Raw genomic sequence first — 144,179 nt, 5'->3', positions numbered from 1 at the left:
TTTCGTTACGATTTTGAACTGAATCAGATCTTTGCAAATTATGTTAAATGGTATTCAAATGCATGTGCAGTACTATTCCTCACGGACGTTCGCTGCTCTCGAAATGGTTAACATCCGTGGTGAATAAAAACTTGTTCCTCTGGGAAAGTCCTAGTATAATTGGGTTCATATTAAAGCTTAAGTTATACTCTTTCAGGTAAGATAAATGATTTGGAGAATTTCCTAGCTTTTACATTTTGCCTTGTTTTGGCTCAATTGTACATCGTTCAAAATTCTGACCCATATAATATATAGATATATATATATATATATATATATATATATGTATATGTATATGAAGGGTTTGTTTGCAAAAACCGATAAGTCCATTTTTGAAGATTTTGAAGTACGATCTCTGTCATAAAGTACAAAATAATACCTTTTAAATGATATATTGGTCACTACATATAAAGCTATATTTTTGAAGTTATGGTCAAAAGAAGCAAAATTTTTCTTATTATTCTCTTTATTTTTCTTGACCTTTAATCGCAAATATCTCCATTTGGCAAATATGGACTTATCGGTTTTTGCAAACAAACTCTTCATATATATATATATGAAGGGTTTGTTTGCAAAAACCGATAAGTCCATTTTTGAAGATTTTGAAGTAAGATCTCTGTCATAAAGTACAAAATAATACCTTTTAAATGATATATTGGTTACTACATATAAACCTATATTTTTGAAGATATGGTCAAAAGAAGCAAAAATTTTCTTATTATTCTCTCTATTTTTCTTGACCTTTAATCGCAAATATCTCCATTTCACAAATATGGACTTATCGGTTTTTGCAAACAAAGTCTTCATATATATATATATATATATATATATATAGCTGTCCGTGAACACAGTGTAGTCTTACACTGGATAGATTTACTGCGAGTGCAACATTTAACATATGCACACAAATCACAGCAACTAACACGGTAGACCACCACATACACTTGGGAAACGCTTAGTGTAGCAATTTGTATATAAAAAAGGGCTTCGGCATGACGATGCCAGTCACAAAAACATTTTGGGTCCCGTGTCGATGTTTCTGATCACAAAATCTATTTCATCGTTGTTCTTTTGTTTTATGTTTCTTTTGGTTTTTTCTTTGCTTTGTTTGTTTGTTTGTTTGTGTGTGTGTGTGTGTGTTTTTTTTTTTTTGGGGGGGGGGTTAGATAAACTCTAAAACTTAATATTTCAAAACAAGTGGTGTAGCCAGGTCCGTAGATTTCTGGTATTAAAAGAGATTTGTTCATGGTTTTCTTGGCCAGTATACACTTTGAAGAGATAGCATTCACGCATCACATAGGAAATACTCGCTAGTCATTTAAAGTGTTGCTATAGTCATAGCGTAAGCAAGAAACGATCAGGAAAGAATTGTGGATAACATGTACATTAATTTAAGTCACCTTGTAACCTGTATAAATGTCAGTAAAGGTCACCTATTGTATGACGGGAATAAAAAATGATGAAACATAAAGTTGATAGCATTGTGTCTCGCGTGTTCTAATGACAATATTGCACCTTTTCTCTCATGGGGGAGGTGCAAAGTCGAGATATAATTATGTTTTAACCATTGTCCATCTATAAGGTCGCTATCCTTGTCTGCAGAATATCCTCACACCTGAATTACTATCATAAGATTGTCTTGCTCTCTCATTCCAAAAAACACACTAGAAATTATATTTGCATTTTATCGAACTGTTTTATGTTTGTTTGTTTATTTATTTATTCACCGTAAAATCACAAAAATAACAATGATACAATACAACTGGGATATATAACTGAAGGAAAACGGATGGATTGCCCTATACTCAGCTCGGCCTTCGTGGCCGTGCTGGTCTTCCGAGGGGTCCAACTTCACATGAAACATTACAATAGTCGAATCTCCATACAGTAAAACCAATTATACACACACATACTTACACATAATAATATGATACGAACAAAAAAAAAATGAAACATCAGTACAAAATCAACTAAAGCAACATTACAACAACAAAAAAAAAAAAGTTGTGAAAATGGTCTCCCCCCATCGTCAGCCCTCCCCATATAACATAATCATTAACACAATACAGGAATACGTGATCATTATCAAAACATCCAGTGTAAAACATAATTATTTATTGCTTTCTTAAAGGAATAACATGATGATGAAGATATTATATCCAATGGAACATTATTGTACATGGATACCCCACGGTACGCGAACATGCGTTTACAATATTCTGTTCTAGGCTTTGACAGCGGTTGTCTTCCGTAAGATCGTAAAGAATATTGATGAAATACAAAATCAAACCTGTCCAATAAATAAGGAGCGCTGGTATTATGAAGAGTTTTAGATACCATTTACAAAATATGCTTTAAACGGCGTGTTTTTAAAGATTCCCAATTTAGTGTCTGATGAATAACGTGATTCGAAATATGCATATACGGACTGACTCTCAGGATCATTCTCCCCCTCTATTCTGTAATTTCTGCAATCGATCAGTATACTTCTTATTGGCAGAATCATAAAGTTCATTTGCATAATCAAACAAACATTATCCTCATACTTTGTTCATTTGAATTGAAACGGAGACGGCCCGAAGACTTGATTTATGTGATGAAATGATTTATCTTCATACACGGCGTTTCTATATGAATATTGCATTTTAAGTTTTGATCAATTATTAATTCGAGATATTCCACTGTTTGTTTGGACTGAATACGCTTACCATTTACCTGTACAATTATCATATTGCATCGCTTTAACATTACGGGTGATCCTATCAACAAACATTCAGTTGTATCAACATTCAAACTCAACTTATTAAAACACATCCATCTATTGATGCCATTCAAATCATTTTTTTTTTTTTATGAAAAGGTGCTTCATTATTATATCTTCTATATCATACACTTTGAACCATGGTTGGGACTGTAGGCTACGACTGAATGAATTATGGTCAAAATATTTCATACTTCTTGATTAACAGTACGGGACGCATTATCTTTGACGTGACATTTCAGAAACATAAAACATAATGAATGATCACTTATACCGGTATGTTTTACTCCATACACAGATACCATATTTGGAGCATTTGATAACGTATGATCAATAAGGGTAGTAATAATCAGTTGTTATTCTAGTACATAAGTTACCATTTATTTGTTTTTATGAATACAAACTATTTATTTCATTAAGACGCACAGCCTACATGACAATTATCACGCTTTAAATGATGGTATACAGGGATCTTTGAAAGCTACAGATATTTAATGAAATGAGGAGTTAATTTATTGACATGCTAATGCCCTTACCATGGACACAAGTTTAATGAACGTCATAAGCTTAAATTGACACAGTGACTTTTATGTTTTATCTTGCAATCAACACGCGTTTATTTAACGTCCTAATGACATTCTGTTTTAGGAATTGTGTGAAATATTTGTTTTGTTTTGTTGTTTTTTTTTTTGCATTGCGTGTAAAGTTACAAATTAGAATAAGTCTTCATATTTTATTTTACGTTTTTTGTTTGTTTGTTTGTTTCTGATTCTTTTTTTTTTTGTAATGCCCAGCATCTCCATTTAAAGGGATGGTATAGTTATGGTTGACACAAAACTTCAGGTTTCTAACATTTATTGTTGAGATAATGAGAAACCTCTTGCATGTGACCGTGCATTTTAATTGTTTTGCCAAACCTCAGTCAGCCCTGTTCCATACAAAATGTTAATCACATTTTTTCCATTTCCTCCCTTTCTTTTCTTCGATAATGACGTTACAGGGACATTTATTTGTATATTTCATACCTCTCAGTAAAGCGCATACCCTACGCCTGATAGATGCATACTATAGCATTTGTTCTCTCTTGCACTGTCACCCGCACACACGACGCACTGTCACTAACACACGCTTACACATATTGTCTATTACACCAGTAGTCAATGGTGCTGCGTGTTTATCTTTTTAAAGCGCCAAGTCACTGTTTTTCTTTTTCGTCGTTGATGTCTTTTTCATGTACAAGTGCGCAACACATAAACTTCCCTCGTTATTTCATAATATCATGTTTTACTTAAACTCGACTAATATACACACATATTCAACTCGGCGTTCGACAGACTTTCCCCTTGTGAACCCCAGCTCATAAATCAATTAGACATTCCGGTTCCGACGTCTAGAACAACCCACCTGATGAACTAAAGCAGTGTACTTCATTTTTTTTTTCTCTTTAAGACTTATGTTAGGAAGTATCTGTTATAGAAATATGTTTCTAGTTAGTTGTCGTTGATCTATGTATCTTTTTTTTTTTCGGGGGGGGGGGTGCTAAGGAAAATGTCCTTCGTATATTAAGATTAAGAGTTTCCTGAGTAGCTCTATAATTTGTGTTGCACTATATTCGTATTACATATATAGATATGGCCTCATCCACGTCAAGCTTTGCTTATTATGACCTAGCTCTGTAATGATTTCTCCTTTGTTCATAAATATAGTATGCCGTAATACGTTGTTTTGATTCATATGTCATTACAGACTGATGTTGTTATGAAATTCACATTTCTCGGATTAATTTGTATGTTAAGCTCTCTTGTCTTTTTCTGCATATTCTGTATAACTTTGTTTTCATTTGTTATTGTATTTGGAGAAAGAAAATCCAGAAATTAAACAAACCAACCAACCAACCAACCAAAAAACACTGGCGAAGTAGTTACCTGTGCAAACCTTTGACCTAATTGTGGGAATATTATCCAGTGTGCTGCTGCCGTAGACACGCATTTTCTGCTGCTGTTGAAAAAACTGCCCAGCCCAACTTCACATTGAAATCAAGATGCGAGACAAACTGCACATGAATTGCTTGAAAACTGGGGAAGCAGTTTGATCTTAACTGGCGAAGCAGTTTGATCTTTAACCCTTGCACCTGACTTTGAAGCTGTATTGTAATGTTACCGTGGCAACGCAATTTCCTCTGCTGTTGCAACTGTGTCTTGCACAACTTTACATTGAGCATAGAACCCAGTATTGCACGTAATCAGTATGTATGCGAACTCACTCAAAAATAATTACAATGTACACACACACACACACACACACGCAGACATTATAACATAATATTCACTTTTTTGTGTCGTAATCAAATAAAATGTCTGAAGAAAGTGTAACATTAAACAAAACAACAGGGTTCGAGATCAGACACCGGGGATTCCCCTCATTTCGCAATCGAATGGTGGTATTCCCCTTTCCCAATGTGTCCCAGGCAAACAACGCCGCAAAATGTATTTCGCTCTTATTTGTTCTCACGCGCACATACATGGGCGGGACTCACATACATGAACACATAATATGTACCTATATATATTCAGCGGCCTTGATTCAGCCATCTCTCACAATGAGTATATCCTCCAATTTGGAGTGGTTTCAATCTCAATTTTAGTTTCAAATTTATTGCCGCATTTCTGACTTGAAAATGACTGACATTTAAGAGAATGTGATGATAAATAATATCCAGTTTTGATGAAAATACAAAAATACGGACATAGAATATTGTATTCGATGTGTCTGAGTTTAGATCAAAGTAAACACGTCATGGAAAATACGATGGAACCTTCTTAAAAACGATCTTGTTGACAGTAGGTCCAAACAGAAGCCTTGTATGACCAACAACATAGGGATCATGGGTACAACTCAACCCGTTCCATACTCAATTCTGAAATTCCCATAGACTTAACATGAAGGCCACCAAATTTTTAAAGATATTTTCTCCAATACAATCATAAGAAAGCAGTTGCTATGATACCAGCATCGGCAGGAACGTAGTAATGTGATTGTAAAGATAATTCGTTGTTGTTGATTTTTGATTAATCTAAATTGTTCGAATGAGTGAAGGGTGATAAGCGTCATTCTGGCTGGTTGGTTGGATGATGATATACAGAATTGTTTCTTATGAATATTTGTTAAAACACAACGACAAGTTCTGTTTCCTTCATTGACTATTAATTACGGGATGACTTCAAGACAAAAAAAAAGGAAGTGAATTGTAACAAACACAATTCATAAGGTTACGGAAAGGTCATAGAATAAGAAAGTGTAGTTTTGAATTTGTTTTTAATGTCTCTTCATTTTTCACATGTTTTAGTAACAAAAGTCGCAGACGTTGTGTTGCATGAGAGGCATCACCCCCTCCTACCTCCCAACAAGTATATGTGACCGTGCACCACAAAACGAACAAAAAGTCGCACACACTGATTTTCTGTGAGGACTGAAAATAGGTAAAGTGGGTCAACCTAACCGATCTTGACTTTTTCATATTTTCTGAAAGAGCAAGTCTTTTTCTACATTATGCTAGCATTGGGTGCTGTTCGTTATTCCGAAGGTTCGATATTCCGAAGGTTCGATATTCCGAAGGTTTGTTATTCCGAAGGTTCGTTAATCCGAAACACACAAATTCCCTATACATAGAGGTTCGTTAATCGGAAAATGAAAAAGGGTTCGTTAATCCGAACATTTGTGGCGTTATTCCGAAGATTTGTTCATCCGAAAATGAAATTCGGAAAAACGAACCTTCGGAATAACGAGCTGTAGCCCTAGAATTTGGGTTTATAAAACGGGCAGTTTATCTTGAACATTTTTTGTTTTTGGTAGAATAGTGTGATTAGGTGTGTTTTTAGAGTCCCCTTTTCATTTCTTAAAAACCTTGTACACACTCTTCACTTTCAACTCTAATAACTTTTGAAAGGATGATGCTATACTGCTTTGAAAGTTAGATTCAATTATGAACAGAATGTGTTAATTAGGCACGAGTCGGTCAATTTCAGCTTAATCTGATAATCGCTTCATTGCTGTTACTGTGGTGGTTTACATCCTGTTTTTTGTCCCATTCGTTGCACAGCCAGTGCTTGAATAGACACAGCACTTCAGAGCCTCTTTTCTCAATTCACACTTTTCCTGAGTGTTTGTTTTCTTTCCAATATTTAGACAGGTTAGGAGAGTCCATTTGAGTTAAGTTATACATTATTTTAAAGCTTAAAATCTGCTCTTTTAGATTATGCTCTTAACTAAAATTTCATGTCTGGCGACTTTGTGTGTGTTTTGTGATGCAGGGTCACACACACACACACACACACACACAAACACACATACACACACACATATATATATATATATATATATATATATATATATATATATATATGAAGAGTTTGTTGGCAAAAACCGATAAGTCCATATTTGCCAAGTGGAGATATTTGCGATTAAAGGTCAAGAAAAATAAAGAAAATAATAAAAAAATTGCTTCTTTTGCCATAACTTCAAAAATGTGCCTTTATATGTAATGAACAATATATCATTTAAAAGGTATTATTTTGTACTTTATGACAGAGACCGTACTTCAAAATCTTCAAAAATGGACTTATCGGTTTTTGCGAACAATTTCTTCATATATATATATATATATATATATATAAGTAACAATGCTGCAACAATGTTAATGCTGTATTCACCAACAGTTTATTTCTTCACAACTGTTGGTGAATACAGCATGAACATTGTTGCAGCTTTGTTACTTATCTTTTTATCTTACACTATATATATGTATATATATATATATATATATATATATATGTGACCGTGCACCTAAAAACGAACATAAAGTCGCACACACTGATTTTGCGTGAGGACTGAAAATAAGTGAAATGGGTCAACCTAGCCGAACTTGACTTTTTCATATTTTCGGAAAGAGCGGGTCTTCTTTTATATTATGCTAAAATTTGGTATCATAAAACGGGCTGGAAAGTGTTGTGTTTTTTAGCAGTTTATCTTGAACATTTTTGGTAGAATAGTGTGATTATGTGTGTCTTTAGAATCCCTTTCTCATTTCTGAAAAACCTTGTCCACACTCTTCACTTTCAACTCTAATAACTTTTGAAAGGATAGTGCTACTGCTTTGAAAGTTGGCATTACTTGTGGACAGAATGTGTTTAATGAGGCATGCTTAATTGCAGTTTAATCTGATAATCCCTTCACTGTTGTTACTCTGGTGGTTTACTTCCTGTTTTTTGTCCCATTCATCGCACAGCCAGCACGGTTTGGTAAAGATTAAGCGCTTCAATAGACACTGTACTTCAGAGCCTCTTTTCTCAGTTCACACTTTTCCTGAGTTTGTGCTTTCTTTCCAATATTTAGATAGGTTAGGAGAGTCCATTTGATTTGAGTTATACATCATTTTAAAGCTTAAAGTCTGCTCTTTCAGAATATGGTCTTAACTAAAAATTCGTGTCTGGCGACTTTTTGTTTGTTTTGAGGTGCAGGGTCACATATATATATATATATATATATATATATATATACTGGTATTATTATCCGCGTGTTGGAATAAGAGCATGAAGACGATGAAGACAAACAAGTTGACATAATGCATTAGAATCCAACTTCATTTATTTGTAAACCAAATTTTCGACCCTTGCACGGATCTTGAATCTGTTACCCTGAGGAAGATCCGTGCAAGGGTCGAAAATTTGGTTTACAAATAAATGAAGTTGGATTCTAATGCATTATGTCAACTTGTTTGTCTTCATCGTCTTTATATATATATATATATATATATATATATATATATATATATATACATATCGTCAGCTGAGAACTAAAAAAGATTTGAGTTAAAAAAATGAAAACGATACATTTCAAGAAATTACAATAAGAAAAATAAGAAATAAGAAAGCTTATTCAATCAACAGTGTGGGTAGATTTATAAGTATTGCTCCAAATAAAAGGTACATTTGATTTATAGCACCCGCATGGTTTCGATTTTTGACACTACGCTGAAAATCAAATAATGTAAAATTGATTTCGTACCACACTGAAGACCAACATTCACCCCCTGATGATGTTTAGCCCACATATTGAATGCATCGTTTTTGAGGCTGACGTTGCTCTCTTCCCTTTAACTCGGCTTTCGGCCCATCGTGGCTTCCAACACGTACGTGTTCTGGTATTATAGCAATCAATGGATGCGTATGTTACTGCTGTGATGCAGGACGTCAAACAACATAGCGACTTCTAATTGCCCACAATGTCATTAGTGCTATCACAGATATAAATGATCCAAAAGTAGAACTAATTCAGAAGTTGTTTCAGTTAGTGTGTTCTGATGGTTATATTATGCTGACCCACAAAGCACTAAATCAGCTATGTGTGTGTGTGAACATTATTGTATCTACATTATGGTAAAGTATGGTTACTATCCATCGGCAGTATGACGTACGATTGTTGTTTTTTTTTTTTTACGTATCTGTTGATGAGATAATGTTAGTTTGCATTTTTGTGTTTATGTATTCATTGATTTGTGCAATGATGATATTTTTGGGGAATATTATTATTACTTAACAATATAACGACAGAGTGTATGGTATTGAAGATGTTATATCATGGCACAATGTGTCGTATAGAAAAATTGTGCAATGTGTTCCCTTTTTACATCCCGATGAAGGCCATTACAGGCCGAAAGCAAGCTTGATTAAAGGGAAGAGTAGAAAACAACTCCGCGTCATTCGCAACCTCCTTCCCATCCGCAATTTGCCGTTGTGTGTTTCCGCGTGTGTGGGACGATAGTCTCATGATGGTAGCCACGTGTCTTTTCTTCGACATAATTTATGCTTCACAGTGAGACATGTTTCGGTCAGGGTCGATTTCTAACATTACATGTATGTACACGTACACGTGGAAACACACGAGTGCAAATTTCGGATGGGAAGGACTTCAGCAAGAAGATGAGGGGAACGCAGACACTTCTTGACACCAAGTTAATGTGCATTTTAATCATCAATATGCGTTTTACAGAATCTTCCCTTTGTTTTGTCGTCAGACCTTTACATGTTTGGTATCATTTTGTTCATTGCAGTTTACGAATGATTTTCTTGTGGCCGTTTACTAAAACAGGGCAAATAACTTAACCTCTTTTACTCGAAACAGACCAAACTACCATGTGTTATAATTGTCTCGTACTAATTTAATCCTCTGCAAATCGAAATAAAAAGAAGCAACACGAGATAGCAATAGTAAGAATGCACGTTTTATGTTCTGATCACAGAAGAAAGTACGGTAGTAAAAGTTAGTTTAACAGTAGCAATACCTTTATTGAATGAATTAAGAATGAGGAAATTGTGTACAATTACGGACGAACATCGATTTACAAATTATATGAATTCAGTCTACATGAATCTGCAAAACTGTGTGTAATATTTATTTAAAAATAATCAATCATACACGTTATCAATGTTGTGATTAGAGTCAGTGTAAAATATGAGGCTTGAGTGTTTGCGTCTATAGCATGATTTCAGACTATACGTACCCTAACATGACTTTGCTTTTCCAGATTTGTAAGCTTGTTAGAATAAGATTAGCTATGGAAAAATAATTATGGTGTTTTTTCATTGCAAAATAATCTTGATAGTCCACTCTGTGACAGCATATATGCAATGTTCAAAAATAGGCAGGCATACTTTCATGTTCTTCTCTTGGCAAAGTTCTACGCTATTAAAGTTTCTATTTTGTTTTATTCACAGAACGACATAAAATGGGTTAGAAGGTAACCAATTTAAATAATGAAATTATTTGAATTCACTTGAACTCATTCCCATATTCATCACAACAAAATAAAACACTTATTTCTGCACACAGAGGTTTCAATAATTTATTGAAAAAAAATTTCATCCCCAAATCGCAATATATATATATATATATATATATATATATATATATACATATATATATATGAAGGGTTTGTTTGCAAAAACCGATAAGTCCATTTTTGAAGATTTTGAAGTACGATCTTTGTCATAAAGTACAAAATAATACCTTTTAAATGATATATTGGTCACTACATTATAAAGGTATATTTTTGAAGTTATGGTCAAAAGAAGCAAAAATTTTCTTATTATTCTCTTTATTTTTCTTGACCTTTAATCGCAAATATCTCCATTTGGCAAATATGGACTTATCGGTTTTTGCAAACAAACTCTTCATCTATTATCATGAAAATATATAGAGGTCACCATAGATTACCAGGCAAATAACACAAGCCTCATTGAATGAATGACAGAACCAACCAAAAGCAATGTTGCTAAATATAGACAATTATGTTCAGTGTCCTTCGATTGAGTGCTTTTTCCTTTCTTTTTCTATTTTTTGTTGTTGTTGTTTATGATAAATAAAAAAGTAACGATAAATGAAACACACAGAATACATAGTAATATATTATTACTTTTTTTTCATAAATCATGATAAATGATATAGAGAACAAATCTTCTATATTTGCAAGCTCACCTATAATTGCACTGCAAGTGACACAGTTATGAAGTAACTGGAGACAAAGACGTAGACTCTTGAGTGAGCAAAAAATGTACAATGTGAGCGAAAATTACAGCGAGCGCAAATAATGTCCACTGCATGACGAAGTGTAGATTGCAATGCTGTGGGAGTGGTTGTTAGTTGGCAGTTATATTATCATTCATCATTCGATATGTGGCATAGTGCTTTTTGCTGGCAAGAACATTTTACATATCACTCTTCGATCCTTGTTATTATTATTATTTTTTTTTTACATTTTATATGGTTGTTATATTTGATTCTGGTGTCTGCCACAAGATGATTATTTACGTTATAATCCTTGGATATCAAGACCCGTGATTAATCTTTGAGAAATATTGGGATACCCGTCTTTGTTAAGAGTTATTCGCAAAACGTTCTAAATTCATTATTGGTTAGTTGAGATATTGGTGATTAAAGCTTATAAGAATATGAAATACAGGATATTTCTACTCATAACTTCTAGAATAGTCTTTGTTATGTAAGGAGTGAGGTATTACTGGAAAGGTTTAATTTTTCTCTGATGATAGGTTTCCCTTGAAATGCTTAAAATTTGCGTTAGACCACTTTCCAATGAATTTCTTCTTTTGTCTTGTTTTATCACGATCTGTGATTTTTTTTTTCTTATTCTTTTTTTTTTTTTGGGGTCTTGTCAACATTCAACTGTTTTATTCGTGTGCATTTCCAGGTTTCCTTTTCAATCTGAGCTGAAAAACAAACAAACAAACAAACAAACAAACCAAGTCATAACAATCAATCAATTTTACGAATTTGTCACCTGGTAATTTATCAACTTCATTTAATACCGTTCCGAACACATTTAATGGAACCACTTGAATATTTCCTTAGGCTTCAGTCATTTGCAATATACTATTACGATATTTTCATGGAATCAGTTTGAGCACAGAGTTGACTGGTGAGGAAGGCATTGGCAAACTAACTCAAACTTGGCACTACAGATTAGACGGACTTTAGACGAATGATTGATAGAGCCACTCAGATATATATATATATATATATATATATTAATTTCTTTTCATCATAACAGGGAACTTTCGATAATTTTGAATGGAAAAAGTACCACGTGCCTTTAATTGACAGTAACCAGAGTCCATGTTCCGTCCAGGTTTCCGTGATTTGGAAATGTTTGGGAGGAGAAAAACAAACACACATACACACACACACACACACACACACACATATATATATATATATATATATATATATATATATATATATATATCATATATCGGAGTTGTTATGGAATATTTATCTTTTTATATAGTTTTTAAATTGTCTCTTGATCGGTGTTGCATCGTTCTTTTTGTTTGGGAGGGGGGCTGTTTGTTCATTTGTTTTTTGGGGGAGTACAAAAATGTATGTTAATATACAATAGCAAACCGCGAAACTGCACTGATACACACAACCTTACACACGTTGATCTGCATCCGATGGAATAGAGCCGTAGAATTAGCTTGTATTCTTCCCTCTACTTCAGGAGGTACCATATTTGAAGGTAAGCGTGCACAAGCGAACCCTCACAAATACACACACAGAATCACAATTTGGGAGTCCATGTTGTATTTTCGTCGACTATCAAACGCATACAACACATACAGCCCTATACACATTGATATACAATGTATAACCGATCTAGACCTCGAACCTCTACAATGAAACAGCCAAACAACCCCCCCCCCCAAAAAAAAGGAAACAAAAACACAGCAATACCATATTTCAAGGTCTATAGTGGTTAACGGTGTTTTCTGACACATAAGTTAGTTGTGTTGTTGTTTTGTTGCGTTGTCTCTTGTTGCGCGCTCAATATTTGAACCGGTCTGAACCACTGCCAGCAAGGAACCATGCAGTAATCGCATTTAGTCTTTGGTCAAGACACTTTGATATATATATATATATTTTTTTTTTATTACGCTTGTAACCATTTCTGTTCTCATTATGACTAAGTCCTCACAGTATGTCTTTTTTTGAAACAAATTCTCCTACTTTTAACTGACGGAAATTCTTTATTTTACGAGCACTGGTTTTTGACCTGCCGCTTCAATATTCTGTACTACTTGTAGTATTTCAACTTGCATTGGTTTCATGAAGATAGTGGATAGGCCCTATTTGTTTATGCGTATCTTCATGTGCATGTATGTATGCATGTATATACAGGTATATACACACACATACACTATTATCCTGTTGTTTGATATGTAATTCGCTAACTTATTTTACTTTTATTACGCCATTTCACCTTCTTGTACCAATTGTCATTGTTACTTTCTGACAGATATGTATTTTTGTTGAATAGAAAATTATAACTGAAATGAAATGACATGAACAATTATATATAACTTATGATACAGGTGAAGATTATTGGTAGGATATTAGATTTTCAAAATATCAAATCAAAAGTACGGTACGAGTATTTTTTTCTTCACAGATTTAAAGACCTGTATACTCTGAAAATAAAACATGGTGAAATGAAATATGATTTCACTGACAAGGAAATTAGAAATATGCATATACGGACTGACTCTCAGGATCATTCTCCCCGCTCTATTCTGTAATTTCTGCAATCAATCAGTATACTTCTTATTGGCAGAATCATACAGTGAAATCGCATAATCAAACAGAGGTTTAATTATAGAATTATAAATTATCCTCATACTTTGTTCATTTAAATTGAAACGGAGACGGCCCGAAAACCTTATCAAATTATTTATCTTCATACACAACGTTTCTATATGAATATTCCATTTTAATTCTTGATCAATTATAACTTCGAGATATTTCACTGTTTGTTTGGACTGAATGCGCTTACCATTTACCTGTACATTTATCATATTGCATCGCTTTAACATTACGTTTGATCCTATCAACAAACATTCAGTTTTATCAACATTCAAAGTCAACTTATTAAAACACATCCATCTATTGATGCCATTCAATTCATTTTTCTTTTTATGAAAAGGTGCTTCATATATATCTTCTATATCATATAACTTCGAACCATGGTTGGGACTGTAGACTTCGACTGAATAAAATTTTATGGTCAAAATATTTCATACTTCTTGATTAACAGTACGGGACGCATTATCTTTGACGTGACATTTCAGAAACATAAAACATAATGAGTGATCACTTATACCGGTATGTTTTACTCCATACACGGATACCATATTTGGAGCATTTGGTAACGTATGATCAATAAGGGTAGTAATAATGATTTTTTATTCTAGTACATAAGTTACCATTTATTTGTTGTTATGAATACAAATTATTTATTTCATTAAGATGCACAGCCCACATGACAATTATCACGCTTTAAATGATGGTATAAATGGATCTTTGAAAGCTACAGATATTTAATGAAATGAGGAGTTAACTTATTGACATGCTAATGCCCTTACCATGGGCACAAGTTTAACCCGTTCCGTACGGGAACCTGGTGGTCTGTGTATTAAGTCCTTGCGGATTTCAGAATTCAGTATGGAACGGGTTAATGAACGTCATAAGCTTAAATTGACAAAGTGACTTTTATGTTTTATCTTGCAATCAACAGGCGTTTATTTAACGTCCTAATGACATTCTGTTTTAGGAATTGTGTGAAATATTTGAGTTTTTTTATCATTGCGTGTAAAGTTAAAAATTAGAATATGTCTTCATATTTTTCACGTTTTCGTTTGTTTTATTTCTGATTCTTTTTTTTTTTCTTGTAATGCCCAGCATCTCCATTTAAAGGGATGGTAAAGTTTTGGTTGACATTAAACTTCAGGTTTTTAACATTTATTGTTGAGATAATTAGAAACCTCTTTTATGTGACCGTGCATTTTAATATTATTGTTTTCCCAAATCTCAGTCAGCCCCGTTCCATACAAAATGTTAATCGCATTTTTTTTCAATTTCCTCCCTTTCTTTTCTTCGATAATGACGTTACAGGGGCATTTATTTGTATATTGTATACCTCTCAGTAAAGCGCATATTCTTTTATACGCCTGATAGATGCGTACTATAGCATTTGTTCTCTCTTGCACTGTCACCCGCACACACGACGCACTGTCACTAACACACGCTTACACATATTGTCTATTACACCAGTAGTCAATGGTGTTTATTTTTTTTAAAGCGCCAAGTCACTGTTTTTCTTTTTTGTTGTTGATGTCTTTTTCATGTACAAGTGCGAAACAAATAAACTTCCCCCGTCATTTCATAATATCATGTTTTACTTAAACTCGACTAATATACACACATATTCAACGCGGCGTTCGACAGACTTTCCCCTTGTGAACCCCAGCTCATATATCAATTAGACATTCCGGTCCCGACGTCTAGAACAACCCACCTGATGAACTAAATCAGTGTACTTCATTTTGTTTCCTCTCTTTAAGACTTATGAAAGGAAGTATCTGTTATCGAAATATGTTTCCAGTTAGTTGTCTTTGATCTATGTATTTTTGTAATTGTTTTTTTCTTTGCTAAGGAAAATGTCCTTTGTATATTAAGATTAAGAGTTTCATGATCCGAGTAGCTCTATAATTTGTGTTGCACTATATTCGTATTACATATATAGATATGGCCTCATCCACGTCAAGCTTTGCTCTGATGACCTAGCTCTGTAATGATTTCTCCTTTGTTCATAAATATAGTAAGCCGTAATACGTTGTTTTGATTCATATGTCATTACAGACTGATGTTGTTATGAAATTGACGTTTCTCGGATTAATTTGTATGTTAAGCCCTCTTCCTTTTTTTTCTGCATATTATGTATCACTTTGTTTTCATTTGTTATTGTATTTGGAGAAAGAAAATGCAGAAATCAACCAAACCAACCAACATACCAACCAACCAACACTGGCGAAGTAGTTACATGTGCAAACCTTTGACCTAATTGTGAGAATATTATCCAGTGTGCAGCTGCCATAGACATACATTTTCTGCTGCTGTTGAAAAACTGCCCAGCCCAACTTCACATTGAAATCAAGATGCGAGACAAACTGCACATGAAATGCTTGAAAACTGGGGAAGCAAATTGATCTTAACTGGCGAAGCAGTTTGATCTTTAACCCTTGCACCTGACTTTGAAGCTGTATTGTGCTGTTACCATGGCAACGCACTTTCCCAATGTGTACCAGGCAAACAACGCCGCATAATGTATTTCGTAGTCATAGTCACGTTCATGGCATAATGTACTCGCTCTTGTTTGTTCTCACGCGCACATACACGGGCGGGACTCACATACACGAACATTCAGCGGCCTTGATTCAGCCATCTCTCACAATATGAGTATATCCTCCAATTTGGAGTGGTTTCCATCTCAATTTTAATTTCAAATTTATTGCCGCATTTCTGACTTGAAAATGACTGACATTAAAGAGAATGTGATGATTAATAATATCCAGTTTTGATGAAAATAAAAAAAAGGACATAGAATATTGTATTCGATGTGTCTGAGTTTAGATCAAAGTAAACACGTCATGGAAAATACGATGGACCTTCTTAAAAACGATCTTCTTGACAGTAGGTCCAAACAGATGCCTTGTATGACCAATAACATAAGAATCATGGGTACAACTCAACCCGTTCCACACTCAATTCTGAAATTCCCATACTCTTAACATGAAGGCCACCAGATTTTTTAAAGATAATTTCTCCGATACAATCATAAGAAAGCAGTTGCACACATGCCGCAAATACATAAGCAGTTGCTATGATACCAGCATTGGCAGGAACGTAGTAATGTGATTGTAAAGATAATTCGTTGTTGTTGATTTGTTTTAATCAAAATTGTTCGAATGAGTAAAGGGTGATAAGCGTCATTCTGGCTGGTTGGTTGGATAATGATATACAAAATTGTTTCTTATGAATATTTGTTGAAACACAACGACAAGTTTTGTTTCCCTCTTCGACTATTAATTACGGGATGACTTCAAGACACACAAAAAAGTGAATTGTAACACACAAAATTCATAAGGTTACTGAAAGGTCATAGAATAAGAAAGTGTAGTTTTGAATTTGTTTTTAATGTCTCTTCATTTTTCACTTGTTTCAGTAACAAAAGTCGCAGACGTTGTGTTGCATGAGAGGCATCACCCCCTCCTATACCTCCCAACAAATATATGTGACCGTGCACCACAAAACGAACAAAAAGTCGCACACACTGATTTTCTGTGAGGACTGAAAATAGGTAAAGTGGGTCAACCTAACCGATCTTGACTTTTTCATATTTTCTGAAAGAGCAAGTCTTCTTCTACATTATGCTAGAATTGGGTGCTGTTCGTTATTCCGAAGGTTCGATATTCCGAAGGTTTGTTATTCCGAAGGTTCGTTAATCCGAAACACACGAATTCCCTATACCTAGAGGTTCGTTAATCCGAACATTTGTGGCGTTATTCCGAAGATTTGTTCATCCGAAAATGAAATTCGGAAAAACGAACCTTCGGAATAACGAGCTGTAGCCCTAGAATTTGGGTTCATAAAACGGGCAGTTTATCTTGAACATTCTTTTTCTGTTTGTAGAATAGTGTGATTAGGTGTGTTTTTAGAGTCCCCTTTTCATTTCTTAAAAACCTTGCACACACTCTTCACTTTCAACTCTAATAACTTTTGAAAGGATGATGCTATACTGCTAGAAAGCTAGATTCAATTATGAACAGAATGTGTTAATAAGGCACGCTCAATTTCAGCTTAATCTGATAATCCCTTCATTGTTGTTACTGTGGTGGTTTACATCCTGTTTTTTGTCCCATTCGTTGCACAGCCAGTGCTTGAATAGATACAGCACTTCAGAGCCTCTCTTCTCAATTCACACTTTTCCTGAGTGTGTGTTTTCTTTCCAATATTTAGATAGCTTAGGAGAGTCCATTTGATTTAAGTTATACATTATTTTAAAGCTTAAAATCTGCTCTTTTAGATTGTGCTCTTAACTAAAATTTCATGTCTGGCGACTTTGTGTGCGTTTTGTGATGCAGGGTCACACATACACACACACACACACACAAGCACATAATTACATATATAGATATATATATATATATATATATATATATATGTATATATATATATATATATATATATATATATATGAAGGGTTTGTTTGTAAAAACCGATAGGTCCATTTTTGAAGATTTTGAAGTGCGATCTCTGTCATAAAGTTCAAAATAATACCTCTTAAATGATATATTGGTCACTACATATAATGGTATATTATTTAAGTTGTGGTCAAGAGAAGCAAAAATTTTCTTATTATTCTCTTTATTTTTCTTCACCTTTAATCGCAAATATCTCTATTTGACAAATATGGACTTATCGGTTTTTTGCAAACAAACTCTTCATATATATATATATATATATATATATATATATATCGTCAGCTGAGAACTAAAAAAGATTTGAGTTAAAAAATGAAAACGACAAATTTCAGAAATAAGAAAGCTTATTCAATCAACAGTGTGGGTAGATTTATAAGTATTGCTCCAAATAAAAGGTACATTTGATTTACAGCACCCGCATGGTTTCGATTTTTGACACTGCGCTGAAAATCAAATAATGTAAAATTGATCCCGTACAACACTGAAGACCAAAATTCACCCCCTGATGATGTTTAGCCCACATATTGAATGCATCGTTTTTGAGGCTGACGTTGCTCTCTTCCCTTTAACCCGGCTTTCGGCCCATCATGGCTTCCGACACGTACGTGTTCTGGTATCATAGCAGTCAAGGGATGCGTATGTTACTGCTGTGATGCAGGATGTCAAACAACACAGCGACTTCTAATTGCCCACTATGTCAATAGTGCTATCACAGATATAAATGATCCCAAAGTAGAAATAATTCAGAAGTTGTTTCAGTTTGTATGTTCTGATGGTTATATTATGCTGACCCACAGAGCACTAAATCAGCTATGTGTGTGTGTAATCATTATTGCATCTACATTATGGTAAAGTATGGTTACTATCCATCGGCAGTATGACGTAGGATTGATTTTTGTTTTTCTATTTTCCCTTTTTTTTTACGTATCTGTTGATGAGATAATGTTAGTTTGCATTTTTCTGTTTATGTATTCATTGATTTGTGCACTGATGACATTTTGGGGGAATATTATTATTACTTAACAATATAACAATACAGTGTATGGTATTGAAGGTGTTATATCATGGCACATTATGTCGTATAGACAATGATTGCAATGTGTTACCTTTTTACATCCTGATGAAGGCCATTACAGGCCGAAAGCAAGCTTGATTAAAGGGACGAGTAGAAAACAACCTCCGCGTCATTCGCAACCTCCTTCCCATGCGCAATTTGCCGTTGTGTGTTTCCGCGTGTGTAGGGCGATAGTCTCATGATGGTAGCAACGTGTCTTTTCTTCGACATAATTTATGCTTCACAGTGAGACATGTTTCGGTCAGGATCGATTTCTAACATTACATGTATGTACAACATGACTACGAACATGGGACCACCGCTCCGTACACGTGGAAACACACGAGTGCAAATTTCGGATGGGAAGATCTTCAGCAAGAAGATGAGGGGAACGCAGACACTTCTTGACACCAAGTTTATATGCATTTCAATCACCAATATACATTCTACAAAATAATGTCTTCCCTTTGTTTTGTCGTCAGATCTTTACATGTTTGATATCATTTTGTTCATTGCAGTTTACGAATGATTTTCTTATGGCTGTTTACTAAAACAGAGAAAATAACTTACCCTCTTTTGCTCGAAACAGACCAAACTACCATGTGTTATAATTGTCTCGTACTAATTTAATCCTTCACAAATCAAAATAAAAAGCAGCAACAAGAGATAGCAATAGTAAGAATGTACGTTTTATGTTCCGATCACAGAAGAAAGTACGGTAGTAAAAGTTAGTTTAACAGTAGCGATACCTTTATTGAATGAATTAAGAATAGGGGGAATTGTGTGCAATTACGGAAGAACATCAATTTACAAATTATATGACTTCAGTCTACATTAATCTGCAAAACTGTGTGTAATAGATAATTTCAAATAATCAATCATACACGTTATCAATGTTGTGATTAGAGTCAGAGTAAAATATAAGGCTTGAGTGTTTGTGTCTATAGCATGATATCAGAATATACGTACCCTAACATGACTTTGCTTTACCAGATTTGTAAGCTTGTTAGAATAAAATTAGCTATGGAAAAAAAAAAATATGGTGTTTTGTAATTGCAAAATAATCTTGATAGTCCACTCTGTGACAGCATAATGCTATGCAATGTTCAAAAATAGGCAGGCATACTTGCATGTTCTATTTTGTTTTATTCACAGAACGACATAAAATGGGTTAAAAATGGCGTGAGACCATTTTGCAATAGATTTCTTCTTTTGTTTTGTTTTATCACGATTTGTGATTTTTTTTTTTTTTGTCTTGTCAACATTCAACTGTTTTATTCGCGTGCATTTCCTGGTTTCTTTTTCAATCTGAGCTGAAAAACAAACAAACAAACAAACAAACCAAGTCATAACAATCAATCAATTATACGAATTTGTCACCTGGTAATTTATCAACTTCATTTGATACCGTACCGAACACATTAAATGGAACCACTTGAATATTTCCTTGGGCGTCAGTCATTTGCAATATACTAATACGATATTTTCATGGAATCAGTTTGAGCACACAATTGACTGGTGAGGAAGGCATTGGCAAACTAACTCAAACTTGGCATTACAGATTAGTGCCATTCAGATATTTTTTTTTTATTATTATTTCTTTTCATCATAACAGGGATATGAAATTTTTGAATTTTGAATGGAAAAAGTACCACGTGCCTTTAATGAACAGTAACCGGAGTCCATGTTCCGTCCAGGTTTCCGTGATTTTGAAATGTTTGGGAGGAGGTAAACAAACATACACACACACAATATATATATATATATATATATATATATATATATATATATATACAGTCAAACCTTCCTTAGCGGCCACCTGTCTATAGCGGCCACTGAAAAATCCCCCGAGAGAAAAGCCATGTTAAAGACCCTGTGTATAGCGGCCACCTGTCTAACGCGGCCAGTGGCCACAAATTTTGTTTCCCGCGGTAGATTTTAACCTGTCTATAGCGGCCAAAAACCCGATGGAGCCGTAGCCGAGCTGATAATTCAGGGTGTTTTTCTGCTTTTTAGCCGTGCCAGTCATTTCTGGGCAACATTCAGTGATCGCCACCGTTGCATTCATCACTTATTCAGTCACAATAATGCACTAATTCATGACTGTGCACATGCTACATCTAGCGTACTGTGCAACAATTTCATAAACACCGGCATTGTTCTATGCATGATACACACGTGTGCATACGTACACACATAAATGTACATGTATATACAACGATGATACATGTACATGTAGGCAATGCACACAAAGTTGGATTACCTGTCTATAGCGGCCACCTGTCTATAACGGCCACTTTTTCCGTATCCCTTGGGTGGCAGCTATCGACAGGTTTGACTGTATATATATATATATATATATATATATATATATATCATATATCACAGTTGCTATGGTATATGTCTTTTTTCTATAGTTTTTACATTGTCTCTTGATCGCTGTTGCATCGTTCTTTTTGTTTTTGTTTTTGTTTTTTGTTTTTTGTTTTTTGTTTTGTTTTGTTTTTTTGGGGGGGGGGGGGTTGTTTGTTCATTTGTTTTTAGGGGGAGTATGAATGTATGTTAATAAATATACAATAGCAAACCGCGAAACTGCACTGAAACACACAACCTTACACCCGTTGATCTGCATCCGATGGAATAGAGCCGTAGAATTAGCTTGTATTCTTCCTTCTACTTCAGGAGGTACCATATTTGAAGGTAAGCATGCGCAAAAAAAAACCTCACAAATACACACACAGAATCATAATTTGGGAGTCCATGTTGTATTTTCGTCGACTATCAAACGCATATAACATATACAACCTTATACACATTGATGTATATAACCGATCTAGACCTCGAGCCTCTACAATGAAACAGCCAAACAACCCCCCCCCCCCCCCCAAAAAAAAAAAAAAAAAAAAAAAGGCAATACCATATTTCAAGGTCTATAGTGGTTGCCGGTGTTTTCTGACACATAAGTTAGTTGTGTTGTTGTTTTGTTGCGTTGTCTCTTGTTGTGCGCTCAATATTTGAACCGGTCTGAACCAGTACAAGCAAGGAACCATGCAGAAATCGCGTTTAGTCTTTGGTCAAGACACTTTGATTTTTTTTTTATTACGCTTGTAACCATTTCTATTCTCATTATGACTAAGTCCTCACAGTATGTCCTTTTTTGAAACAAATTCTCCTACTTTTAACTGACGGAAATTCTTTATTCTACGAGCACTGGTTTTTGACCTGCCGCTTCAATATTCTGTACTACTTGTAGTATTTGAACTTACATTGGTTTCATGAAGATAGTGGATATTATTGTTTATGCGTATCTTCATGACAAGTGCATGTATGTATGCATGTATGCACAGGTATATACACACACATACAGTACTATCCTGTTGTTTGATATGTAATTCGCTCACGTATTTTTACTTTCATTAAGCCATTTCACCTTCTTGTACCAATTGTCATTGTTACTTTCTGACAGATATGTATTTGTTGGATAGAGAATTATAACTGAAATGAAATGACATGAACAATGATATATAACTTATGATACAGGTGAAGATTATTGGTAGGATATTAGATTTTCAAGATATCAAATCAAAAGTACGGTACGAGTATTTTTTTTAACAAATTTAAAGACCTGTATACTCTGAAAATAAAACATGGTGAAATGAAGTATGATTTCACTGACAAGGAAATTAGAAAGTTACCTATTAGACCTGGAAGTGCGACTTTGCTTAATAGTAAGCACAGGGAATTTCGGTTTAAGTTGTTACACGGGATGATATGCAAGTTTGGTTGTGTGAATGATAATCTTTGTTCTTATTGTCATTGTCATTGTTATTGTCATTAACAAAGGAAAACGTAGTCACGAGACATATATTGTGTAAAAGTGAAGCCGATATCGCAGTTTGTTTTTGTTCTGTTTTTATTGACCATTATGATTTAGTTGAAATCGAGACTCAAATTAACTGTATACATGATTTCATAATTTTAATGAAAATAGTTATATTGCGGTCAAGAGTAGAGAATAACTTATCCAGGAGGGAAAATATAATAAAAAAAAAGGCTTTGGTTTTTAAAGAGGAGAAAGATGATATTGCTTTAAAAGCAGGCAAGCTTGGGTTTCATTTGCAAAAATTGGAACAGTAGAAGATTTTGTAGAGGTTGGCTTTTCAATGATTTATCCCCATTTTTGGCAGAGATAGATGTCCAGACTGACAGTTTGGATGATACCTTTTAATTACGTCATGTTTAAATTTTTCTCCCCCACGTCAGTTGTATGGTCAGTTTCGGCTTCTAGCGTACTAATGTTTAGGAATCGGTATCTAAAACCATTGTGGTGGTCACATTTCTGTTTCTTTCCCACGTAAAACGTTTGGTCAGTTTTGGTTTCTGATGTGTGCCTAGGAAACGGGTAAACATGATATGTCATAAGCAGTGTGATTTGGTGTGAGAGTGTTTTTGGGTGTGGGTATGCGTTCGTTGGCATGTTTATTTGTGACCGTGCACCACAAAACAAACAAAAAGTCGCACCCATTGAATTTAATTGAGTACTCAAAAAAAAAGGAAAATGGTTCAACCAAGTCAATTTCTAGTTTTGCACATTTTCTGAAAGAGCTATCCATCTTCTACATTATTCTCCAGTTTGAAACCATAACATGAATGAGGAAGTGTTTTTTTAGCAATTTTTTTTACAATCAATTTGGGGGGGGGGGGGGGAGTAGAAAGATCAGGTTTGTCTTTTGAGGCCGCTTTTCATGTCTTGAAACCCTTTACACACTCTTTACTTTCAAATGTAATAACTTTTGAAAGGATAGAGCTACTGCTTTGAAAGTTGCCATTCATCATGGAGAGAATGTCTTAATAGAACAGACTTAAATTTAGTTTAATCTAATTATCTCTTCATTGTTGTTGCTCGGGTGGATTACATCATGTGTTTTGTCCCTTTCATGGCACAGCTAGCAAGGCTTAGCAAAGATTAAGCGCTGGAATAGACTCTATACTTCAGAGCCTTTCCGATTTCACACTTTCCAGAGTGTGTGCCTTCTTTCCAGTATTGAGTTATACACCATTTTAAAGCTGTGAGTCTGCTCTCTCAGAATCTGCCCTTAACTGAAAATCCATATCTGGCGACTTTTTGCTGGTTTTGTGGTGCAGGGTCACATTTGTTGTGTTGTTTTTGTTTTTGTTTTGTTGTGTTTGTTTGTTTGTTTGTTGTTGTTTTTTGGGGTGTTTTGTATGTGTATGTGTGTGTGTGTGTGTGTGTGTTGATGGTCAGTGTCAGGGGGCGGTATGCCTGTGCTAGTGAAGAGTGTAGAGTGATTGTGCAGCACAAGAGAGAAGAATAGAGCTGCATACTTTTGTTCATATCAATTTCGTTGTCAACATGGACCCTATATTGAATGAAATCCAAATAAAGAATGTCATAAAACAAAAAGAAAAATAAAAATGTTGAAGTTTTGGATTCTCTGTAATAAAAAAAAAAAAGATCGTCATTAGGATGAGCAATATAGATTTTAAATGTCAGTATTCGTTATCTTACAAGTTATTTTTTTTTCTCCAGCTGCTTTGAAACTTTGCAACAACAAAAAAAACATTAAAAGGAACAAACGGAGCCGACATATTATAATTGTTTGTTTGTTTGTTTGTTTTTTCTTTAACACATGTGCATGCCTGTTCATATCAATCTTTACTTTTTTTCTGTTGCCTTGAATCTTCACCTCCTATTTTTTTCATTCATTTTTTTAACGGGTTACAGGTGGTCCGTTTTTGACAAGAAATGTATTGTTAAAAAAAAAAAAAAACACTTTAATCGTTTCAACTATATAGAGAAGTCTACATTTATTTTTTTCTACATAATCTAAAATGTCGAAATCATAAAGCAAATGGAAAACTATGATACTTGCAGGTTTACTATAACACTTTTCTTTCGCGGGGGGGGGGGGGGGGTTGGGGTCAAATTGTGTAATGGACCCAGATAACCTTTTTCACTGCTGAAATGAAAATACACACTTTTCACTTTTAAACTATTAATGACTTTCCAAAACGATGAGGCTACTGCTTTGAAAAGTAAAAGCAGACATGTACAGATGCGCTCATAGAGTTATCAAAACTTCAACTGAATTCAATAATCTCCTTTTTGTGGCTCCTAAAGGCATTTCAAAAAGGTGTTTTGTACTTATAGTTATGACATACAACACACACTTGAACTTACTTTAAAACTCTTTAACATAGTGTAAACTTTCTTCTCAATATCACAATTGGTAAGGATGTCGATTCATATTGAGCTATATACCATTTTAAGCTTAAAATCTGCTTCTGCAGAAATAACTTTAACTAAAAAAAAAAAAAAAATCATGTTTGGCGATTTTGTGATGGAGGGTCGGACATATTCATTTGTCTTTAATTTATGTATTTCTCTGCGCTTACAAATTGTCTCAAACTGCTAACTAATGAGGACATAATGTAGTTGTAAAAATGATGTTGACCAGATTCCTATTTGGTTTGTCAAAACATGACAAACTGTCGGCATTCATAGCTTTTTGATCGTGTCAATTAAGATGACTCTTAACCGAAATATGTTTCTGATATTACTGTATCACTATTGGTTCATGAGCCAGGCCAGATATTGTAGTAGGGCAGATATGTAGCAAAAATTGGTCGAGATGCTCACATCCGGCGGAAAGTATGAAATTTTGCATATAGGGGTATTTTCGGGCGCTGATTTCAAACATTACCGGATCCAAGAGATCTGACCACGGGGTCTGCCGCCATTTTGAATTTTAATATGGCCGCCTCGACGAAATGTTAAAAATCCTTATCTCGAGTTCTAAGTGGTGAGTGGCGCTGAAATTAGGTGCAAACAAGTATATTAACATACTGAGTTTAAAAATTGACGAATGTGATGTGTCTGACAAACGCAGTGCCCGCTATTTTGAATTCCAATATGGCTGCGAAGACAAACATCACGGCTAACATTCACGGGCATGCCAAAAAGCGCAGCAAAAATGAAACACAATGCACCTTTCACTGACGTCACAATGTTAATACAGCAGCCGCGCGCACTCAATCAGTTACAAACGCGCGCTCAATCAGGTAGCCTAATTTACAATCTAAGCTGGAGATTTTCAACACTCCAACATGGCAACTATGTAGGAAAAGTTAAATTGGCTGCCGTGCAGCTTGTCAGACATAATTATCAAATAAGTCTGTTATTGAAGTCATCCTATCACCATACTTTTATGTATCAAATTTCAATGGCTTATGTCATTCAGAACTGAATATAGGGATCTTTGACGGCGGCCATATTGGAATTGAAAATGGCGGCCGACCCCGTGGCCAGATCTCTTGGATCCGGCAATTTTTGAAATCAGCGCCCCGAAATACCCCTATGTGCAAAATTTCATACTTTCCGCCGGATGTGAGCATCTTTTTCACATATCTGCCCCACTATTGGTACCACCTGAGGTGGCAAAACCTGGTTGGTGTCATTTTGTTTGTCGGGCACAGATATGCTTATCCAGCTATGATAGCATTTCCAAATGAGTAGCTTAGTCATAATAAATGTACTTTTAATCCTATATTTCTGAATCGAGACTAATCGCTGTACAAAGAGGAGCCCTGTCTTCTGTATGTCAACAGGTGTTCTGTTGTGGACGCGCTGCTCTTAGTCTGTGTTCAAGGTAGCAAAGGGAATATCCAATGGTTATGATATGGTGTATATCCTTTGTGACCCTGCACCTCAAAGCAAACAAAAATTCGCCAGACATGACTTTTTTGTTAAAACCAATTATTCTTAATTAAGCTTCAATGTGATGTATAACTCAAATAAAATGGACTCTCCTAACCTATCTAAATATTGGAAAGAAAGCACAAACTCAGGAAAAGTGTGAACTGAGAAAAGAGGCTCCGAAGTACAGTGTCTATTCAAGCGCTTAATCTTTACCAAACCGTGCTGGCTGTGCGATGAATGGGACAAAAAACAGGAAGTAAGCCACAAGAGTAACAACAATGTAGGGATTAACGGATTAAACTGAAATTAAGCATGCCTCATTAACACATTCTGTCCATAATCAATGCCAACTTTCAAAGCAGTAGCACTATCCTTTCAAAAGTTATTAGACTTGAAAGTGAAGAGTGTGGACAAGGTTTTTCAGAAATGAAAAAGGGATTCTAAAGACACACCTAATCACTCTATTCTACCAAAAATGTTCGAGATAAACTGCTAAAAAAAAAAACACACACACTTTCCTGCCCGTTTTATGATACCAAATTTTAGCATAATGTAAAAGAAGATCCGCTCTTTCAGAAAATATGAAAAAGTCAAGTTCGGCTAGGTTGACCCATTTCACTTATTTTCAGTCCTCACGCAAAATCAGTGTGTGCGACTTTATGTTCGTTTTGAGGTGCACGGTCATAAAAACAAACAAAAAACATCAATTCCTTGTGCATTTTGCCGTATTTTGATATGTTTTTTTTTTTCAGGACATGACGTTATAAAGAACCATTACTTGCCCAATATAAAATGAACAATGAACAACAGAGAAGGAATGATTCCCACTAAGATCACAGAGAGCACAGTATACTCTAGGTGCATCCGCAAAGACTCAGAAATGAACATGATAGATATAACAATGAATAACGAATAAGTTGTTGAGGGTTTCTACATAAGATATCGCTGAAACTGTAAGATCATCATTTTCTTTACTGCGTTTCTACGTGTTACGAAACTCAAGTGGAAGTTTATTCGAAATATCTCGGCCAGTATGTCGTATGGATTTGTGTGCTAAGATATATATTTATATGTGAATGCCGCTTTTAGGGTCGGATTATGTCACTCAAAGTGCATAGATATTATGTTGATCTTGAAAAGCCCAAAAGTGAATGCCTTCCTAGGGAGGTGAGACAAAATCCCCCTTTTTATACTTTATATAGGCATAGGTTGCTGAGGTTCTTATCCAATAATCTCCAAATTTCAAACAAAATACTATTTATTTGTTTTGACCCGTTCTGGTTATCACTGAGAGCAACCAGCATACAAAATCAAGTTGTGAATAACTTTTAGTGCTTTCCCAATGATGTATGATTGGAAAAAGTCTCTAGCATGGCTCGATATAATTTCTTCAAAGGAAATATCAAATATGATTAGATAATTTTTTTTTCCGTGCATTTTGTTTTTACATTTTCCGAGGAAATATTTGTTCTAAATACTATTATTTTATAGTAGAGTCTCCATAACATTTGTGATAACGCCTGATAATTTGCTTGAAATCAATTCATATATACATTCGGGAACCACAACAAAGGTTATCTAAGGAATTAGTCATTAAGTATTAGAGCAGATATAGCGCCCTCTTTAATTTGGTCTTTATTTCTTATGTGATAAACACCAGTTTCTTGAAAGATTTGGCCCTTTAAATGTACCAAATTTGTCAAAACAAGGCTCAAAATATGTTCTTGTGTCTTTATAAATTTGAAATAACAGCACAATTTGATTCTGTTACTTCGCATGAACAATTCATGATATAAAAGAAAGTAGTTGAATATTATTTTTTGTTTTTGTTTTTAACGTATTTTGACTGAGTGCACCCCCATCGGGCGTTTTGGTGAAATTTTGATGGTGTCATTTTTAGAGCATCATATGCTGAATACATGTGCCAGATTTTAAAGGAATTGGTTGAAATATCTTGAAATTATCAAAGGTCACACTCTGCCTATCATTGGTCACAGAGCGTCAAAAACTATTTGGTATTGGTCGGGTAAATGGCTGAAATCTTTGACTATTAAGCTACTACTCTGGAAATGCTATCATAGCAAAATATAATCCTTAGATATATACCATTTCAAAATGCACAACTAGAACTTCCACCTCAGGTGGTACCATAACCCATTTTTCGTGTATTGGCCCGTAGACTATATCAGATGTTTAGGCAAAGTTTCCTTGGTGTTTATATACCATTGTGCATTTTTGTTGTTGTTACATGTCTCTTCTGCTGTTGTGTTTTCAACGTCTGAACTGGTTTAACCCAGTGCAATGAAAGAACCATTTACTGCACTAAGTCTGACATCAAGGAATTTTTAAATATTGAATTTGCAGTAACGGCCCTTTCAAAGCTATCACTTCCTTACTAAAGCGATTTCTTGTTGACTGGGCCGAAGTCCTGATCAGTTTGAGAATTTTGGTAAATCAACTGACATTTTGAATACTGTAAAATGTGACTTACGGCGCTACTGTATCACTATCACAATGTTTAAGCAAAGTTTCTTTGGTGTTTATTATACAATTGTATTTTTGTTTGTTTGTTTGTTTGTTTGCTTGTTCAGGTTATTTTATTTTCTTCTGCTGTGTTTTAACGGCTTAACCGGTTACAACCAGTACAGTGAAATAACAATTAATTGCACTTAATCGTTTATCAAGCAACGTTGATATATAATGTTTGCAATAACTGAACTTTCAGAGCTATCACTTCCATACTAAAGCGATCTTTTGTTGACTGGGGCACAGTCCTGAATAGTTTGAAAATTCGCTAGATCATCTGACATTGTGAATGCTATAAAATGTTACGTATGATCTGTATATTGGACCACTTGGGATTATATCAAATAGTCTTTTAAAAAAAAGAAAAAAAAGAAAAAAAAAACCTCCCGACAACTGTCATTAGAACATTAGCATTACAGCATTTGCACGGAGCCTTTTTTCCCCTCAAATGTTCGTTTCATGAAACATGACAATCTATTGCACACTGGCACATTGTACAATACGCATTGAACATTGATGTTGGAGAGGACTTTAGTCAGAAGATGAATAGGCCACGGCGTACATTTTGTCACGCAGACTTACTGGTATCGGCCCACGCATCTCGAGTTGCATTGTGTCCATTAAAAAAGGCCAGATCCTCATCAATTGATAGGCAAATGACAAGTGTGTCAGTGTCTTTGTGTTGTATGTCTTCGCAAACAAAGGATTGCACGCACACCTACATACACCAATCAATCTACCTTGACAAGAGGAAGGTCCATTCCAAAATTAACTGTTCGCAACTGGGTGGAACATCTTTTTTTTTCTTCTTTTTTTCTTTCGCACAAAATAATAGTTAAAGGTTAAGCAGCCATTATTTTACCGTGAATCGCAAAACAAATGAAGAGTTTGTTTAGAAAAACCGATAAGTCCATTTTTGAAGATTTTGAAGTACGATCTCTGTCATAAAGAACAAAAACAATACCTTTTAAATGACATATTGGTCACTACATATAAAGGTACATTTTTGAAGTTGTGGTCAAAAGAAACAAAAATTTCCTTATTATTCTCTTTGTTTTTCTTCACTTTTAATCGCAAATATCTCCATTATTAATTCATTCTTTAAATCATTCTACTTCTTTTTTTTTTATTCTGTGGACTTGGAAATAAATAGTTGAAACTGGTTTACCTAGTCAACCTTGAAGTTATTATTTTTTAAATGCTATTCTCTCTGCATGAATCTTAAGCTTAGAAACCTGAAACTAAAAGACAGTTTGGTTTAAGCACTTTTTCGTAGAATACTGTTTTATTGAAGACAATTATCATTAAATATATTAAACTCCATTTTTTTTATTTGTTAGAAAAAATGTCCACTCTTCACTTTTAACTCAAATAATTTTTGACAGAATGACTGTGCTATTGCTTTGAAATGTATTTGTAATGATCAGGTTTATTTGGGGACTAATATAACAATCAATTCGTTCTTGTTGGTATGGAGCTTTGTGCCCTTTTCAACCATGAATAAGATAAATATTCAAGTTATTGTCGCTATTGTCGTTCTGAACATCAAAGTACGATTACCTCTCAATTACTCTGCTAAGAAATACTGAAAATTTGACAAAGAGGTATCATCATTAGGATACGATTTCAGTTTGGTTTCACTATGGGGTAATAGAATAAAGAAAAAATGAATAATTTGATAACTAATTTGTAAATGTAGGACCACGACACTCGGGTATTTAACCACGCAATAGATGACAATGTCATAAGTCTCATGCCTCAAAAGAACAACAAATAAATGTTTCGAAACCAGTAACTGAGAAAGAAGTCTTAGATTGTTTGAGTGCACTAGACACCACTAAAGCCAATGATTATGATAATCTTGCATTGCGATTATTAAGAGTTTCTACTCACTGTCTTGCAAGACCTTTATCATATATATTTTTATCTGTCCTTAGGATGCGGAGTGTTTCAAGACTTACTTGAGATTGCAAAAGCAACTGCAATCTATAAAAAAAAAAAGGAAGTAAAGAGAATCCAAAGAATTACCGTCCAATATCTGTCTGGACATGAGAGTAATAGGCAAAGTACTCAAAAATGAAAATGATAAACTGATCCATTTTTTAAATCAAGTAATGTCTTCCATAAACATCAATATAGATTCTGTAATCAATATAGTGTAAAATAATCATAAGTCAATCTTGACAATGTGTTGGTACGTGAGATTGACAGGGGGAATCAAAAGTTGTAATATTTCTTGATTTTAGAAGAGCCTTTAATACTGCAAATCATGATGAATTATTACGTACACTGGCTTTCTATGGTAGCCGTTGGGTAGCTTTGGAATGATTTCGGAGATATCTCTTCAGTCTCCCAAAAGTCATGTCCTATAAAGCATTTTGGTGAGTATCAAAAAATTAAAGTGTGGTGTTGCAAGGTTGTGCTCGGGGTTCTTCATTATTATTATTATTATTTTGTATACCTATGGTTAACTAATTTCGACATTTTTTTTTTAGTTCCGATTATTTTCTGTTAAAAACAGAATCTTTTTTAAATAATTTTGATGGAAATGATAGGGAAATCGAAATAAATGAAGTAAACAATCACTTGCCAAATGCATTACATGGGTGTACTCATGATAAACTTATAATGAATTTACAGAAGACAAATCATATGGTAAGTACATTATAAAAGTAGAGAAACAATCCTTTTCTGGGGTTACAGTTGAAGAGCACCTGACTTTGAAATAATATTGACTCAGTTAATAAATGCATTCGTGAAAAAAGAAAGTCGACCTCCTATTTATTACTAATTACTACATTTAATTATTCAGTATGTTTTCTTGTAATTGTATAAGACATTTACTCATCCTCACATAATTCATTGGTTAGAAGTATGGGAAAATATTTATTCGTCATACTTGAACTATGTTTTGTTGACACAAATACTTGTCCTGCGTGCAGAAACATTTAATCTAACGAAAAGTATCTCAAATTATTGTTTGAAAGTTTAAAGATCCAGCCTGTCTTTCAACTGCATACATTTTTGATAAATGTACATATAAAAAATGTACGACTTGATTAAAGGGAATGTACCTCATGATACACTGGAACATTGTGAGATTTATGCGACACAGTTATTCAAAAAGAGGAAACTTGTCAACTTTAGTTATCCGTATACACGTTGAGTTGGAATTATAGATACTTAACATGTGCCGTATGTGCTTCGGGCTATAAATAAGTACGAGTAATCAGCCTTTACTGAGAAATCTTGAATCCTATTTACAACTACATTCTGTGATATATCATTATTCTATTTTTTATATTTTTTTCTTTTTTTTTGCATGTTGAATTTGCTCTCTACATAATATATGTTCTTGCCAATGAAAGCAGTTAGTTTTGAAGTTTACTCATATGTATTCTAGTTTTGCTTATGTGCAAGTGTGTTTTCAACATTTGTTACCAGTCATATATCTATGTACTCATTGACACATTTTCATGTTGTTGTTGTTGTTGAGAAACTTCAAATTTCAAACACAACATTAACTTGATTCTATACACTAAGATAGTTGTTTTATTTTTCTCTCGCCTTTTTTTTTTGTCCTGTTTGCTTTAATTCTTTGGAATTTCGAATGGATTGTTGACTACTTATCACATTAAAGCAGCATTATTGATTAAAAACCTGAATGATTATGATTGTGCAGCAACATGAATTATGATAACAATGCTGTGTAGCTTTTGTCACATTTGCAAAGTTCAAGTAATCCGCATAAGTGGACATTAGTACATTCTATTCCTGTTCACTCTGTATGCCGACTTTATTCTGCTTGGAGTTTTATTTCTGAGCGGGCTCAGGTATTTTCTAACATCTCTTCAAAACGTTTAACCCAACATTATTGTAGTCCAGTATTAATTTTTTAAAAATGTATGGTATGGCTCAAACACAATGTTAGATAGTTATCATGCTCTTCTCAATTGTTGCTGCTTCCTCGCCAATCACAGAACGGCGATGCTATAACTGAATCACACTTTTTTTCACATCAAGTGCTTCATCACATCACAGCACGGAGCCGTCGTTTGGATACTAGAATCGACAGCATGTATCTCAAACTTCTGTAGAGCCTGATTTGTTGTCATTCTTGCAGAGGTGTAACATAAACGGTTTCCTTGACTAGTAGGGATACTGTAAACAAACGTCAACACACGTTGGTATAGAAAAAAAGTTAAAAAGAAATAAGAAATCAAAGAAAGAACAGACTGTTATATACGAATAGCATTGTGAATACGTATACATAGGGCATTGTTGTTACAATGAAGACACAAATCAAAATTGAAAAAAAAAAGCAAGGCAACGTATTCCAACGTAGAACAGCACTGGATTAAGCATTGTGGGTGGGATGATCTTTGGAAGGAAAGTTGTGATCACGCGGAGATCACATGACATAAACATGTCAAATCATGTCATATCAACAATATAAACATGATTCATAAAACAGAGCACGTAACCACGTTGTCCTGTCAGCAAAACAAAATAGTGTAAGCATGAAAACTTTAGAATAAATCAGAATTATGGTTACACCTCGTTAATCCAAAGGCTCATATTCTTAAAGTTAGTTAATCCGGAGAAAAAAAAATGGGTAGAACCCGTTTTGAAAATAAGTTTGTTAATCTAAATATAAAAATGAATTCATTTAGTGACAGAATGGTGTTGTATAGTAGTGCATCACACACACAAAAAAAGGTCGCAACCCTAGATTTTACCTGAGGACTCAAAAAAGGTGAGACGTGTTAACCGAGTCAATTGTGAGTTATCTATATTTTTGGAAAGAGCTTTTCTTCTTCTTTATTATTCTTGAGATTGTGGTGATTAATTGAATGGGAAAGTGTGTTTATTCACACAGAAAACAAATAAACACGGATTATGTACGTATATTGATGAAAAGGAATGCCAGCTTACCACACGTTTTATTACTGAAGCAAAATCATTATTCTATCTTCCTCGTTCTTATGCCATCGTTCTCTCTAAAAGCATTACCACCATCAAGATGATTCAGACTTCGTAACATATTCTTTGTTTCTTTTTTATATCGTATGTTACATCATTTTCCTATGAATTTACGAACCTTAATTCATTATCCGATTATGAACCTTCGGTATGCGAAGCATATATTTGCATGCAAGACATTACTGAAGAATGCTTGCATGTATCCAAGGTTACGGTTTTATGTGGTTCAAGTAGGCACTTTTAAAGACTATGAACATTTGAAATCACTATACAAATGTTCTGCATTTGATCTCCGGTTACTTGGATCTATATCTGATTATGTAACATTCGAACTGCCTAGTCTGGTATTTGGCATGTTCTACAGTACATGGACATTCCATACCTACATGGACATTATTAAACTGTCTATTGCTAACCCCATTGTATTGTAGGGGTGCTGCTCATTATTCCGAAGGTTCGTTATTCGGAAGGTTTATTATTCCGAAGGTTCGTTAATCCGAAACACACAAATTCCCTATAACTAGAGGTTCGTTAATCCGGAAATAAAAAAAAAAAGGTTCGTTAATCCGAACATTTGTGGCGTTATTCCGAAGGTTCGTTAATCCGGAAATGAACGAGGGTTCGCTATTCCGAAGGCCCGTTTATCCGAAAATGAAATAGGGTTCGTTATTCCGAAGGTTCGTTGGTCCGAAATGATAAAGGGTCCGTAACGAATCTTCAAAATAACGATCTTTGTTTCATTTTCGGATTAACGAACCTTCGGAATAACGAATCTTCGGAATAACGAACCTTCGGAATAACGAACCTTCGGACTAAAGAATCTTCGGAATAACGAACCTTCGGAATAACGAGCTGTAACCGTATTGTAGACATTCATTCATCTAACTCTTACAATGCACATGAACATTTGTATAGCCTATATTATCAGCAACCTGATTCAGCTAGTGAACATTTCACTTGGAAAAACTCTCCTAAACAATGCAATTATGTAATATCAAATAATGATTTTTGCGATTCAAGAAAGCACTGTCTATAAGGGACATTTGAAAACAATGTTCGTCATCGATTTTCCTAATGGCAATCTGGTCTACTTAATTGAATATATATTTTGCTATTTGACATTTGAACTGCATTGTCTCTTGTATGACATTTGATATATGCTATACGGACATTTTATAACAAAGTGGGCATTTAAATTGCCGAATTTGACATCCAAATTATTATGAACATGTACAGATATGCAGCTGTATGGACATTTGCACTGCCTGTATTGATATTTGGTTTATCTCAGTGGACATTCAATTGACCTGGAAAACCTATATAAGACTGAGAGCATCTTGAAATGTCATCATTTCCATTAGAAAACAAGATGCAAATTCATCGTAAGTTTATTGAAAATGATTGCCTTGTATACGTATAGAAAACCTATTGCTGTTTATGGTTTACCACTTTCTATGTAGATAAAAAGTGTTGTCAGTGTTGTCCACAAGTAAGAACTCAAGGACGTTGTAGTTTACATAGAAATATCGAAATCATGGTAATGTTGTGCGTAGAGTTCAAACTATGTTTTTGATGATAAAGATACACAAATTCATTATATCATTTGAAATAGGATGATACCCTTTATAATCCAATCAGAATTACAGCACAATGCAACCACACAATTGAAGACATACTCAGTTATATTTTCTTTAACAAACTTTGGTTTCTTTTTCTTTCTTTCCTTTCATCATTTTTGGTACACTTCAAGTTTAATGACTAATCTCACATTCATCGAAAAATGCGCATTTCCATCTAACTCTTCTTTATGAAACAAACCTTTACAATCCTGTTTCATCTTACATAGTTGCTTATTAAAAAAACACAACCATATTAACTATCTTATTCCTACAACATATATCAGTTCAAAATTTTAAGTAACACAACATATCATAATGTGATACTACTCCTTCCTTGCACTTCACAAGGGCTATACAAAGGTTGTTCACATTTACACGTAGAACATATCGAGTTCTTCGTTCTTCTTTGTTCTTCGTTCTTCCAAGAAGGGTTTTACAAATCTTTTAAATCTAGTATTTTGATATTTTACATCAATATTGAATCCACAATATTTTTTTCCATTTTTTTTTCAAATGAATGCTATACTGACACCTAAGTGAACATTTAGAAACTAAAACAACAATAGTTTAGCGCTTGTCAAAAGTCAGCATGAACTATTTTCCTTATAACCAATCACTAGCAGAACGCCAAAACTGGTAACGACATAGCTCCGATGTTAAGAGACCATCTTCCAGTAACCCTTAAAATATGCCGCTTACATGATAGGCCCACCATGTCCAGGTGTCAAACCATGTATACATGACACAGGTACCTCCAAACTACATTTTGTAATATTATAAATACTAGATATTGCTTTTCTTTTTTTTTTCTTTATTAAATACGTGTGTTTTTTGTGCCATATTTTTCTTGTTTGTTTGCTATTCATATAGCATTTTAGTACATGTGTCACTTGGTATGACTTTACATAAAAAATGCACACGAATACCTTAAAATAATGCATTCTTTTGAGATATGCTTTTCTATTTTTTTTTTCCTTTTGTACTGTGACCAAAACCAAATGCATGTGGTAACAGTACATAAGCTCATGCGCAGCTCACTTAATGCCTTAGAATAAATTCCTTACAATATACAACAATATTCATACAGCTGTACACTAACTGTTGCATTTAGCACCTATTTTGAAGCCGTGTACCATTTTAAGTCTACATTCCTCTCTATTTGGCCCACAATGCACCATGTGATGTGCACTTGCAAGGTCAAACTTCCTTAGCCGTAGGTGTGAGTCAGCAGAACGAGTCATTCTATGTATACGCCATTTGTCATGTATTACAGATGTATGTATTTTTTTTTATACGTTACTGGGCGTGGTACTGTGCCCAGCTCTCTTTCACACACACACACACACACACACACACACACACACACACACCCACAAACACACAAATATATTTATATATTTTTTTCTATGCTTGTATTATTAAAGCAACCATATTTTACAGCGCTAATGGAATGATTGTGGTTGTAAAAGGCTAAGAGATGTTCCGCAAGAAGAATTTGACCAAAAGAATCCATTTAGGTAAACTTTCATTATTAAATTCGTCATTCATTTAAGTTACACACAGACAATGTATATGTATAAATACAAATATATATATATATATATATATATATATATATATATATATATATATATATTATATACACATTTGTGACCCTGCACCACAAAACAAACAAAAGGTCGCCAGACATGATATTTAAGATAAGAGCATATTCTGAAAGAGCAGAATTTAAGCTTTACATTGATGTAGGCTATAATTCAAATCAAATGGACTCTCCTAACTAAATATCTGAATATTTGAAATAAAGCACACACTCAGAAAAAGTGTGAACTGAGAAAAGAGGCACTGAAGTACAGTCTCTATTCAAGCGCTTAATCTTTTTACCAAGCCGTGCTTGCTGTGCGATGAATGGGACACACAAAAAAAAAAAAAACAGGGTGTCAACTGCCGGAGTTTCAACAATGAAGGGATTATCAGATTAACTTGAAATTAAGCATGCCTTATTAACACATTCTGTCCATAATTAATGCAAACTTTCAAAATAGTAGCATCATCCTTCAAACGTTATAAGAGTTGACAGTGAAGAGTGTGTACAAGGTTTTTAAGAAATGAAAAGGGGACTCTAAAGACAGACCTAAACACACTATTCTACCAAAAATGTTCCGAGATGAATTGCTAAAAAAACACACTTTCCTGTCCGGTTTATGATCCCAAATTTTAGCATAATGTAGAAGGAGACTTGGTCTTTCAGAACATGTGAAAAAGTCAAGATCATCTGGGTTGACCAATTTTACCTATTTTCAGTCCTCGCACAAAATCAGTGTGTGCGACTTTTTGTTTCTTTTTGTGATGCACGGTCATATATATATATATATATATATAAGTATATATAATTATGTTTGCTGCATCTTGAGTTCATGTGTGTCCGTTGCTTTAATGTTCTAAGAAACAGTGAACTGAAGGACGGACGAAAGCATTTTTAGGCGCGGACCTATGGTGGGGCAAAAAGTTCGTATATGTAAGCACGTAATAACAAATATAATTTCCGAGGGCAAAAAACAAGGAAATAGCTATTTTGGGCGGCAACTTACAGAAGAAAACAGAACGCCAACTACCAGGAAAAAAAAAATCCGGTTAAAGCTCATGGCATAAAGCTATATACAAAATATCACTGATTAATAGGATGTCTTTTCAAGAAAGTCATGATTCTCTTCCTTAAGACTTTCATACAGCCTCCCTAAATGTTACTTCAAACTATCGGAATAGAACAGTCTCTATAATTGTCTTTCGATTTGGTATCGACAATAGCCTATAACAATATCAAGTATAAAAGATGGTGTGTCTATTTAAATGATCTTGATATTAAGCACGGGAAGCTACATGGGATCGTTGCCAAACTCCCACAGACTCTACATCATGGTAGATTCAGTAGAGCCAGAACTGCTTTGGGGGCAATGAAGACATTTCATCACCAACAATTATGTGTCTCAGGCTTGTATGTGAACAAAGAAGCACGTCTGCCAAATCATTAAAGTTTATCTTGAAGCGTATTAGACAAAGGATGAATACAATACATTATTACCGGTCCAAACCGGTTCGAACACAAAAAGCGGGGGGGGGGGGGGTGGTGTCGTGGTTTAATAGGACACAAGCAAACACTAGCAATGTATTATCAAGTCTGCAGATTGATATAACGAGGAAAAGACGGAGAAGGAAACATGAGGTGAGAGAGACAGGGAGAGTAGGAACTATCACATAATAGGCAAGGTTCCCGCGAACAAAGGGTTAGCGTGAATCAGTTATTGCAGGCCCTACAATTATGGAAATGAATGTCGATATGCAAGAAGATGTCATCTGCATGATAAAACCTTTCAGCTTACTAGATCAACTAATACTTAATAGGGAAATGCATGATTTTGAATCCACTACGCACCTTGTGCTTTGTAAAATGTTTATTCTATGTGTCATTTTCCTTTTTGCAGTATCAAGATGATGCCAAGTTATTTCCTCACAATTCAAACTATTGCAACAAACAAAGAACATATTATATCAACACATGAAATCAGTCCACCATTGAGGCAAAGACACATGAATTCAATGGCATATTATGCATGGAATGTTTACGTAAGATACTTAGGGCTTTATAATAGTTTGTAATATACTTAAAGAGTTTGTTTGCAAAAACCGATAAGTCCATATTTGCCAAATGGAGATATTTGCGATTAAAGGTCAAGAAAAATAAAGAGAATAATAAGATTTTTTTAAATTCAAATTTATGAAATTCTTCCGTCGAGATGTTTTCATTGCAACTGATTGACAAATTGCCCTACATCGACGTAAATAAGCACTGAATTGATCAGTGTTTTAGTAGTAGCCATGATAAAAAATCATGGGCGTACATACTCGAGCAGGATTCGAACCTACGACCTCCTGATCACCGGACAGGCGTCATCTCCACTAGACCACCGAGCTTTCGCCCGACAGCAAGTGTTGGTTCTAATCCTTATAGCATGCAGCGGGTACTGCTTTGTTATTCAAATTTATGAAATTCTTCCGTCGAGATGTTTTCATTGCAACTGATTGACAAATTGCCCTACATCGACGTAAATAAGCACTGAATTGATCATTGTTTTAGTAGTAGCCATGATAAAAAATCATGGGCGTACATACTCGAGCAGGATTCGAACCTACGACCTCCTGATCACCGGACAGGCGTCATCTCCACTAGACCACCGAGCTTTCGCCCGACAGCAAGTGTTGGTTCTAATCCTTATAGCATGCAGCGGGTACTGCTTTGTTATTCAAATTTATGAAATTCTTCCGTCGAGATGTTTTCATTGCAACTGATTGACAAATTGCCCTACATCGACGTAAATAAGCACTGAATTGATCAGTGTTTTAGTAGTAGCCATGATAAAAAATCATTGGCGTACATACTCGAGCAGGATTCGAACCTACGACCTCCTGATCACCGGACAGGCGTCATCTCCACTAGACCACCGAGCTTTCGCCCGACAGCAAGTGTTGGTTCTAATCCTTATAGCATGCAGCGGGTACTGCTTTGTTATTCAAAAATATGAAATTCTTCCGTCGAGATGTTTTCATTGCAACTACTAAAACACTTCAGTCTTTCTCTGAAGTTCGGATCGTCAAATAGCTCAATTTACATTATCTGTGATTAAGTTCTTTATGAAAGTGATTATCATCAATTTATGAATACATCGAAAAGCTATAATTGTTCACAAAAGCGTCTGTTTCTTTTCTTTTCATTACTCGTTATAAAATTTTAATATTATTGTTGACATGGCTATATTAAAAAAAAAAAAATGGTTGCTTGAGCCGGGAGATATTATTTCGAAAATCCTTATTCATTTTGTTCACGTAATAAGGCCATATCTTAGATTATCATGATCTCTTTCACAAACATTATGTGACCCTGTACCACCAAACCAACCAAAAAGTCGCTAGACATCAATTCTTAATTATGGATATATTGTAAAACAAACAAACAAACAAACAAACAAAAGCAAAAAAAAAACAAGTTTAAGCATGAATAATGTAAGAATCAATTGAAATGGAATCTTATTATCTACCTCACATTTGAAAAAACAAAAAAAAAAACAAAAACATGTACTACGGAAAAAAAGCGTCTAGAGCCTGTTAGGGTTGTAAAGGGCCTATTCAAACTCATTTATCTAATATCGGGCCGTGCTACAGCTGCGCAATGAATGATTATAAAAAAAAGAGAGAACCAGGACTTAAAATACTGCAGCAGTACGAAAAGAGGGATTATCAGGTTAATTTGAAAACACACGCTATCCATGACTGATGCCAACTTTCAGTGCAGTAGTATCAACCCTTTAAAAGTTATTAGAGTTGAAATGTAAAGACTGTATAGGTTACAGAAATGACAAAAGGGACTGTATGACACGCTTATATCAAATGCTAAGCAGAAAGTTTTCTCTACAAACTGCTAAAACACGATTTCCATCCATTTTAAGCTTAACCATAACTGACTAATGTTTATATATATATATATATATATATATATACACATATATGTATATATATATATATAGGCTGACCCCATGTCAAATGGTCCTGTCTTGAGTCCTGGCACAAAATCAGTGTATGTGACTTTCTGTCGGTCTTGTGACGCACGGTCACATCAGACCACCCTGCAGTGGAGATATTAAGATTACAGTGATTACATTACAAGAGGTATTGCACAAGAAATAGCCAACATGCATGGAAACAGTGATGGCAAACACATGTCTGCCAAGATATATTCTCTACTCGATCTTGGATGCATCCATTAAGTAGTAGTAGGAGTAGTAGTTGCAGTAGGTGAGACCGGGTCTAGTTGTTACATTTTTAATTTTTTTATTTGGAAGTCAGTTAACCAAACACAAAGAGACATTTATTTGAAATTCTCTGTGAGAATAGCGTTTACCCCTCATTGACTGTAAACATTAAAAACTTTTTCCAGTCAAGCATACATAAATAACAAACGGAATTAACAAATATCATCTTCCGTATAACGAAGTCTCTCCCCCTCTTGGAGTAAATTGTGACAGCACATGTGGTTCTTCGAAACAATTTAGAAAGAAGTCGGGTAAAAGCAGATCTTATAAAATATATGTTTAAATTAATAGTGTGTACCTGGGCGCGTGTGTGTGTGTTTGTTTGTCTTTCTGTTATAGAACATGCACATTTGTTCGTCTAATATTTATACTTTTTAGACATATTTTGAATAAAGTCTCTTAGATGTTGGGAATATGGCCTTCTATAAAGAACTTACCCATGCAACAAATAAACCCGGTCTTCAATAGTATTTCAAATTCATTCTGCTTGGAGTTGCATTTGAAAGTGGACTCACATTGTAACAGCATCTCACTAGACCGTTCAACTCAAAATGTACTCGTCATGTGTATGATAGCATGGATTACTTATGACGCGAAAAGAATTGGGACATTTACTATGCTCAGTTCCAGGAGTTTCTGTTCACATACTTTATTTCATGCAGCAATGGATTATGATACGAGAATGGTACGCTCTATGTGTTCTGTTCATGTTCTTTTCAGAACCCCGACAAATACAGATTTAACTGAACGACACCTATCCATCATACCAAGCTGATAAAATATGTCTGATTACACTACAATATTTTTCTTTGCATGAACGTAATCGGGGTGTAAAGCGTTACCAGATTCAAAAGCCTCAAACTTTTGTCTCCGAGTTCAATAGTGTAATTCTCTCATTGGCTATAACGCAACATGCACGGTTCCCGTGGCAGCAGAGAGATCACACTATCCACTATTAATTAAATAAAAAGAAAAGAGAGAAAAAGGATGATGGAAATCAATGAAATTGACAGCTTGTTACGTATCGATGGCTTTAAAGGGAAAAAAGATAAATGAACGGTGTTGTTCTTTCAATGAACACCTACGGTTGTCTAAAAATAGGCATATCATACGTGCACATGTCGAACACGAAAAACGAAACACGGCAACCAACTTCAGATGCCTACCACAAAGACTAAGCACATTGTTGATGACATGGACTTTGGCCGGAAAATTCCAGTCACGCAGACATTACCTGACTATTAACATAGGAATATTGCGGGGAAGAGTGTGTGTGTGTGTGTTTGGGGGGGGGGGAGACTTTGAAACATTAATGTGCTTCATATAAATGAAGAGTTTGTTTGCAAAAACCGATAAGTCCATATTTGCCAAATGGAGATATTTGCGATTGAAGGTCAAGAAAAATAAAGAGAATAATAAGAAAAATTTTGCTTCTTTTGACCATAACTTTGAAAATGTACCTTTATATGTAGTGACCGATATATCATTAAAAAGGTATTATTTTGTACTTTATGACAGAGACCTTACTTCAAAATCTTCAAAAATGGACTTATCGGTTTTTGCGAACAAACTCTTCAAATATTAGCACACGTCGCCCGTGATCCTGGTGTCTGGAAAACCGTATCCGGGCAATTACCCCCCGGCTAAATACTGGTTAGTGGTGAGATTAGAGTAAAGATTAGGGTTAGGGTTAGGTTTAGGGTTAGGAGTTTTGGTTAGGGTTAAAATTAGGTTCAGGATTACGATTAGGATTAGGGCCAGGGGAAGGGTCCGGGGTAATTGCCCAGGGGGTAATTGCCCTAGACTAAAGATTAATTGCATGGTCCTGATTTTAATACTTCAACTGCAGTTTTCCGTCGGCGGGTATCCGTGTGTACGACGAGACTCACGTACTTCCAAACACTGATAATAAAGCACAATGGATTATTTATACGTTGGTACTGCCATTAATCAAAAGACATGTGTTGGTATTGTTCTTAGTGAACAAGATAAGCCAATTTTCCGAAATGAATGCTTATGTGAGTGCTTAGATGTCCCCATGTGACATGCAACTCAGTGGTGACATATATGGCTTTTGTCTCCGAGTTCAATAGTGTAATTCTCTCATTGGCTATAACGCAACATGCACGGTTCCCGTGGCAGCAGAGAGATCACACTATCCACTATTAATTAAATAAAAAGAAAAGAGAGAAAAAGGATGATGGAAATCAATGAAATTGACAGCTTGTTACGTATCGATGGCTTTAAAGGGAAAAAAGATAAATGAACGGTGTTGTTCTTTCAATGAACACCTACGGTTGTCTAAAAATAGGCATATCATACGTGCACATGTCGAACACGAAAAACGAAACACGGCAACCAACTTCAGATGCCTACCACAAAGACTAAGCACATTGTTGATGACATGGACTTTGGCCGGAAAATTCCAGTCACGCAGACATTACCTGACTATTAACATAGGAATATTGCGGGGAAGAGTGTGTGTGTGTGTGTTTGGGGGGGGGGGGGGGGAGACTTTGAAACATTAATGTGCTTCATATAAATGAAGAGTTTGTTTGCAAAAACCGATAAGTCCATATTTGCCAAATGGAGATATTTGCGATTAAAGGTCAAGAAAAATAAAGAGAATAATAAGAAAAATTTTGCTTCTTTTGACCATAACTTTGAAAATGTACCTTTATATGTAGTGACCGATATATCATTAAAAAGGTATTATTTTGTACTTTATGACAGAGACCTTACTTCAAAATCTTCAAAAATGGACTTATCGGTTTTTGCGAACAAACTCTTCAAATATTAGCACACGTCGCCCGTGATCCTGGTGTCTGGAAAACCGTATCCGGGCAATTACCCCCCGGCTAAATACTGGTTAGTGGTGAGATTAGAGTAAAGATTAGGGTTAGGGTTAGGTTTAGGGTTAGGAGTTTTGGTTAGGGTTAAAATTAGGTTCAGGATTACGATTAGGATTAGGGCCAGGGGAAGGGTCCGGGGTAATTGCCCAGGGGGTAATTGCCCTAGACTAAAGATTAATTGCATGGTCCTGATTTTAATACTTCAACTGCAGTTTTCCGTCGGCGGGTATCCGTGTGTACGACGAGACTCACGTACTTCCAAACACTGATAATAAAGCACAATGGATTATTTATACGTTGGTACTGCCATTAATCAAAAGACATGTGTTGGTATTGTTCTTAGTGAACAAGATAAGCCAATTTTCCGAAATGAATGCTTATGTGAGTGCTTAGATGTCCCCATGTGACATGCAACTCAGTGGTGACATATATGGCTATTTACAGTGTGCATAATTTTTGTTAGCAGATTCTGATAGCTGATGAAGAGCTATGACTATAACAACTTAACAGCACTATAATCATGAACGGTGGTTATGCTGAGTGGTTGAAGATGACAAAAACAAGACCGACGAGACATACTGTAATGAAAGTTCAGACACATAATTCTACTAATGTTCAGTGCACATTCTCCCAAAAAAAATGTGATGTTATATGTGACCGTGCATCACAAAACAAACAAACAGTCGCACACACTGATTTTGTTTGAGAACAGAAATAGGTGAAATGGGTCAACCTAACCGATCTTGACTTTTCCATATTTTCTGAAAGAGCTAGTCTTCTACATTATACTAAATTTTGGGATTATAAAACAGGCAGGAAAGTGTGTTTTTAGCAGTTTGTCTCGAACATTTTTTGGTACAACAGTGTGATTAGGTGTGTCATTAGAGTCCCCTTTTCATTTCTTAAACAACCTTGTATAGGTCCTACATTCTTCATTTTCAACTCTAATAACTTTTGATAGGATAATGTTAACGCTTTGAAAGTTTGCATTAATTACGGACAGTATGTGTTAATAAGGCACACTTAATTCCAGTTTAATGTAATAATTCCTTCATTGTTGTTACTCTGGTGGTTTACATCCTGTTTTTGTCCCATTGATTGCACAGCCAGCCCGGCTTGGTAAAGATTTATCGCGTGAATAGACACTGTACTTCAGAGCCTCCTTTCTCAATTCACACTTTTCCTGAGTGTGTGCATTCTTTCCAATATTTAGATAGGTTAGGAGAGTCCATTTAATTTGAGTTATATATCATTTTAAAGCGTAAAGTCTGATCTTTCAGAATATGCTCTTAACTAAAATTTCATGCCTGGCGACTTTATGTTCGCTGTCAGATGCAGGGTCAGGTATTTTACATCATGTATTTCTCCATTCATGATACAAGCTAGTGCAGTAATATATCTGTTAATACACCTACTACTATAATAGTCCTTCATTATTCCACATGGGACTATTGCCTCATTTACCCTACAAGACCTTTGTTGATGGCTTCAGAGTGATAAGGGGAAAAGCATAAAGCAGCGACACATTTCCTTTTCTACTATATATATATATATATATATATATATATATATATATATATATTCATGGACTTTACTTGTCTTTTCTGTTGAGTAAGTAACAACACTCATATGAGACGATTGATGTTCAGCTAGAGTGTTACTGCATGCCATCATACCGTATTCCATGTACAGTGAAAAAAAAAAAAAAAATCAGCACTATCCGTGATTAAAGGAGACCTCCGGATGATTTTCAGATTTTTACATTTGAACGACTATAAATTAGTTCTACTGAGGACAGAGTTTCAGAATTTGTGATAATTGGGATGAAGAATAAGAATATTTTCAAAATTTAGAACCAATTGCAATGAACAAGGATGATGACATGGCAGAGTCACCATAAGAATGCATGAGTTGGGGCTCAAGGAAGCAGAACAAAAGAAGAAGGCATGCATAGATTATACACAGGTGAACTTGCAAGCAAGCAGTATTGTAATGAAATTACACTGCTATATATGTGAACCTCCTATGTCATCATCCTTGTTCAGTGTTATTTGTTTAAGGTTTTTCAAAGTATTGTTTCTCTGCTCAAGAACCACAATAAATTCCATAAATCTATACATGGAGTTGTCGATTTATGTACTACATGATGTGAAATTATGAAAATCGTCTGGAATGTCCCTTTAAGTGTACCACCTATATGTCTCCACAAGCATGTTTTGCATAGACTTAACGTGGCAATCCAACTGTTACAGGAAACACTAGTCAGCTCATGATTTGAAATTAAGGGAATATAGGAGTGACTTCGTAGCTACGTCAAGACGCTTTCTTTTAACATAAAATCAGCGGTTGTTCGGGACCTTTGCCGAATGTTGTCACAGATGGCGCGATTCCTCATTATACAACAGATTCTCAAAACTGGCGTATAAACGTCTTTTTTCTTTCTTCAAATTCCCACTTGCGCAATATAATTCTTGAAGTCCAGTGTTACAATTAAAGAATTGATGATTAAAAACATACAAAAATGCAAATCCTAATTTTGTGAAATTGTCGGATACTACATTTTATTTTTGTATTAAAAAAACCCCATATATTAAGGACCTAACCAACGTATATTTCAAGAAACATTTAAAATTCTGGTACACAAACATACACTTTAAACATAAAATAGCTGTCCTAATCAATAAACGCAGAAATGATTAGTTGTAGTAATAATGATAAACGTAAAACAGGTTGATTTGTAACCTGACATTATCTTCTCCTCATCAAGTTTGAGAGTTAGAATGCGAGTGCAATGGATATCTTTGCCATTGCGCCAAAAAAAAAAAAAATATATATCTCTTTATTAAGGAAACAAAAAGAAAAAAAAGGACAATACTATGAATTGAGTGAAAACATCAACATCAGTAGAATCGATGGAAAAGATATAATTTCTTAAAGTTTTGGTGTTGTCATCGCTGGATAAGGTCTTAAGGAGACTAGTACAGTTCATGAAGTCTTGCGTGGACAACAATATAAAGAACATATAAAGAAAAAAAATCATGAAAATTACACGTACAATTAATTTTATACTGACCTAATGTTAAGGCCAGTAATGATTAAACCTGTTGTCTGAAAGCGATTAGTCAAGTGCCCTTACAATACGCCAGAAAAATGAAAGCATCTTGAATTTTCTTAGTAATTTTCTTTTGTTGTCCACACATGATGCTATGAATTCAAATAGTGTCCTTATTTAGTTGTTAAAACATCAAATATTTTTTTTTTAATCAAAACATTTGCATCGATTATCCGATTTTTCACAAACAGTCGTTGGTGTGTTGGTGAAGTTGATGCTTTCACTCAATCCACCTTGCTCTTTTTGCTTTTGTTTGCTCTTGTTTTTTTTTGTGTTTTGTTTTATATAATTGACTACAGATCAGACTCTCGTGTAGGGCATGAAAATCACGCCTCAAGCCCATTTTTTTTTTTTTTTTGTCACTTACATACGCTTGAAAACCCTTTTCTAATGCCTGACGGAATGAAACAGATCAAAACAAAATAAAACAAGGAAACTTGGATTTATACGGTAGGAAAGTGATGTTGCATAACAGTATTAGAACGGAAAAGAAGACAAGATTATGACCCTGCATCACAAAGCTATCAATAAATAAATGAATAAATAAATGAATAAACACGGGAAACAAAAATAAAGGCTATTGTTATTTCAATAAAGGGGTGTGGTGGTCCAAAAATAAACATACCACATGTATATGTAAAAAAAATAAAAAATAAAAAATAATAAGATGGCAACCGACTCCAGCTGCGCATGACATAGACTGACATAGAGTGGAGGCGTGGGGAGGGGTGCTTTTAAAATAACCACATGCCCAACATAACTATCAGCTGCAGACGACACCTCGTGATCCTGTCTGGAGTATTAGCATGCTTATGGAGCGCCAAGTGTCACATGACCTATTTCGTTACGAAATCTGTCATTTTGTTGAAGAAATGATAGTTAATTCGTCAACTAAATACAAAATGGCCATTTTGTAAGCATATTATGTATCACCTCTAAATGTAATAACAACGCTAAATGTAATAGTGACAGTAAATTAAATACATTTTAACGTTGTTTACTGTAACAATCAAGTAACCGTGCATCACAAAACGAACAAAAAGTCGCACATACTGATTTTGTGTGAGCACTGAAAATAGGTTAAATGGGTCAACCTGGCCACTCTTGAGTTTTTCATATTTTCTGAAACAACAAGTCTTCTTCTACATTACGTTAGAGTTTGAAATCATAAAACAAACAGGAAACTGTGTTTTTAGCAGTTTTTCAGCCCAATCCGATCGATAAATCGCCAAATGTCACGTACAATACAATGAAAGCTTTTCTCCAGCTTCCGTCAGTCTCACTAGCTTGTATTTTATGAGGTGATTGACTATCAAGCGATGTCTCTTTATAGATTTTCGTGTAAATTCTTAGTTTCTGTCACAGTTTTGTGTCCAAGAGTCATGCCTTAAATGAAACTATTGGTCATTTCAAAGAAATCAATCATCGATTTGTCATAACATTTTCACCAAAGCAAAGCTTGCTATCTTCTCGACAACTTCGCTCACTATACATGTCCAACTGAACAGGAATCTATAGAAGTTACAAGGATTTTAAACATTCTCAAGGCATGATTACTTTGGTGTCTCAAAATAATGTGGCATACAAGGGGTTTCTACCATGGCACATAAAGAGCTAAGAACCATGTTTTATGGACCTAATTAACTTTGAGTAAACAAAGGAAAAAAAAAATGTGTGTGATTCTTAGCTTGTTAAAAAACAAAAGCATGCAAATCTAAGCAACTATTGCTGGTCTTAAAATATCCACACTAGATGTGCCGCATACATGAAATCAAGGGGGGGGGGTATAGAAGAGGGAAACTTAGCAGACAGCATTACAACAGAAAACAAACACAAAACAAATCCGAAAAGTGCTACGCAATCACATTCGGAATATATTGAAACGAAAACAAGATATTGAACAATGCAGTTCTCTGGAGTTGGAAACTACATTCTACTCATAACAAACAGCGATTTCATGTCGAGAACAAACTCCTCTGGAAAATCCTAAATAATTATTACCAATTCTCAATTATAAAAGCTTGTTTATCTTTTCATGCTGAGGAAACAAAGAAAACACTTTTTTTTTTCCATCTCTCGTGGATGAAGGTATAAACGTATGTGTAATCTCAATGACGTAGTCAATCTGATGAAACATTACGCCTTGTTGTTAGTATGTTCCGTCAAGCAAATCAGTGAACTCGGTAAATATAACGACTACTATTTGCAAATTTACACTTCAAGTTAAAAGAATCATATGAAATGTCTTGTCATTAATAAGCAGGCCATCGGTAAAATTGGGGAAAAATATTTTCCACACACAGTGCTTTCATTACTATTATCCACATAAATTGGATGATGTTTTTGACGACAGTTTTATTATAAATCTATATAGATGTCTTAATCGAAGATCGGTTATTACCCCAAGTCCGTACGAAATAAAAAACAAACAAACAATGACGATCGCTTTAAGAGTTGATTGATTTCGAAAATTTAACGCTCCCATGCAATCGATATAAAGTGCACGTCATTAAGAACGATTTATTTATCAAAATTTTGTAATCACGAAGCTAAGTTTCAGGTACTGAATTTATCATCTAAAGTCTACGATGCAAAATTTGCTTTAAACGAACACGGCCACAACTAAATATGACAAATAATTGACAAATAAAGAAACAAAAAGAATGTGCTCCGTCATCGAAATACGAAATTTAGCTGCGGAGGGTAAGAGGAAATCCCTCTGCGTTTGCTTCTTGTGTTACACACTGTTACCGAGGAGAATTTGTGTTATTATATTAGTCTGAAATGATATAAGGTTTGTTACTCCGAAGTTCCGTCAAAACAAACCCAGTAAGTCCATATAAGTTAGATGGATGTTTGTTTGTTTGTTTGTTTGTTTGTTTGTTTGTTTTTTTTTTTTTTTTTATAATGCATCCAGGTAATAACGGACATTCGGAGTAACGAATCTTTGGAAGAGGAAACGTATCAAAGTGCGACCTCAAACCTATTACTAAATCATTACTTTTTTTCATTACGTGTTTTCAAAGTGAGCACATAAGCACAAACAACTTGCCGATCTCTCTGTCTCTTAAATGTAAAAATAAAAAAAAAAGGACAGAATTGCAAATAACATTACTTTTCATTGATGAGTATACAAACACTATGTCATAATAAACGGAGGATTTGCGTGTTCTCATCAGACAATATTTATGCTGCATTATTTTTGTTCGCTTATGACGAAATTTCGATGAATAAAAAGTAAACAAACAAAAACAGCTCCTCCAGAGAAATTCGGTATAACGGGAGTGCACTGGCAATTCTTGTTTATGTGTGTTGGAGCTCGACCCCTTCTCCATTTCTTCTCATTTTCATTCAACTGCTTCCACGTTCTTTCGAAACTTTTATGTTTCTTCTTGACACATACCCATTACAGACTTTTCCGTCATTTCATCCTTTTCGTTTCAATATATTCCGAATGTGATTGCGTAGCACTTTTCGGATTTGTTTTGTGTTTTTGTTTTTTGGTCGCAGCATGTTCAGGCTACTTAGGGAATGCGAGAAAAATCGTTGAGAAGAGAAAAATAAGAATGTACATGATGTATATAAGGCATAAAATATTATGACAATTACAGCGAACGTCCGTGATGGAGACCAAAACTGGATGTGTTCTGTTTGAGATGGCAGCTACCTTACTCAAAAGATATACACGGAAAGCATCTGTCACTAAAAAGTGGCACTGTTCCTCTATCTCCTACTATGTAATCCATGGACTTATTCTACCATCGAACATCCGTGAGCAAAATGTTTTCCCCTTGTTATTGCAGGTAAATTGAATGTTGAACGTTATTCACTTTTGAATATGAGAGACTCAGTGATTTAATGGTATTTTCGAGTGACATTAACTTATCGTGCAATGATATGATTGTAATTATCAGAAATTTCCTTTCTCGGACCGAACGTCCGTAAGAGAAACTTTCAGAACCTATTACAGTGCAAATTGTCTTCAAAACCTCATCAAAAAGAAATTCAAATGCACAGAAATTACAAATTACGCAAAATTTCAGTTTCCTATAACTTGGTTTTCAGTGTTTAGCTGTATTTAAATCATTAGAGGGAATACAAACGTAAAATTGCAAGTAAATTTTGAGCTCTTTGTTCATCATGATCACATACCGCCTTCAAAATTCTGAAACTACTGCTCTTAGCTCATTGTTTACTTTGTAAAACTTTATTTCTCGTTATTTGAGCTGAAAGTTGTAAAGAATAAAGGACACTTTCGAGACAAGTTATCCCTATTGGTGGGATTGTTTACGTCATGGACGTTCGCTGAAATTGTCACGGACGTTCGTTCTACCACTAGGGTCATGATTAAGGTCGGATAGCTAATCGACAGAGAGTACGTAACCTTCCTAACATTTTCAAATTTTATAATACAAATTATTAGAATTTTGACACCCTTTCAACGTATGTATTGCTCAGAGAGGGAGTAGGAGGTGGATTTTCAGAAAAAAAAATAATTCTACACTTTTTGCTTGGTTTTCGGTGAATCGTATAGTCCAAAAACCGGAGACGAGCCCCAGTCCGCTCCAAACATGGCATGCAGCTCCTCGGCTAAAGAGCCAGAGGTAAAATGTACCTGCGCCATCCAAGCAAGATGGTGCCCCACTCTACAACGTTTTAATCATCACGGACGTTCTTTTCTTCACGAAGGTTCGTCTAAAAATGAAATATCGGTTCGCATTTGACAAGGGATTTAAAGAAACTCAAAACATACATAACACCATGTAGCTAGATCTTAGTTGATTACGACTCAGAACAATATCGCCAATAACGTTCAGTGGGCTACATTTTTTTTTTATTTTTTTTTAGTAAGCAGCGGACGCACGTCCGTGACGAAAACTGAGTATAACCTTGCATAAAACAATGTTACATCCCATGTACAGCCAGCAGACGTACAATGTTTGCAGGATATGTACATTAGGTGGAACATCAGATTTGCGTATACATTACAGTTGGGACAACAAAGTAGAATTTGCAGCAGCGATAGAGATAGAAGTATCACGGACGTTTGCCTGTTTAGGACTTTGATATTGCAATTGTTCTCTGTAATTTTGAGTTCTTATAATTTTTATGGTACATACCAATGATATGTCATGATTCAGAAAAATGGTCAGACTATAGATGCCACTTACATTAAAAAGTGACATTATTGGTTTGAAAAACAGAAATTATTGTAAAAATAACATTTTTACCTTATGTTTACACTCTAAGTCCTTGTCATATGCAAAATATCAGTGAAAAGTACACCAACCCAGATATTTCCTAAAAGGAAATTTACCAGGCTTTGAGATGAAATGAAAGAAACTGGTTCCTAAGATCATCCAGGTGTGTCCTAAGGGAAAGAGTGTCATAAGGTGCGAAAATTGGCAATTGCACATCGTTCAAAATTCTCACCCATATAATATGTGACCATGCATCACAAAACGAACAAAAAGTCGCCAGATATGGATTTTAATTGAGGGCAGATTCTGAAAGAGCAGACTATAAGCTGTAAAATGATGTATTTCTCAATTCAAATGGACTCCCCTAACATATTTACATACTAGAAAGAAAGCACACACTCTGAAAGGGTGAACTGAGAAAAGAGGCTCTGAAGTATAGTCAAGCGCTTAATCTTTACCAAGCCGGGACAAAGGGACAAAAACAGGAAGTAAACGACCGAAACAATAACAATAAAGGGATTACCAGATTAAGCTGAAATTAAGCATGGTCTATTAACACATTTTGTCTATGATTAGTGCTACTTTCAAAGCAGCAGAATTATCCTTTCAAAAGTTATTAGACTTTAAAGTGCAGAGTGTGTAAAGGATTTCAAGAAATAAAAAGGGGACTCTAAGATTTACCTGATCATTCTATTCTCTCCCCCCCCCCCATGAGTTGTAGAAAAACTGCTGAAAACACACTTTCCCATTCATGTTATGATCCCAAACTTAAAAATAATGTAGAAGACGGATAGCTCTTTCAGAAAATATGAACAACTCTAGATTGACTTGGCTGACCCATTTCACTTTTTTTTTTTTTGAATCCTCACATAAAAATCAAGGGGTGCGATTTTATGTTCGATTTGTGATCCATGTTCACATAATTATGTACATTCATATATGGGGAAAATGTTCCGTGCGAATGCTGTAGTGATAATGTTTTGATTATGTATGGTGGGAGGGGAAGTTTGACAGATTTCTCCATTCTAAGTTTTTTTTTTTTTTTTTTCAGTGAGTGTTAATAATCAGACATAGTCCAGAGACTTTTCAGTGAGTGTTAATGATCAGACATAGTCCAGAGACATTTCAAGTTGTCCGAATTACATTCCATTCATCGTTAAGGCGGTAAGGAAATTTTGAAAATTGGCAAATATCATAATTCTTTGATATAGTTTAATCAGACTTCTTTGAGAACGCACGTATTCAACTATACTTTGCAGCAGCCAATTTCCCAGTATCATTACCAGGACAACGAGATGCACATTGAGCATCGTACACGTAGAGAGTCTCCAAATTCATGACGTATTTAATCCTTAACAAACAGATAAACAAAAGATGGTAGGTACAGCATATGGCTAGACATTTATTTCAACATATGCGTTCTTATATTCTACAAACTTTTATTAAGAATTTCATAGATGCTAGTGTGAAGAATTTGTAAGATATTAGGTAAAATATTGGCTATAGAATACGCCAGGAAAATCGCAGCGAGCAAACTCTCTGCGAGCCGTGTGTAGATCGAAAGTCTTGTAACGTCTGCATGCTGCTGAATCCGCATGCTTTCTTCACCAATCGTTCATTCATTCCATATTTAGTCATACTTTCTTCTTCTTCTTTGCCATCGTTTCGACTTATTCTTGTTTGAAAAAAAAATATTCTAGCTCACACGGTAAGGACCGAAATACAATTAATTTACATTTCACAACATTTGAAATGGAATGATATCGTAAAAAACATACAGTTCGGTAAAAAACAAAAACAAAAAACAAAAAAAAACAGAAAAGTGGATTCAGCGCCTTTCGGTTGCAAGCTCTCTCTCTCTAAGTGGGCGTCGATAATGGGGACGTTTGTCCAAAACTAACAATACAGTCATTGTTTGGGTGTGGTTAGGCAAGACATAGCTCAGGTACGATGTACGGGTGTCTATGTCAGTGCATGTCTTGGTTGGCGGGCGTGAGAGCACACACACACACACACACACACAAATGTTTACCATGTTGAAGAATGTGCATAGGACCGTGCATTGTTATAGTGCTATGTTGTTCGTGCAGCGGGTTAACAATGAGAATGGGAAATACCTCCGTTCGATTGCGAAATGAGGGAAATTCCATGGTGTTTTTTTCCCTCTCTCTTTGTTGTTTTGTTTAACACTATAAATGTGACCCTGCATCACATAACCGACATAAGGTCGCCAGATTTAGTTAAAGGCAAATTCGGAAAGAGCAGTCTCTAAGCTTTAGAATTATGTATAACTCGATTCAAATGGACTCTCCTTATCTATCTAGATATTGGAAAAAATACACAAACTCTGTTCAGTGTGAACTGAGTACAGAGGCCCTGAAGTGCAGGGTCTATTCAAGAGCTTCATCCTTACCAAACCGTGCCTGCTGTGCGATGAACGGGACACAAACAGGATGTAAACCACTGCAGCAACAATGAAAGAACTATTGGATCAAGGTGAAATTGAGCATGCTTTAGTAACACATTCTGTCCATGTACATTCATATATGAGGAAAATGTTCAGTGCAAATGCTGTAGTGATATTGTTTTGATTATTCAAATTCAAAGTTTATTTCATTTTTCGACAAAACATATGTTTCACTTCTTTTGATAACAGAGAATAAGGTAAATAGAACATAGAGAGATGAAAAGACTGTACAATAATTGAGGACCTATAGTAACCATACATTGTATAATAAAAAAGAAACAGAAGTGATCAAAGCGAAGTACATGTATACCGTTGCTTAAAGGCATAATTTATTATTTGCAGATGAAACAAAAACCTGACAGTAGTGCTTTAAAATAGTTCTAAAATGTGAGTTAGGGATAGAAACAACCACTGTAAAAATTTGAATCCGTATAATCGATGTTAAATATTGTTAAATACACAAAATGTGAACAATAGTTATAATAAGAATGCTTCCAGACTAAACCGTATACAGTTATGGTTTATTGAGAAAAAATGCTGATATCTCCTCATATTTTAGGCTTTATTGCAAAAATTTTATATGGTAGGATGTTTTGTGATACAGCAGACCTACACATATGCATCAAATGTGATGTCTTGAACATTTTTGAAATCACTGCTCCCAAAGGTAAATTGGGCCTTTAAAGTGCGAACAATGGAGGGACCAACAAAAAAAGACAGAGCTTGTAGTGTGAGGGCCCCTCTGAAAAAGAGTATCGATGGAATGATTATTGAATCATCGTAGATACAAAAAAAAAAAAAAAAAAAAAACGAAAGAAAGTAGAAGAGTCTGGAAGCGCACTGAAAATTAGATTAACCGTAAAAATACACTTTCATAGACGCGAGCAAACATGAAACAGGACTAGACAACAAGACAACTACTGAAGAAAAAGTTGTAAAGGACAGAACGGGATGGACAAGACTGGCAAACTGAAGACAAAATAGCAGACAAGAATGCACAACAGAACAGAAACAGAACAACAAAAACAGCGATCTTCGGCAGAAGCATGCCAAAAAAAAAAAAGAGAAGATAGTTGTGGGGAAAAAGTAACATTTTGACGCCTGAAAGAAGGACAATGTATGGTGTATGGTGGGAGGGGAAGTTTGACAGATATCTCCATTCTTAGAGTTTTTTTCAGTGAGTGTTAACAATCAGACATAGTCCAGAGACATTTCAAGTTGTCCGAATTACATTCCATTCAAGGCGGTAGGGAAATTTTGAAAATTGGCAAATATCATAATTCTTTGATATAGTTTAATCAAAGTTCTTTGAGAACGCACGAATTCAACTACACTTTGCAGCAGTCAATTTTTCAGTATTATCAACAGGACGACGACATGCACATAGAGCATCATACTCGTAGAGAGTCTCATAATTCATGATGTATAAAATCCATAACAAACAAATAAATAAAAGATAGTAGGTGCAGTATATGGCTAGAAGTTTATTTCAACGTATGCGTTTTTATATTCTACAAACTTTTATCATAATTTCATACATGCTAATGTGAGGGATTTGTATAATATTAGGTGAAATATTGGCTACAGAGTACGCCAGGAAAATCGCAGGGAGTAAACTCTCTGCGAGCTGTGTGTAGATCGAGAGTCTTGTAACGTTTGCAAGCTGCTGAATCCGCATGCTTTCTTCACCAATCGTGTATTCATTCCATATTTTGTCATACTTTCCATTACTTACTTACTTACTCTTGTTTGAAAAAAAAAATATTCTAGCTCACACGGTACGGAACGAAATACAAAGAATTTACATTTCACAACATTTGAAATGGAATGAGAACATACAATTCGGTAAAAAAAAGAAAAAGAAAAGTGGATTCAGCGCCTTTCGGTTGCAAGCTCTCTCTCTCTCCCTCTCTCTCTCTCTCCTTCTTTCTTTAAGTGGGCGTCGAAATTGGGGACGTTTGTCCAAAACTGACGATACAGTCATTGTTTGGGTGTGGTTAGCCAAGACAAAAAAAAAAAAAAAAAAAAAAAAAAAAACTGGAAAGTTGTTGTGTTTGCTTATGACTGATTGGGATAGTCATTACATGTATGTGTATTGGTACATAATACATGCTCTTGGTCTCCAGTAGCTGTCAACTCCTGCCATAGGCCATTTTTGGTAATAACACAAATACGCAATAGAAGTTGAGCTGTTAATTGTATAAGAAGGGTAACAGCGCTGGACAATTGCTTGATTGGAAAGAGAGCATCAAGAGATAACTCTACCTGATCGATGAACAGGCTCTGTCCTACACCATCGTTCCGGAAAAGTAAAAGTAAAGTAAAGTAAGTAAGACATAGCTCAGGTACAATGTACGGGTGTCCTTGTCAATGCATGTCTTTATTGGCGGGCGTGAGAGCACAAAAAAAAAGAAAAAAACATGTTTGTCATGTTGAAGGATGTGCAAATGACCTTGCATTGTTATAGTGCTATGTTGTTCGTGCGGGTTAACAATGAGAATGGGAAATACCCCCGTTCGATTGCGAAATGAGGGAAATTCCATGGTGTTTTTTTCCCGCTCTCTTTGTTGTTTTGTTTAACAATATAAATGTTACCCTGCATCACATAACCGACATAGGGTTGCCAGATTTAGTTAAAGGCAGATTCGGAAAGAGCAGTCTCTAAGCTTAAAAATTATGTATAACTCGATTCAAATGGACTCTCCTAACCTATCTAGATATTGGAAATAATACACAAACTCTGTTAAAGTGTGAACTGAGTACAGAGGCCCTGAAGTACAGGGCTTATTCAAGAGCTTCATCCTTACCAAGCCGTGACTGCCTGCTGTGCGATGAACGGGACAAAAACAGGATGTAAACCACTTGAGCAACAACAATGAAAGAACTATTGGATCAAGGTGAAATTGAGCATGCTCTAGTAACACAATCTGTTCATGATTACTGCCAACTTTCAAAGCAGCAGAATTATCCTTTCAAAAGTTATTAGACTTTAAAGTGATGCGTGTGTAAAGGATTTCAAGAAATAAAAAGGGGACTCTAAGATTTACCTGATCATTCTATCCCCCCCCCCATGGGTTGTAGAAAAACTGTTGAAAACACACTTTCCCATTCATGTTATGATCCCAAACATAAGAATGATGTAGAAGAAGGATAGCTCTTTCAGAAAATATGAAAAACTCTAGATTGACGTGGCTGACCCATTTCACCTTTTCTTTTTCTTTTTTCTTTTTTTTTTTTTGAATCCTCACATAGAATCAAGGGGTGCGATTTTTTGTTCGTTTTGTGATGCATGGTCACATAATGTGCATCCATATATGTGGAAAATGCTCCTTGTAAATGCTGTGGTGATAATGTTTTGAATATTCAATTCAAAGTTTATTCCATTTTTCGACAAAACATATGTTTCACTTCTTTTGATAACAGAGAATAAGTTAATAGAACATAGAGAGATGAAAAGACTCTACAATAATTGAGGACCTATAGTAATCATACATTGTATAATAAAAAAGAAACAGAATTGATCAAAGTGAAGTACATGTATACCGTTGCTTAAAGTGCGAACAATGGAGGGACCCACAAAAAAGACAGAGCGTGAGGGCGTTCATGTATACACAGATCTATATACACGAATGCAATTCGTGCTAAAATCGTGACAACTTCAAGATCACCGTATGATCGTTTCAAAGGTAGTATACCAGGTGCCGGTTTGGGTGTTTAATTCTTCGAGCAAATGTGTGTTCAATATCAAAATATTAAAGTCTTATGTTTGCCTCTCCCGTTTTTTGAAAAAAAAAAAAAAAAACGCACACACATACACACACTCACACACTTAAAATGATGTGTTATGTTTACCCATGTATCTCATAAGCTGTTAACTTTGGCACGGTGTTGCTGTCAAATGATGTATTCAGTCGCTCATGTACAAACATTTCTCTCTTGTCACGATTTAATGTCTGGAACAATTTGCATGAGCACAAAACAACAAACATAAACCGGGTTCACACGTACACAATAGCGGGATGACGATCGCGATGCACATCCTGAGTTTTTTTTTTTTTTTTTTTTTTTTTTTTTTTTTGCGAGCGTCCACACGTACCAAATTAGCTGGATAGCGATCGCGATCGGTATCCCGCTAATTTGGCGAGCGTCCACACGTACCGAATTATCCCGCTAATTGCCGATAGAGATAACAGCAAAGCCTGCAAACTGGGTCACACAGCGGCCTTCTCTATCACTGCTTGCGCGCACTTACCTTTGTCCATTGTCTTTTACGCGTCAGTGGTGTGGTTCGCGCGCTGTTGTTGTTGTGCTCCAAAGAGGTGAAGGACCTCTTCGCAGAGGCCTCGCTGTTGTGATGTGCGCATAGCATGATGGGATATAAAAACTCGAGATTGTAATCCCGACCGTTCACACGTACCAGCGCGCGGCCAATTATCCCGCTAATTGGCGAACCAGCGCAAGATTTCTCGGGATTAGCATCGCGATGCTTATCCCGCTAATTTTCGGGTTTTTTCTGTCCACACGTGCAAAAAACTCGGGATGACGATCGCGATGCAAATCTCGAGATTTGTATCCCGCTAATTGATGTACGTGTGAACCCGGCTAATGATTGTCATTCGCCTGCTCCATCACGTTCCGTCCCATGGGCTTTGTTCACAACGGCATGTTATTTTGACATTCCTTTTTTGTATGTTAATTCCGTGTGCGTGTGGGATGTGTTATCCATGTTGAAGGATGATTATGAATAGTGCGCATTTTTACAAAAGATCCATCAATTCTCAGATTGGCTGGCAGTAGTCCAGGCCTACAACTTGCCAAGAAAATACAGGTTTTTAGATTAACCTAGATTTGCTATATATCTTGGGGAATATGTTTAAAGGCTGTTATTTGTTCAACTTTGGGAAAGGCTTTGCTATTCTATATTTGGTCATTATCACCTTATTTCATTTTTTTTTTTTTTTTTAATGGCGCACAATGAACAGAAGACGTGTCTCAGCTTGTATTTATGTAAATGAAATATGAGTATTGAGACATATTAACCTATCTCTATGACAATCTATATGACATAAGCAGTGAACTTATAAGCTAAATTCATTTAAAAATGATATATTTAGCGCCATTTTGGAAGCAAGCTCTTAATTTCTAGCAAATGATTTAACCTTCCTCAGACGACGCTGGGGTGACTATGGTCTTATATGGGAATTGGTTGTTGTAGACGTTTCATCTAAGAATGGCTGCATTTTGACACCAAACTGTGTGAAATTCACAGCTTTTGAAGTGATTGTCGATCTTTCTCAAAATCCCTAATATGATCCAACTTCGCAGCATTAATAGTGAAATTATATATCATACTAAATCACACTGAAATTAATTTGATACTTTCCATAATATAGCACATTCATTCGTCAATATATCTAAAGGAGTTTCAAACTATTTTTATCTTTGTTTCTTTCTCTTGTGTTAATCATACACCTTGAACTCAAAATGCCACATATTGTCATATGTCCAGGTAGGGTTTAACCACATGAGTGGTTGTTATGTCTGTCATGTCAATAGATTTCATGTGATAATTGTTTATGTTTAAATGTTTATTATTCCTAAATCTTCTTTCTTGATTTCTTGACAGTCGCTTTTTTATTTCTTGATGTTGCTTTTTATTCTATGAAAGTTCTTGTAACCAATATAACCTGTAATACACTTTTTTTTTAGTTTTCAATTCTCAGGTATTTTACTTTATAACAAATTGTTATTCTAGCCCTTGACTTTGCATGCTGCTTCAAGGTTCCCAGATCCTTTCACAACAAGCTATATTTGCACATGTTGATAGCAGTCTACGTTCTTTTCCATACGTTTATAACCATCGACACAACACAAAAGGAGATGTCGAGTTGAACACAATGTTCTTGTCGTTGCGGCATAAAAATAATACCTACGTCACGTTTGTTTGTGTTTTGCATGACGTAAAAAGACTGCGGTGAAGAAGACGAATAGTAGTATAGAAGCAGAAGGAGGAGAAGGACTGAAGAAAAATGAACCAGAATGGGATGAGAGCGATTGCATTAAAAGAGATGAAGAAGAGACACATGGTACGAGAAAGAATATGCGTAAAGCAAGAGGAGAAATAGTAATAATGATAAAAGAATCGATGTGAGTAGAGGGAGGGAAAAAGCAAGAAAAAAAATGACAAGTCTAAATGAGAAAGCGATTAACATTGTAGTAGAATAACAAAAAGAGAGAAAGATATTGTTCATAATGGGATGACAGTAATATTCACGTGGATAGCCAAGGGTGTAATTCGAAAAAAAAAAAACACCTAACAAAAGACTGAAATCATAAAATCTCTGAAGATCCTACTCTCAAGTCATTGCAGTTTTACTTTATTAAAGACGCAATCCATTGAAATGTATAAATGAAAATCACTGACAAGTCTCTAAAAACAAAGCAAAAACTGAACCCCATGTTTGCTTGTTTTTTGCGCGCTTCTTTTGACAAAGAATAATGATTAGGCCTATTAGTCTCAATAGAATACACAGTATAGCCACATGTGATACCACCAATGCACCACTCCTTAATAAACAAAATGTTACATATTTTGTTTGTTGTGTGCGGAAACTATTGTAGCTATATTGACGAATGAATGTGCGACACTATTCTAAGTTAGTATTAAACTAATATAGGGGGATTTAGTATGACACACTTTCAGTAAATGTGAGCTGCGTGGTTGTATCATATCAGGGATTTTGAGCAATCACGTTTTCTTCTTTTTTTTTCTTTGAAAAAAGATACTGTTCATAATTCAATGACTTTGATAGTGATGTGAATAGCCAAGGTTGTAGTCCGACAAACAAAGCCGTAATTGGAAGGCCCTCAGTGCAAAAAGACATAATTAATCATTGTTTGATAGATGGCGCTGTTCATCAAGTCGAGCTTGTACTCCTTTATCCTCTGACTGGTGTCGATGTTGTGGGCCTTGTAAGCCTTAAATGTACAAAAGTCATGGGCTCTTTTTGCCTAGTGTCAGTAACAGAGACATTTGTTTCTAATTATTTTTGCGTAGGGTCCAGCTCGTGAAAATTGTCTTACTTCGTTCCTTAGTGTCGAGATCTCAAGAACTGTCTTACTTCATGTCGAGCTCGTGAGACATGCATTATAGTGTCTAGCTCGTAGGTTGCATAACTCGTAGGTATTGTGCTCATGCTATGATCCCGTCTAGTTTTAGCATTTATTTTCATTGAGATACTTAACTTAATGCAGGGCTCATGTTCCGTGATGATTTATAGTATGTATATCGCGGGTTAAATAATTCTTTAAGCCCAATGCCCACTGTGCGACCATAGCCTGGGAGCTGGTGGCGAGCTGGTGGCGAGCTGTCTATTTCGTTACGAATTCATTTGGTTAAAGTTATCTTAAATCATATGATTCATTATTAAGTTTGAGGCATATGATTTCTTTCATGCAATTCATTCTCCTATAGGGGAAATCCCGTTTGCCTTTGACATAACAACTCCACCGCATACAAAACAGGCTGCTGTGTTTTGGGTTTTAGTGTATCTCCTATAGATTTCAATCAGGGCCTCCTTGGTACCGATTGGTGAGGTTTCTCCATTATCCTCGTCAAACATGAATGTATTCATTGCTTCCATAACGGCATATATTCCAATTTGAGAACATGAATGAAATTAATGTCTCGGAACGAGGTATGTCTCAAATCTTTTAATGCACTGCTCCACTGGATATGCTGGTGGGTTTGTATGGTGCATGTAACAAAGGAAACGTGCACCCCATGTCACGTATTACCCCTGGTTGAAAAACATCTTTGTGTCATTAAATTTCTGCACGACTGACGTCGGCTTGCCGAAGTCCTCCCCACCCACGAATGTTACTGTGAGTCTTTGTCTGTACGCGACAATAGACTGACGTTGGTCCCAGTTCTTCGTGGGAATCTTTCGATTATTTGAACGTGAAATACTGGTATGTCCCATTTATTGACTACAAAACCCCTCCATAGGCATGCTGGGAAAATTTGTACCCCCAAGGACATTGGTTGGCAATATCCTGCACCAGTCGATGGAGTTTCCGTTTCTGGTGTTTTGTTATTTATTTTCAAAAAAAAAAAAAAACACGCAATGTCTGTTAATCAAATCTTCAAGGGAATTGTATAGTGACAGTCAATCTAAAACAACAACAATGATGAGATGGGGATTATGAATATGTTAACATTCAATAGGACGAAGACGTACTTGGTTTTAACGGCGTTTATTGTAGTGATTTTAGGTGGAAAAATTGTTAAGAAATCGGTCTTATCCTTCTCTGCCTGCAAAACAATTCTTTAGCAGACTAGACAATTTAGAAGTCCATGAGTGCCAATAGAAATTAATGCATCACAGAGCGTGTCATTTCATTATTTAGTACAATGCTGAAAAGAGCATACGTGAGCAGGACCAGCAAAATTAATTGTTAGAGAGAGAGAGAGAGAGAGAGAGAGAGAGAGAGAGAGAGAGAGACTATCTGTGCGATGAGACACACAGATATGTTTCACACATAATGGAAAAGAACAGAAAGTTCGAAACTCTGTCAGACATGACTTTGGTTCATGCTTAGCGAAACACGGCACTGCAGATTCAAAAGCATGGGCCGTTCCCAGCTATTATGTGGCATAATGCTTGCGAAGGTGTATACATGATTCTCGCCATTATCAATTTCGAGTGCTCGTGATGTTTGGCATATTGGCATTGTTAAAACTTGGCGTGATTGTTTTAATGATCATTTTGTTTGTACTAAAAAGAAAGAAGAATAAAGTGATATAAATCCGGGACATGTGATAATTGTTGTTTCATACACAGGAAATGATTCTAGACGATTTCCGTTGAGATGGATTTTATGTTTTTCTTCTTTTTTTGTTACTAGGCCCATGTTTTTCAAAGCCTAGATATCATAGAAAGGGAAAACAAAGTTTGCTACAATGAAATACAATCTGAGAAAATATTTGCTAGTGGCATACACGATTATAGATAAATTGCAGAGTTGGACATTTCAACAATGTTCTTTTTTCCTTCTTCTTCCACTGGTGAAATGGCCCAAAAAAATCATTGATTTTGTGTTGTGTAAGTCTTCGATATGACTACGGAGTGGAATTATCATTAATTGAATACTCAAAACCAAAGCAATATCTTATCACCTGTTTCATCCCTGCGTTATCAATTCTTAATAATCGCATCCTGGAGTAGAAATGCAACCACAGTATATTTGTGACTCTGAATCACAAAACAACAACAACAAAAAAGTTGCCAGACATGATTTATTTTTTTAGTTAAGGTCAGATTCTGAAAGAACAGACTCTAAGCTTTAAAATGATGTATAACTCAATTCAAATGGACTCTCCTAACCTATCTACACAATGGAAAGAAAGCACATACTCTGGAAAATTGTGAACTGAGGAAAGAGGCTCTGAAGTACATGACCTATTCAAGCGCTTAATCTTTGCCAAGCCTTGCTAGCTGTGCGAACAAAGGGACACGACACAGGATGTAAAATGGCGGAACAACAACTATGAAGTTACTATCAGATTAAGCTGAAATTATTATTTTTTTTAATTAACATATTCTGTCAATGATTAATGCCAACTTTCAAAGCAGTAGCGTTATCCTTTCATAAATTATTTGACTTGAAAGTGAGGAGGATGCAAAGGATTTCAAGAAATAAAAAAGGGCCTCTGAAACATACCTAATCATTCTACTCTCCTCCCCCTTAAAAAGGGAGTTGTAGAAAACTGCTAAAAAAAAAACCCCACTTTCTCATTCATGTTAAGATCCCCACCTAAAGAATAATGTAGAAGAAGGATAGCTCTTTCGGAAAATATGAAAAAAAAAAATCAAGATTGACTCGGGTATAACCAATTTCACCTTCTTTGAGTCCTCACGTAATATCAAGGGGTGCGACTTTTTGTTGGTTTTGTGATGCAAGGTCACATTTGAATTTGCAGTTTTACAGTTATGTTTGATACGGAGAAGGATATGCCAGCCCAAAACTGCAAATCCCTTAACGTTGCTTAGGCCCGATGTTCTTCCTGGGAAGTAAAGTGTTTTTTGTTTTGTTTTGCTTTGGTTTTTTTTTTTTTTTTTCAGAGTAGATGAGCACAAAGACCTCACATATTCGCAAATACAGATACACACAAAATCTTTTCTCTGGCCAAAATATCAGTTTTCATATTTGCGTGCAATTAATTGTGCGTGGGTTTGTTGTGAAAACAGACGAAGGAAATGTTAATTCATTTATCATGAGTATGAAGCTCTAGTATGTTTTTTTTTTTCCAACTTGAATATTGTCACTTCATAGTTGTTGTCCCGGCGTTTTACATCTTGTGTCTTGTCCCTTTCATCGCACAGGTAACAAGGCTTGGTAAAGATTAAGCGCTTGAATAGGCTTTTTGTTGTCGTGATTTAAGGTGGAAAAATTGTTAAGAAATCGGTCTTGTCCTTCTCTGCCTGAAAAAAAAAAAAAAAAAATCTTTAGCAGACTAGACAATTTAGAAGTCCATGAATGGCAATAGAAATGAATGGAACACAAAACGTGTCATTTCATTATTTAGCACAATGCTGAAATGAGCATACGTGAGCAGGACCAGCAAATTGTTAGAGAGAGAGAGAAAAAGAGAGAGAGAGAGTATCTATGCGATGTGACAGAAAGCTATGGTTCACACATAATGGAAAAGAACAGAAAAGATCTTGAATAGAAAGGTTTGAAAAGAAGACCAGCACAAAACCTCATGCATGGTATTGCTCCTTGATTTTGAGACACTTCGAGATGAAGTTTCAAGCTCTGCCGGACCTGGCTGTGGTTCATGCTTAGCGAAGCACGGCACTGCAGATTCAAAAACGTGGGCCGTTCCTAGTCATTATGTGGCATAATGCTCGCGAAGGTATATACATCATTCTCCCAGTTATCAATTTCGAGTGCGCGTGATATTTGGCATGTTGTCATTGTTAAAACTTAGCGTGATTGTTTCAACGATCGTTTTGTTTGTATTAAAAAGAACAAAAAATAAAGTGATATAAATCTGGGACATGTGATAATTTTTGTTTCATACACAGGAAATGATTCTAGACGATTTCCGTTTATTTGTCTCTTAGTTTTTGTTTTTTTTGTTTTGTTTTTTTTTTTCTTTTTCTTTTTTAAACTAGGCCCATGTTTTTAATAGCCTAGATATCACAGAAAGGGAAACCAAGGTTTGCTACAAGGAAATGTCTGGGAAAATATTTGCTAGCGGCATACAAGATTATAGATAATTTGCAGAGTGGGACATTTCAACATTTTTTTTTTCTTCCACAGGTGAAATGGTCCAAGAATATCATTGATTTTCTGTTGTGCAAGTCTTCGATATCACTACGGAGTGGAATAATTCTTGATATATACAAAACCAAAGGAGTATTTTTTCATCTGTTTCATCCTTGCGTTATCAATTCTTAATAATCGCATCCTGGACTAGTAATGAAACCACAGTATATTTGTGACTCTGCGTCACAAAACAGCAAAAAAAAAAAAAAAAAAAAAAAAAAAATTGCCATACATGATTTGTTAAGTAAGGTCAGATTCTGAAAGAGTAGATTCTAAGCTTTAAAATGATGTATAACTCAATTCAAATGGACTCCACTTACCTATCTAAACATTGGAAAGAAAGCACATACTCTGGAAAACTGTGAACTGAGAAAAGAGGCTCTGAAGTACATGACCTATTCAAGCGCTTATTACTTACCAAGCCTTGCTACCTGTGCGATGAAAGAGACAAGACACAGAATGTCAAACGCCGGAACAACAACTATGAAGTGACTTTCAAATTAAGCTGAAATTAAAGACATTTTATTAACATATTCTGCCGATGATTAATGACAACTTTCAAAGCAGTAGTCTTATCCATTCAAAAATTATTTAACTTTGAAGTGAAGAGGGTGCAAAGGATTTCAAGAAATAAAAAAAGGGCCTCTGAGACATACCTTGTCAGTCTAATCTCCTCCCCCTTAAAAAGAGGGTTGTAGAAAACTGCTAAAAAACTTTCTCATTCATGTTAAGATCCCCACCTAAAGAACTTGGTCAATTTATGTTTAATTTCAACTGCAACCATCTACCCAAAATATTTTATTCTTTATTTCACTGTAACAGCCACGTACATAATTATACCACGAGACAATCTAAAGAATCTCATCTTCCCTTAGTTAGAACTGTACACACTCAAAATACTTTTGTTTATACCGGACCCAGATTTTGGAATAGTTTAGATAATGATCTAAAAGAATCTGTGAAGTTAATTACATTTAAGTATAAACTCACAAAATATTTGTTTTCTAAATATACCAGTTAATTCTGTTCAATGAAAAAAAAAAAAAAAAAAACCGTCATGTTTCACTTTTCCTTGAGATTTTGTAGTGTGTCCACAGACTTTTTCCATCCCTCTCATTTTCCCTCTCCTTTTCCTTCTCTATTCTTCCCTGCTCCTTTTTCCTCGTTCTTCGTTGTCCAGTATCTGTCTGAGTGCATTTCCTCAAGTTCTGTTATTTTTAGGTGATACGCTATCAGCGTATCACCTATTGTGATTGTCAAAATCTCTCTTTATTAGGTGATACGCTATCAGCGTATCACCTATTGTGATTGTCAAAATTTCTCTTTTTTTTATTCTTCTTTCTTTCTGCCACATTTTGTGTCGTCAATATCTCAATAATGACATTACGGAATGACATGACATTTTCAGTCAACATGTCTCATGACAAAATCTAGCCACAATAAGGTTTTCATGACAGTAACATATCTATGACGTCATCTAGGCGCCATTTTGTGATTTTCGGACCTTGTCACGTGATCGATCATAACTTCATAACTAGATGTTATTTCTGTATCATTTTCGGTGGACATGAAGTTCAGGTCACGCTCTATCTTACTTTTTAACGCTAGTTACACAGGTCATCATTACGCGCGCGTAAGCGCGCGTCAAAATTTTAAAAGACTCAAAATGACTTCCCAATGGGAAATCTCGAAGTTTCAGACAATTTTAAGCGTTTCAAACATTTTCTCGCGTGCGCGTCCGTCCGCGCAATTTCGCGCGCAGAGGGCGTAACCAACATGAAAATGCTATTTTTTTGACTGATTTGGATTCCTGATACTTTGAGTAACAATATCCACTGATTTCCGATCGATGTTGACCTATAACAAAGGAATGCGCTGGCGTCAAAGTTGAAATTTCGTGTGCGCGTCTATGTGGAAATATAGCGAAAAACATGTCTTTGTTTATTTCGCAATAGCTCTTTAAAAAGTCCGTTGACCCTATGTTTTTATTGCATATTACAAAAGCATATGAATTGGAAATAACGTTTCAAGTATCAATATTTCCCGAAATACATTATGACGTCATCATATCATCATCTGAAATCAAAAAAGTGGAATTAATTTTTTTGAGGTACTGTTTCTAACATTCATTTGCTCGTATCTCTGTTGTTTAAGCTCAATATTATCCCAAATTCACATATGTTGTACTTTTAACATTTGCCTTTCAAGTCCATGTCATGGTTTTGAAATTTGATGACGTCATCATACTTTAAATTGTGATTAAAAGTAAAGATGCAAAATCGGACAAGTTTACGTGTTATGTCTATGGGAAGTGATTTTTTTTAAAACCATCCATTGACTTGACAACGTTTAAGCACCTTTATCTCAGCTGATTTTGCTTCATTTCCTCTGAAATTTAAGTATGTTGTAGCTGAGACAATAAGCTGCAGTAATCATGCATTTTGTTCTTTGAAATCTTCTCATGAGGTTGACAATTTTGCAGTTTAAAACTGAAAATGAGAATGGAATGTGGACGAATCGATTCCTGATTCATCTTTCACATACATAAGTTTACGTTCCTCATATTTTCTCGTCGAGACGTATGGCCGAGTGGTTAAAGGCGCCGTCTCAGAGACGTGAGGTTGCACTCGTGCGGGTTCGAACCCCACAAGATCACGAAACAAAATACCTAGCTATTTTACTTTTTTTTTCTTCAATGGTGTATTACACATTCGTCCATGTAGAAATTACGTTCGTATATAAACGCACCTATACACACACACACACACACACACACAATATCCCTCTGTTTTGTGTTGGAGACCACATTGCTTCGACAGCTGCAGAATGTTGCATCCTGACTCTGTCAAATAGTATGTAATGACGACAACGGAGGTGTTGTACTTTGAGCAATTGTCTTTCAAGTCCATGTCATTGTTTTGTACTTTGATGACGTCATCACACTGAAAATTGTCATTAAAGGCAAGGTATCAAAATCAGCCGATTATAGGTTTTATGTCTGCGGGACGTATTTTTCCGAAATTGCCAGAAATGGCACAGCGACCTCAGTCGTTACAAGGCCGCATTTCCTTCTAGCAATGCAATACATGTTCACGCGGCCACAATTGTTGAGTGGGCATTGACTTTTTCCCCCTGTAATATCTATACATTTTTTTTTTCGGCCTTACCGTTTCCGTGGATGTCCCGTGGCCGAGTGGTTAGAGAAACCGTTTTGCATGCACGCTCAATATAACTTCAAGGTGCCTATATCACATTCTTTTCTTTGTCGATCACAGATGACCGACATCTGATGACCCCAGGCGTATCACCTAACTCGTCAGTGTGACGAGTTTCATGTCTCGTTTTTTTTTTATTCTTCTTTCTTTCTGGACAATTTTGTGTCGTCAATATCTCAACAATGACATTACGGAATGACATGAAATTTTCAGTCAACATGTCTCATAACAATATCTAGCCACAATAAGGTTTTCATGACAGTAACATATCTATGACGTCATTTAGGCGCCATTTTGTGATTTTCGGACCTTGTCACATGATCGATCATAACTTCATAACTAGATGTAATTTCTGCGTCATTTTCGGTGGACATAAAGTTCAGGTCACGCTCTATCTTACTTTTTAACGCTAGTTACCCAGGTCTTCATTACGCGCGCGTTCGCGCGCGTCAAAATTTTAAAAGGCTCAAAACGACTTCCCAATGGGAAATCTCGAAGTTTCAGACAATTTTAAGCGTTTCAAACATTTTCTCGCGTGCGCGTCCGTCCGCGCAATTTCGCGCGCAGAGGGCGTAACCAACATGAAAATGCTATTTTTTTGACTGATTTGGATTCCTGATACTTTGAGTAACAATATCCACTGATTTCCGATCGATGTTGACCTATAACAAAGGAATGCGCTGGCGTCAAAGTTGAAATTTCGTGTGCGCGTCTATGTGGAAATATAGCGAAAAACATGTCTTTGTTTATTTCGCAATAGCTCTTTAAAAAGTCCGTTGACCCTATGTTTTTATTGCATATTACAAAAGCATATGAATTGGAAATAACGTTTCAAGTATCAATATTTCCCGAAATACATTATGACGTCATCATATCATCATCTGAAATCAAAAAAGTGGAATTAATTTTTTTGAGGTACTGTTTCTAACATTCATTTGCTCGTATCTCTGTTGTTTAAGCTCAATATTATCCCAAATTCACATATGTTGTACTTTTAACATTTGCCTTTCAAGTCCATGTCATGGTTTTGAAATTTGATGACGTTATCATACTTTAAATTGTGATTAAAAGTAAAGATGCAAAATCGGACAAGTTTACGTGTTATGTCTATGGGAAGCGTTTTTTTTTTAAAACCATCCATTGACTTGACAACGTTTAAGCACCTTTATCTCAGCTGATTTTGCTTCATTTCCTCTGAAATTTAAGTATGTTGTAGCTGAGACAATAAGCTGCAGTAATCATGCATTTTGTTCTTTGAAATCTTCTCATGAGGTTGACAATTTTGCAGTTTAAAACTGAAAATGAGAATGGAATGTGGACGAATCGATTCCTGATTCATCTTTCACATACATAAGTTTACGTTCCTCATATTTTCTCGTCGAGACGTATGGCCGAGTGGTTAAAGGCGCCGTCTCAGAGACGTGAGGTTGCACTCGTGCGGGTTCGAACCCCACAAGATCACGAAACAAAATACCTAGCTATTTTACTTTTTTTTTCTTCAATGGTGTATTACACATTCGTCCATGTAGAAATTACGTTCGTATATAAACGCACCTATACACACACACACACACACACACACACACAATATCCCTCTGTTTTGTGTTGGAGACCACATTGCTTCGACTGCTGCAGAATGTTGCATCCTGATTCTGTCAAATAGTATGTAATGACAACAACGGAGGTGTTGTACTTTGAGCAATTGTCTTTCTTTTCTTTGTCGATCACAGATGACCGACATCTGATGACCCCAGGCGTATCACCTAACTCGTCAGTGTGACGAGTTTCATGTCTCGTTGTGTATTGTTTTATTGTTGTTGTCGTCGTCGTTATGTTTTTTGTGGCCGATTGCATATCTTCATTTCCGTTTAATTTTCCTGGCACACCTGGCCCCATAGTGTCTGTGCCACAAACGTGCTATGTTATACATAGTTTATACGTTTGCATTCTAAAATCCACGTAAGTATTGTTCATAGTATCAGCATCAATATCAATGAGTAAAATGTACAATAGTATATTATAGAAGAATTTAAAATGAATATGTCTTAATGGTGTAACAAATTGGTGGCTTCTTCAGTGGAACACTGTTTTCAATCATTGTGATTATTTGCTATTTTTGTTGCCATGGCAAAGTGCATTGTTTCCTTTTTACAACATCATTCGTGTATAATATACTTTATATTGTATTGAAAAAAAAAATCCTTTGTCAGACGAGTGTAAGGGAAATGAAAAAAAAATGTATCACTTTGGATTATGTCAACTTGTTCTTTTCTTTTCTTTGTGATGATGGAAATAAATAAACTATTGAATTGAATTGAATTGAATTGAATAAAGAATAATGTAGAAGAAGGATAGCTCTTTCGGAGAATTAAAAAAAAAATCAAGATTGACTCGGTTGACCCATTTCACCTTCTTTGAGTCCTCACGTAATATCAAGGGGTGCGACCTTTTTGTTGGTTTTGTGATGCACGGTCACATTTGAATTTACAGTTTTACAGTTATGTTTGATACGGAGAAGGATGTGCCACCCTCAAACTGTAGATCCCTTGATGTTGCTTAATTGGATGTCCTTATGACATCTGAACGTTCACGCTACCATTAGGCCTACCTCATAACGCGTAAAACACTGAGTGACAACATGGCGTCCAATTTAGCAGTAGTTGGCCAGAATCTCTTTAAATAACGGTAATGATATGTGTTGTCTGATACTGCCCCCTACGGTGTAGTGGGAGTTTCGCCTAAAATCCAGTTCACAGTTGAAATTCAAACCCTCCAGATTAAGGCCATTGCCGACAATCGACGTGTTACTGATATATCTAAAAGCCTGATGTTCTTCATTTGAAGTAAAGTGTGTTTTTGAGAGTAGATGAGCAAAAAGACCTCACACATTCACGTTGACACATACAACAGGATCTTTTCTCTAGTCAATATATCAGTTTTCATACTTGCGTTTAAGATTAATGCATTTGTTTCTTTCATTCATTTTCCTTTTTCATCTCCATCACCAAAAAAAAAAAAAAAAAACAAAAAAAAAAAAAACAATCCAATGTCCTAATGACATCTTTTCAATTTCGACTGCGCGTGATGTTTGGCATGTTGCAAGTGTTGAAACTTGGCATGATTGTTTTAGTGATCATTTGTTTGTATTAAAAAGAAACATGTATCTAAAATGATATAAAACCGGTACATGTGATATTTTTACTTCACACACACGAAATGATTTTTTTAGACGATTTCCGTTTAATTGGATTTTATTTTTTATTAATCAGCCCGATGTTTTGAATAGCCTACATATCATAGAAAGAGAAATGAGAGTTTGCTACAATGAAATATAATCTTAGAAAAGATTTGTTATTGTCCGTATCAGGACAACTCCCCCGGAGGACTAGTCCCCCGGGGACTACTCCCACCTGACAGGTCCCCCGGAGGACCACTCCCCCGGAGGACGTCTCCCCCGGAGGACTACTCCCCCGGAGGACGTCTCCCCCGGGGGACAACTCCCCCGGGGGACAACTCCCCCGGAGGACAACTCCCCCGGGGGACAACTCCCCCGAGGGACCACTCCCCCGGAGGACCACTTCCCCGGAGGACCACTCCCCCGGGGGGGCAACTCCCCCGGGGGACAACTCCCCCGAGGGACCACTCCCCCGGAGGACCACTCCCCCGGAGGACCACTCCCCCGGGGGGCAACTCCCCCGGGGACAACTCCCCCCGGGGACAACTCCCCCCGGGGACAACTCCCCCGGGGGACAACTCCCCCGGAGGACAACTCCCCCGGAGGACAACTCCCACCTGACAACTGCCCCGGGGACGTCTCCTGGGGGACAAGCCCATAACTGAACAGAGATGTTTCTTATTCGTGTCCTAGAAATTAAAATTGAATTCATCTGTGTAAAAACAGTATTCTTTTTATACAGAATTTAAATTAAAATTAACGTTACCTAAGACACGTCCATCTTTATAACAAAGTTTTTGAAATCTCAGCACAAAGTTTTTACTTTTGTACACGCTACATGTAATGTCGAAAAAAGTAGAAACGCAGGTCCATTTTATCACTGAAAGTTGGTCAAGAGATAAACACATTGACGGAAACACGCTTTTGAGGGGAGAGTTCATTCCTTAGCATGTACCTGTTATTCTTCATTATTTTATAATATTTTAAGAAGTCCATTCTTTGATGATTTCCTTTTCTTTTTGCAATTCATGATTATGATAAGGAATATGTTAAATGAAAGAAAGATATTATTCAGAGGGGTGAAGGCTCAAATTTTTGAGTTTCTTCAGTTTGTCTCCCTCTACAAAGGAATATGTTGTTAGAAATACTCTATTAATGGGGTTATGATTTTCATCTTAGATTCTTATGATAGTTACTATCCTATATGTCACTGTCAGTAATACTTTATTGTGCAATTTTCGTTTGTTATGTTGACTGTGAATTTATCTGAACATCATTACAATTCTTAATGTCGGAGAAATAATTGACAGAAAAAAATATGAATATTCTGTGCCTAAAAAGACTTGAACGTGTAAAAAGGTAATATCTTCCAACAGTCCTTGGAAAGCACACCCGCACGACCAACACAAATCTCTCAACCACAAAGATGGGATGATTCGAGTTTCAATTAATTGAAAATTTAGTTTTGTTTCACACAGTTTTATTTGATAACGTTTGAACATGGAAAACAAAAACAAAAAAATGTCTAGCGTAAGAGTAATTGAAGTTAGTATGCAAACAACACTTTTGCACGTAATGGTATACCGGAGATTGTGGTATCAGATAATGGTACACAGTTTAAAAGTGACCAGTTCAAAGAGTTTGCTTGTCAGTACCAATTCAAGCATGTCACGTCTTCATCACTTTCTACATAGCAATGGGAAAGTTGAAAAGACAGTACAAATCGCAATGTCTAATGAAAAAGGCAATGAGAGATGGAACAGATCCAGGTTTGGCATTTCTTGACTATCGGAACACACCGATCGATGGGCTAGATGCTAGTCCTGCACAATTGTTGATGCAGAGGAGGACAAGGACCACCCTGCCAACAGCTAGTCAGCTGCTGAAACCAAAAGTAATAAAGAATGTGCAAACAAAGCTGACCAAGAAACATAAGTGCAGTAAAATTACTTTGATCGAAGCGAAAAGCGTTGTTGTTTCAAAGACAAAGTTTCCAAGAAGTTGCATAGTGGAATGTGAAGGAAAAATGCTCCTGTCAAAACAGAATTGACATCAGAAGAGGTACAGCGGAAAACAATCCTTAATGCAACAAAGCTAGATGACTCAACATAATATCGTATCACAAGATCAGGTCAAAAATATGGACCAGTGTAAAAACTTATCTATTTTATAGGATAGATACCGGAATTTGACGGGAAATGAAATGACAATGATCACGGGATTGTGATAATGTTTAGATGTTGAACTATTCATCTGGAGAGTAGAGTTGGTTACATTTTGAGTGCAATAAAAGTGTTTCATCTAACTTATCAAAAGTAACAGCTTTGTCGATTATTATAAGAGAAACAATGATTAACGTTTCTTCAAAGACAAAAATAACACATTTTTTAAAGTGAACAAAAGTACAGTTTACAAAACAATCACAAGTATTCCTCCAAGTGTGAAGAGCGAGATTGAACTTACGTCGTTATAAGAGTGCGTTGTAATGTGTCATAAAAAGCCGTGATATCTCAATATTGAAGTGAAGTGTTCACTTTACAAGTATCAGTAATGTTTGTGTTTATAAGATGTGTTGCTATGATTACACATGTAGTAAAGTTGAATGTAAGATACAAGATATGGCAAGTCAAACACGCCCATACAAGACGTATTTCCATTATTACTCAAATAGGACAAGTATATTGTGTGAACAACGTATCAAATAATTGCCATGATAATCCCAAAAAGACAATGGCTTATTAATTAAGTTTCAGTGGTAGTTGATAAATGAAAAAATCTGTGTGAAAAAGAGAAACTTTACTTTTCTAAAAAAAAAAAAAAAAGGGAGATGCCAAATGTTTGAAATTAGTACAGTTTGAACGCAGAGACTAGTGCCTAGCTATGCAGCACCAACCAATCCCCACAGAGATGATGCTGTTGCTATGCTCTATAGTTATCCCTCTCGAGAAACCCCGGAGGTAGATGTACTACCTCAGCAAACTTCCTTACTTGCACCCAAGACCTAAACACATATCAACCTATCACCTGCGTGTTAACAAAATGTGCACATATACTTTTTGACCAGTGTCCGTTTCTTCCCTTGGGCATCCGATGCAATCGATATCGCTAAAGCATTTGCATTGTTCAAACTCGTCATAATTGTAATACAACAAATTACTGCCAAGATCGTGTGCTTATTCTGACTGATTAAAGAAACAACTAAGGAACTCTCTAAATAACAGGCTAAATATTACAGTCGTCATCCCTTGATATCTCTTAGAGATGGGCTAAAGAGGATGACATTTTCAGAACATGCTCATCACACCTTAGTTTGATGACTTTGTGCCTACTGACACCATTTTTGAAAAAAAAAAAGAACGAAAAATGCGAAAGCCAGGGTGCCCCGGCCGAAAAGCTGGTCGCCGTTTCGGCTTTAAAAAGACATTTCTGGTTATAACTCGGCTACTAGTATTTTTTGGTCAATTGTGATGGTTTTGGTGTCTAACCCCATGTTTTGGGGGTCAAGGAAATGGATTATAATGATAATTTTAGTGTAAAACCTAATCTTCCACATGATACTAACCTTTTGCACATATTTAGGCATTAAATTTCCTTGCCTTTTACCCTTACCCAAACTGCCATTTTTTTTGCATTTTTTTTCTGTATTTTTTCAAGTATTATTGATTACCATACTCTTAATAACAAGTTCTAGCTATCAATCTGGTGTTTTCTACCAACAATAGTACAGCAAGGGTTATGTTATACGTGTGTCATGTAGATACCGGTATGTGGCTGGTGCATTCAGGATGCATGGTAACTGTGCAACCAGTGCTAATACTGTTTCTGCATTATAGTGCCTAATGCCGGTTGGAAGATATTACCTTTTTACATGTTCAAGTCTTTTCAGGAACAGAATATTCATATTTTTTTCTGTCAATTATTTCTCCGACATTAAGAATTGTAATGATGTTCAGATAAATTCACAGTCAACATAACAAACGAAAATTGCACAATGAAATTACTGACAGTGACATACAGGATAGTAACTATCATAAGAATCTAAGATAAAAATCATAACCCCATTAAAAGGGTATTTCTAACAACATATTCCTTTGTAGAGGGAGACAAACTGAAGAAACTCAAAAATTTGAGCCTTCACCCCTCTGAATGAGATCTTTCTTTCATTTAACATATTCCTTATCATAATCATGAATTGCAAAAAGAAAAAGACAATCATCAAAGAATGGACTTCTTAAAATATTATAAAATAATGAAGAATAACAGGTACATGCTAAGGAATGAACTCTCCCCTCAAAAACGTGTATCCGTCAATGTGTTTATCTCTTGACCAATTCAGTGATAAAATGGACCTGCGTTTCTATTCGACATTACATGTAGCGTGTACAATGGTAAAAACTTTGTGCTGAGATTTCAAAAACTTTGTTATAAAGATGGACGTGTCTTAGGTAACGTTAACTTTAATTTAAATTCTGTATAAAAAAAATACTGTTTTTACACATATGAATTTAATTCTAATTTCTAGGACACACACACACACACAAAAAAAAAAAAAAAATCTCTGTTCAGTATGGGATTGTCCCCCAGGAGACGTCCCCGGGGCAGTTGTCCTCCGGGGGAGTTGTCCTCCGGGGGAGTTGTCCCCCGGGGGAGTTGTCCTCCGGGGGAGTGGTCCCCCGGGGGAGTGGTCCCCCGGGGGAGTGGTCCCCCGGGGGAGTGGTCCCCCGGGGGGAGTGGTCCTCCGGGGGAGTGGTCCCCCGGGGGAGTTGTCCCCCGGGGGAGTCGTCCCCCGGGGGAGTCGTCCCCCGGGGGAGTCGTCCCCCGGGGGAGACGTCCTCCGGGGAAGTAGTCCTCCGGGGGAGACGTCCTCCGGAGGAGTTGTCAGGTGGGAGTAGTCCCCGGGGGAGTTGTCCTCCGGGGGACAAGTCCTAGACCCGTTATTGTCATACACGATTACAGATAATTTTGCAGAGTAGGACATTTCAACTTCCATAGGTGAAATGGTCCAAGAAAGTCATTGATTTTGTATTGTGCAGGTCTTTGATATGACTACGGATTGGAATTATTATTGGAATACACAAAACCAAAGTAGTATTTTATCACGTGTTTCATCCTTGCGTTATCTTTTCATAATAATCGCATCCTGGGGCTAGAAATGGACCAAAGTATCTCTGTGACCCTGCATCACAAAACCAACAAGCAAGGCTTGGTAAAGATTAAGCGCTTGAATTCTAGGCGATTTGATTCTAGACGATTTCCGTTTAATTGGATTTTTTTCTTCTTTATTTTTTAACTAGGCCGATGATTTTAATAGCCTAGATATCAGAGAAAGTGAAATCAAAGTTTGCTACAATGAAATATAATCTGAGAAAAATATTTGCTAGTGCCATACACGATTATAGATTATTTGCAAAGTAGGACATTTCAATATTTTTTTTCTTACACAGGTGAAATGGCCAAAAAAAGTCATTGACTTTCTGTTGTGCAAGTCTTCGATATGACTACGGAGTGGAATTTTTTCTTGAAATACACAAAACCAAAGCAGTATTTTATCACCTGTTTCATCCCTGCGTTATCAATTCTTAATAATCGCATCCTGGACTAGAAATACAACCGCAGTATATGTGTGACTCTAAATCACAAAACAACAACAACAACAAAAGACATTTTTGTTTTTTTGTGAAGGTCAGATTCTGAAAGAACAGACTCTAAGCCTTAAAATGATGTATAACCCAATCGAAATGGACTCCCTTAGCCTATCTAAACACTGGAAAGAAAGCACATACTCCGGAAAACTGTGAACTGAGGCTCTGAATTACATGACCTATTCAAGCGCTTAATCTTTACCAAGCCTTGCTAGCTGTGCGATGAAAGGGACAAGACACTTAATGTAAAACACCGACACAACAACAATGAAGTGACTATCAGATTAAGCTGAAATTTAAGATGTTTTATCAACATATTCTGTCGATGATTATTGCCAACTTTGAAAGCAGTAGCGTTATCTTTTCAAAAATTATTTAACTTGAAAGTGAAGATGGTGCAAAGAATTTCAGGAAATAAAAGGGGGCCTCTAAAACATTATCTAATCATTCTAAAAAAAAAAATAAAAAAGGAGATTGTAGAAAAACTGCTAAAGGAAAAAAAAAATATCATTCATGTTAAGATCCCCAACTAAAGAATAATGTAGAAGAAGCATAGCTCTTTATGAAAATATGAAAAAAAAATCATGATTGACTCGGTTGACCCATTTCACCTTCTTGAGTCCTCACGTAAAATCAAGGGGTGCGACTTTTTGTTGGTTTTTGTGATGCACGGTGACATTTGAATGGTTTTTGTGATGCACGGTCACATTTGAATTTGCAGTTGTACAGTTTTCTTTGATACGGAGAAGGGTTTGCCATCCCCAAACTGCAGATCCCTTTACGTTGCTTAATTGGATGTCCTTATGACATCTGAGCGTTCACGCTACAATACCCTCTAACGCGTAATACACTGAGTGACAACATAGCGCCCAATTTAGCAGTAGTTGCCTAGAATCTCTTTAGATAACGGTACTGATATGTGTTGTCTGATACTGCCCTCTACGGAGTAGTGAGAGATTCGCTTATTAATATCCAGTTCACATTTGAAATTCAAGCTTCAAGATCAAGGCCATTGCTCACCCTCGACGTGATACTGATTTATCTAAAAGCCCGATGTTCTTCCTGGGAAGTAAAGTGTGTTTTTCAGAGTAGGTGAGCAAAACGACCTCAGATTCACAAACACAGATACACACAAGATCTTTTTTGTGGTCAAAATATCAGTTTTTATATTTTTTGCAATTTATTATGCGTGGGTTTAATGTGAAAACAGACGAAGGAAATGTTAATTCATTTAACATTTGAGTATGAAGCTCTGGTGTGTGTGTGTGTGTGTGTGTGTGTGTTTTCACTTTGAATATGGTCACTTTATAGTTTTATATCCTGTGTATTGTCCCTTTCATCGCACAAGTAGCAAGGCTTGGTAAAGATTAAGCGCTTGAATAAGCTTTTTGTTGTCGTAATTTAAGGTGGAAAATTGTTAAGAAATCGGTCTCGTCCTTCTCTGCCTGAAAAAAAAAAAAAATTCTTTAGCAGACTAGACAATTTAGAAGTCCATGAGTGCAAATAGAAATAATTGAACACAAAACGTGTCATTTCATTAGTTAAGCAGAATGCTGAAATGAGCATACGTGAGCAGGACCAGCAAATTGTTAGAGAGAGAGGGAGAGAGACTATCTATGCGATGTGACAGAAAGCTATGGTTCACACATAATGGAAAAGAACAGAAAATATCCTGAATAGAAAGGTTTGAAAAGAAGACCAGCACAAAACCTCATACATGGTATTGCTCCTTGATTTTGAGACACTTCGAGATGAAATTTGAAGCTCGAACGAACATACACAGAAAACGATTCCAGACGATTTCAGTTTAATTGGATTTAATTTATTTTACTCATGTTTTTTCAACTAGGCCCATGTTTTAATAGGCTAGATATCATGGAAAGGGAAATCAAAGTTTGCTACAATGAAACATAATCTGAGAAGAGATTGCTATTGGCACACACAATTATAGATAATATGCAGAGTAGGACAGTTCAACAATATTTTGTTTTTCTTCCACAGGTGAAATGGTCCCAGAAAGTCATTGATTTTCTGTTGTACAAGTCTTCGATATCACTACGGAGTGGAATTATTATTTGAATACACAAAACCAAAGCTTCATCAATAAATATTTTATTCAGTGTATTCGTGACTCAAACAAAAACAAAAAAGTTGCCAGGCATGATTTTTTTTTTTTTTTTTTTTTTTTTTTTTTTAGTTAAGGTCTGATTCTGAAAGAACAGATTCTAAGCTTTAAAATGATGTATAACTCAATTCAAATGGACTCCCCTAATCTAAACACTGGAAAAAAGCCCATACTCTGGAAAACTGTGAACTGAGAAAAGAGGCTCTGAAGTACATAACCTATTCAATCGCTTAATCTTTACCAAGCCTTGCTAGCTGTGCGATGAAAGGGACAAAACACAGGATGTAAAACGACGGAACCACTATGGAGTGACTATCTGATTATTAGAGCTGAAATTAATGATGTTCTATTAACATATTCTGTCAATGATTAATACCAACTTTGAAAGCAGTAGCGTTATCCTTTCAAAATTATTTGACTAGAAAGTGAAGAGGGTGCAAAGGATTTCAAGAAATGAAAAGGGGCCTCTGAGACATACTTGATTATTCTACTCTCCTCCCTCCCCCCCCCCGCAAATAAAGGTGGTTGTAAAAAAAAAAAACAACAACAACAACAACAACTGCTAAAAAAACACTTTCTTATTCATGTTCAGATCCCAAACTAAAGAATAATGAATAAGAAGCATTGTTCTTTCTGATAATATAAACAAATTCAAGATTGACTTGGTTGACCCATTTCACCTTCTTTGAGTCCTAACGTAATATCAAGGGGTGCAACTTTTTGTTGGTTTTGTGATGCACGGTCACGTTTGAATTTACAGTTTTACAGTCTTGTTTGATACGGAGAAGGATGAACCACCCCAAACTGCAGATCCCTTGACGTTGCTTAATAAATTGGATGTCCTTATGACATCTGAGCGTTCACGCTACCATTAGGCCTACCCTCTAACGCGTAATACACTGAGTGACAACATGGCGTCCAATTTAGCAGTAGTTGGCCAGAATCTCTTTAAATAACGGTACTGATATGTGTTGTCTGATACTGCCCCCTACGGTGTAGTGGGAGTTTCGCCTAAAATCCAGTTCACAGTTGAAATTTAAGCCTGATATATCTAAAAGCCTGATGTTCTTCATTTGAAGTAAAGTGTGTTTTTCAGAGTAGATGAGCAAAAAGAGCTCACACAATCACGTTGACACATAAAACAGGATCTTTTCTCTAGTCAATATATCAGTTTTTATACTTGCGTTTAAGATTAATGCATTTGTTTCTTTCATTCATTTTCCTTTTTCATCTCCACCAAAAAAAAAAAAATAAAAAATCCAATGTCCTTATGAATTTTTTTTTTTTCAATTTCGAGTGCACGTGATGTTTGGCATGTTGCCAGTGCTGAAATTTGGCATGAATGTTTTAGCGATCATTATTGTTTGTATTAAGAAGAAACATGTATCTAAAATGATATAAAGCCGGTATATGTGACATTTTTGTTTCATACACCCGCTTTTTTTTCCATGGACGATTTCCATTCAATTGGATTTTATCTTTTTTTATTTTTTAATAGCCTACATATCATAGAAAGAGAAATTAAAGTTTGCTACAATGAACTATAATCTTAGAAAAGATTTCAATTTGGCATACACGATTATAGATAATTTGCAGAGTAGGACATTTCAACAATATTTTTTTTTCTTCCACAGGTGAAATGGCCCAAGAAAGTCATTGATTTTGCGTTCTGCAAGTCTTCGATTTGACTACGAAGTGGAATCATTATTGGAATATACAAAGTCAAAACAGTATTTAATTACCTGTTTCATCCCTGAGTTATCAATTCACAATAATCGCATCCTGTGGCTAGAAATACATCCACAGTATATTTGAAGAGTTTGTTCGCAAGTCTATTTTTGAAAATTTTGAAGGACGGTCTCTGTCATCAAGTACAAAATAATACCTTTTAAATGATATATTGTTCACTACATATAAAGGTAAATTTTTGAAGTTATGGTCAAAAGAAGCAAAGATTTTCTTATTATTCTCTGTATTTTTCTTGACCTTTAATCGCAAATATCTCCATTTGGCAAATATGGACTTATCGGTTTTTGCTAACAAACTCTTCAGTTGTGTCCCTGCATCACAAAACCAACAAAAAGTCGCCAGACATGGATTTCTAGTTAAGGGCAGACTATGATACAGCATACTCTAAGCTTTAAAATGACGTTACACTCAATACAAATGGAATTCCCTGAACTATGTGTATCTAAACAATGGGAAGAAATTACATACACTCTGGAAAATATTGTGAACTGAGAAAAGAGGCTCTTATGGTCTATTCAAGCCCTTCCTAAGCCTTGCTAGCTGTGCGATGAAAGGGACAAGACACAGGATGTAAAACGCAGGAACAACAAATATGAAGTGAGTACATGTATCGGATTAAGCTGAAATTGATGATGTTCCATTATCTTATCCCGTCCATTATTACTGCCAACTTTCACAGCAGCAGCGTTATCCTTTCAAAAGTTATTAGACTTGAAAGTGAAGAGTGTGCAAAGAATTTAAAGAAATAAAAAGGGGCCTATAAACACATACCTGATCATTCTACTCTCCTCCCTCCTCCCCCCTCCCCCCCCCCCAAAAAAAAAAAACAGGAGTTGTAGAAAAAAACTGCTAAAACAACCTCTTTCTCATTCATGTTAAGATCCCAAACTAAAGAACAATGAAGAAGAAGCATTGCTCTTTCTGAAAATATGAACAAATTCAAGATTGACTTGGTTGACCCATTCCACCGTCTTTGAGTCCTTGCGTAATATCAAGGGGTGCGACGTTTTGTTGATTTTGTGATGCGCAGTCACATTTGAATTTCCAGTTTTACAATTTTGTTTGTTTTAGTTTCCTTTGATACGGAGATGGATGTGTCGCCCCCCCCCCCAAAAAAAAAAAAAAAAAAAAAAAACTGCAGATTCCTTGACGTTGCTTGATTGGATCTCATTATGACATCTGAGCGTTCACGCTACCAGTACCCTCTAACGCGTAATACACTGAGTGACAGCATGGCGTCCAATTTAGCAGCAGTTGGCCAGACTCTCTTTAAAGGTGCATAGTCCCGGTAGTGTAGAGGGCGATGATACCGCCGATCACCGTCAGCATTGATACGAAGATAGCCGAAGTTGAGCTGTCATCAAGAGTAAAGCGCGTAGGTGTAGCCATGGTCGCCTTCCTAGAGGACTGAAGAAGAACAAACCAGAATGGGATGAGAGCGATTGATTTAAAAGAGATGAAGAAGAAACACATGGTACGAGCAAGAATATTGGTAAAGGGAAAGGAAAAATAGTAATATTGATAAAACAAAAAATCGATGTGAGTAGAGGAACGGAAACCCCCCCCCCAAAAAAAAAAAAAAAATAATAAAAATAATAATAATAATAATAATAATGACCAGTCTGAATGAGAAAGCAATTTACATTGTAGCAGAATACAAAAAAAGAGAGAGAGAGAATAATGTGATGACCATAGTTACGTAGATAGCCAAAGGTGTAGTTCGAAATTAAAAACACCTTACATAAGACTGATATCATGAAATCTTTGACGATCCTACTCTCAAGTCATAGCAGCTTTACTTTATTAAAGACGCAATCCATTGAAATGTAGAGATGAAAATCATTGACAAACGATGCGGTGTCACAGAAAACAAATCAAAAACTGAACCTTTGATTTTTTTTTTATTATTCTGCAAGCTTCTTTCCACAAAGAATAATTAGAATTAGTCTCAATAGAATAGACAGTTTAGCCACATGTGATACCACCAATGCACCATTTCATAATAAACAAACGGTTACACATTTTGTTTGTTTCTTTTCTGGTATGTTGTTGTTTGTTTGTTTGTTTGTTTGTTTGTTTGTTGTTTGTTTTTGGTGGTAACTAAAGTTCTTGCTACCGTCATCGTTAGACGTTATCGCGGCCGATATCTTATAATCAGAAAAAAAAAAAAGATGAGAAAGCGTATTATATAAGATTTCTCTTCTTTTTTTTTTCAGATTCCATGTTTATAGTGAAGATGCATATTACAGTGAGTTTGGCACTTACGAGTCATGCAGACCTTGAGCTACACAGCCAAACAACAAGAACAAGAACAACAATAACACAAACACTACTCCCATTAACGTCATTAGAAGCATCCGGTGTATATGTATTAGTATATCAAATTGGTGGTATATCAAAAGTCATTTGAATAGAATTCCAAATATATTATAATTGCATAACAGCCGTTACAATTTACAGAGACGTATGTCTATGTCCCTATTAAAAGAATGTGTCCCTGCGTCACAAAACCAACAAAAAGTCGCCAGATATGGATCTTTTGTTAAAGGCAGATTCTGAAAAAAAAAAAAAAACAGACTTTAAGCTTTAACATGATAATATAGCTCAATTCAAATGGACTCCCCTACCCCATCTAAATATTGGAAAGAAAGCACACACTCTGAAAAAAAGTGTGAACTGAGAAAAGAGGCTGTGAAGTACAGAATCTATTCATGCGCCTTATCTTCACCAAGCCGTGCAAGCTGTGTGATGAATTGGACCATAAAAAAGAGGATGTAAACCACGGGAGCAACAGCAATGAAGAAATTATCAAATTAAGCTGAAATTGAGCATGCTCTATTAACACATTCTGTCCATGATTAATGCCAACCTTCAAAGCAGTAGCTATTTGTTTTGAAAAGTTATTGCAGCTGAAAGTGAGGAGCGTGCAAAGGATTTTCATGAAATGAAAGGGGTCTCTAAAGCATACCTGATCACACTACTCTACACAAAAAAGGGGGGGGGCTTGTAGAAAAACAGCTGAAAACACTCTTTTCGATCCATTTAATGATTCCAAACTTAGGAATGATGCAGAAGAAGAATAGCTCTTTCAGAAAACATGAAACGCTCAAGACTTGGTTGACCCGTTTCATCCTTTTTGAGACATCAAGTAAAATCAAGGGGTGCGACTTTTTTTTTGTCATGCACTGTCACAAATATCATCCATCCCTCCAACTTTTTTTCAGTATTCCTAAAATGCGATACTGTTCTTGTTCAATCCAATGAGGTCGTAAGTCAATCTTGAGTGTTTCATGTTTTCTGAAATAGAATGGGAAATAGTATGCAAAACTGAAGTAACATGTTTGTGTGTGTAATGAATAATATATATGTATATGGATAGAAAATATTACATTTTCAGCTTCAGCAGCATAATGACAACTTTCAGTTTCTCGTATTTCCCTCTCCCTTCTTATCGAAAATAATGTCAATATCTTGACAAAATGGCCGTCTCATAGATAGTTTACCAGGTACCATTTTTTTTTTTTTGGGGGGGGGGGAACATTTATGTCTTCACAATTTATGTGAAATAGAGTTGATGCAATCTGCTGCTGGGTCTCCAATAAGGAGAGAAGCACAAAATGGTGTGTCATGTTTACCTATGTATCTCATAAGTAGTGAACCTTGGCATTGTTTTGCCGTCACATGATTTCGTCTCAGAGGTCTTGTTCAGTATTTGTTTATTTCATTTTCATTTTCATTTTCATTTTTTCTTTCTTTCAACAAAACATAACACAAAGTGAAGCACAAATTCAATCATAAGCATATATACATTAAAAAGTATGACAATCAATGGTAATCTACAAACTAATAAAGATATGCACACATACTGGAATTCCAAAGTTATGTTTGAAGGGGTAAAATGAGAACTGAGAGGTCCACTAAAAAAACATTGCTTGTAGATTGTGGACCACTCTAAAATATCTTCAAAAATTCTTATTATGATACTCAAGTACATGTGATTATAACACGTAATACAGAAAACAAGACAAAATGAAACAAACAACAGAGACACAACAACATAACATGACTATACTGAGGGGGATACGATTGAAAAGAATAGAGCAAAAAACAAATTTAAGGGGCGAAGGGAAAGAGAGAAAGAGATAGAGAGAGTGCCTACACGCTGGACAGAGAAACGGAAAAGGGAATTGTGAAAGTATTTCGGACAGCTGGTGACTGCACGCAGCTGTGGAAAAGTTAAGGAAATACAATGCCGAATTTCATTACTTTATAATGCCATTTTTCATTGTGAAAAGATGAATTTAATAACTAATGAAGAACATTAAATTTATTGTAACCTATATAGGTAATGAAAATAAATATCTCAGCCAGAATTTAGCACAAAAAAAAGATTTCAATTTACGCTTAAAAGAAAAAACGATGGAGAATTTTTCATTTAAGAACTTAATGAATTCCAAAATTTTGGGCCGGTGTATACGAATGCATGCTGAGCTAATAAGTTTCTGAAAAGGGGTAAATGAAACTCATTAGACCGCCTAATAGAATAATCATGAAAACATTGATTTCGGGGAAACATTGAATTGAAAATATTTGGGTGAGCATTCGTGTTGTATTGAACATGGACTGACCCCGTTGAAAAAGAAAGAAATCTTTGATTTTCAAAGTCTTGTATTTGATGAATAATGAATCTGAGTGGGAACGTGGCGAAACCCCATGGATAATACGAAGTACTTTATTCTGCAATAACAATAATTCATCTCATAAAATTCGATGGGCGCTGCATCATGCTAAAATTCCGTAATTAAGATAAGGTAATATTAATGAAAATACAATGTTAACAAGGAAGACGAGTTATCGAAGGAATTAAAGGAAATGCACAGGAGACACAAGATTAGAGAAAGGATGTGAGTAAAGCAAAAGAGGGGAACATTTTTAGAAAAAAAAAATCGATATGAATAGGAAGGGGAACAATCCAATAAAAGAGAAGAACAAATCTAAATGAGAATTAGATTGACGTCGTAGTAGAAACACAACAAAATACAGAAAAAAAAAGATACTGTTCACAATTCAAGGACTTTGATAGCGATGTGTATAGCCAAGGTTGTAGTCCGACAAACAGAGCCGAAATTGGAATGCCCTCAGTGTAAAAATACGTAATTAATCATTGTTTGATAGATGGCGCTGTTTATCGAGTCGAGCTTGATTTCCTTTATCCTCTGCCTGGTGTCGATGTTGTGGGCCTTGTAAGCCTTAAATGTACAAAAGTCATGGGCTCTTTTTGCCTAGTGTCAGTAACCTAGACATTTGTTTCTAATTATTTTTGCGTAGGGTACAGCAGCTCGTGAAAATTTTCTTACTTCGTACCTTAGTATCGAGATCTCAAGAAATGTCTTACTTCATGCCGAGCTCGCGAGACATTTATTATAGCGTCTAGCTCATAGGTTGTATAACTCGTAGGTATTGTGCTCATGCTATGATCCCGCCTAGTTTTAGCATTTATTTTCAATGAGATACTTTGCAGTGCTCATGTTCCGTGATACCCATTTATAGTATGTATATCGCGGGTTGAATGATTCTTGAAGCCCAATGCCCACTGTGTGACCTGAGCCTGGGAGCTGGTGGCGAGCTGGTGGCGAGCTGGTCTATTTCGTCACGAATTCATTTGGTCAAAGTTATCTTAAATTATATGATTCATTATTAAGTTTGAGGTATCTGATTTCTTTCATGCAATCCATTCTCCTACAGGGTAAATCCCGTTTGCCTTTGACATAACAACTCCACCGCAAACAAAACAGGCTGCTGTGTTTTGGGTTTTAGTGTATCTCCTACAGATTTCAATCAGGGCCTCCTTGGTACCGATTTGTGAGGTCTCTCCATTGTCCTTGTCAAACATGAATGTATTCATTGCTTCAGTAACGGCCTATATTCCAATTTTAGAACATGAATGAAATTAATGTCTCGGAACGAGGTATGTCTCAAATCTTTTAATGCACAGCTCCACTGGATATGCTGGTGGGTTTGTATGGTGCATGTACAAAGGAAACCTGCACCCCATCTCATGTATTACCCGTGGTTCAAAAACATCTTTGTGTCAATAAATTTCTGCACGACTGACGTCGGCGTACCGAAGTCCTTCCTACCCACGAATGTTATTATGAGTCTTTGTTTGTATGCGACAATAGACTGACGTTGGTCCCAGTGCTATGTGGGAATCTCTCGATATGTGAACGTGAAATACTGGTATTTCCCATTTATTGACTACAATTATACCCCTCCATAGGCATGCTAGGAAAATTTGTACTCCCAAGGACATTGGTTGACAATATGCTGCACCAGTCGATGGGGTTTCCGTTTTTGGTGTTTTGTTATTTATTTTCACATAACTCAATGTCTGTTAATCAAATCTTCAAGGAATTGAATAGTGACAGTCAATCTAAAACAACAAAAAATGACGAGATGGGGATTATGAATATGTCAACAGGACGAAGACGTATTCAGTTTTGACGGTTTTTGTTGTCTTGATTTTAGGTGGAAAATTGTTAAGAAATCGGTCTTGTCCTTCTCTGCCTGAAAAACAATTCTTTAGCAGACTAGACAATCTAGAAGTCCTTTAGTGCCACTAGAAATTAATGCAACACAAAGCGTGTCATTTCATTATTTAGCACAATGCTGAAATGAGCATACATACGTGAGCAGGACCAGCAAATTGTTAGAGAGAGAGAGAGAGAGAGAGAGAGAGAGAGAGAGAGAGACTATCTATGCGATGTGACAGAAAGCTATGTTTCACACATAATGGAAAAAGAACAGAAAATATCTTGAAAAGAAAGGTTTGAAAAGAAGACCAGCACAAGACCTCATACATGGTATTGCACCTTTGATTGAGACACTTCGAGATGAAGTTTGAAACTCTGCCAGATATGACTTTGGTTCATGCATAGTGAAGCACGGCACTGCAGATTCAAAGGGGTGGGCCGTTCCCAGGTCATTATGTGGCATAATGCTTGTAAAGTTATATACATCATTCTCGCCATTATCAATTTCGAGTGCGCGTGATGTTTTGCATGTTGCCAGTGTTGAAACTTGGCATTATTGTTTCACGATCGTTTGTTTGTATTAAAAAGAAACAAAGCCGGTACATGTGATATTTTTGTTTCATACACTCGAAATGATTTTTTTTTTTTTTTTTAGACGACTTCCGTTTGTACGTTAGGACTCAAAGAAGGTGCAATGGGTCAACCGAGTCAATCTTGAATTTGTTTATATTTTCAGAAAGAGCAATGCTTCTTCTTCATTATTCTTTAGTTTGGGATCTTAACATGAATGAGAAAGTGTTATTTTACCAGTTTTTCTACAACCACCTGTATTTGCGGGGGGGGGGGAGGGGGAGTAGAATAATCAGGTATGTCTCAGAGATGTTCTTCTCCAGAGGGACCCACATACTACAAGCTCTGTCTTTTTAGTGGGTCCCTCCATTTTTCGCATTTAAAACAAAGGTATACATGTATTTCGCTTTGATCACTTATGTTTTATTCTAGCAATACAATGTATGATTACTTTAGGTCCTCAATTGTTATACTCTTTTTATTTCACTATGTTCTACTTACCTTATTTTCTGTTACTAAATGAAGTGAAACATATGTTTTTGTTGAAAAATGAAATAAATTTTGAACTTTGAACTTGAACTAGAGACCCCTTTTCATTTCTTGAAATCCTTTGCACCCTCTCCACTTTCTAGTCAAATAATTTTTGAAAGGATAACGCTACTGCTGTCAAAGTTGGCATTAATCATCCACAGAATATGTTAATAGAACATCTTTAATTTCAGCTTTAATAATCAGATAGTCACTTCATAGTTGTTGTTCAGTCGTTTTACATCCTTTGTTTTGTCCCTTTCATTGCACAGCTGGCACGGCTTGGTAAAGATTAAGCGCTTGAATAGGCCATGTACATGTAAAGCCTCTTTTCTCAGTTCACAGTTTTCCAGAGTATGTGCTTTCTTTCCAGTGTTTAGATAGGTTAGTGGAGTCAATTTGCATTGAGTTATACATCATTTTAACGCTTAGAGTCTGTTCTTTCAGAATCAGACTTTAAATTAAAAAAAAAAAATCATGTCTGGCAACTTTTTTTTTTTATGCAGAGTCACAAATATAATGTGGTTGCATTTCTTTTCCACAATGCGAATATTAAGGATTGATAACGCAGGGGTAAAACAGGTGATAAAGCACTGCTTTGGTTTTATGTATTCCAATAATAATTCCACTCCGTAGTCATATCGAAGACTTGTACAACAGAAAATCAATGACTTTCTTGGACCATTTCACCTGTGGAAGAAAAAAAAAAAACAAAACAAAAAAAAAAACATTGTTGAAATGTCCTACTCTGCAAATTATCTACAATCGTGTATACCAATAGCAAATCTTTTCTAAGATTATAAGATTATTTTATTGTAGCAAACTTTCATTTCTCTTTCTGTGATATGTAGGCTATTAGAAACATGGACCTAGTTAAAGAAAAAAAAATCCAATCAAGGGGTGCGACTTTTTGTTGCTTTTGTGATGCACTGTCACATTTGAATTTGCAGTTTTACAGTTTTCTTTGATAGGGAGAAGTATGTGCCACCCCAAACTGCAGATCCCTTGACGTTGCTTAATTGGATGTCCTTATGACATCTGAGCATTCACGCTACCATTACCCAGCAAATCTAACGCGTAATTCACTCAGTGACAGCATGGCGTCAAATTTAGCAGTAGTTGGCCAGAATCTCTTTAAATAACGGTACTGATATGTGTTGTCTGATACTGCCCCCTACGGTGTAATGAGAGAATCGCCTAAAATCTAATGCACTATTGAAATTCAAGCTTCAAGAATAAGGCCATTGCTCACCCTCGACGTGTTACTAATTTATCTAAAAGCCCGATGTTCTTCTTGGGAAGTAAAGTGTGTTTTTCAGAGTAGATGACACATACACGCAAAATCTTTTCTCAGAACAAAATATCAAATCTTATACTTGCGTTTAAAATTAATACATTTGTTTCTTCCATCCATTTCACTTTTTCATCTGCAACAAAAAAGAAAATCAGATGTCCTTATGACATATTTTCAATTTCGAGTGCGCGTGATGATGTCTGGCATGTTGCCAGTGTTGAAACTTGGCATGATTGTTTTAGCGATCATTATTTTGTTTGTATTAAGAAAAACATGTATTTAAAATAATGTAAAGCTGGTACAACAACTATGAAGTAACTATCATATTAAGCTGAAATTAAAGATGTTCTATTAACATATTCTCTCTATGATTAATGCCAACTTTCAAAGCAGTAGCGTCATCCTTTCAAAAATTATTTAACTTGAAAGTGAAGAGGGTGCAAATGATTTCAAGAAATAAAAAGGGGCCTCTGAGACATACGTAATCATTCTACTCTCCTCCCCCTAAAAAAAAGGGGGGGTGTAGAAAAACTGCTGAAAAAAAAAAAAAAACTTTCTCATTCATGTTAAGATCCCCAACTAAAGAAGCATAGCTCTTTATGAAAATATGGAAAAAATTCAAGATTACTCGGTTGACCCATTTCACCCTCTTTGAGTCCTCACGTAATATCAAGGGGTGCGACTTTTTGTTGGTTTTGTGATGCACGGTCACATTTGAAATTGCAGTTTTACAGTTTTGTTTGATACGGATGTGCCGCCCCAAACTGCATATACCTTGACGTTGCTTAATTGGATGTCCTTATGACATTTGAGTGTTCACGCTACCATTACCCTATTAACGGGAAATATACTGAGTGACAACATGGCGTCACATTTAGCGGCAGTTGGCCAGAATCTCTTTAAATATAGGTACTGATATGTGTTGTCTGATACTGCCCTATGCGGTGTAGTAAGAAATTCGCCTAAAATCCAGTTCACATTTGAAATTCAAGCTTCAAGATCAAGGCCATTGCCGACTCTCGACGTGTTACTGATATATCTAAAAACGGATGTTCTTCTTGGGAAGTGAAGTGTGTTTTTCAGAGTATAAGAGCAAAAAGACCTCATATATTCGCAAAGACAGATACACACAAGATCTTTTCTCTGGTTAAAATATCAGTTTTCATATTTGCGTGCAATAGATTTATTGTGTGTGGGTTTGTTGTGAAAACAGACGAAGGAAATGTTAATTCATTTAACATTTGAGTATGAAGCTCTAGTATGCTTTTTTTTTCCCAACTTGAATATTGTCACTTCATAATTGTTGTTCCGGCGTTTTACATCCTGTGTCTTGTCCCTTTCATCGCACAGGTTCAGTTCAGTTCAGTTCAGTTTTTTTTTTTTTATTTCTGCATTTCAAAATCAATACTTACATAGTCATTTACACAGCTAATATTCGTAACGTTTGGTAACAAGGCTTGGTAAAGATTAAGCGCTTGAATAGGATTTTTGTTGTCGTGATTTAAGGTGGAAACATTGTTAAGAAATCGGTCTTGTCCTTCTCTGTCTACAAAAAAAAAATAAATAAATAAAAAAAAAATCTTTAGCAGACTAGACAATTTAGAAGGCCATGAGTGCCACTAGAAATTAATGCAACACAAAACGTGTCATTTCATTATTTAGCACAATGCTGAAATGAGCATTCGTGAGCAGGACCAGCAAATTGTTAGAGAGAGAGAGAGAGAGAGAGAGAGAGAGAGACTATCTATGCGATGTGACAGAAAGCTATGTTTCACACATAATGGAAAAGAACAGAAAAGATCTTGAATAGAAAGGTTTGAAAAGAAGACCAGCACAGAATCTCACACATGGTATTGCTCCTTGATTTTGAGACACTTCGAGATGAAGTTTGAAGCTCTGCCACACCTGGCTTTGGTTCATGCTTACAATAGCGAAGCACGGCACTGCAGATTCAAAAGCGTGGGCCGTTCCTAGTCATTATGTGGCATAATAATACTGCTTTGGTTTTGTGTATTCCAGATTTCTCAGATTCTATTTCATTGTAGCAAACTTTGATTTCCCTTTCTATGATATCTAGGCTTTGAAAAACAGAGGCCTCGTTACAAAAAAAAAAGAAGAAAAAAATAAAATCCATCTAAACGGAAATCGTCTAGAATCATTTCCTGTGTATGAAACAAAAATTATCACATGTCCCGGCTTTATATCAGTGTATTCCTTTTTCTATTTCGAGTGCGCGTGATGTTTGGCATGTTCCCATTGTTAAAACTTGTGTGATTGTTTCAACGATTTTTTTGTTTGTATTAAAATAAAAAAAAGGAATACATTGATATAAAGCCGGGACATGTGATAATTTTTGTTTCATACACAGGAAATGATTCTAGGCGATTTCCGTTTAGATGGATTTTATTTCTTTTTTTTTTGGTAACTAGGCCCATGTTTTTCAAAGCCTAGATATCATAGAAAGGGAAATCAAAGTTTGCTACAATGAAATAAAATCTGAGAAAAGATTTGCTATTGGCATACACGATTAGAGTAAGAAAAAGCAGTATCTTATCACCTGTTTCATCCCTGCGTTATCAATTCTTAATAATCGCATCCTGGAGTAGAAATGCAACCACAGTATATTTGTGACTCTGAATCACAAAACAACAACAACAAAAAAGTTGCCAGACATAGATTCTAAGCTCTAAAATGATGTATAACTCAATTCAAATGGACTCCTCTAACTTATCTACACACTGGAAAGAAAGCACATACTCTGGAAAATTGTGAACTGAGGAAAGAGGCTCTAAAGTACATGACCTATTCAAGCGCTTAAGAGTTTAATCTGTACCAAGCCTTACTAGCTGTGCGATGAAAGGGACAAGACACAGGATGTAAAACGGCGGAACAACAACTATGAAGTGACTATCAGATTAAGTTGAAATTAAAAAATGTTTTACTAACATATTCTGTCAATAATTAATGCCAACTTTCAAAGCAGTAGCGTTATCCTTTCAAAAATTATTTAACTTGAAAGTGAAGAGGGTGCAAAGGATTTCAAGAAATAAAAAAGGGCCTCAGAGACATACCTAATCATTTTAATCTCCTCCCCCTTAAAAAGAGGGTTGTAGAAAACTGCTAAAAAAACCTTTCTCATTCATGTTAAGATCCCCATCTAAAGAATAAAGTAGAAGAAGGATAGCTTTTTCGGAGAATATGAAAAAAAAAATCAAGATTGACTCGGTTGACCCATTTCACCCTCTTTGAGTCCTAACGTAATATCAAGGGGTGCGACTTTTTGTTGGTTTTGTGATGCACGGTCACATTTGAATTTGCAGTTTTACAGTTATGTTTGATACGGAGAAGGATGTGCCAGCCCCAAACTGCAGATCCCTTGACTATGCTTAACTCTTTATGTGCCACGTTCGCGCGTCCGACTCAGTCGACGGGGTGCCAAGTTCGCATATTCTGCTCAAACTCACCAATCCGCCCAATCCGATCGATAAATCACCAAATGCCGCGGTACAATGAAAGCGTTTCTCACGCTTCCGTTCCTCTTACATATAGCTTGCATTTCATGTAGTGATTGACTATCAAGAGGTGTTCTCTACTGAATTTGAGAGTAATTTCTAAGTTTCTGTCACTGTTTCGTGTGCAAAAGTCATGCCTTTGCAGGAATGTAGCTACTGGTCATGTGAAAGAAAAACAATCATAGATTTGTCATACAATAATGCATCAAAGCAAACCTTGGCATTTCCTCCACAATTTTACTCACTATTTTGCCCAGGTTAACAGAAATCTTTAGAAGTTACTTAGACTTTAAAAACAGAATGTTTTCTCAAAGCATGAAACCGTTAGTGTCTCAAAATAATGTGGCACAAACGGGGTTTTCCACCATGGCACATAAAGAGTTAATTAGATGACCTTATGACATCTGAGCGTTCACGGTACCAGTACCCTCTCACGCGTAATGCACTGAATGACAGCATGGCGTCAAATTTAGCAGTAGTTGGCCAGAATCTCTTTAAATAACGGTACTGATATGTGTTGTCTGATACTGCCCTCTACGGAGTAGTGAGAGATTCGCCTAAAATCCAGTTCACATTTGATATGCAAGCTTCAAGATCAAGGCCATTGCTCACCCTCGACGTGTTACTAATTTATCTAAAAGCCCGATGTTCTTCTTGGGAAGTAAAGTGTGTTTTTCAGAGTAGATGAGCAAAACGACCTCACATATTCACAAACACAGATACACACAAGATCTTTTCTGTCGTCAAAATATCAGTTTTTATATTTGTTTGCAATTTATTGTGCGTGGGTTTAATGTGAAAACAGACGAAGGAAATGTTAATTCATTTAACATTATGAAGCTCTGGTTTTTTGTTTTTGTTTTTTCAACTTGAATAAGGTCACTTTATAGTTGTTGTTCCGGCGTTTTACATCCTGTGTCTTGTCCCTTTCATCGCACAAGTAGCAAGCCTGGTAAAGATTAAGCGCTTGAATAAGCTTTTTGTTGTCGTGATTTAAGGTGGAAAATTGTTAAGAAATCGGTCTTGTCCTTCTCTGCCTGAAAAAAAAAAATAATAAAAAAAAAAATCTTTAGCAGACTAGACAATTTAGAAGTCCATGAGTGCCAATAGAAATTAATGGAACACAAAACGTGTCATTTCATTAGTTAAGCAGAATGCTGAAATGAGCATACGTGAGCAAGACCAGCAAATTGTTAGAGAGAGAGAGAGAGAGAGACTATCTATGCGATGTGACAGAAAGCTATGGTTCACACAAAATTGAAAAGAACAGAAAATTTCTTGAATAGAAAAGGTCTGAAAAGAAAACCAAAACAAAACCTCATACATGGTATTGCTCCTTAACTTTGAGATACTTCGAGATGAAGTTTGAAGCTCTGCCAGACCTAGCTTTGGTTCATGCGTAGCGAAGCACGCCACTGCAGATTCAAAAGCGTGGGCCGTTCCCAGTCATTATGTGGCATAATGCTTGCGAAGGTATATACATTATTCTCGCCATTATTAATTTCGAGTGTGCGTGATGTTTGGCATGTTGCCATTGTTAAAACTTGACGTGATTGTTTCAACGGTTATTTTGTTTGCACTAAAACGAAAAAAAAAAAAGTGATATAAAGCCGGTACATTTGATTTGTTTCATACACAGGAAATGATTTTAGACGATTTCCGTTTAATTGGATCCTAGTTTGTTTGGTTTTTTTTTTTCTTTATTTTTCAACTAGGCCCATGATTTTAATAGCCTAGATATCATACAAAAGGGAAATCAAAGTTTGCTACAATGACATAATAATCTGAGAAAATATTTGCTAGTGCCATACACGATTATATATTATTTGCAGAGTAGGACATTTCAACAATGTTTTGTTTTTCTTCCACAGGTGAAATGGTCCAAGAAAGTCATTGATTTTCTGTTTCATCCCTGCGTCATCAATTCTTAGTAATCGCATCCTGGACCAGAAATGCAACCACAGTATATTTGTGAATCTGCATCACAAAAACAAAGCAAAAAGTTGCAAGACATTATTTTAAGTTAAAGGCTGGTCAGATTCTGAAAGAACAGACTCTGAGCATGGAAATGATGTATAACTCAATTCAAATGGACTCCCCCAACCTATCTAAACATTGGAAAGAAAGTACATACTCTGGAAAACTGTGAACTGAGAAAAGAGGCTCTGAAGTAAATGACCTACTCAAGATTTAAATCTGTACCAAGCCTTGCTAGCTGTGCGATGATAGGGACAAAACACAGGGTGTAAAACGCCTGAACAAGAACTATGAAATGACTATCTGATTATTAAAGCTGAAATTAAAGATGCTCTATTAACATATTCTGTGGATGATTAATGCCAACTTTGAAAGCAGTAGCGTTATCCTTTCAACAATTATTTGACTTGAAAGTGAAGAGGGTGCAAAGGATTTCAAAAAATAAAAAGGGGCCTCTGAGACATACCTAATCATTCTACCCCCCCCCCCCAAAAAAAAAAAAAAATGGGTTGTAGAAAAACTGCTAAGAAAACAGTTTCTCATTCATGTTAAGATCCCAAACTAAAGAACAATGAAGAAGCATAGCTCTTTATAAAAATATGAACAAATTCAAGATTGACTTGGTTGACCCATTTCACCTTCTTTAGTCCTCTCGTAATACCAAGGCGTGCGTCTTTTTTGTGATGTACGGCCACATTTGAATTTGCAGTTTTACAATTTTCTTTGATACGGAGAAGGATGTGCCACCCCAAACTGCAGATCTTAACGTTGCTTCATTGGATGTCCTTAAGACATCTTAGCGTTCAAGCTACCATTACCCTTTAACGCGTAATACACTGAATGACAACATGGCGCCCAATTTAGCAGTAGTTGGCCAGAATCTCTTTAAATAACGATACTGATATTGTGTTGCCTGATACTGCCCTCTGCGGTGTAGTGAGAGATTCGCCTAAAATGCAGTTCACATTTGAAATTCAAGCCTGAAGATCAAGGCCATTGCCGACCCTCGACGTGTTACTGATGTATCTAAAAGCCCGATGTTCTTCTTAGGAAGTTAAGTGTTTTTGTTTTTGTTTTTGTTTTGTTTTTGCTTTTGTTTTTTTTCACAGTAGATGAGCAAAAAGACCTCACATATTCCTGTTGACACATACACACAACCTCTTATCTCTTGTCAAAATATAAGTTTGTATATTGCGTGCAATTTATTGAGCGTGGGTTTATTGTGAAAACAGACGAGGGAAATGTTAATTCATTTAACATTTGAGTATTAAGCTCTAGTATGTTTTTTTTTTTTTTTTTTTTTACTTGAAAAAAAAAAACATGATCCATTCGGTTGACAAGAATTAATACATTTGTTTTTTCCATTCATTTCCCTTTTTTCATCTAAAAAAAAAAGAAAAAAGAAAATCAAATGTCCTTATGACAGGCGTGATGTTTGGCCATGTTGCCAGTGTTGAAACTTGGCATGATTGTTTTAACGTTCATTCACTTGTTTGCATTAAAAAGAAAAAGGAAAAAAAAAGAAAAGAAAAAGAAAGCTGCTACATGTGATATTTCTGTTTAGTTTACACGAACTGATGTTTTTTATGACGATTTCCGTTTAATTGGATTTTATTTTTCTTTTAATTAGCCTCATGTTTTTAATAGCCTACATATCATAGAAAGAGAAATGAAAGTTTGCTACAATAAAATCTTAGAAAAGATTTGCTACTGGCATACACGATAATAGATAATTTGCAGAGTAGGACATTTCAACAATGTTTTTTTCTTCTTCTTCTTCTTTTCTTCCACAGGTGAAATGGCCCAAGAAAGTCATTGATTTAGCGTTGTGCAATTTTTTGATATGACTACGGAATGGAATTATTATTTGAATATGCAAAATCAAAGCAGTATTTTATCACCTGTTTCATCCCTGCAATATCAATTCTTAGTAATCGCATCTTGAACTAGAAATGCAACCACAGTATATTTGTGACTCTGAATCACAAAACAACAAAAAAAGTTGCCAGACATGACTTTTTAGTTCAGGTCAGATTCTGAAAGAGTAGACTCTAAGCTTTCAAATTATGTAAAACTCACTTGAAATGTACTCCCCTAACCAATCTAAACACTGGAAAGAAAGCCCAACTCAGGTCCTGTAGTTCTGTTTACGTTATTATATCAGTCACACCAGATGTGCGTTCACAGTTCCATTATTCTGTAGCTCTTGCTTTCATCATATTGTTCCATTTATTCGTAGCGTTAGTCAGTGTATACACAACACCGAGTCTGTTTCTCTGTAAACTGAGAATTCATGAAAGTTGTACGCCACATTTTTCTCATGCCTCCCTTTTTGTATCTCGTCTTGTCGAGATCATTGTTCTTGAGCTTTGGTATTCCCAAGTCACCCGTGCGACGCATCATGCGACTTATCATGTACCAAGTATTCAATTGTATGCCATGTCTCCTCAGCACAAACCATATCCAGTCTTTTCCCCTTACATAGTGATTGTTGTCTTGTTAATGAAATGGATGGTGGTGGAGTTCTGTTCCTTTTCCCCCCAAATCCAATGTTGTAGCTTTTCATCGGTCACACCAAACAAATGGTTACTATTCCTTAATCTTGTCGCCTTCGGCTTCTTTAAAAAGTCCTATGTATTCACAGCTACTGTATTCTTAAAACTGAGTTTATGTTTGTGGAAATCGAGTCGTCAGTTCAGTAATAGTTCAAAGTTGCATTTTTATCATGCTTTCTCTTTTGGAACATGTGCATACTGTCGTGTGCATTGCCCTACGGCTCTGACGGTGCCAAGTCACCCTTGCGATACTCGTACTATGTGCGTCTTCATATGCATTTCAGATTGTAACAAATTGGTTGAGCAAACTGAGATATCTGATGTTATTGTATACTCTTCTGAGGATGATCCCAAGCAAAGTTACACCACCTTATTACCTTACCCATGTATGTCTGTTAAAAATGTTAGGTAGTGTATCCAACGATATTGATGATATCAATACTCTTAATGATGATATGCCTAATCTTGACCTCATTCATGATGACCATGACGCTTCATTCCATCCGAAACTAACAACATCTTGTTATATTCTACCGCAACACGTAGCACAGCTTAAGTCTTTCAGAGCGGAGTATACTTTCTCATTTTTGCATTATAATATAAGGAGTTTGATTAACAATTTTGACCAGTTACAATTATTTTTTGACATTTTGAATGTAAAACTGTCAGTTTTGGGATTATGTGAAACTTGGCTGACTGAAAATTTCACTTCCCTTGTACAATTAGATGGTTACACACTGGTAACAAATAACAGAGTTTGTAAACGAGGTGGAGGCGTGGCATTTTATGTGAAGAATAATTTGAAATTTGAAATGATAACCCAGTTAAATTATATGTCTGATTCAATTGAAAGTATTTTCATTGACATAAGTATGCCAGGTGGTAAAAAAGTATTGATAGGAGAAATTTACAAGCCCCCAAATTGTAATTATTCTGAGTTCATCTCAAACGTAGAAATTATTTTAGATTCGCCCTATCTCCGCAACAAACAAGTGTACACGAGATATGAAACTCGTCAGACTGACGAGTTAGGTGATACGCTTGGGGTTATCAGATGTCGGTCATCTGTGATCGACAAAGAAAAGAATGTGATATAGACACCTTGAAGTTATAATTGAGTTTGCATGCAAAACCGTTTCCCTAACCTCTCGGCCACGGGACATCCACGGAAATGGTAAGGCAAAAAAGAAATGTATAGATATTACAGGGAGAAAAGTATTGCATTGCTAGACGGAAATGCGGCCTTGTAACTACTGATGTCGCTATGCCATTTCTGGCAACTTGGGAAAAATACGTGTCGTAAACATAAAACCTATAATCGGCTGGTTTTGATACCTTGCCTTTAATCACAATTTTCAGTGTGATGACGTCATCAAAGTACAAAACAATGATGTGGTCTTGAAAGACAATTGTTCAAAGTACAACACCTTCGTCGTCGTCATTACATATTATGATCAGTTTGACAAAGTCAGCCTGCAAAATTTTGCAGCAGTCGAAGCAATATGGTCTCCAACACAAAAAAGAGGGATATGGTGTGTGTGTGTGTGTCTGTGTGTGTGTATATAGGTGCGTTTATATACGAATGTGATTTCTACATGGACGATATATGTAATACAAAATTGAAGAAAAAAAAAAGTAAAATAGCTAAGTAATTTGTTTCGTGATCTTGTGGGGTTCGAACCCGCACGTGTGCAACCTCACGTCTCTGAGACGTCGCCTTTAACCAATCGGCCATACGTCTCGACGAGAAAAAAAAAGAGGAACGTAAACTTATGTATGTGAAAGATGAATCAGGAATCGTTTTGTCCACATTCCATTCTCATTTTCAGTTTTAAACTGCAAAATTGTCAAACTAATAAGGAGATTTCAAAGAATAACATGCATGATTACTGCAGCTTATTGTCTCAGTTACCACACACTTAAGTTACAGAGGAAATGGAGCAAAATCATCTGAGATAAAGGTGCTTAAACGTTGTCAAGTTAATGCATATAAAAAAAAAAATCACCTCCCATAGAGATAACACGTAAACTTGTCTGATTTTGAGTCTTTACCTTTAATAACAATTTGAAGTATGATGGTAAGTCTTCTTGAACCAAGAGTGTGGAACGCAAGCTTCTACGTGAAAGATGAATCATGACGATCACCCGTGACCGACACATCTTCAAAGGGATCAGTTATTAGAAGTGGAAGCCCTCGTGCCAAGCATATTGTCTCAGCAATTCCAAAGCAATGATACCCTTACATTTATGCATACCATAATTTCCCTCTGAAATCAATGGTAGGTATATTCATGTACAATTGCTTGCCTTGTCCATAAACTTTGCTTTACAAACTTTCAGTGAAACGTGTCATAACATAATTCTGTAACTCCATTAGCAGGGATTGACTTCATAAAGAAAGATATATCAAATTGAACGCTTAGCGCGTATAACTAAGGGGGATTTTAGCCTGATGCTCTGTTCTTCACTGCTCAGATACCAACAACACTCATTACCTACGGCTACGTATAGAGAAACAGCCATGACGAAAATAAGTTATTCCTTTTCTTTGGCAGATAGACACACAACCCCTTTAAACCACACTATAATTGACATAGAGGGACATGAAAAAGTTCATTACTACTACTGAACAGTGATGCCTTCTACTCATGTGGCACAAGATACCTCTATAGCAACATAAAACCTGTCTACAACTCCGTTATTGCGTCAAACAATAACATCCTGGAATTTCAAAAAGATGAGCGAGACGCCATACACCTGGCCTAGAGTTAATTCATTCAGTTGCCATTCCTGCTCCAGTTGAGTTATGCAAATTATTTTCCGACCTGTCTTGTGACAATATAACAGGAACAAACGTAGAGAAAAGGAAAGGGAAAAGGAAAGGTGGCAAGCGGGGCACTGTACCAAGGGCAATTTAAACAATACGTATGATAAATGAAGCAAATCCAACCTAGAGCCTCCGACAAAAAAAAGAGGAACTTGAGCGACTGTGTGTCGTGGGGTAGTATAATTGATAACAATATACGATAAATGACATCGATCGGAATAAAGCTGAACTGCCAAAAGAAACACAAAGAAAGAGAGAGAAAAAAATGATAGCGTCCTGCGGGTCTCGAACATCTCGTCCTAAGGTAGTGCATAATGACCATGCAGCGCGCTAAGTGACTATAAAGCCACACGGCTGTACCGAAGATTGGATGTGAAATTTATCTTTAATCTTTTTTTATTTATATATATATATATATATATATATATATATATATATTTATCTTAAATATTTATACCATATACAACATGAAAAAGTTCATTACTACTACTAAACAGTGATGCTTTCCATTCATGTGGCACAAGATACCTCTATAACAACATATAACCTGTCTACAACTTCGTTATTGGGTCAAACAATAACAACCTGGAATTTCAAAGAGATGAGCGAGACGCCATACACCTGGACTAGAGTTAATCAATTCAACTCCCATTCCTGCAAGTTATTTAAACATACATGTTCCTACCTATCCTGTTACAGTATAACAATAACCAATGAAGAGAAAAGGAAAGAGCAAACGAAAGGTGGCAAGCGGGACACTGTAACAAGGGGCAATTTACAACATTAAGTGTGACAAAATTAATGAAGCAAACCCAATCTCCAAACTCCAATACAAAACAAGGGAAATAGAGCAGCCGTGTTCACGGGTTACGTACACTTGATAAAGTAATACGATAAATGACATCGGAGTAAAGCTGAACTGCCGAAAAAAAAAAGAGAAAAAAAAGAAAGAACGGATAAAAGTCCTGCGGGAGTCGAACCTCTCGCCTTCCGGTATGGCGTTATGAACAACCAGCGCGCTAACCGATTATGCCACATGGCTGTCCTGAAGATCGAGTGCGAAACTTAAATCTAAATACTATCGTGACAGTGTTGACTTGTGATGGCGCTATTCAACTTCCCACAAGTGGCAGCGTGGATTCGATCAATATACAGTTGCAAAGAAAAATTGGGAATCGTTCCGTACAGATTGCATTCTCATTTTCAGTTTTAAATTGCAAAATTGTCAACCTGATGAGGAGATTTGAAAACATAAAATGCATGATTACTAAGCTTGTTGTCTCAGCTACAACATATTTATGTTTCAGAGGAAATGGAGTAAAATCAGATGAGGTAAAGGTGCTTAAACGTTGTCAAGTCAATGCATGGTTTAAAAAAAAGAAATCACCTCCCATAGACATAACACGTAAACTTGTCTGATTTTGAGTCTTTACCTTTAATCACAATTTCTAGTATGATGACGTCATCATATTTCAAAACCATCACATGGCCTTGAAAGGCAAATGTTCAAAGTGCAACATATCTGAATTTGGGGTAATATTGAGCTTAAACAACAGAGATACGAGCAAATGAATGTCAGAAACAGTACCTCAAAAAAATCAATTCCACTTTTTTGATTTAAAATGACGATATGATGACGTCATCGCGTATTCCTGGCAATACTGATACTTGGAATGTTACTTACAATTCATATACTTTTGTAATATGCAATAGAAATATAGGGTCCACGGACGATTTAAAGAGCTATGGCGAAATAAGCAAAGACATGTTTTTTCACTATATTTGCAGAAAGACGCGCACGCGGAATTTCAACTTTGACGCCAGTGCATTCCTTTGTTATAGGTCGTAATCGATCGGAAATCAATGGATATTATTACTCAAAGTATCAGGAATCCAAATCAGTCAAAAAAAATGCATTTTCATGTTGCTTACGGGCTCTGCGCGCGAAATTGCGCGGACGGACGCGCACGCGAGAAAATGTTTGAAACGCTTAAAATTGTCTGAAACTTCGAGATTTCCCATTGGGAAGTCGTTTTGAGCCTTTTAAAATTTTGACGCGCGCTTACGCGCGCGTAATGATGACCTGTGTAACTAGCGTTAAAAAGTAAGATAGAGCGTGACCTGAACTTCATGTCCACCGAAAATGATACAGAAATGACATCTAGTTATGAAGTTATGATCGATCATGTGACAAGGTCCGAAAATCACAAAATGGCGCCTAGATGACGTCATAGATATGTAACTGTCATGAAAACCTTATTGTGGCTAGATTTTGTCATGAGACATGTTGACTGAAAATGTCATGTTATTTCGTAATGTCATTCTTGAGATATTGACGACACAAAATTGTCCAGAAAGAAAGAAGAATAAAAAACGAGATATGAAACTCGTCACACTGAAGACGAGTTAGGTGATACGCTTGGGGTCATCAGATGTCGGTCATCCGTGATTGACAAAGAAAAGAATGTAATATAGCACCTTGAAGTTATAATGAGATACTTAGTTGAACTTTTTTGGGGGCCTACATTTATTATTCAGATCACATTTGTTTTTCTGTCACACAAACTATGTGGAAATTCTGTGCGTGTACGACTAAGTCGATTTACGGACGTTTTGAGTACGTACAGTGGATAAACTTAGACCCTGTTTACGGTGCGGAGCTGGGCCGAGCCGCAGGAGCCCCGCAATTTAGTCCATTTACACTGCCGGGCTCGGCCGCGCTTTTGATTCAAACCTTTCAATATTTTGTCGTAGTGGCGCTCTACTTGTAAACAAACGCAATTTGGTATTGTCTGGTTTTCAGATCCTTTGGCAACTGAATTCCGTGGCGACGAAGTCGCCGTTCGGGCAAAGGCCTTTGCCGAAGGAGAAAATCCTTTGCAGGACAAAACCACCTTAAACTATACTAGTTTTCGACGTTGAAGTGGTTAATATCCTGAATAGCGAAATAGTACAGGCGAGTGTTTGGAAGCCACAATAAAATTGGCCGCGCATTTAGCCCAGTTTGCGTTTACACTGAGAAAAAGGCCGGGCGCGACAGCGGCTCAGCCGCGGCCGAGACCACATTAGCGTGGCCTAATGCGAGGCCATTTTGGCCCCGCATTTGGCCTTTTGCGCGTTTACACCGAAATGAAGGCGGTCTCGGCGCGGCCGAGCCGCGGCCGAACCTCGCACTGTAAACGGGATACAAGTGATCCTCGGCACGTACAAATAAAACATGACAATTAAGTGTTTATAACCATCCTGGCTTTAACAGTGGCCTTTTAAAATATGACCTTTGACCATTATTTACATAACCAATATGACTCCCTCTAATCTTGCTATCATAGTGATCAGTTCAAAGAGCTCTTACAGCTATATACAAGCCTGTGAGATTTACAAGCAGTAAATCCAATGAAGCCTCCGATACAAAACAAGGGATATAGAGCAAGTGAGTCTGTTTACATGAGAATGTGATTTATACCTGGACGAAAGTGATATCTCAATTAAAGAGAAAAGGGCAAAAGAAAAACGGGCCAAACGTACGGCTCCAGCGAAAGAGACATCGCCTTTAACCATGTAACTATAGGTCTCCTCCAACTAAGAATACACTTCGAACGTAAGCTTATACGTGAATGATAATTTATGACGATCTCACATGATCGACACACATTCATAGGGGACAGTTAGAAGTGGAAGGTGTGCTTAATCGTTTCATTAATTCCTAATCAATGACAATCCTACTATAGGCATGTCATAATTTCTCATCTAAAATCAACGGCCTATAGGACTCATGCACCATTACTTGTATCGTGCATATACTTTGTTTTTTAAGCTTTAAGTGAAACGTGTCATAACATAATTCTGTAATTCCATCAGCAGTGATTGACATAATAAAGAAGAAAGATATATCACCGTATTGAACGCTTAGAACCTAACCGGGGGAGGGGGGTATTATAGCATAATACTCTGTTCTTTACTGGCCAGATGCCAACAACACCCATCACCCACGGCTACGCATAGAGAAACAGCCATGGCGAAAATAAAACTTTGCTATTTCATAGGCACAATGACACAAAACCCCATCAAACACACTTTTATTGGCAGGGATGGACATGAAAAAAGTTCATTACTAATACTAAACAGCGTATGCATTCCATTCATGTGGAGCGAGATACCTCTATAGCAACATAAAGCCTGTCTTCAACTCCGTTGATCGAACAATGACAACCTGAAATTTCAAAGAGATGAGCGAGACGCTATATACACCTGGCCTAGAGTTAATTTATTCAGTTCTCATTCCTACTTCAAGTTGGGCTATGTCATTGTAATCATTCCCATCTGCAGTATAACAAAACCAAAATGAGGGAAAAGGGGAGAGAAAAACGAGAGGTGGCAAAAGAAAAAATGCATGCACAACTGCAATCCACATCATTGCGTGTGACAAGTGAAGCAAATGTATTAGTTGTTATAGCAGTGTTTTATGAGCATAAACAGGCAAATTGCTTTATAGACAGACAATGTCAAATTTAAAAACAATCAATTTAATGTCAGAGAATATGGTAAACAAGATGCATTGAAACTGTAACTAAATCGCTGCTCTTTTACTCGGTCACGGAACGTCCAACTTTATATCCAACAAAAAAAAAAATGTTAGGGGAAAGAAACAAATTTAGATATAACATTCTTAAATTAAAAACAAGGAAAAGAAAATGTCCACGTCAGGATTAAAAAAAAAAAAACTCCGCACGAACATGCATTATATTCTAGATGGGAATACGGTCTTGATGCAAAGGTCCAATGATTGTCTCATTACTTTAAAAGCAATCTATGGTTCCCTTACCATCACCAGTACCACACCACAACGACGTCTCTAAAATCAATGGTAGCACATTTATCATTGCATCGTGCATTAACTCCCTTTTCCTTAACTACCAATAGAACGTGTCATATTATTGTGTATTTCGATCAGTAGTGACTGACTTTGAAGAAGAAAGATAATGCAAAAAATTGAACGCTTACCACATTACTTATAGGGCTATTCCAGTTTGGTACTGATCTGTTCTATTCTCCCAAATGCCAACAACATATGTCACCTATGGCTAAACTAGTGAAACAGCCATGACGAAAATAAACGACAGAGAACCCCGTCATAATCACTACGCTTGGAAAGGTGTTGCCCAAAATTCCTCATTATGAAGCAATATCAAGTCACTTCCTTCCCTGCCTGTCTTTAACTCCGTTATTTGGTCAAACAATAACAACCTGGAATTCCAAAGAGATCAGCGAGACGCCATGCACCTGGACTAGAGTTAATTAATTCAGTTCCCATTCCTGTTAGTTATGTAAACGTACACGTTCCTAAATATCCTGCTACAGTATAACAAGAACAAATGAAGAGAAAAGGAAAGAGAAAACGAATGGTGGCAAGCGGGGCACTGTTTCAAGGGGCAATTTACAACATTACGTGTGACAAAATTAATGAAGCAAACCCAACCTCCAAACTCCAATACAAAACAAGGGAAATAGAGTAGCTGTGTTCATGACATCAGTGTGAAGCTGAACTGCTGAAAAAAAAGAAAAAAGAAATAAAAGGAAAAAGTCCTGCGGGACTCGATTAACTTCTCTCCTTCCGGTCGGGCATTATAAACACGCAGCGTGCTAAGCGATTCTGCCACACGGAAGATCCGAAGATCCTGTGCGAAACTTAAATCTATCTATGTATGCTATACACAACACAAATTTACATTGATATTCAGTTTTTTGGCGATATACGTAAAGTGACTGATAGCGCTATTCAACTTCCCACGGGTGGCCGCGAGGATTCGATCAATATACAGTTGCAAAGATAAATCGGGAATCGTTTCGACCAGATTCCATTCTCATTTTCAGTGATCGACAACGAAAATAATGTTAAGTTGCGACTTGAAGTAATATTGAGAAATATTCGTGAAGTCAAATTCTTTATACAGTCCTACATAAATCAGATGAAATTGTTTCTGTCATGCAACCAATTGAAAATTTCGTGTGGTGTCACCGTGTCCAAGTAAGTTGATTGGAAAGGATATGTGAATGAATATTTACCAATAGGTCTTCATATTGTAAAAAAAAAATCAAGCATGGCCATGCTGTCTTTTAAGAGTCATCTTCACTTTGTAATTTCAAGTCCAAGTTGCCAGTCAAAGCAATGTGGTCTCCAACACAAAACAAAGGGATATTGTGTGTGTGTGTGTGTGTGTGTGTGTGCCTGTGTGTGTGTACGTTTACATGAAAACGTGCTTTCTACATGGACGAAGGTGAATACTCCATAAAAAAAAAGATATACGTATTTTGTTTCGTGCTCTTATGGGGTTCGAACCCGTACGTGTGCAACCTCACGTCTCTTGTGACGTCGCCTTTATCCTCTCGGCCATGTACGTCTTGACGAGAAAATATGAGGAACGTAAGCTTATATGTGAAAGATGATTCAGGAATCGTTTGGTCCACATTCCATTCTCATTTTCAGTTTTTAGCTGCAAAATTATCAACCTGACGAGGAGATTTGAAAAAATAAAATGCATGATCACTGCAGCTTATTGTCTCAGCTACCACATACATAAGTTTCAGAGGAAATGGAGCAAAATCAGCTGAGATAAAGGTGCTTAAACGTTGTCAAGTCAATGCATGGTTAAAAAAAAATCACCTCCCATAGACATAACACGTCAACTTGTCTGATTTTGAGTCTTTACCTTTAATCACAATTTGAAGTATGATGGTAAGTCTTCTCGAACTAAGAGTGTGGAACGGAAGCTTCTACGTGAAAGATGAATCATGACGATCACCCGTGACCGACACATCTTCAAAGGGATCAGTTATTAGAAGTGGAAGCCCTCGTGCCAAGTTATTGTCTCAGCAATTCCAAAGCAATGATACCCTTACATTTAGGTATACCATAATTTCCCTCTGAAATCAATGGTATTATTCATGTACAATTGCTTGCCTTGTCCGTAAACTTTGCTTTACAAACTTTCAGTGCAATGTGTCATAACATAATTCTGTAACTCCATTAGCAGTGATTGACTACATAAATAAAGATATATCAAATTGAACGCTTAGCGCGTATAACTAAGGGGGATTTTAGCCTGATGCTCTGTTGTTCACTGCTCAGATACCAACAACACTCATCACCTACGGCTACGTATAGAGAAACAGCCATGACGAAAATAAGTTTTTCCTTTTCTTTAGCAGATAGACACACAACCCCTTTAAACACACTATAATTGACATGGAGGGACAAGAAAAGGTTCATTACTACTACTAAACAGTGATGCCTTCTACTCATGTGGCACAAGATACCTCTATAGCAACATAAAACCTGTCTACAATTCCGTTCTCGGGTCAAACAATAACAACCTGGAATTTCAAAGAGATGAGCGAGACGCCATACACCTGGCCTAGAGTTAATCTATTCACTTGCCATTCCTGCTCCAGTTGAGTTATGTAAATTATTTTCCGACCTGTCTTGTGCAGTGTAACATGAACAAACGTAGAGAAAAGGAAAGAGAAAACGAAAGGTGGCAAGCGGGGCACTGTATACCAAGGGCAATTTACAACATTACACGTATGATAAATGAAGCAAATCCAACCTCCAGCCTGCGACAAAAAAAAAGGGGGGGGGGATTGAGTGACTGTGTGTTGTGGGGTAATGACATCGGAATGAAGCTGAACTGCCAAACGAAAAACAAAGAAAGAGAGAGAGAAAAAAATAATAGCGTCCTGCGGGTCTCGAAGGTAGTGCATAATGACCATGGAGCGCGCTAAGCGACTATATAGCCACACGGCTGTCCCGAAGATTGGATGTGAAATTCATATCTTTATATCATTTACAACATGAAAAGGTTCATTACTACTACTAAACAGTGATGCCTTCCATTTATGTGGCACAAGATACCTCTATAGCAACATAAAACCTGTCCACAACTTCGTTATTGGGTCAAACAATAACAACCTGGAATTTCAAAGAGATGAGCGAGACGCCATACACCTGGACTAGAGTTAATCAATTCAACTCCCATTCCTGCCAGTTATCTAAACGTACATGTTCCTACCTATCCTGTTACAATATAACAAGAGCCAATGAAGAGAAAAGGAAAGAGCAAACGAAAGGTGGCAAGCGGGACACTGTAACAAGGGGCAATTTACAACATTAAGTGTGACAAAATTAATGAAGCAAACCCAATGTCTAAACTCCAATACAAAACAAGGGAAATAGAGCAGCCGTGTTCACGGGTTACGTACACCTAATAATATAATATGATAAATGACATCGGAGTAAAGCTGAATTGCCGAAAAAAAAAAAGAAAAAAACGGGAAAAATCCTGCGGGAGTCGAACTTCTCTCCTTCCGGTATGGCATTATGAACACCCAGCGCGCTAAGCGATTACGCCACACGGCTGTCCTGAAGACCGAGTGCGAAACTTAAATGTATAATAATACTGTCGTGACTGGTTGACTTGTGATGGCGCTATTCAACTTCTCACAAGTGGCAGCGTGGATTCGATCAATATACAGTTGCAAAGATAAATTGGGAATCGTTCTGTACAGATTGCATTCTCATTTTCAGTTTTAAACTACAAAATTATCAACCTAATGAGGAGATTTGAAAACATAAAATGCACGATTACTAAAACTTATTGTCTCAGCTACAACATACGTATGTTTCAGAGGAAATGGAGCAAAATCAGATGAGGTAAAGGTGCTTAAACGTTGTCAAGTCAATGCATGGTTTAAAAAAAAAATCACCTCCCATAGACATAACACGTAAACTTGTCTGATTTTGAGTCTTTACCTTTAATCACAATTTCTAGTATGATGACGTCATTATATTTCAAAACCATCACATGGACTTGAGAGGCAAATGTTCAAAGTACAACATATCTGAATTTGGGATAATATTGAGCTTAAACAACAGAGATACGAGCAAATGAATGTCTGAAAGAGTACCTGAAAAAAATCAATTCCACTTTTTTTATTAAAAATGACGATATGATGACGTCATCGCGTGTTCCTGGCAATATTGATACTTGGAATGTTATTTACAATTCATATACTTTTGTAATATGCAATAGAAATATAGGGTCAACGGACGATTTAAAGAGCTATGGCGAAATAAACAAAGACATGTTTTTTCACTATATTTGCAGAAAGACGCGCACGCGGAATTTCAACTTTGACGCCAGTGCATTCCTTTGTTATAGGTCGAAATCGATCGGAAATCAATGGATATTGTTACTCCAAGTATAAGGAATCCAAATCAGTCAAAAAAATTGCATTTTCATGTTGCTTACGGGCTCTGCGCGCGAAATTGCGCGGACGGACGCGCACGCGAGAAAATGTTTGAAACCCTTAAAATTGTCTGAAACTTCGAGATTTCCCATTGGGAAGTCGTTTTGAGTCTTTTAAAATTTTGACGGGCGCTTACGCGCGCGTAATGATGACCTATGTAACTAGCGTTAAAAAGTAAGATAGAGCGTGACCTGAACTTCATGTCCACCGAAAATGATACAGAAATGACATCTAGTTATGAAGTTATGATCGATCACGTGACAAGGTCCGAAAATCACAAAATGGCGCCTAGATGACGTCATAGATATGTTACTGTCATGAAAACCTTATTGTGGCTAGATTTTGTCATGAGACATGTTGACTGAAAATGTCATGTCATTCCGGAATGTCATTATTGAGATATTGACGACACAAAATGTGGCAGAAAGAAAGAAGAATAAAAAACGAGACATGAAACTCGTCACACTGACGAGTTAGGTGATACGCCTGGGGTCATCAGATGTCGGTCATCTGTGATCGACAAAGAAAAGAATGTGATATAGGCACCTTGAAGTTATATTGAGCGTGCATGCAAAACGGTTTCTCTAACCACTCGGCCACGGGACATCCACGGAAACGGTAAGGCCGAAAAAAAAATGTATAGATATTAAAGGGGGAAAAAGTCAATGCCCACTCAACAATTGTGGCCGCGTGAACATGTATTGCATTGCTAGAAGGAAATGCGGCCTTGTAACGACTGAGGTCGCTGTGCCATTTCTGGCAATTTCGGAAAAATACGTCCCGCAGACATAAAACCTATAATCGGCTGATTTTGATACCTTGCCTTTAATGACAATTTTCAGTGTGATGACGTCATCAAAGTACAAAACAATGACATGGACTTGAAAGACAATTGCTCAAAGTACAACACCTCCGTTGTCGTCATTACATACTATTTGACAGAGTCAGGATGCAACATTCTGCAGCTGTCGAAGCAATGTGGTCTCCAACACAAAACAGAGGGATATTGTGTGTGTGTGTGTGTGTGTGTGTATATATAGGTGCGTTTATATACGAACGTAATTTCTACATGGACGAATGTGTAATACACCATTGAAGAAAAAAAAAGTAAAATTGCTAGGTATTTTGTTTCGTGATCTTGTGGGGTTCGAACCCGCACGAGTGCAACCTCACGTCTCTGAGACGGCGCCTTTAACCACTCGGCCATACGTCTCGACGAGAAAATATGAGGAACGTAAACTTATGTATGTGAAAGATGAATCAGGAATCGATTCGTCCACATTCCATTCTCATTTTCAGTTTTAAACTGCAAAATTGTCAACCTCATGAGAAGATTTCAAAGAACAAAATGCATGATTACTGCAGCTTATTGTCTCAGCTACAACATACTTAAATTTCAGAGGAAATAAAGCAAAATCATCTGAGATAAAGGTGCTTAAACGTTGTCAAGTCAATGGATGGTTTTAAAAAAAATCACTTCCCATAGACATAACACGTAAACTTGTCCGATTTTGCATCTTTACTTTTAACCACAATTTAAAGTATGATGACGTCATCAAATTTCAAAACCATGACATGGACTTGAAAGGCAAATGTTAAAAGTACAACATATGTGAATTTGGGATAATATTGAGCTTAAACAACAGAGATACGAGCAAATGAATGTTAGAAACAGTACCTCAAAAAAATTAATTCCACTTTTTTGATTTCAGATGATGATATGATGACGTCATAATGTATTTCGGGAAATATTGATACTTGAAACGTTATTTCCAATTCATATGCTTTTGTAATATGCAATAAAAACATAGGGTCAACGGACTTTTTAAAGAGCTATTGCGAAATAAACAAAGACATGTTTTTCGCTATATTTCCACATAGACGCGCACACGAAATTTCAACTTTGACGCCAGCGCATTCCTTTGTTATAGGTCAACATCGATCGGAAATCAGTGGATATTGTTACTCAAAGTATCAGGAATCCAAATCAGTCAAAAAAATAGCATTTTCATGTTGGTTACGCCCTCTGCGCGCGAAATTGCGCGGACGGACGCGCACGCGAGAAAATGTTTGAAACGCTTAAAATTGTCTGAAACTTCGAGATTTCCCATTGGGAAGTCGTTTTGAGTCTTTTAAAATTTTGACGCGCGCTTACGCGCGCGTAATGATGACCTGTGTAACTAGCGTTAAAAAGTAAGATAGAGCGTGACCTGAACTTCATGTCCACCGAAAATGATACAGAAATAACATCTAGTTATGAAGTTATGATCGATCACGTGACAAGGTCCGAAAATCACAAAATGGCGCCTAGATGACGTCATAGATATGTTACTGTCATGAAAACCTTATTGTGGCTAGATTTTGTCATGAGACATGTTGACTGAAAATGTCATGTCATTCCGTAATGTCATTATTGAGATATTGACGACACAAAATGTGGCAGAAAGAAAGAAGAACGAGATATGAAACTCGTCAGACTGACGAGTTAGGTGATACGCTTGGGGTTATCAGATGTCGGTCATCTGTGATCGACAAAGAAAAGAATGTGATATAGACACCTTGAAGTTATAATTGAGTTTGCATGCAAAACCGTTTCCCTAACCTCTCGGCCACGGGACATCCACGGAAATGGTAAGGCAAAAAAGAAATGTATAGATATTACAGGGAGAAAAGTCAATGCCCACTCAACCAACGTGGCCGCGTGAACATGTATTGCATTGCTAGACGGAAATGCGGCCTTGTAACTACTGATGTCGCTATGCCATTTCTGGCAACTTGGGAAAAATACGTGCCGTAAACATAAAACCTATAATCGGCTGGTTTTGATACCTTGCCTTTAATCACAATTTTCAGTGTGATGACGTCATCAAAGTACAAAACAATGATGTGGTCTTGAAAGACAATTGTTCAAAGTACAACACCTTCGTCGTCGTCATTACATATTATGATCAGTTTGACAAAGTCAGCCTGCAAAATTTTGCAGCAGTCGAAGCAATATGGTCTCCAACACAAAAAAAGAGGGATATGGTGTGTGTGTGTGTCTGTGTGTGTGTATAGGTGCGTTTATATACGAATGTGATTTCTACATGGACGATATATGTAATACAAAATTGAAGAAAAAAAAAGTAAAATAGCTAAGTAATTTGTTTCGTGATCTTGTGGGGTTCGAACCCGCACGTGTGCAACCTCACGTCTCTGAGACGTCGCCTTTAACCACTCGGCCATACGTCTCGACGAGAAAAAAAAGAGGAACGTAAACTTATGTATGTGAAAGATGAATCAGGAATCGTTTTGTCCACATTCCATTCTCATTTTCAGTTTTAAACTGCAAAATTGTCAAACTAATAAGGAGATTTCAAAGAATAACATGCATGATTACTGCAGCTTGTTGTCTCAGTTACCACACACTTAAGTTACAGAGGAAATGGAGCAAAATCATCTGAGATAAAGGTGCTTAAACGTTGTCAAGTTAATGCACATAAAAAAAAAATCACCTCCCATAGAGATAACACGTAAACTTGTCTGATTTTGAGTCTTTACCTTTAATAACAATTTGAAGTATGATGGTAAGTCTTCTTGAACCAAGAGTGTGGAACGCAAGCTTCTACGTGAAAGATGAATCATGACGATCACCCGTGACCGACACATCTTCAAAGGGATCAGTTATTAGAAGTGGAAGCCCTCGTGCCAAGCATATTGTCTCAGCAATTCCAAAGCAATGATACCCTTACATTTATGCATACCATAATTTCCCTCTGAAATCAATGGTAGGTATATTCATGTACAATTGCTTGCCTTGTCCATAAACTTTGCTTTACAAACTTTCAGTGAAACGTGTCATAACATAATTCTGTAACTCCATTAGCAGGGATTGACTTCATAAAGAAAGATATATCAAATTGAACGCTTAGCGCGTATAACTAAGGGGGATTTTAGCCTGATGCTCTGTTCTTCACTGCTCAGATACCAACAACACTCATTACCTACGGCTACGTATAGAGAAACAGCCATGACGAAAATAAGTTATTCCTTTTCTTTGGCAGATAGACACACAACCCCTTTAAACCACACTATAATTGACATGGAGGGACATGAAAAAGTTCATTACTACTACTGAACAGTGATGCCTTCTACTCATGTGGCACAAGATACCTCTATAGCAACATAAAACCTGTCTACAACTCCGTTATTGCGTCAATCAATAACATCCTGGAATTTCAAAGAGATGAGCGAGACGCCATACACCTGGCCTAGAGTTAATTCATTCAGTTGCCATTCCTGCTCCAGTTGAGTTATGCAAATTATTTTCCGACCTGTCTTGTGACAATATAACAGGAACAAACGTAGAGAAAAGGAAAGGGAAAAGGAAAGGTGGCAAGCGGGGCACTGTACCAAGGGCAATTTAAACAATACGTATGATAAATGAAGCAAATCCAACCTAGAGCCTCCGACAAAAAAAAAAGAGGAACTTGAGCGACTGTGTGTCGTGGGGTAGTATAATTGATAAGATAATACGATAAATGACATCGATCGGAATAAAGCTGAACTGCCAAAAGAAACACAAAGAAAGAGAGAGAAAAAAATGATAGCGTCCTGCGGGTCTCGAACATCTCGTCCTAAGGTAGTGCATAATGACCATGCAGCGCGCTAAGTGACTATAAAGCCACACGGCTGTACCGAAGATTGGATGTGAAATTTATCTTTAATCTTTATATATATATATATTTATCTTAAATATTTATACCATATACAACATGAAAAAGTTCATTACTACTACTAAACAGTGATGCTTTCCATTCATGTGGCACAAGATACCTCTATAACAACATATAACCTGTCTACAACTTCGTTATTGGGTCAAACAATAACAACCTGGAATTTCAAAGAGATGAGCGAGACGCCATACACCTGGACTAGAGTTAATCAATTCAGCTCCCATTCCTGCAAGTTATTTAAACATACATGTTCCTACCTATCCTGTTACAGTATAACAATAACCAATGAAGAGAAAAGGAAAGAGCAAACGAAAGGTGGCAAGCGGGACACTGTAACAAGGGGCAATTTACAACATTAAGTGTGACAAAATTAATGAAGCAAACCCAATCTCCAAACTCCAATACAAAACAAGGGAAATAGAGCAGCCGTGTTCACGGGTTACGTACACTTGATAAAGTAATACGATAAATGACATCGGAGTAAAGCTGAACTGCCGAAAAAAAAAGAGAAAAAAAAGAAAGAATGGATAAAAGTCCTGCGGGAGTCGAACCTCTCGCCTTCCGGTATGGCGTTATGAACAACCAGCGCGCTAACCGATTATGCCACATGGCTGTCCTGAAGATCGAGTGCGAAACTTAAATCTAAATACTATCGTGACAGTGTTGACTTGTGATGGCGCTATTCAACTTCCCACAAGTGGCAGCGTGGATTCGATCAATATACAGTTGCAAAGAAAAATTGGGAATCGTTCCGTACAGATTGCATTCTCATTTTCAGTTTTAAATTGCAAAATTGTCAACCTGATGAGGAGATTTGAAAACATAAAATGCATGATTACTAAAGCTTGTTGTCTCAGCTACAACATATTTATGTTTCAGAGGAAATGGAGTAAAATCAGGTGAGGTAAAGGTGCTTAAACGTTGTCAAGTCAATGCATGGTTTAAAAAAAAATCACCTCCCATAGACATAACACGTAAACTTGTCTGATTTTGAGTCTTTACCTTTAATCACAATTTCTAGTATGATGACGTCATCATATTTCAAAACCATCACATGGCCTTGAAAGGCAAATGTTCAAAGTGCAACATATCTGAATTTGGGGTAATATTGAGCTTAAACAACAGAGATACGAGCAAATGAATGTCAGAAACAGTACCTCAAAAAAATCAATTCCACTTTTTTGATTTAAAATGACGATATGATGACGTCATCGCGTATTCCTGGCAATACTGATACTTGGAATGTTACTTACAATTCATATACTTTTGTAATATGCAATAGAAATATAGGGTCAACGGACGATTTAAAGAGCTATGGCGAAATAAACAAAGACATGTTTTTTCACTATATTTGCAGAAAGACGCGCACGCGGAATTTCAACTTTGACGCCAGTGCATTCCTTTGTTATAGGTCGTAATCGATCGGAAATCAATGGATATTATTACTCAAAGTATCAGGAATCCAAATCAGTCAAAAAAATTGCATTTTCATGTTGCTTACGGGCTCTGCGCGCGAAATTGCGCGGACGGACGCGCACACGAAAAAATGTTTGAAACGCTTAAAATTGTCTGAAACTTCGAGATTTCCCATTGGGAAGTCGTTTTGAGCCTTTTAAAATTTTGACGCGCGCTTACGCGCGCGTAATGATGACCTGTGTAACTAGCGTTAAAAAGTAAGATAGAGCGTGACCTGAACTTCATGTCCACCGAAAATGATACAGAAATGACATCTAGTTATGAAGTTATGATCGATCAAGTGACAAGGTCCGAAAATCACAAAATGGCGCCTAGATGACGTCATAGATATGTAACTGTCATGAAAACCTTATTGTGGCTAGATTTTGTCATGAGACATGTTGACTGAAAATGTCATGTTATTTCGTAATGTCATTCTTGAGATATTGACGACACAAAATTGTCCAGAAAGAAAGAAGAATAAAAAACGAGACATGAAAACTCGTCACATTGAGGACGAGTTAGGTGATACGCTTGTGGTCATCAGATGACGGTCATCTGTGATCGACAAAGAAAAGAATGTGATATAGGCACCTTGAACTTATATTGAGCGTGCATGCGAAACCGTTTCTGTAACCACTCGGCCACGGGTCATCCACGGAAATGGTAAGACAAAAAAAAAAAACAATGTATAGATATAACAGGGGGAAAGTCAATGCCCACTCAACTAACGTGGCCTGGTGAACATCTATTGCATTGCTAGACGGAGAAGCGGCCCTGTAACGACTGAGGTCACTATGCCATTTCTGGCAACTTGGGAAAAATACGTCCCGCAGACATAAAACCTATAATCGGCTGGTTTTGATACCCTGCCTTTAATCACAATTTTCAGTGTAATGACGTCATCAAATTACAAAACAATGACATCGTCTTGAAAGACAATTGTTCAAAGTACAACACCTCAGTCGTCGTCATTACATACTATGATCGGTTTGACAAAGTCAACCTGCAAAATGTTGCTGCAGTCGAAGCAATGTGGTCTCCAACACACAAAAAAGAGGGATATGGCGTGTGTGTGTGTCTGTGTGTGTGTATAGGTGCGTTTATATACGAACGTGATTTCTACATGGACGAATATGTAATACAAAATTGAAGAAAAAAAAAGTAAAATAAAAAAAAAATGCTTCGTGATCTTGTGGGGTTCGAACCCGCAATCTCGCGTCTCTGAGACGGCGCCTTTAACCACTCGGCCATACGTCTCGACGAGAAAATATGGGGAACGTAAACTTATGTATGTGAAAGATACATGGGGAATCGTTTTGTCCACATTCCATTTTCATTTTCAGTTTTAAACTGCAAAATTGTCAATCTGATGAGGAGATTTCAAAGAATAAAATGCATGATTACTGCAGCTTATTGTCTCAGCTACAACATACTAAAGTTTCAGAGGAAATGAAGCAAAATCAGCTGAGATAAAGGTGCTTAAACGTTGTTAAGTCAATTCATGCTTTAAAAAAAAAATCACCTCCCATAGACAATACACGTAAACTTGTCCGATTTTGCATCTTTACCTTTAATCACAATTTAAGGTATGATTACGTCATCAAATATCAAAAGCATGACATGGACTTAAAAGGCAAATATTCAAAGTACAACATATCTGAATTTGGGATAATATTGAGCTTAAACAACAGAGATACGAGCAAATGAATGTCAGAAACAGTACCTTAAAAAAATTAATTCCACTTTTTTGATTTCAGATGACGATATGATGACGTCATATTGTAATTATGGAAATAATGATACTTGAAACGTTATTTTCAATTCATATACTTTTGTAATATGCAATAAAAACATAGGGTCACCTGACGTTTTAAAGAGCTATGGCGAAATAAACAAAGACATGTTTTTTCACTATATTTGCACATAGATGCGCACGCGAAATTTCAACTTTGACGCCAGTGCATTGCTTTGTTATTTGTCAAAATCGATCAGAAATCAATGGATATTGTTACTCAAAGTATTAGGAATCCAGATCAGTCAAAAAATGTGCATTTTCATGTTACTGACGCGCTGTGCGCGCGAAAATGCGCGGACGGACGCGCACGCGCAAAATTGTTTGAAACGCTTAGAATTGTCTGAAACTTCGAGATTTCCCATTGGAAAGTTGTTTTGAGCCTTTTAAATGTTTGACGCGCGCTTACGCGTCCTAGATGACGTCCTAGGTAATTAGCATCAGAGTAAGAAAGATAGAGCGTGACCTGAACTTTATGTCCACAAAAACTGATACAGAAAGGACCTTTAGTTATGAAGTTATGATCGATCATGTAACATGGTCCGAAAATCACAAAATGGCGCCCAGATGACGTCATAGATACGTTACTGTCATGAAAACCTTATTGTGGCTAGATATTGTCATGAGACATGTTGACTGAAAATGTCATGTTACTCCGTAATGTCATTCTTGAGATATTGACGACACAAAATAGGCCAGAAAGAAAGAAGAATAAGAAACGAGATATGAAACTCGTCACACTGAAGACGAGTTAGGTGATACGCTTGGGGTCATCAGATGTCGGTCATCCGTGATCGACAAAGAAAAGAATGTAATGTAGCACATTGAAGTTATAATGAGATACTTCGTTGAACTTTTTTGGGCCGACATTATTCAGATCACATTTGTTTTTCTGTCACACAAACTAAGTGGAAATTCTGTGCGTGTGCGACTAAGTCGATTTACGGACTTTTTGAGTACGTACAGTGCATAAACTTAGACCCCGTTTACGGTGCGGGGCTGGGCTTTTGCGGGGCTGGGCCGAGCCGCGGCCGAGCCGCGGCCAAGGCCAACCTCAATTACGAGGCCGAGCCCCGCAATTTAATCCGTTTACACTGCCGGGCTCGGCCGCACTTTTGATTCAAACCTTTCAATATTTTGTCGTAGTGGCGATCTACTTTTAAACAAACGCAATTTGGTATTGTCTGGTTTTCAGATCCTTTGCCAACTGAATTCCGTGGCGACGAAGTCGCCGTTCGGGCAAAGGCCTTTGCCGAAGGAGAAAAACCTTTGGAGGACAAAACCACCTTAAACTATCCTAGTTTTCGACGTTGAAGTGGTTAATATCCTGAATAGCGAAATAGTACAGGCGAGGGTTTGGAAGCCAGACTAAAATTGGCCGCGCATTTAGCCCAGTTTGCGCTTACACTGCGAAAAAGGCCGGGCGCGACCGCGGCTCGACCGCGGCCGAGACCACCTCCAGAGCATGGCCTAATGCGAGGCCAATTTTGGCCCCGCATTTGGCCTTTTGCGCGTTTACACCGAAATGAAGGTGGGCTCGGCGCGGCCGAGCCGCGGCCGAGCCTCGCACTGTAAACGGGGTCCAAGTGATCCTCGGCACGTACAAATAAAACATGACAATTAAGTGTTTATAACCATCCTGGCATTAACAGTGGCCTTTTAAAACATGACCTTTGACCATTATTTACATAACCAATATGACTCCCTCTAATCTTGCTATTACAATGATCAGTTCAGAGATCTCTTACAGCTATATACAAGCCTGTGAGATTTACCAGCATTAAAACCAATGAAGCCTCCGATACAAAACAAGGGATATAGAGCAAGTGAGTCTGTTTACATGAGAATGTGATTTATCCTGGACGAAAGTGATACCTCAATTAAAGAGAAAAAGGCAAAAGAAAAATGGGCCAAACGTACGGCTCCAGCGAAAGAGACATCGCCTTTAACCATGTAACTATAGGTCTCCTCTAACTAAGAGTACACTTTGAACGTAAGCTTATACGTGGATGATAATTTATGACGATCTCACGTGATCGACACACATTCAAAGGGGACAGTTAGAAGTGGAAGGAGTGCTTAATCGTTTCATTAATTCCTAATCAATGACACCCCTACTAGAGGCATATCATAATTTCTCACCTAAAATCAATGGTCTATAGGACTCATGCACCATTACTTGTATCGTGCATAAACTTTGTTTTTTAAGCTTTGAGTGAAACGTGTAATAACATAATTCTGTAATTCCATCGGCAGTGATTGATATAATAAAGAAGAAAGATATATCACCGTATTGAACGCTTAGAACCTAACGGGGGGGGGGGTATTATAGCATGATACTCGGTTCTTTACTGCCCACATGCCAACAACACTGCCCCCCCAAGGAAAAACGCAGTATCTACATCCAGCTCCATTTCTAAACAACCGAGATATTCACCGTTTTATCTTTTTGCCAAAGCCCCTGGAAAATATACTCTTTTGAAAAATTCCTTCATTGTGGAATTTTAGTCTATCTAGCTACCAATTTTCCTGGAAAATATCATTTTGTGTTTTTGTTTTGTTTTTCAGTTATTGATGAAAATGTAGATACTTTGGGGAAACCCCACGCAATTGACTGATTTCCCCAAGGAAAAACGCAGTATCTACAATGGAACGAATTTCCCCAAGGAAAAACGCAGTATCTACAGCGGAATGACTAGGATTATAATCTTCTGCCATAATTATGTATGCATGTATACATCATTGTTCAAGTATTCTCTGGCCCTAGGGGATGTATCCTCCATCCCCCCCCCCCCCATTTATGCCCTGATTACAGAGCAGGCTTCATAAGATTATTAAATAACAGATCGTTCTTGGAACGTTTTGCTTAAAAGTGTATCCCAGACCGATCTTGCTGTAGGCCTAACGTTACGTCGATACGTGTTTAATATGAAGCTTGCCAGGGCTGTAATGTGATGCTACATGGCCTAGCCGCTAACTAGCATCTAGAATACTAGATCTAGATCTGTACAGTCTAGGTTACAGTCTGTCTAGACCAAAATAAATGTAAATCGGATGTCTGGACTTAGATCGATCTAGACTAGGTCTAGTTTTTATATCGTTTATTCTAGGCTGGCTACGTAGCAGGCTACACGAGTCTACCGCCTCAGGCTTTACATGCACGATGCTCACAGAAAAAAAAAAAAAATAGCCTAACGTTAGAACTGCAGAAGGTTTAAGCCCTACACGAGCCAGGACTCTTTGATTAGTAAAAAAAAATACATCTAGAACCGGTCTAGAATGAAGTGACATCCGCTCATTAGGCCTATTCTTTCTGGATTGAACCTAAGTTTAACGTCATGTAAATTTGTAATGTAACTTTTTTTACTTGTAAGTTATGTAGCATGGAGCATGGGATCATGCATGCATTTTACGCAACCCAGTCTCACTAGGGTCTAGACACTGTCTAGATCCGATAAGAATTAAAATACAACTTATTCTTAACTGTCTCTATTTCGTCCATTTACCGTGGGTACCTATTTTTCACATGGACCCTAATCTATAGTATTGTCAACTCTGTAATTTTAAGACAGTATGGTATGGAGTAGATAATTGAACATTGACACTTCACTAGGCCTAGACTTAGTACTTTAAAAATGGTTAAGTTTTAGACTTCTTACTACAGGCCTGCCCTAGAGTAGGCCTATTCAAGTCCTACACTAGTCACTAGATCTTTCTTTAGACTTTCGGAATACGGACCCTGAAAGTTCTGATTAATGTTAAGTCTAACATTAGAAAAGAGACGCAAGACACAAAAGTTACTGTCTAGACAAGTCTAAAAGACTTAGACTTAGGCTAGGCCTAGATCTAAGGGAGGGTGTAACATGTTACATAACCTGACGTTTAGCCGATACAACACAAATAGATCTATTGCCTTTCGAAGAAACTTTCGGATTCGGAGCCTGAGGAATTTTGACAAGGGTCTAGGCCTAACAAAGTTACTTCACAACAAGTCATAGTACGGATAATGTTCATCATTGAGGTAGAATATGAAAGAATAAGAAAAGCTGATCGTTTATCACACGAAGCGAAGTAAACACAAATGTATGCGCGCATTTGTGTTTACCTCGCTTCGTGTGACAAACATGCATTTGTGTTTACTTCGCTTCGTGTGACAAACAATCAGCTTTATTCTTTCAATATTGAAATAGTTTTTAATAACTTACTCATTATCTGCAGACAAATTTTTCTTGAGGGCTAGGCTCACGAGTAATTTTCCCCACGACAACATTTTGTTTTATTCCAAGTACACACTCCCACTGTATGCTGACTAGCCGGGCCCTGTGCTGACTGCTGCAGCACAGCATCAGTGCAGCTAGCTGCAAGCTGTCAGTGTTGTGTTGTATTGCTTAATGTGCACTCGGTTAGTCTTAATCACACACTGTGTTTTATATTAGGATCACGATCTCATCAAAATATTTACTAATCAGTATTGTTTCGGTTAGATATTTTGAACATTATGTCTTATTATTGAGCAAGTATATCTAAAGAAAGTAATTTACGTTCAAATTACAGAACAACCGGCAAAGTATTCACATATATAAATAACAGTGTCTGGTAATTAAGACTAGCTTTGTAGATACTGCGTTTTTCCTTGGGGAAATATTCATCATGTAGATACTGCGTTTTTCCTTGGGGAAAGTGCAAGTTAAGTGTAGATACTGCGTTTGGCAGTTACGGAAAAGTGGCTTTCTAAACATTTTTTCAAAAATCTGAATATGTCATATGAAGAAGGATTGCCCACTGACTATATTTATGCAAAAAAGTGAAAATCGCCAAAAATGTTAGATACTGCGTTTTTCCTTGGGGGGGCAGAACATCCATCACCCACGGCTACGCATAGCGAAACAGCCATGGCGAAAATAAAACTTTGTTTTCTCGTAGGCAGAATGACACAGAACCTCGTCAAACACACTTTTATTGGCAGGGATGGACATGAAAAAGTTCATTACTAATACTAAACAGCGTATGTATTCCATTCGTGTGGCGCGAGATACCTCTGTAGCAACATAAAGCCTGTCTTCAACTCCGTTGGTCGAACAATGAAAACCTGAAATTTCAAAGATATGAGCGAGACGCTATATACACCTGGCCTAGAGTTAATTTATTCAGTTCTCATTCCTACCTCAAGTTGGGTTATGTTATTGTAATCATTCCCATCTGCAGTATAACAAAACCAAAGTGAGGGAAAGGGGGAGAGAAAAACGAGAGGTGGCAAAAGGAAAACTGCAAGCACAACTGCAATCCATATCATTGCGTGTGACAAGTGAAGCAAATGTATTAGTTGTTATAGCAGTGTTTTATAAGCATAAACTGGCAAATAGACAGACCATGTCAAATATAAAAACCATCAATTTAATGTAAGAGAAGATGGTAAACAAGATGCATTGAAACTGTAACTAAATCGCTGCTTTTCTATTCGGTCACGGAACGTCCAACTTTATATTCAACAAAAAAAAATGTTAGGGGAAAGAAACAAATTTAGATATAACATTCTTGAATTAAAAACAAGAAAAAGAAAATGCCCACGTCAGGATAAAAAAAAAAAAAACACAACGCCGCACGAACATGCATTATAGATGGGAATACGGTCTTGATGCAAAGGTCCAATGATTGTCTCATTACTTTAAAAGCAATCTATGGTTCCCTTACCATCACCAGTACCACACCACAATGACGTCTCTAAAATCAATGGTAGCACATTTATCATTGCATCGTGCATTAACTCCCTTTTCCTAAACTACCAGTAGAACGTGTCATACTATATTGTGTATTTCGATCAGTAGTGACTGACTTTAAAGAAGAAAGATAATGCAAAAAATTGAACGCTTACCACATTGCTTATAGGGCTATTCCAGTTTGGTACAGATCTGTTCTATTCTCCCAGATGCCAACAACATATGTCACCTTTGGCTGAACTAGTGAAACAACCATGACGAAAATAAACGACAGAGAACCCCGTCATAATCACTACACTTGGAAAGGTGTTGCCCGAAATTCCTCATTATGAAGCAATATCACGTCACTTCCTTCCCTGCCTGTCTTTAACTCCGTCATTTGGTCAAACAATAACAACCTGGAATTCCAAAGAGATAAGCGAGACGCCATGCACCTGGACTAGAGTTAATTAATTCAGTTCCCATTCCTGTTAATTATGTAAACGTACACGTTCCTAAATATCCTGCTACATATAACAAGAACAAATGAAGAGAAAAGGAAAGAGAAAACGAATGGTGGCAAGCGGGGTACTGTTTTAATTCAAGGGGCAATTTACAACATTACGTGTGACAAAATTAATGAAGCAAACCCAACCTCCAAACTCCAATACAAAACAAGGGAAATAGAGTAGCTGTGTTCATGACATCAGAGTGAAGCTGAACTGCAGAAAAAAAAAAAGAAAACAAATAAAAGGAAAAAATCCTGCGGGACTCGATTAACTTCTCTCCTTCCGGTCGGGCATTATAAACACGCAGCGTGCTAAGCAAATCTGCCACACGGAAGATCCGAAGATCTTGTGCGAAACTTAAATATATCTATGTATGCTATACATTGATATTCAGTTTTTTGGCTATATACGTCAAGTGACTGATAGCGCTATTCAACTTCCCACGAGTGGCCGCGTGGATTCGATCAATATACAGTTACAAAGATAAATCGGGAATCGTTTCAACCAGATTCCATTCTCATTTTCAGTGATCGACAACGAAAATAATGTTCAGTAGCGACTTGAAGTAAAATATTGAGAAATGTTCGTGAAGTCCAATTCTTTATACAGTCCTACATAATTCAGATGAAATTGTTTCTGTCATGCAACTAATTGAAAATTTCGTTTGGTGTCGGCGTGTCCAACGAAGTTCATTGGAAAGGATATGTGAATGAATATTTACCAATAGGTCTTTATATTGCAAAAAAAAAAACAACAACAAAAAATCAAACATGGCCATGCGGTCTTTTAAGAGTCATCTTCACTTTAACATTTGTAATTTCAAGTCCAAGTTGCCTGTCAAAGCAATGTGGTCTCAAACACAAAACAAAGGGATATTGTGTGTGTGTGTGTTTGTGTGTGTGTGTGTGTGTGTACGTTTACATGAAAACGTGATTTCTACATGGACGAAGGTGAATACTCCATAAAAGGAAAAAAGCAAAAGATATAAGTATTTTGTTTCGTGCTCTTATGGGGTTCGAACCCGTACGTGTGCAACCTCACGTCTCTTGTGACGTCGCCTTTATCCTCTCGGCCATGTACGTCTTGACGAGAAAATATGAGGAACGTAAGCTTATATGTGAAAGATGATTCAGGAATCGTTTTGTCCACATTCCATTCTCATTTTCAGTTTTTAGCTGCAAAATTATCAACCTGATGAGATTTGAAAAAAAATAAAATGCATGATTACTGCAGCTTATTGTCTGAGCTACCACATACTTAAGTTTCAGAGGAAATGGAGCAAAATCAGCTGAAATAAAGGTGCTTAAACGTTGTCAAGTCAATGCATTGTTTAAAAAAAAAAAAATCACCTTCCATAGACATAACACGTCAACTTGTCTGATTTTGAGTCTTTACCTTTAATCACAATTTGAAGTATGATGGTAAGTCTTCTCGAACTAAGAGTGTGGAACGTATACCTTCTACGTGAAAGGTGCATCATGACGATCACCCGTGACTGACACATCTTCAAAGGGATCAGTTATTAGAAGTGGAAGCCCTCGTGCCAAGATAATATTGTCTCAGCAATTCCAAAGCAATGATACCCTTACATTAATTTAGGTATACCATAATTTCCCTCTGAAATCAATGGAATTATTCATGTACAATTGCTTGCCTTGTCCACAAACTTTGCTCTACAAACTTTCAGTGAGAGGTGTCATAACATAATTCTGTAACCGTCCATTAGCAGTGATTGACTACATAAATCAAGATGATAAATATCAATTGAACGCTTAGCGCGTATATAAGGGGGATTTCAGCCTGATGTTGTGTTATTCACTGCTCAGATACCAACAACACTCATCACCTACGGCTACGTATAAAGAAACAGCCATGACGAAAATAAGTTTTCCTTTTCTTTGGCAGATAGACACACAACCCCTATAACCCCTATAACTGACATGGAGGGACATGGAAAAGTTCATTACTACTACTAAACAGTGATGCCTTCTACTCATGTGGCACAAGATACCTCTATAGCAACATAAAACCTGTCTACAATTTCGCTATTGGGTCAAACAATAACAATCTGGAATTTCAAAGAGATGAGCTAGACGCCATACACCTGGCCTAGAGTTAATTTATTCAGTTGCCATTCCTGCTCCAGTTGAGTTATGTAAATTATTTCCCGACCTGTCTTGTGCAGTGTAACAGGAACAAACGTAGAGAAAAGGAAAGAGAAAACGAAAGGTGGCAAGCGGGGCACTGTATACCAAAGGCAATTTACAACATTACGTATGATAAATGAAGCAAATCCAACCTCCAGCCTCCGACAAAAAAAAAGGAACTTGAGTGACTGTGTGTCGTGGGGTAATGACATTGGAATGAAGCTGAACTGCCAAAAGAAAAACAAAGAAAGAGAGAGAAAAAAATAATAGCGTTCTGCGGGTCTCGAACATCTCGTCCTAAGGTAGTGCATAATGACCATGCAGCGCGCTAAGCGACTATAAAGCCACACGGCTGTCCCGAAGATTGGATGTGAAATTCATATCTTTATATCATTTACAACATGAAAAAGTTCATTACTACTACTAAACAGTGATGCCTTCCATTCATGTGGCACAAGATACCTCTATAGCAACATAAAACCTGTCTACGTCTCCGTTATTGGGTCAAACAATAACAACCTGGAATTTCAAAGAGATGAGCGAGACGCCATACACCTGGACTAGAGTTAATCAATTCAGCTCCCATTCCTGCCAGTTATCTAAACGTACATGTTCCTACCTATCCTGTTACAGTATAACAATAACCAATGAAGAGAAAAGGAAAGAGCAAACGAAAGGTGGCAAGCGAGACACTGTAACAAGGGGCAATTTACAACATTAAGTGTGACAAAATTAATGAAGCAAACCCAATCTCCAAACTCCAATACAAAACAAGGGAAATAGAGCAGCCGTGTTCATGGGTTACGTACACTTGATAAAATAATATGATAAATGATAAAATAATATGATAAATGACATCGGAGTAAAGCTGACCTGCCGAAAAAAAAAAAAAAAAAAAAAAAAAAATCGGGAAAAGTCCTGCGGGAGTCGAACTTCTCGCCTTCCGGTATGGCGTTATGAACACCCAGCGCTAAGCGATTACGCCACACGGCTGTCCTGAAGATTGAGTGCGAAACTTAAATATATAATAATACTATCGTGACTAGTTGACTTGTGATGGCGCTATTCAACTTCTCACAAGTGGCAGCGTGGATTCGATCAATATACAGTTGCAAAGAAAAATTGGGAATCGTTCTGTACAGATTGCATTCTCATTTTCAGTTTTAAACTACAAAATTATCAACCTAATGAGGAGATTTTAAAACATAAAATGCACGATTACTAAAGCTTATTGTCTCAGCTACAACATACGTATGTTTCAGAGGAAATGGAGCAAAATCAGATGAGGTAAAGGTGCTTAAACGTTGTCAAGTCAATGCATGGTTTAAAAAGAAATCACCTCCCATAGACATAACACGTAAACTTGTCTGAATTTGAGTCTTTACCTTTAATCACAATTTCTAGTATGATGACGTCATCGTATTTCAAAACCATCACATGGACTTGAGAGGCAAATGTTCAAAGTACAACATATCTAAATTTGGGATAATATTGAGCTTAAACAACAGAGATACGAGCAAATGAATGTCTGAAACAGTACCTCAAAAAAAAATAATTCCACTTTTTTATTTAAAATGACGATATGATGACGTCATCGCGCTTTCCTGGCAATATTGATACTTGGAATGTTATTTCCAATTCATATACTTTTGTAATATGCAATAGAAATATAGGGTCAACGGACGATTTAAAGAGCTATGGCGAAATAAACAAAGACATGTTTTTTCACTATATTTGCAGAAAGACGCGCACGCGGAATTTCAACTTTGACGCCAGTGCATTCCTTTGTTATAGGTCGAAATCGATCGCAAATCAATGGATATTGTTACTCAAAGTATAAAGAATCCAAATCAGTCAAAAAAATTGCATTTTCATGTTGCTTACGGGCTCTGCGCGCGAAATTGCGCGGACGGACGCGCACGCAAGAAAATGTTTGAAACGCTTAAAATTGTCTGAAACTTCGAGATTTCCCATTGGGAAGTTGTTTTGAGCCTTTTAAAATTTTGACGCGCGCTTACGCGCGCGTAATGATGACCTGTGTAACTAGCGTTAAAAAGTAAGATAGAGCGTGACCTGAATTTCATGTCCACCGAAAATGATACAGAAATGACATCTAGTTATGAAGTTATGATCGATCATGTGACAAAGTCCGAAAATCACAAAATAGCGCCTAGATGACGTCATAGATATGTTACTGTCATGAAAACCTTATTGTGGCTAGATTTTGTCATGAGACATATCGACTGAAAATGTCATGTTATTTCGTAATGTCATTCTTGAGATATTGACGACACAAAATGTGGCAGAAAGAAAGAAGAATAAAAAAAAAGAGAAATTTTGACAATCACAATAGGTGATACGCTGATAGCGTATCACCTAATAAAAAAAAAGAGAAATTTTGACAATCACAATAGGTGATACGCTGATAGCGTATCACCTAAAAAGAGAAATTTTGACAATCACAATAGGTGATACGCTGATAGCGTATCACCTAAAAATAAAGAGAGATTTTGACAATCACAATAGGTGATACGCTGATAGCGTATCACCTAATAATGGGAGATTTTAATTTAGACTTACTTGATTATGGTAAGCCACAAACACGTGATTTTCTTGATACTATGGTATCATCCTCTTTCACTCCTTGTATCACCAAGCCTACAAGATTATTTGGAGCCTCCGCAACACTGATTGATGACATATTTTTAAACAGCTATGATTATGATGATCAATGTATCGCTGTTACGGACATATCAGATCATTTTCCCGTTATAGTTTCTTCCATTTCTACTATACCTGAATCGCATAAACAAAAGGTGTGTAAAGATTTATCGCAGTCACGAGTGTTCTCCGATCATAATATCCAGCTGTTCAAACAAAGTTTATCCGAAATTGATTGGAATGAGGTTTTAAACTCCACTGATCCGAATGATGCGTACGACAGATTTATGAATATTTTGGTACCTTTATATCACTTGCATTTCCCTTTGAGAAATCAAAGAGGAAACTACAAAACAGTTCCGCGCTCACCCTGGATAACAAAAGCTTTACTTAGATCCATAAACAGAAAAAATACTTTATTTTACAGATATAGATCATGCAACACAGTTTGAAATAAATCAAAATACATTAAATATCGGAATGCTCTCACGTCCCTGTTACGTAAAGCAAAGAAAGATTATTTTTGTTCTCTGTTTGAACAGCACAAGTCAGATGCAAAATCTACCTGGCATGTAATAAATAGTGTTATTCATAAACGTGTAAATAAGGGTAGCATTGATAATATCCTTTGTGAAGGGAAGAATTTAACAGATGATGTGGAAATTGCGGAAGCATTCAACTCTTTTTTTGTTAATATTGGTCCGAATCTGGACGGCAATATTTCATCTGTACACAGACCCTTTCATTCTTACCTTTTAAATTCCAATCCACAGTCCTTATTTTTTTCTCCCAGTACTTGAAACAGAGGTCGTAGATATTGTCAATTCTTTTAGCCCCAAGAAGAGTACAGGTCATGATGGGATTTCTAATCACCTCATGAAAAGTATTGTAAACGAAATACTATCACCCTTAGTTCACATTTTGAATTTATCTTTATTGACTGGTATTGTGCCCATTAAAATGAAAATTGCTAAAGTTATCCCAATCTACTAGAAAGGCAGAGAGGATGAGTTGGGAAATTATCGACCAATATCGCTTCTGTCATCCTTTTCTAAATTACTTGAGAAAGTGATTTATAATCGTTTAATCAAATTTGTAAACGATTGTGATATTTTAGCTGATAATCAATTCGGATTCCGGAAAAAAAACATGCAACCACCCATGCTATATTACTTCTGGTTGAGAAAGTTGTAAGAGCTATAGACACAAAGTCGCACACAGTCGGTCTGTTTCTGGACTACTCCAAGGCCTTTGACACTATAGATCACGAAATTCTTTTGTATGAACTAAATCATTACGATATTCGTGGAAAGGCCTTGGAGTGGTTCAGAAGTTATCTTACCGGTCGATCTCAATTTGTTTCCGTAAATAATCATGAATCTGATACAAACTCGATTTGTTGTGGTGTTCCACAGGGCTCCCTCTTAGGTCCTCTTTTATTCATTTTATACATCAATGACTTCCGTAACTCATCCTCTCTGCTGTCTTTTCTTCTGTTCGCAGATGATACAAGTCTCTTTTATTCTCACTCAGATCCTTATGTTTTGCTCGATTCTCTGAATAATGAACTTAAGTTGGTGTGTGAGTGGATTCAGGCAAATTAATTGTCGCTTAACATAAATAAGACCAATTATATGGTTTTCAGTAACACAATAAAATCTCTTCCAGGTTTAGTTTTAATGAACGGTTTACAATTAAATCAAATTGATTCAACAAATTTTTTAGGCATTTATATTGACAGTAGCCTTTCATGGAAGGTACATGTTGATTATTTATGTAAATTGTTGTGCAAGAATGTTGGAATTATTCACAAACTGAAATATCTCTTCCCAAAGCCAATATTGCATTCTCTTTATACAACTTTATTATTACCTTACTTGAATTACGGAATATTAGCCTGGGGGAATTGCTCAAAGACTAAAATTGATTCGTTATTTTTGGTTCAGAAAAAGGCCTTGCGGATTATAAATCGAGCAAAATTTTTTGATCATACTGATGAATTGTTTGTTTCAATAAATTGTTAAAAATTTCTGATTTGTATTTATATCATGTTGGAATTTTCATGTATAAGTTGAATACTGGTGACCTTCCTAGTATATTTTCCTCAATGTTTGTGAAAAACAGTGATATTCATACTTACCCTACAAGACACAGTGAATCCTATCATTTTTTCTCCTGTTCGTACAGTTTTAGCCCTTAAGACAATTACATCTACCGGCCCTTCTCTCTGGAATGAGTTAGATTCGGTTCGGTTGCACTCAAGTTCTTTAAGCTCCTTTAAGAAAAATCTTAAAGCCAATTTTCTAAAATCCTATGTGTAATTATTTCGCCGTAATCGCTTATTTTTTTTTTCATAATTATAATTAAATGATGCCTCGCTCGGATGACCTCACCAGTTTGATTAACTTCTACTTTTTTAAGCATTTATACCATAAGTTAATCATAAAACATTATATACTATACTTTGTACATCCCGTAAACATTGTAATATTCTCGATATTTTGAATTTTGCATGTTACGTCACTTCTGACTTTGATACACTGTACTGAAACCCTATGTTATATTTTTGGAACCCACATCCTACAAGCTTTGCTTTTTAGCGGGTTCCTCATATTACACGTTAATTATATGTCCTTATACATTTGTGCATTATTGGTTCAAACTGACCATTGTGTGAAAAAAAAAAAACTTTCTACTTCAAATCAAATGGAATATAAAACTTGTACGAAATGTGGAATATGGAACGTGAATAAAAAAAAAGAAAAAAAAAACACATAATCTGGAAAACTGTGAACCGACAAATGAGGCTCTGAAGTACATGACCTATTCAAGCGCTTAATCTTTACCAAGCCTTGCTAGCTGTGCGATGAAAGGGACAAAACACAGGAGGTAAAACGACTGAACAACAATTATGAAGTGACTGTCTGATCATTAAAGCTGAAATTAAAGATGTTCTATTAACATATTCTGTCTATGATTAATGCCAACTTTCTAAGCAGGAGCGTTATCCTTTCAAAAATTATTTCACTTGAAAGTGAAGAGAGTGGAAAGGATTTCAAGAAATAAGAAGGGGCCTCTGAGACATATCTAATCATTCTGCTCTCCTCCCCCCTAAAAAAAGGGGGTTGTAGAAAAACTGTAAAAAAAAAAACACTTTCTCATTCATGTTAAGATTCCAAACTAAAGAATAATGTAGACGGAGCATAGCTCTTTATGAAAATATGAATAAAAAAAGATTCAAGATTGACTCGGTTAACCCATTTCACCCTCTTTGAGTCCTCACGTAATATCAAGGGGTGCGACTTTGTGTTGGTTTTGGGATGCACGGTCACATTTGAATCTGCAGTTTTACAGTTATGTTTGATACGGAGAAGAATGTGCCACCCCCAAACTGCAGATCCCCTGACGTTGCTTAAGTTGATGTCCTTTTGACAGCTGAGCGTTCACGCTACCATTACCCTTTAACGGGTAATACACTGTGTGACAACATGGCGTCACATTTAGCAGTAGTTGGCCAGAATCTCTTTAAATAACGGTACTGATATGTGTTGTCTGTTACTGCCCTCTACGGTGTAGTGAGATATTCGCCTAAAATCCAGTTCACATTTGAAATTCAAGCTTCAAGATCAAGGCCATTGCCGACCCTCGACGTGTTACATATATATTTAAAAGCCCGATGTTCTTCTTGGGAAGTGAAGTGTCAGAGTTTTTCAGAGTAGAAGAGCGAAAAGACCTCACATATTCACAAATACACATACACACAAGATCTTTTCTCTGGTCAATATCAGTTTTTATATTTGCGTGCAATAGATTTATTGTGCGTGGGTTTGTTGTGAAAACAGACGAAGGAAATGTTAATTCATTTAACATTTGAGTATGAAGCTCTAGTATGCTTTTCTTTTCCAACTTGAATATTGTCACTTCATAGTTGTTGTTCCGGCGTTTTACATCCTGTGTCTTGTCCCTTTCATCGCACAGGTAACAAAGGATTGGTAAAGATTAAGCGCTTGAATAGGCTTTTTGTTGTCGTGATTTAAGGTGGAAAATTGTTTTAAAAATAGGTCGTGTCCTTCTCTGCCTAAAAAAAAAAAAAAATAGCAGACTAGATAATTTAGAAGTCCATGGGTGCCAATAGAAATTAATTGAACACAAAACGTGTCATTTCATTATTAAGCACAATGCTGAAATGAGCATACATGAGCAGGACCAGCAATTGTGTTAGAGAGAGAGAGAGAGAGAGAGAGAGAGAGAGAGAGACTATCTATACGATGTGACAGAAAGCTATGTTTCACACATGATGGAAAAGAACAGAAAAGATCTTGAATAGAAAGGTTTGAAAAGAAGATCAGCACAACACCTTATACATGGTATTGCTCCTTTGATTGAGACACTTCGACCCCGTTTACAGTGCGGGGCTGGGCCGAGCCGCGGCCGAGCCCAACCTCAATTGCGAAAATTCTTCCGTCGAGATGTTTTCATTGCAACTGATTGAACAATTGCCCTACATCGACGTAAATAAGCTCTGAATTGATCAGTGTTTTAGTAGTAGCCATGATAAAAAAATCATGGGCGTACATACTCGAGCAGGATTCGAACCTACGACCTCATGATCACCGGACAGGCGTCATCTCCACTAGACCACCGAGCTTTCGCCCGACAGCAAGAATTTCCTGAATTTGAATAACAAAGCAGTACCCGCTGCATGCTATAAGGATTAGAACCAACACTTGCTGTCGGGCGAAAGCTCGGTGGTCTAGTGGAGATGACGCCTGTCCGGTGATCAGGAGGTCGTAGGTTCGAATCCTGCTCGAGTATGTACGCCCATGATTTTTTTATCATGGCTACTACTAAAACACTGATCAATTCAGTGCTTATTTACGTCGATGTAGGGCAATTTGTCAATCAGTTGCAATGAAAACATCTCGACGGAAGAAATTCATGAATTTGAATAACAAAGCAGTACCCGCTGCACGCTATAAGGATTAGAACCAACACTTGCTGTCGGGCGAAAGCTCGGTGGTCTAGTGGAGATGACGCCTGTCCGGTGATCAGGATGTCGTAGGTTCGAATCCTGCTCGAGTATGCACGCCCATGATTTTTTTTTTTACAATCACGCAATTTTCAAACAGAAAGAGAGCAAATGCTATTAGAATTAACTCTGTTTTTTTTTTTTTTTATCAAACCCACTTTTCTGAGCATTAAAACACAAAGAAACATGCCTTTAGGCCACTAAAGCAGGCACCCTTGTCTTCATTTTGGGAACCTGGTAAACCAGGTTACCGTATATCAGTTGCTCCCACGGGAACCTGCCTTACCAGGTTCCAGTTATTCTTCCCTGAAAAGATGACCTGCCCGAGGAAAAAATAGTTACGTATACTAACAAAATAATACAAATACAAATACAAATACAAATTCTGCGAAGATAGAAGGGAAAGTAAGCTATAATGATGTGTGATGGTGGTTAATGTTCGTGCAGGTGCTTGAAAGTGCACCAAGCTCCTCGGAATAATAGAATTGGTTTGCTGGAAGAGGGGACGGATGTGCGATGTTGCTATCAGGGGACCAACATTAATCATTTCAAAGTTTTTATTATGAATTGTTTGTTTTTAGTTCGTATTTGAGATAAACTGCAGTAAAATGTACTTCTTACGTTTGTTTTGAATGAAAACAAGAGGCACAGTGACAACTGTTTCAACTCCTCAGGAAGAGTGTTCCATGTATCCTGACAGTGATGTCTGATCAACTTTTGAGCAAGTAATTCAGCTTTAGATGAGCCTATGATATTATATAAATCATCGTAGTTGGGTTAATCGAACTTGAAGTGAACTTGGTAGTCAGGTGCCAAACATTAAGAGGTGAATAAGCAATTATGTAAACTTGCATTCATAAACATGTCAGAAAGAATGGCAACCTCTTTGGCCAGCACGTAGCCTTTTGACAAGGTCTCGTGGCTGAAGATCGAGTCTAACTCGGCACACCGAGAACTGCGAGAAAACAGATGAACGCGAGAGAGAATGGCGCTCGGTCTCGCGTTCACCCGTTCTCTCGCAGTTAGTCTCTTTCACAGCCACAAGGTCTTGACAAAAAGGTTACTCGGTCTCGCATTCACCGGTTCTCTTGCAGCTAGTCTCTTTCACAGCCACGAGGCCTTGCCAAAAGGCTAGCCAGCACCACGCACGGTAGCCTTTCGTCAAGGCCCTCTCGCTGTATGGTGTAGCGAGCCCAGTCGAGTGGGTTATAGTGGCTATTGATATCATTTAATCATGAAAGAATTTTATTTTTTGCGGATAGCCTGTAGTCACCCTGATCATGACTGCAGTGCATGCATCGCCGGCAGGAAAGTTGAGTAAGTGGATAAGCAACCCACAAGAAGATTGGGAACATCAAGAAGAAAAAACGAAGAACAAAGAACAGGCACACACAAATATATTAAAAAAAAAAAAAAAAAACGAGAACAAATAGGAAGAAAAAGACAGACGGGCTGAGTAGTCCAGTGTTATTGTTCCATTACTCATAGCAGTGGTTGATCTAGAGTAAGTGCGCACACAGAACTCAGTGCTGTGGGTGCACCGGGCGGACACCCCTCTTATTTTTGGTTAAAACAAAAGAAATATACAAAAAGGACCGATGCGTCCGCGCCAATTTAATTTTGCAAAGGCGTGATCCCCTGTATTAAATTCCTGGATCCACCCCTGAATATGATTAGTATTTCGAGTGGAAATTCTCATCACGTGCAACTTTAACACTTATCCATTCATGACTTTGATTGACGTTAACGAACATTTTGTTTCTCTTTATAATAGTGTATCAAAAATTTTCATTAGGCAGTATGAATGTACATTAGCGAACAAAATTTGTAGTTCGAATCATTCAATCATTAAATGGTACATGACGTTCCCAAGATTCTGTCATCTATGTAAGTTTTGTTTTGTTTTGTTTGTTTGTTTGCTTGTTTTTCTTTTGCTTTTGGCGTCCGGACATAAGTACCGATTATATAAAAAGCAGTTGAATTGCCGGACGCTGTAGATACACGTGTACGTTCACCTCCATTGTGAGGACGGTAAAGCGTGTTACCTTCTTGCTTACACGTAAGACGCGATAATTGATTTGTTTTTGTTTTACTCGCTTAGACTCCTATACTAATGTCGGACACCGAAGAACGTATTCTGAATCACTTGCCATTTCAGTGTATTAAAGGGAGAAATAAAGGTGCAGCATCTTAACTACAGCCCTAATTGACCAGCTTTCTGACCGACTTAAACTAAGACGTTTTTGCCTTTTTTTTTTTTGCTTTGTTTCACCAACCACTCACCAATGAACTTTTATAGTGATGTCGGACACCTAAGAGCGTATTCAGAATCAATGGCCCATTCAGTGTATTAGTATGACGGAGTATAAAAAGTGGAGCTTCAAAGCGATCATTGTCCAGCTAATTGTTGGCCGTCTTACACGTAAGACGCTATTGATTCTTTATGTCTGCTTTATCCCCCTTTTAACAATGGACTTTTCTCGTGATCTTGCACACCTTACAGCGTCTTCAAAGTCAATTGCAGTTTTACTGTATTCGAGGGACAGCGCTAATTGGCCAGCTTGTAAAATCCAGTGTAAAAGCCGGGAAATGTGCAAACGTCTTGCCGGGAAATGTGCCAACGCCGGGAAATGTGCAAATGTCTCGCCGGGAAATGTCCTAAAGCCCTATCACCAAATGTCTTAGATTTGACTCTTATTTCAGAGAGGATATTTTTTTTTTTTTTTTGATCGCAGATTACGACCAGGATGATATGGCTTGATGAGTTTTTTATTTGCGCTACATTTGTATTTATTGATTTGATTTGAATTTGGTTTATTCACAAAATGCATATACATACATTATTCACAAATATGCACATAGTTTGTACATGAAACATATGTGACAGTGCACCTCAAAACGAACATAAAGTCGCACACACTGATTTTGCGTGAGGACTGAAAATAAGTGAAATGGGTCAACCTACCCGAACTTGACTTTTTCATATTTTCTGAAAGAGCGGGTCTTCTTTTACATTATGCTAAAATTTGGTATCATAAAACGGGCAGGAAAGTGTGTTTTTTTAGCAGTTTATCTCGAACATTTTTGGTAGAATAGTGTGATTAGGTGTGTCTTTAGAATCCCTTTTTCATTTCTGAAAAACCTTGTCCACACTCTTCACTTGCAACTCTAATAACTTTTGAAAGGATAGTGCTACTGCTTTGAAAGTTGGCATTAATTATGGACAGAATGTGTTAATGAGGCATGCTAAATTTCAGTTTAATCTGATAATCCCTTCATTGTTGTTACTCTGGTGGTTTACTTCCTGTTTTTTGTCCCATTCATCGCACAGCCAGCACGGTTTGGTAAAGATTAAGCGCTTGAATAGACACTGTACTTCAGAGCCTCTTTTCTCAGTTCACACTTTTCCTGAGTTTGTGCTTTCTTTCCAATATTTAGATAGGTTAGGAGAGTCCATTTGATTTGAGTTATACATCATTTTAAAGCTTAAAGTCTGCTCTTTCAGAATATGGTCTTAACTAAAAATTCACGTCTGGCGACTTTTTGTTTGTTTTGAGGTGCAGTGTCACATATTACACATTTTGTCTGGACCGTCATAATCTATGAAAAGCTTGACTGGGACGTCCAGTATGGATAACGTACACATATTATGTACATAAACATCATTCAAAAAAAAAAAAAATGAGTTATGCGCGTTCAATTTGTTCATAGACAGGAAGATGAGAGAAGGAGAGAAAAAGAAGGAAAAGTGAGAGGAAGAGATAAGGAGAGGGATACTCTACATCATGGTAGTTAAAGGTATGCAAGATTGACAATTCTGGTAACAACTAACTAGGACCCCGTTTACAGTGCGAGGCTCGGCCGCGGCCGAGCCGCGGCCGAGCCCAGCCCCGCTTCAGTGTAAACGCGCAAAAGGCCAAATGCGAGGCCAAAATTGGCCTCGCATTTGGCCTCGCTCTGGAGGTGGTCCCGGCCTCTTCTTGGTGTAAACGCAAACTGGGCCAAATGCGCGGCCAATTGCGCGGCCAATTTTAGTCTGGCTTCCAAACCCTCTGCCTGTATCTTTCGCTATTCAGGATATTAACCCCCTCAACGTCGAAAACTAGTATAGTTTAAGGTGGTTTTGTCCTGGACCCCGTTTACAGTGCGGGGCCGGGCTCGGCCGCGGCTCGGCCGCGGCCGAGTCCGGCCTCAATTGCGCGGCCGAGCCTCGCAATTTTGTCCGTTTACACTGCTGGGCTCGGCCGCGCTTTTGATTCAAACCTTTCAATATTTTGTAGTAGTGGCGCTCTGCTTGTAAACAAACGCAATTTGGTATTGTCTGGTTTTCAGACCCTTTGCCAATTGAATTCCGTGGCGACGAAGTCGCCGTTCGGGCAAAGGCCTTTGCCGAAGGAAAAAAATCCTTTGCAGGACAAAACCACCTTAAAAGATACAGGCAGAGGGTTTGGAAGCCAGACTAAAATTGGCCGCGCAATTGGCCGCGCATTTGGCCCAGTTTGCGTTTACACCAAGACGAGGCCGGGCTCGGCCGCGGCTCGGCCGCGGCCGAGACCACCTCCAGAGCGAGGGCAAATGCGAGGCCAATTTTGGCCTCGCATTTGGCCTTTTGCGCGTTTACACTGAAGCGGGGCTGGGCTCGGCCGCGGCTCGGCCGCGGACGAGCCTCGCACTGTAAACGGGGTCTTTGAAAGACTCGCTGCTATTATGTACGTAGCGTACGTATGACAAAATAAACCTGTGAACCTGGGGCAAGACAGCAGGCAAGAACCATGCAAATGGTATTGTTTAAACATATTTGCAAAGAAGGGTATTCTTTACTAGTCTTCTAAAAGTATGCTTTGATTAGCACCGTCGCACCTCATGAGAAAGAGAATTCCAGATGTCAGGACCGGCATGTCGAATGGATCGGTGGGCAAGGGCAGTTTTTGGATTTTCTAGGTGCACGTTTGTCGAGGTTCTGGTTGAATAACTATGAATAGCCGAATTAAAACGAAACATGTTTAACAGGTTGGTGGGGAGTTCTTGGGAATGGAATTTATACATGAAGACATCACTTTGGAGGTAATGAATGTCGTAAATGGAGAGTGTACGCAATTGAAAAAAACAATGGGTTTGCATGAGACCTGTAATCCGAGTTCGTGCAAATACAAACAGCTTTTTTCTGAAGGACAAGCAGTGAGTTGAGTTTAGTCTTCTCACAAGCCCAAACGATATTGCAGTAAGAAATATAAGGCAGGATAATGGAATTATAAATGGTGAACAACGTAGAGCTTGATATGTATGGTCTGAGTTTGTACAATATTAACTCCGCGAGCTACAGAAGTCACAACATTGGCACTACTATTGCAATATCTGCATATTATGCAGATTCCAGTTCAACTTGTCATCTATAGTAACGCCTAGAAACTTCGTACTGTCTTTCCGTTCAATTTTCATGTCATCCATAATAATATCAAAATGAATGCCACAGTTTAGTGATCGTTGACTTTTGAACTTTATATAATTTGTCATTTCTACATTTAATGATAACTTATTGCTTCTGAACCATTCGGAGACTTTGGGTAATTCTGTATTCATAGTGTCAATGAGACGCTCAAGATTATGATCAGAAAGAAATACATAGGTATCATCTGCAAATAAGATGAAATGAAGTAAAGAGGATGAATTACAGATATCATTGATGTATATAAGAAATAACAAAGGCCCCAGGATTGAACCTTGGGGAACCCCACATTTGATTGGTAATACATCAGAGTGAAGGTTATTATAGATAGTATATTGTTTTCGGTCACAAAGATAGTTCTTAAACCACATAAGAGGAGTTCCTCGTATACCATAAACATTCATCTTTTCTAACAATATACTATGATCAATGGTATCAAAAGCTTTACTAAGGTCCATAAATACTCCAAGTACATGTTCTTTCTTAGACAATGAAATGGAAATCTTATCACAGAGTTCAATAAGAGCTATGTCTGTTGAGTTGTGTTTCCTAAAACCATATTGACAAGACGTGAGTAAGTTATTTTGTATCAGAAAACCGTAGAGTCTGTTATATACAATTCTTTCCAGAACTTTTGACAAACTAGAGAGAATAGATATAGGACGGTAATTGCTTATAAAGGAAGCATCTTCTTTCTTGTGAATGGGTATAACTCTGGCCAGCTTCATTTTATTTGGAATAACACCAGCACTTAGTGATAAGTTGACAATGAGTAAGTGGAGTAACAACATTCAAAACTACTTTCTTTAAGATATTATTACTTATATCATCATGACTTACTGAATCACTACATTTGAGCGAATTATCAACTTGAATGATTTCATTATGTGTTGCTGGAACAAAAAAAAATATAGAAAACTCACATGGGGTTTCCAAATAATACCTAAAATCTACCTTTGTGCTTGGCACCTTTGAAGCTTGATTAGGTCCAATATTTACAAAATATGAATTAAAAACATTTGCTATATCTATTGATTTCTGATATGCATGATCTCCATGTCTGAAACTATTTTGGGTTGTTGATTCTTTTGAACGACCAAGTACATCATTTTCCATGTATCTGAATTGTTACCATTTACTTCTCGAATTTAGAAGCGAAATATGATTTCTTATACAAACGAATAACAGATGTTAATTTATTCCGATAAACCTTATATCTATTTATATTACTCACAGTGGGATTTCTAATACTCATTTAATAATACATATTCCTCTTTCTTATTGACTTCAGCAATCCTTTAGTTATCCAAGACTTAATTCTACGTTTACGTTTATATTGCCTTTTAACTTTGGGTATATTTTTGTCTAAATAATACTGAAAACATGTCATCAAAACATTAAAGGCTTCATCAACATTTTCTTCCATCAATACACTGTCCCAACGTTCATAGCTGAGATAAATATTCAAATCTGCTATTTTCTGAGAGGTAAATTTACGAGTCAATTGGGTTTCTGTAGTGTTGAGTTTGCTTTGCCGCTACATCTCAGAAAAGACTGTAAATATAGGAAGGTGGTCTGATATATCAGAGTAGAGAATACCTGACGAGGAGAAAGTGCAGCACACGTTGGTAAATATATTATCAAGAAGAGTAGATGTTTGCTGTGTTATTCTAGTCGGATTATATATAAGTGGTTCAAAAGAATTGGAATATAAATTATTAACTAATTGAATAGATACTCGATCATTTGATATTAAATCAATATTAAAATCACAAACAACATGAACATTTTTATTCTCTCTACAAACACATGATAATATCGAATCAAATTCTTGCAGAAAATAATCATTATTACTGATAGGAGGTTTATAAACTACTCCAATAATACAATTTCTAATGTTTACATGTTCAACCTCAATAAATAAGGACTCTGCATTACCCTGGGAAAAATAAATATCAGATCTGAGCTTAAATGACAGGGAATTGTTAACATACAATAAAACACCACCTCCTTTACCATGCTTTCTATCGTTACGGAGAAGTTTATAATCACTGATATCAAATAATGGAGGTGAGTGTTTATGAAGCCACGTTTCACTAATGGCAATAATTGAGAAAGAGTGTGATAAGTGGTAAGTAACATATGAAACATTTCAAAGTTTTTTGAAAGACTACGTATGTTCAGATGTAATATACTGAAATTACAATTATTTCTGAAACGTTCAGAAAATTCATGAGGTAAATAGTATTTGCAGGTGTTTGAATGGTTAGCACCTTCGTTTAGGTTCACTGAGTTCACTGAGTACACTTAGATATGCAGGAGCATTCCCCTGAAAACATTTGAATACAAGGGTCAAAATCTTCAACCTGATACGAGCTCTTATGGGCAACCAATGAAGACAACGAAAAAGACAACGAGTTCAGTATGATCAAATTTCCTTTTGCGTGTTACAAGCCTTGCGGCTGAATTTTGTGATGCCGAACTTTTGCATTATTTCTGAAATAAATCCCCGCGTACGTAA

The sequence above is a fragment of the Diadema setosum genome, chromosome 6 (genome assembly GCF_964275005.1).
Source record: "Diadema setosum chromosome 6, eeDiaSeto1, whole genome shotgun sequence".
NCBI lineage: Eukaryota > Metazoa > Echinodermata > Echinoidea > Diadematoida > Diadematidae > Diadema > Diadema setosum.
Note: the sequence above shows the minus strand (reverse complement) of the source record.